At 43.9% G+C, this 121,896-nt stretch overlaps 1 protein-coding gene across 2 annotated transcripts; it reads left to right on the top strand.

Moving 5' to 3' along the window:
* The first annotated feature begins 1,410 nt into the window (after nt 1–1,410).
* Nucleotides 1,411–119,753, top strand: LOC121577823 (nck-associated protein 5-like). Of its 2 annotated transcripts, XM_041891740.2 has the most exons (14): nt 1,411–1,578; nt 37,142–37,340; nt 70,604–70,675; nt 80,859–80,993; nt 94,969–95,037; nt 95,227–95,265; nt 95,436–95,555; nt 97,279–97,371; nt 107,426–110,757; nt 111,044–111,170; nt 111,282–111,360; nt 111,469–111,756; nt 112,032–112,174; nt 115,943–119,753. In XM_041891740.2, exons 4-14 carry the CDS (start codon nt 80,865–80,867, stop codon nt 116,186–116,188), a joined length of 4,665 nt encoding a protein of 1,554 aa, XP_041747674.2. In that variant the 5' UTR covers nt 1,411–1,578; nt 37,142–37,340; nt 70,604–70,675; nt 80,859–80,864; the 3' UTR covers nt 116,189–119,753. The 2 variants fall into 2 exon arrangements, with proteins under 2 accessions (XP_041747674.2, XP_041747673.2); XM_041891739.2 differs by lacking the exons at nt 1,411–1,578; nt 37,142–37,340; nt 70,604–70,675 and adding an exon at nt 71,953–72,071 and having other exon boundaries at nt 111,017–111,170.
* Nucleotides 119,754–121,896: the final 2,143 nt, after the last annotated feature.

Below are 121,896 nucleotides of genomic sequence, written 5' to 3'. Positions count from 1 at the left end.
CAGTGTATCTGTTTCCTGTTTACGGAACCTTGGGACATCTGTCCTACTTATGGAAATCACCATTATAAACATCAACCACTACTCACATTGGATACTGTGAAAGACTGCCACTGTGTCCATCACAGCCTTACTGTGATGCAAACCTGTGTACAAATATTATTTAAAATAATTTCAAATACTTTAGCTGTGCTTGATTGATCTTGCCTGTTGCAATGGAACAATAGAAAAGTCTTAAAAGTGAAAACCCTGCTCACCTGGCACTCCAGGCAGGCTCAAAGCTTTAGAAAAATTTCAAATAGTATTTGAAATTAGGTCTGCTGTGATGTTGGTGTGCCGAAGCCTGTTCCATTTTACGTCACATGAGGGCGCCTTAACAAAAACGGATCAGGACTGTATCATTTAGACTCAGGACATATTGCATGTATTCTGGACCTGTTAACATTTGTTGTGAAAGTAAGCAGTATATGTGATGTTGATGTATTTCCCTTGTTTTGATTCCCTTGAGGTTGATTAGACACATATCCTGGGTAGTGTTTATTACTAGTTATTCTGGAGATGAAAGGATGCGGGATGGGAATAAGTGTGTCCTGTTATTGTATGGGGAAAATGTCATGAGGGACTGACTAGCCCAGTGGAGGCTGCTGAGGGAAGGACGGCTCAAAATAATGTCTGGAATGGAGTCAATGGAATGGTATCAACCACATGGAAACCACGTCTTTGATGTGTTTGATGCCATTCCAAATCCTCCATTCCAGACATTATTAAGAGCCTTCCTGCCATCAGCATTCTCCACTGGACTAGCCATAATAAAAACCTTATCCTACCTCTTATTTCTCCTCCATTTCTAACTCTCTCAAAGCAGTCAAGGGATGTGAGGAGAAAGCAAACTCCCTTGTACATGATATACAAGTGTGCATCTGCATTAGAAGTTCTATATGTGCACAGGGTCACATGATCAAACCACACACTTCTATTTTATCAAAAGTATATAGAGTTCATATGTCTGGAGGTTAGACAAGGGAAATTACCAAGTAAAACACAAAATTACATGGTGGGAAATAAATCACTGAATGACTGGAGCACATGACTTTCTTAGCATTTACCCCACTTGGATATCATCTCAAAGGGGACAAAATAGTATAGTATAGCCTAGTATGCTGTATAGTAGGCTATAGTAGTGTATATATAGTATAGGATAGTAGTCATTAATTTACTATAACAACATAATAGTACCACGGGATGTACTGTAATTATTTAAAAAATGGACCAAGATGGTTCGTTTTGGTTAGTTTTCAAAATAAGATGTGAGGACCACACAGACATTGGCTGCCCCAATGAGAGCGCGGGGAGGCGAGAGCAATTTAAAGCCATGACATCACATTTCCTGACGACCGCTTCCAAATGCGGAAAGATCTCGGAGAGTGACTTTTTTCAAGCTGGCTCTGTCCGAGGAAAACATTGAATGCAGCGTTTTTAAACAATACGGCTTCTCTCTTGACTTAAATATGTATTTTAAGACGTGCCCTATTTAACGTTGGTGCTGCATGTCTCTCCCTATGCACCATTTTTCTAGAATAGGTAAGTGAATGTTATTTTCATCACCATGCTGTTTAGAAAAATGCTTGCGAGTAGGGTGGTGGGACAAACCTTAGACTGGGTATTTAATGTAACGAAGAACGTTGCGAACAATGTATGAGGATGCTACAGAGGTTTGTAGTAGGCTACCGATACTCCCATGTACTTGGCGGTGCCTGTCGTACGTGGTGGCTATATGTAAACACAATGAACCATTAACTGTTATGTCACGTTCATGTCGCTGCATTGATTTAAACGTGAGCAGGAAACCGGTTACTCAGTGAACACGATTTATCGCGCCCAGACGGTCATCACGATGTTATCCCAAATTAAAATCTTGCCATGCATTCGACATCACATAAGATTTGTTTCAATAACAAAAGGCCTATTAAATACCTAAACAAATAGCATTTGCTATAGCCTAAGTGCATGTAAGTTTTGATAGGATACAACACTGGCTGTCATTAGTAACAAGTAGTTTGCTGTTATTGTATATTTTTCCATTTTGGAACATGATACAAACTTGATACTTTTCTGAGGCTACATAACATGAAGGACTACATGGGGCAGATATAGGGCACAACACCTGCTCAAACTACCAGCCTTGATTCTCTCAATAGTTTGTACTCTATAAGGCATGCCACATTTATAAGTGTGCAGTAAGTGTATCTGCCTTTACTTACACAACTACACTCTTACACTGAACCAAAATATAAACACAACATGTAAAGTGTTGGTCCCATGTTTCATGAGCTGTAATAAAAGATCCCAGAAATTTTCCATACACTCAAAAAGCTAATTTCTCTCAAATGTTGTGCACACATTTGTTTACATCCCTGTTAGTGAGCATTTCTTCTTTGCCAAGATAATCCATCCACCTGACAGGTGTGGCATATCAATAAGCTGATTAACAGCATTATAATTACACAGGTGCACCTTGTGCTGGGGACAATAAAAGGCCACTCTAAAATGTTTGTTTTTGTCACACAACACAATGCCACAGATGTCTCAAGGTTTGAAGGAGCGTGCAATTGGGATGCTGACTGCAGGAATGTCCACCAGAGCTGTTGCCAGAATTAAATATTCATTTCTCTACCATAAGCCGCCTCCAACTTCGTTTTAGAGAATTTGGCAGTACGTCCAACCGGCCTCACAACCACAGATCAGGTGTAACCACGCCTGCTTAGGACCTAGCCATCTGGCCTCTTCACCTACGGGATCGTCTGAGACCAGCCACCCAGACATCTTATGAAACTGTGGGTTTGGACAGCTGAATAATTTCTGCACAAACTGTCAGAAACCGTCTCAGGGAAGCTCATCTGCGTGCTCGTCGTCCTCACCAGGGTCTTGACCTGACTGCAGTTAGGTGTTGTAACCGACTTCAGTGGACAAATGCTCACCGATGGCCACTGGCAGGCTAGAGAAGTGTGCTCTTGACTGATGAATCCCGGTTTCAACAGTACTGAGCAGGCGGTGTCGTGTGGGCGAGCGGTTTTCGGATGTCAACATTGTGAACAGAGTTCCCCATGGTGGCGGCGTGGTTATGGTATGGGCAGGCATAAGCTATGGACAACAAACACAATTGCATTTTATCTATGGCAATTTGAATGCACAGAGATACCGTGACGAGATCCTGAAGCCCATTGTCATGCCATTCATCCGCCACCATCACCTCATGTTTCAGCATGATAATGCATGGCCCCATGTTGCATGGATCTGTACACAATGCCTGAAAGCTGAAAATGTCCCAGTTCTTCCAGGGCCTGCATACTCACCGAACATGTTACCCATTGAGCATGTTTGGGAACCTCTGGATCAACGTGTACGAAAACATGTTCCAGTTCCCGCCAATATCCAGCAACTTCGCACAGACATTGAAGAGGAGTGGGACAATGTTCCACAGGCCACAATCAACAGTCTGGTCAACTCTATGCAAAGGAGATGTGTTGCGCTGTATGAGGCAAATGGTGGTCACACCAGATACTGACTGGTTTTCTGATCCACGCCCCTACTTTTTTTAAAAAAGGTACCTGTGACCAACAGATATCTGTATTCCCAGTCGTGAAATCCATAGATTAGGGCCTAATTTATTTATTTCAATTGACTGATGTCCTTATCTGAACTGTAACTCAGTAAATCTTTTAAATTGTTGCATGTTGCGTTTATATTTTTGTTCATTATAGAAAAAAAGGTGTTATCTAGAACCAAAAAGTGTTATTCGGCTGTCCCCATAGGATAACCCTTTGAAGAACCCCTTTCCGTTCCAGGTAGAACCCTTTCCGTTCTAGGTAGATCCCATTGGGTTCCTTTCCACAGAGGGTTCTACATGGAACCCAAAAGAGATTTACCAGGAACCAAAAAGGATTATACTTGAAATCAAAAAGGGTTCATAGCAACAGCCGCAGAATACTTTTTTTCTAAGAGGGTCATTTCCATGTAAAAGGACCCATGAGCACCAACATGTGAAGTTCATACAGATCTTAATTTGAGTCCGTTTTCTACAGCAGGAAAATAATCCTGCAGCAACAGGAAATGTCAATTATTATGTACACTGAACAAAAATATAACACAACGCCACAAATGTCTCAAGTTTTGAAAGGGCGTGCAATTGGCATGCTGACTGCAGGAATGTCCACCAGAGCTGTTGCCAGATAATTGAATATTAATTTCTCTACCATAAGCAGCCTCCAACGTTGTTTTAGAGAATTTGGCAGTACGTCCAACCGGCCTCACAACCGCAGACCAAGTATATGGCATTGTGTGGGCGAGTGGTTTGCTGATTTCAACATTGTAAACAGAGTGCCCCATGGTTGCGGTGGGGTTATGGTATGGGCAGGTATAATCTACAGACAACGAACACAATTGCATTTTATCGATGGCAATTTGAATGCACAGAAATACTGTGACGTCAACTAATCGGAGGGTCAATGGCGCCGGAGGGGATGGCTGCCAATTTACGGGCTCCTAAGCAATTGTGCTATTTAGTGTGTTTATTTCACATTGTTTATAACTTAATTTGTACATAATGTTTCTGCTACCGTCTCTTATGACCGAAAATAGCTTCTGGATATCAGAACAGCGATTACTCACCTCAACTGGACAAAGATTGTTTTATTTTAATGAGTCTGACGCGAAGGATATACTGTTGCTCCCGGACCAGGCCCAAATGCCTGTCATTCGCATGAAGAAAAGACGGAGATACAGGGAGCTCCGTTCGAGACTCTCCTACCAATTGGACATTAAAAACTGTAATATCTTATGTTTCACAGAGTCGTGGCTGAACGACGACACGGATAATATACAGTTGGCTGGGTTTTCCATGCACCAGCAAGACAGAACAGCGACCTCCGGTAAGACGAGGGCTGGTGGTGTATGTCTATTTGTCTATAACAGCTGGTGTGTGATGTCTAATATTAAGGAAGTCTCGAGGTATTGCTCGCCTGAGGTAGAGTACCTCATGATAAGCTGTAGACCACACTACCTACCAAGAGTTTTAATCTATATTTTTCGTAGCTGTCTATTTACCACTACAATGGCCGATGCTGGCACTAAGACCACACGCAACGAGCTGTATAAGGCCATAAGCAAACAAGAAAATGCTCATCCAGAAGCGGCACTCCTAGTGGCCGGGGACTTTAATGCAGGCAAACTTAAATCCGTTTTACGTAATTTCTACCAGCAGGAAAAAAACTCTAGACCACCTTTACTCCACACACAGAGACGCGTACAAAGCTCTCCCTTGCCCTCCATTTGGAAAATCGGACCATAATTCTGTTGTCCTGATTCCTGTTTACAAGCAAAAACTAAAGCAGGAAGTACCAGTGACTCACTCAATATGGAAGTGGTCAGATGACACGCATGCTACGCTACAGGACTGTTTTGCTAGCACAGACTGGAATATGTTCCGGGATTCATCCAATGGCATTGAGGAGTATACCACTTCAGTCACCGGCTTCATCAATAAGTGCATCGACGACGTCGTCCCCACAGTGACCGTACGTACGTACACTACCGTTCAAAAGTTTGGGGTCACTTAGAAATGTCCTTGATTTCGAAAGAAAAGCAATTTTTTTCCCATTAAAAGAACATCAAATTGATCAGAAATACAGTGTAGACATTGTTAATGTTGTAAATGGCTATTGTAGCTGGAAATGGCTGATTTATAATGGAATATCTACATAGGCCTACAGTGGCCCATTATCAGCAACCATCAGTCCTGTGTTCCAATGGCACGTTGTGTTTGCTAATCCAAGTTTATCATTTTAAAAGGCTAATTGATCATTAGAAAACCATTTTGCAATTATGCTAGCACAGCTGAAAACTGTTGTGCTGATTAAAGAAGCAATACTGTCACGCCCTGACCTTAGATATCCCTTTTATTCTCTATTTGGTTAGGTCAGGGTGTGATTTGGGTGGGCATTCTAGTTTTTCTATTTCTTTGTTGGCCGGGTATGGTTCCCAATCAGAGGCAGCTGTCTATCGTTGTCTCTGATTGGGGCTCATACTTAGGCAGCCCTTTTCCCACCTTAGTTTGTGTGGTCTTGTTTTTGTATGGTTGCTTTGTAGCCTGCAGAACTTTGTATTTCGTTGTTTTGTCTGTGTTTCATTTAATAAATTAATATGTTCGCCTACCACGCTGCACCTTGGTCCGAGCCTTCAATCAACGAACGTGACAGAAGATCCCACCACAAACGGACCAATCAGCGTGGCCGGGAGGAGCAGACGTTTTGGACATGGGAGGATCAACGGCGACTCCGAAGTTCACGACCACGACAGAAGCCTGAGAGGCAGCGGCCAAATTTTTTTTGGGGGGGGCACACAGGGTGGTTGGCGGAGCCAGGTTTCAGACCAGAGCCAACTCCCCGCACTCGCTTTGTGGAGCGTGTGACCGTTCAGGCGCCATGTTATGCAGTGATGTGCACCGTGTCTCCAGTGCGTCTTCGTAGCCCAGTGCGTCCGGTGCCAGCGCCCCGCACTTGCAAAGCCTTCGGTGATGATCCATGGCAGAAAGCCTCCAGTGATGATCCATGGCAGAAAGCCTCCAGTGATGATCCATGGCAGAAAGCCTCCAGTGATGATCCATGGCACGAAGCCTCCAGTGATGATCCATGGCACGAAGCCTCCAGTGATGATCCATGGCACGAAGCCTCCAGTAATGATCCATGGCACGAAGCCTCCAGCGACGGTCTGCAGGTCAGAGTCTCCAGCGACGGTCGGCAGTTCAGAGCCTCCGGTGACGATCTACGGTCCGGTTCCTCCGGCGACGATTCACGGTCCGGAGCTTCCGGCGACGATCCCCGCACCAGAGTCGCCAACGAAGATGGCGGATCCGCGAGCGGAGCGGGGTCTACGTCCCGCACCAGAGCTGCCACCGAGGCTAGATGCCCACCCGGACCCTACCCTAATGAGTCAGGTTTTGCGGCCGGAGTCCGCACCTTTGTGTGTGGGGGGGGGGGGGTACTGTCACGCCCTGACCTTAGATATCCCTTTTATTCTCTATTTGGTTAGGTCAGGGTGTGATTTGGGTGGGCATTCTAGTTTTTCTATTTTTTTTTTTAGCCGGGTATGGTTCCCAATCAGAGGCAGCTGTCTATCGTTGTCTCTGATTGGGGCTCATACTTAGGCAGCCTTTTTCCCACCTTAGTTTGTGGGATCTTGTTTTTGTATGGTTGCTTTGTAGCCTGCAGAACTTTACATTCGTGTGTATTTCGTTGTTTTGTCTGTGTTTCATTTAATAAATTAATATGTTCGCCTACCACGCTGCACCTTGGTCCGAGCCTTCAATCAACGAACGTGACAAATACAACTGGCCTTCTTGAGACTAGTTGAGTTTCTGGAGTATCAGCAATTGTGGTTCGATTACAGGATCAAAATGGCCAGAAACAAATAACTTTCTTCTGAAACTCGTCAGTCTATTCTTGTTCTGAGAAATGAAGGCTATTCCATGTGAGAAATTGCCAATAAACTGAAGATCTCGTACAACGCTGTGTACTACTCCCTTCACAGGACAGCGCAAACTGGCTCTAACCAGAATAGAAAGCGGAGTGGGAGGCCCCGGTGCACAACTGAGCAAGAGGACAAATACATTGGTGTCTAGTTTGAGAAACAGACTCTTCACCTCTTCACTGTTGACGTTGAGACTGGTGTTTTGCGGGTACTATTTAATTAAGCTGCCAGTTGAGGACCTGTGAGGAGTCTGTTTCTCAAACAAGACACTAATGTATTTGTCCTCTTGCTCAGTTGTGCACCGGGGCCTCCCACTCCTCTTTCTATTCTGGTTAGAGCCAGTTTGCGCTGTTCTGTGAAGGGAGTAGTACACAGCATTGTACGAGATCTTCTGTTTCTTGGCAATTTCTCGCATGGAATAGCCTTCATATTTGTTTCTGGCCATTTTGATCCTGTAATCGAACCCACAATTGCTGATGTTCCAGATACTCAACTAGTCTCAAGAAGGCCAGTTTTATTGCTTTTTTAAATCAGCACAACAGTTTTTAGCTGTACTAACATAATTGCAAAAGGGTTTAGACTTTTAAAATTATAAACTTGGATTAGCAAACACAACGTGCCATTGGAACACAGGACTGATGGTTGCTGATAATGGGCCTCTGTACGCCTCTGTAGATATTCCATTAAAATCAGCCGTTTCCAGCTACAATAGCCATTTACAACATTAACAATGTCTACACTGTATTTCTGATAAATTTGATGTTATTTTAATGGACAACAAAATTGCTTTTCTTTCGAAAACAAGGACATTTCTAAGTGACCCCAAACTTTTGAACGGTAGCGTACATATCCCAACCAGAAGCCATGGATTACAGGCAACATCCGCACCGAGCTAAAGGCTAGAGCTGACACTTTCAACGAGCTGGACACTAATCCGGACGCTTACAAGAAATTCCGCTATGCCCTCAGACGAACCATCAAACAGGCAAAGCGTCAATACAGGACAAAGATTGAATCCTACTACACCGGCTCAGATGCTCGTCGGATGTGGCAGGGCTTGCAAACTATTACGGACTACAAAGGGAAACCCAGCCGCGAGCTGCCCAGTGACGCGAGCCTACCAGACGGGCTAAATGCCTTATGCTCGCTTCAAGGCAAGCAACACTGATGCATGCATGAGAGCACCAGCTGTTCCGGACGACTGTGTGATCACGCTCTCCGTAGCCGATGTGAGCAAGACCTTTAAACAGGTCAACATTCACAAGACCACGGGGCCAGGCGGATTACCAGGACGTGTACTCAGAGCATGCACGGACCAACTGGCAAGTGTCTTCATTGACATTTTCAACCTCTCCCTGACAGTCTGTAATACCTACATATTTCAAGTAGACCACCATAGTCCCTGTGCCCAAGAAAGCGAAGGTAACCTGCCTAAATGACTACCACCCCGTAGCACTCACGTTGGTAGCCATGAAGTGCTTTGAAACGCTGGTCACGGCTCACATCAACACCATCATTCCGAAAACTCTAGACCCACTCAATTCGCATACTGCCCCAACAGATCCACAGATGGCGCAACCTCAATTGCACTATACACTGCCCTTTCCCACCTGGACAAAAGGAACACCTATGTGAAAATGCTGTTCATTGACTACTGCTCAGCGTTCAACACCATAGTGCCCACAAAGCTCATCACTAAGCTAATGACCCTGGGACTAAACACCTCCCTCTGCAACTGGATCCTGGACTTCTTGACGGGCCGCCCCCAGGTGGTAAGGGTAGGCAACAACCCATCTGCCACGCTGATCCTCAACACAAGGGCCCCTCAGGGGTGCGTGCTTAGTCCCTTCCTGTACTCCCTGTTCACCCATGACTGCGTGGCCAAGCACGACTCCAACACATTTACATCATTTAGCAGACGCTCTTATCCAGAGTGACTTACAAATTGGTGCATTCAACTTATGATAGCAAGTGGGACAACCACTTTTTTTATTCTTTTTTTTTTTAATGGGGGGCTAACACCATCATTAAGTTTGCTGACGACACAACGGTGGTAGGCCTGATCACCGTCAATGATGAGACAGCCTATAGGGAGAAGGTCAGAGACCGTGGTGCCAGGGAAATAACCTCTTCCCTCAACGTGAGCAAGACAAAGGAGCTGATCGTGGACTACAGGAAAAGGAAGTTCAAACATGCCCCCATTCTCATCGACTGGGCTGTAGTGGAGCGGGTCGAAAGCTTGAAGTTCCTCGGTGTCCACATCACCAACGAACTATCATGGTCCAAACACACCAAGATAGTTGTGAAGAGGGCACGACAATGCCTATTTCCCCTCAGGAGACTGATAAGAGTTGGCATGGGTCCCCAGATCCTCAAAAAGAGTGTAGTGCGTACGGCCCAGTACATCACTGGGGCCAAGCTTCCTGCAATACAGGACCTCTATACTAGGCGGTGTCAGAGGAAGGCCCAAAAAATTGGCAAAGACTCCAGTCACCCAAGTCAGACTGTTCTCTCTGCTACCGCACGGCAAGCGGTACCGGAGCACCAAGTCTAGGTCCAAAAACAGCTTCTACCCCCAAGCCATAAGACTGCTGAACAATTAATCAAATGGCCACCCGGACTATTTGCATTGACTATGCATAGTCACTTTACCCCTACCTACATATACAAATTACCTTGAGTAACCTGTACCCCGCTCATTGACTCGCTACCGGTACCCCCTGGATATACAGTGCGTTCGGAAAGTATTCAGACACCTTCACTATTTCCACATTTTGTTACGTTACAGCTTTATTCTAAATTGGATTTAAAAAATCATCCTCATCAATCTACACACAATACTCCATAATGAAAAAGTGAAGAAAAAAATACATTTACATAAGTATTCAGACCCTTTGCAATGAGACACAAATTGAGCTCAGGTGCATCCTGTTTCCATTGATCATCTATGAGATGTTTCTACAACTTGATTGGAGTCCACCAAGGCACACACCTGTCTATATAAGGTCACACAGTTGACAGTGCATGTCACAGCAAAAACCAAGCCATGAGGTCGAAGGAATTGCCGTAGAGCTCTGAGACAGGATTGTGTCGAGGCACAGATCTGGGGAAGGGTACCAAACAATTTCTGCAGCATTGAAGGTCCCCAAGAACACAGTGGCCTCCATCATTCTTACATGGAAGCAGTTTGGAACCACCAAGACTCTTCCTAGAGCTGGCCGCCCGGCCAAACAGAGCAATCGGGGGAGAAGGGCCTTGGTCAGTGAGGTGACCAAGAACCTGATGGTCACTCTGACAGCCCTCTTGGAGTTTGCCAAAAGGCACCTAAAGACTCTCAGACCATGAGAAACAAGATTCTCTGGTCTGATAAAACCAAGATTGAACTCTTTGGCCTGAATGCCCAAATCAAATTGTATTGATCACATACACATTTAGCAGATGTTATTGCGGGTGTAGCGAAATGCTTGTGTTTCTAGCTCCAACAGTGCTGTAATATCCAAGCGTCACACCTGGAGGAAACCTGGCACCATCCCTACGGTGAAGCATGGTGGTGGCAGCATCATGCTGTGGGGATGTTTTTCAGCAGCAGGGACTGGGAGACTAGTCAGGATCGAGGGAAAAATGAACGGAGCGAAGTATAGAGAGATCCTTGATGAAAACCTGCTCCAGAGCGCTCAGAACATCAGATTGGGGCGAAGGTTCACCTTCCAACAGGACAACGACCCGAAGCACACAGCCAAGACAATGCAGGAGTGGCTTCGGGTCAAGTCTCTGAATGTCCTTGAGTGGCCCACCCAGAGCCCAGACTTGAACCCGATCGAACATCTCTGGAGAGACCTGAAAATAGCTGTGCAGCGACGCTCCCCATCCAACCTGACAGAGCTTGAGAGGATTTGCAGAGAAGAATGGGAGAAACTCCCCAAATACAGGTGTGCCAAGCTTGTAGCGTCATACAAAAGAAGACTCAAGGTTGTAATCGCTGCCAAAGGTGCTTCAACAAAGTACTGAGTAAAGGGTCTCAATACTTATATAAATGTGATATTTCAGTTTTTTATTTTTAATACATTTGCACACATTTCTAAAAACCTGTTTTTACTTTCACATTATGGGGTATTGTGTGTAGATTGATGAGGGGAAGAAAACTATTTAATCCATTTTAGATTAAGGCTGTAACGTAACAACATTATGAAAAAATCAAGGAGTCTGAATACTTTCCGACAACAATATATCCATAGGAAAGTATTTTTAAACCAACTTGTCAAAGTGCTGGTAGTGCGTTCAGATTCCTATCACATGAAGCATGTGCACAACCATGTAAACGTGCACGAGTGTCACGCCCTGACCTCTAGAACTCTAGTTAGTTTGGTCAGGGTGTGCATGTTTAGTTCTATGTTGTATATCTATGGTTAGATTCTAGTTGTTTGACTTCTATGTTTGGCCGGGTATGATTCCCAATCAGAGGCAGCTGTCACTCGTTGTCTCTGATTGGGGATCATACTTAAGTAGCCTGGTTGCAGTCCTTGTTTGTGGGATCTTGTTCCATGTAGGCTGGTTGTTGTATAGCCCATAGGACTTTCACGTCACGTTGTTTTTGTATGTTTATTCTAATAATTAAACATGTACGCATACCACACTGCACCTTGGTCTGACCCATCTCTCAACGTCCGTGACAACGAGTTTGGCAAGTATGCATGTATTTACATCGTGTGCACATGCATCATGTGATATAAATATGAACGCGCTACCAGCACTTTGACAAGTTGGTTTAAAAATACTTTCCTGTGGATATATTGTTGTACTTGGTACAGTAAGTACAAATATAATTGTATTCAACATTCCGGCTTGGAGGACCTGAGAAGACCATTTCCAGAATCAAACACTGTAATGTCCCAGATGTTGGTGGATTTAGAAATTCACCCATCTGGTCTCCAGGCAAGACACCATTTTCAACTTTACATATCATTGGTCAATAACCATAATTGGATTGGTGTATTCGTCTCTCTATTTGATCAAAAGGGGAATAACTCAATTGGTGATCTTGTGCTTGCATGTTTTATACCTACACATGGTTATACATTGATCTTTTATAGTCATTGAATTACCAAGTTGTTGACTAGATATAGGATAATTTCATACATTGATTTACTTTGATCTTTACTCCGCTGATTTACTGAGTTAGACTTTTTTCTGAGAGTTGGCGTGCAGCTACATTTCGTAGACACTTTTAGATTCGCGATGTGTTAAGAGTGATTTACGTCTTGGATTCATTAGGTCAACGAGAGGGCATAGAGAGGAATTACAGAAGTCATCTCTAAAGCCATAAGGAATCCTTCTAGTCATGTAGCTAAAGTATCTCTGAACCAGGGTTTCCGTTAGCCGGCTTTTGTCAGATACATTTTTTAAAAATAGAAAAGCCGATAAATAAAATTGGCGCCAGCCAATTGTCCAGGAGAAGAAGAAAAAATCCCATTGTGAAATAATGCTTTTTAGCCTATTTATTGATGGGAATACCAGTCCATGGAAATACACTACATGACGTAAAGTATTTGGACACCTGCTCGTCGAACATCTCATTCCAAAATCATGAGCATTAATATGGAGTTGGTCCCCCCTTTGCGTCTATAACAGCCTCCACTCTTCTGGGAAGGCTTTCCACTATATGTTGGAACATTGCTGCAGGGACTTGCTTCCATTTAGCCATGAGCATTCATGAGGTCGGGCACTGATGTCTGGCTTGCAGTCGGCGTTCCAATTCATCCCAAAGGTGTTCGATGGGGTTGAGATCAGGGCTCTGTGCAGGCCAGTCAAGTTCTTCCACACCGATCTCGACAAAACATTTCTGTATGGACCTCGCTTTGTGCACGGGGCATTGTCATGCTGAAACAGGAAAGGGTCTTTCCCAAACCGTTGCCACAAAGTTGGAAGCACAGAATTGACTAGAATGTCATTGTATGCTATAGCGTTAAGATTTCCCTTCATTGGAACTAAGGGCCATAGCCTGAACCATGAAAAACAGCCCCAGACCATTATTCCTCCTCCACCAAACTTTACAGTTGGCAGTATGCATTGGGGCAGGTAGCGTTCTCCTGGCTTCCGCCAACCCAGATTCGTCAATCGGACTGCGAGATGGTGAAGTGTGATTCATCACTCCAGAGAACGCGTTTCCACTGTTCCAGAGTCTAACGGCGGCGAGCTTTACACCACTCCAGCGGATGCTTGGCATTGCACATGGTGATCTTAGGCTGATCTTAGGCTGCTCAATTCATGAAGCTCCCGATGAACAGTTCTTGTGCTGACATTGCTTCCAGAGGCAGTTTGGAACTCGGTAAGCTTGTGTGGCGTACCACTGAGCCGTTGTTGCTCCTAGACGTTTCCACAATAACAGCACTTAAAGTTGACCGGGGCAGCTCTAGCAGGGCAGAAATTTGACGAACTGACTTGTTCGTCCTATGACGGTGCCACATTGAAAGTCACTGAGCTCTTAAGTAAGGCCATTCTACTGCCAATGTTTGTCTATTGAGATTGCATGGCTGTGTGCTCAATTATATACACCTGTCAGCAACGGGTGTGACTGAAATAGCCGAATCCACTAATTTGAAAGGGTGTCCACAAACTTTTGTGTGTGTATATATATATATATATATATATAGTGTACATTTAACTGGTCATTCTTATTGGTCTATAGGTTAATTTGCATAATTTAGGGGAATTAAATTGGCTAGAGTTTAGAGTATATTATTTATCACACGTGTACAGCATACAGATACAGAGCCTTTGAGTGGAAAATTTGCACTTTGAACATGTTAGAATACATCAGAATTCGATAACAAGGACCGCATATCGTTCCGGTAAATTTCTCAAATGTCCAGTAAATTAATATGTTGCCGGTCAAATGTACGGCGCCACATTTTCCTAACGGAAACCCTGCTCTGAACCTTTTAGGAGATCCAATCAGGTACTGGCGACGCCATGGGGAAATCTGTTGAACTCAAAACTACCATCTGTGTTGGATGGAGACATTTCGATACATGTAACATGGCTCAACTTTGACCTGCTTTCGAGCCAGACTTGGTTCCTCTATTCTGACTGCCAGCTTGTAAGGTCCCAAAAGGCACCCTATTCCCTATGTAGTGCACTACTTTTAATCAGAGTGAAAAGTAGTGCACTAAATAGGGAATAGGGTGCCATTTGGGACACCGTTGTTTTCAGATGGAATGTCGCCAGTAGATCCTCATACACAATTATACCGCCAACATGACCTTGTTAGTAACCAATGTGTTTGATATGTAGGGTAAAGTGAGTATCAGACCAGTCAGTTGAGCAGGCCAATACTCAGACACACTCCCACGCATCATTAGCTCCCTCATTACCCTAACAGACACAAACTCAGGTTGCCGCGTTGCTAAGCGTCAGCCAATCGCTGGTTGCCTCTCAAACGATAAAAAAGGGAATCAGAAATGAAAAAATGAGAAAGCAATTTAATGTGAGCTCCTTTGATTTCGTCTCACTTTGATGTAAGTGTGGTTGTCAGGGCTGGGGCTTGCATTGCTATAAATGGGGAACATCTGGTGTGAGCACTATGGAGTGCCCCCACCCCCCATCATGGCCTAGTGCTGTGAAATTTGTCAGTGTGCAGATCCAAACTAATTGGGGTTTCACTTTATTTTACAAACCTATTCTCTCAATGCACTGTGAGCCATCTTGAATATTGATTGGCTGAAAGCCGTGGAATATCAGACCGTATACCACGGGTATGAAAAAACATTTATATTTACTGCTCTGATTACGTTGGCAACAAGGCACCTCGGGTGTTTGTGGTATATTGCCAATATACCACAGCTAACGGCTGTATCCAGGCACTCCGCGTTGCGTCGTGCTTAAGAACAGCCCTTAGCCGTGGTATATTGGCCATATACCACACCCCCTCGGGCCTTATTGCTTAAATACCTATTTCGTTCTGCTAATAGATTCAGCCCAACCAAATCGCCCCCTTTCGTCAGTTTTCCTTCACTGTTTTAAGATTGTTTTAGGGATCTTAGGGAGATTTATGTAGGCAGAAATCGGATCGTTTGGGTCAAGATGGTTTTAGTGTCTGATTTATGTGATGTTTAGTGTATTAAAGCTGTCTGATCTGTGCTTGATCTCTACTGTCTCCTGTGATGTAGTCTCAGTGTCAGTTTGTGCTGCATCAGTATTTGGCTTTGTTTTGGGTCTCCTAGACAAGGTGCTCCCACAGGGTGCAGTCCGCTTAAATCGAGTGCAGGATTTCAGCCTTGATGATTAGGGACATTTAAACCATTTTCAATGTGATCTACTGTTTATCAAAAGAGATTGTTTGCTGTCTGCCCATATGTGTGAAGTGTTATCCCATTGTTGAATGCAAGGATTGTTCTTATTTAGGGCTGGCGCGGTAATTGTATAACCGTATATAGGTTTACCGACGATTATGGATTAATACCGTGAATAAAATAACCGTACTAATATATATTTACTTAAAAATACAATAAAATGTATCAATATAACCAATAGCAGTAGTGTACATTTATTATTATAAACAATTGTTTTTGTACCTTAATCCGTCAAACTGTCTCCATCTCCTCCCTCCAATGTGCGCTCTGTCCTTAAAAATGTGCTCGCTTTGTTGATGCTGTAACATGATCTTTATCTTTACTACCTTTAGCTGACTAAACTCCACAGTGAAGGAAGTTTCTGCTGAACTCCACCAATGGAGTGGAGCAGAGACCAGGCTTTGGAATTCAGCCCCGACTACATCGATTTCGCACAAGATCAATTAAACAAAAATGTGTATTATGAAAAACTAACCTTGTACCTATGTTTGTCCTCTGTAGTTGCATGCCTTTCTTTGGTTGCTGAAATCCATACTTTATCATATAACGTTAATCAAATACAACCACTGACTGTTGAGATTCAATTGGCACATGCGCATTTGTGCTATGTTGCCATCTTAAAGCAACATTAATGAGCAAACATTCAGTGGTTGTATTCAGTGGTTGTACATTTATTGAGAGTATGGATTTCACCAAAGAAAGGCAAGCAACTACAGAGGACAAACATTGGTGCAAGGTTAGCGTATTGATCTTGGGCGAATCGATATAGTCTGAGCTGAAGTGGAGTTTATACTATACTACCTTATGCATAGTGCTCTGGCTATACATTTTTATTTGGTTTGTAAAGATGCAAAAACTATGCTAAAAGCCACCATCTCTACTGAATTAACTACCAAATGTCATTCTTGGTGAGTGTGGACATTTTATAAGTGAATATGAATCCGAGACAAAGTGATGAAAACCGAAGTCGAAATCCATGCTAGGCTAGCAAGCATAATATATGTGTGCAACAGCTACACACCGCAACTGCATGACCACTGCTTTATACTTTTTTACTGTGGGGTGTGCTGCTGGAGAGGGGGCGAAAACGCTACGTCGGGGACCGCAGTTGTAGCCTCTTACAAACCATCACGATCTAGCGAAACAATGTAAACTTGCGAGAACAGGATGGTTCATACAAGGCTACCGCAGTTGTGCCTCAGCAAGGTGTCGTAATCGCGGCAACGGCAAAGGGTCATCTAGCGACAAATCAAGGAGCCAATAGCGATTCTCACTGAAAAATAGTTGGCAACACTGGCTATAAACGGTGACGGTGGACATTTGCCTGATAAATAATTCCATGACCGTCACAGCCCTATTCTGATTAACACACAAGCATGAATACTCTATATAGACTGATTGTACAAAACATAGCATCCTAATATTGAGATGCACCCCCTTTTGCCCTCAGAACAGCCTCAATTTGTCAATGCATGGACGAAAGCGTTCCACAGGGATGCTGGCTCATGTTGACTCCGATGCTTCCTGCAGTTGTGTCAAGTTAGCTGGATGTCGTTTCGGTGGTGGACCATTTCTTGGTCCACACAGGAAACTGTTGAGCGTGAGAAACCCAGCAGCATTGCAGTTCTTCACACACTCAAACCTGTGCGCCTGGCACCTACTACCATACCCTGTTCAGAGGCACTTCAATATTTTGTCTTGCCCATTCACCCTCTGTATGGCACACATACACAATCTATGTCTCAAGGCATAAAAATCCTTCTTTAACTTGTCTCCTCCCTTTCATCTACACTGATTGAAGTGGATCAATAAGGGATCATAGCTTTCACCTGGTCAGTCTGTCATGGAAAGAGCTGCTGTTCCTAATGTTTTGTACACTCAGTGTAGATTCTGTGCGCTTTCACATGCCATTCACAGCTGGTGCACCATAGAGTGGAATTGGTTTCTATATTCTCTCCTCTCTCCCTTATCTGCAACTCTTTTCTAATCCTGCTAAAATCCCAAATCCTGCTTAAGGGATCTGCCCCAGCCCTCGACCACAGCCCTCCCTGCCGCCTGTTCAATGGCCTGGGTGGGATGGATGGAGTGAGTGGATTTTTTTGTTGTTGTTCAAGAGGTTTAGTCAAACCAATGGTTGATTTTCTTCTCATACTGAAGGCACGCGATAATGTCGACCTGTAGTCTGTGTTTTGAAAGGGTTCTCTCTTCCAGTGTATGAATATGTAGTCCAGAAAGTAGTGCACTATGTAGGGAACAGGGTGCCGTTTGGTACGCACACATACTCTCTCCGTCGACATGGTGGTCACAATAATGAGGTCAGCTGAACTGATCAGAGGGTTGTTGAGATAAATGTTCTCCATGGGCTAGCTGCAGACAGATCGAACTTTTAGCCTCCTGTGCTAGCTTGAGAAAATCCACGACAAAATTGAATGTCATCACCCCATCCTATGCATGTGGGATAGCAGAGCTTGATTTAACCACAGTGGGCGTTATCATTCAAAACATTGGTTACTGGTTTTGTAAGTAATTTGCAATACTGAATGGGGTCTTGTCAAAAGTTCAAATGTATGTATGTCTGTCAGCCAGGGCACTTTGCACACTGAATCATCTCTTGTCAGGGTTTGTAGTGAATGTGAGCAGAAATTTGAATTTGGCTTACAGCATGCTTGGTAATGTAACAGACTACATTTCTGACTTAACTTTATAGGAATGTGCTTTGTTTAGCCGTGACTCAATAAATCATCCTCATAGTCCAGCAGCCATTTTGGATGAGCCATTCCATGAAATATCACATGCAACACCACCACATCTGCTCTGCACATTTCCCTGAGAACACGTTTGAACACGTGTTCTCAGTGACTCTATCGCCTGTTGGATATTTCATATGAAATCAATCAGCACATCCACTGGCTTCATCCATTCGATCTCGCGTGTGGAATGTGGAAGCTGCATTATTGGAGGGTGGCAAGGCAATGGAGTTGTGCTCTGCTCTGTCCCCAAATAGAGGTTTCCTTTGGTCAACTAGCAGGGGGCTGATGTGAAAGACCAAGGCCTTTGATTACAACACTGGTTGCCTCCTAAATGGTACATTATTCCTTACATAGATCCATATGGGCCCTGGTCAAAAGTAGTGCACTATATAGGACCCTCAAACTCAAATCTGTACCTCAAAGCCAGTTCCACTGTGTTATGTCATTGTTCCCCTCTAATCAGGGACTGATTTAGACCTGGGACACCAGGTGGGTGCAATTAATTATGAGGTAGAACAGAAAACCAGCAGGCTCTGGACCTCGTAGGGTAAGAGTTGAAAAACCCTGATATAGGGAATAGGGTGCCATTTGGGAAAATGGGGCCTGGTCAAAAGTAGTGCACTATATATAGAGAATAGGGTGCCATTTGGGACGCAGGTCAAATCTCTCTCTGCCCAGCTCCATCACATGCCAGGTTACACATCATAACTAATGTATATTTCAAAGTCTTTCTCTGCTCATCTTTTATTATTAGTGTGTCTTTCTCACCCTGGAGCTGCTGTGCTGTTACATAAGGCTGTGTGAAACGCAAAGCGACCAGAGTTATTTATAGACAGGGTTTGTTGTTGATGTGCCGAAACCACTGTGTGTGTTGACACCTTTTAGAACATCATCCTTTGATATTCATCATCATTTGATATTCATCATCACTAGATGTGCATTAGATGTGGTCATAAATAGCCTTTGATCAGCTTTGTTTCTCTATGCGAAGAGCCTGGTAGCTTCCCAAATGGCACCTTATTCCCTATATAGTGCACTGCTTTTGACCAGAGCCCTATAGGTCCTGGTTAAAAGTAGTGCACTACATAGGGAATAGGGTGCCATTTGGGACGCATCTTCTGTTTCTTAGGCTGCACATCGAGGACAGACACAACCTAGTAACCTCTAGTTTAGGTCAGTGGTTCCCAAACTGTGGGGTGAGGGGTCGGCAGGGGGGGACGCGGGGTCCCCCCCCCCCCAAAAAAAATAAAGTATCAAAAAATATATAGGTTTTTTAGCCCATAGATTTTGTTGTAATGTTTGAGTCACTTAAATATCAAATGAATACACATTAGTCATGGCAAAATGTATAGAATTGCAAGAAAATTTGCTTTAAAACTGCGAAATGTTCTCTCCGCCAACAACAGTGAACAGTTTGTGTCATGAACAGTGCTTGTGCCCATAGAAATAGACGTGGCGCACGCAAGGGGGGGGGCTCGAGATGTTCCCCAATGCTGGAAGGGGGGGCATGAGTGGAAAAGTTTGGGAACCCCTGGTTTAGGTGACAAAATGTCCATACAGGTCTCTTGGCTTCAGATGGTTTGACCTTCAGTGACCTTTTAAATAAACCAAGTGGTCAATCCCATTACATCTCAACATTTTACAGTATGTGTGTGTCCCAAATGGCACCCTATTCCTAATGTAGTGCTGAACTTTTGAGCAGGGCCCAAATGGGTGCCATTTAGGACACAACATACAGTGCATTCGGAAAACATTCAGAGACCTTGACTTTTTCCACATTTTGTTACGTTACAGCCTTATTCTAAAATGGCTTAAATTATTTTTTCCCTCATCAATCTATACACAATACCCCATAATGACAAAGCAAAAACAGGTTTTTAGAAATGTTAGCAAATGTATTAAAAATAAAAAACAGAAATACCTTATTTATTCAGACCCTTTGCTATGAGACCTGTTTCCATTGATCATCCTTGAGATGTTTCTACAACTTGATTGGAGTCCACCTGTGGTAAATTCAATTGACTGGACATGATTTGGAAAGGCACACACCTGTCTATATAAGGTCCCACAGTTGACAGTGCATGTCAGAGCAAAAACCAAGCCATGCGGTGGAAGGAATTGTCCGTAGAGCTCTGAGACAGGATTGTGTCGAGGCACAGATCTGGGGGAAAAAATGTCTGCAGCATTGAATTTCCCCAAGAACACAGTGGCCTCCATCATTCTTAAATGGAAGAAGTTTGGAACCACCAAGACTCTTCCTAGAGCTGGCTGCCCGACCAAACTGAGCAATCGGGGGAGAAGGGCCTTGGTCAGGGAGGTGACCAAGAACCCGATGGTCATTCTGACAGAGCTCCAGAGTTCCTCTGTGGAGATGGGAGAACCTTCCAGAAGGACAGCCATCTCTGCAGCACTCCACCAATCAGGCCTTTATGGTAGAGTGGCCAGACGGAAGCCACTCCTCAGTAAAAGGCACATGACAGTAAGCTTGGAGTTTGCCAAAAGGGCACCTAAAGGACTCTCAGACCAAGAGAAACAAGATTCTCTTGGTCTGATGAAACCAAGATTGTACTCTTTGGCCTGAATGCCAAGCATCACGTCTGGAGGAAACCTGGCACAATCCCTATGGTAAAGCGTGGTGGCAGCATCATGCTGTGGGGATGTTTTTCAGCGGCAGGGACTGGGAGACTAGTCTGGATCGAGGGAAAGATCAACAGAGCAAAGTACAGAGAGATCCTTGATGAAATCCTGCTCCAGCGTGCTCAGGACATCAGACTGGGGCGAAGGTTCACCATCCAAGAGGACAACAACCGTAAGCACACAGCCAAGACAATGCTGGAGTGGCTTCAAGACAAGTCTTTGAATGTCCTTGCGTGGCCCAGCCAGAGCCCGGACTTGAACCCAATCGAACATCTGGAGAGACCTGAAAATAGCTGTGCAGTGACGCACCCCATCCAACCTGACAGAGCTTGAGAGGATCTGCAGAGAAGAATGGGAGAAACTCCCCAAATACAGGTGTGCCAAGCTTGTAGCCTCATACCCAAGAAAACTCGAGGCTGTAATCGCTGCCAAAGGTGCTTCAACAAAGTACTGAGTAAAGGGTCTGAATATTTATGTAAATATGATATTTCCTGTTTTGTTTTTTTAACCTGTTTTTTTACTTTGTCATTATGGGGTATTGTGTGTAGATTGATGAGGGGGAAAAAACTGTTGAATCCATTTTAGAATAAGGCTGTAATGTAACAACATTTGGAAAAAGTCAAGGGGTTTGAATACTTTCCGAATGCACTGTATATTTTCTGCTTGTCCAGAATGGCAGTGTTTTGATTAATCCTGCCAACAGATTGGTGGGCAAAGCAGTTTGTAATGCACTGACAATGGCAGACTCAGAGTATTTGAACTAATTCACCCTGGCACAAGGAACCCACTGGAGATTTTTTACGTTGGTATGGAGATGACACACTTTTAGATTTAATTCCATTTTGCCCATGTCCTCCTTAGTTACCCTCCTCCCCATACTCTGCTTGTCTGCAGTGAAAAATACCCTGTTCTCCGCAGAGCCATCCCTAAAAGAGAATTGAACGGGAGCTCACAGGTGTCAAGAGAATATACACTGGCAGAAATGGCTCAGATGAATAAAGATGGGGACAGTATGAAAATCACAGCCTCTTTGTGCCTCTATGTTGACTAGGTCCTCAGTATAGTACAGTCAGGGGGAAAAAATGAAAATGTTATCCCAAAATTATGCAAAGCTGTACCCGAGAGGCTAGAGATTGGCTGAGGAGTCTGGCTGATATTTAAACACGTGTGTGAAATATATGTGCATAGTAATGGAGCTGTAATGGGGAGGGGGCGGGAGATGTGCACTGATCAATTTGGTTACTTTGAGGGGTCTCCCACATACAGTAGGGGATGGCTTCTAGCCACCATTCCTAATTTTCACAGAGGCAGGGATGAGGGAGGGGGGTGTTCGCTACAACCTAACCCCCCTGATTTTTTTCACCACGGGTGGTATGAAAGGCTGACAATGTCACAGCAAATGTTATTTCGATTGGTGTGTTTTAAAGAAGCTGCTACTTGTCGATTTTCACATTCACTTTGACTTTGCTACTGCGGGTGGCAAGGAGGCACGTTAAAATATTTAGCTGTTTGTCTCTAAAAAGCCTCATGTTGTTAGATGCTAAATATGGAGGGTGCAAGATTACAGCTTTGTTGCCACTGCAGGTCTTGGCTGGGGTATATAAAGGGGTTATATACCCAAATCTCGACTTAACAGTCACCTCTAAGTAAATACAAAGACCTTAGTGGATTGATATCGCTAATCAAATCAAATCAAATTTTATTTGCCACATGCGCTGAATACAACAGGTTTAGACATTACAGTGAAATGCTTACTTACAGCCCTTAAACAACAATGCATTTATTTTTTAGTAAAAAAGTAAAATAAAACAACAACAAAAAAGTGTTGAGGGGAAAAAAAGAGCAGAAGTAAAATAAAATAACAGTAGGCACCAGCTAGTTGAGGTAATATGTACATGTGGGTAGAGTTAAAGTGACTATGCATAAATAATTAAGAGTAGCAGCAGCGTAAAAAGATGGGGTGAGGGTGGGGGGGCAGTGCAAATAGTCCGGGTAGCCATGATTAGCTGTTCAGGAGTCTTATGGCTTGGGGGTAGAAGCTGTTGAGAAGCCTTTTGGACCTAGACTTGGCGCTCCGGTACCGCTTGCCGTGCGGTAGCAGAGAAAACAGTCTATGACTAGGGTGGCTGGAGTCTTTGACAATTTTGAGGGCCTTCCTCTGACACCGCCTGGTATAGAGGTCCTGGATGGCAGGAAGCTTGGCCCCAGTGATGTACTGGGCCGTACGCACTGAGGCCGAGCAGTTGCCATACCAGGCGGTGATGCAACCAGTCAGGATGCTCTCGATGGTGCAGCTGTATAACTTTTTGAGGATCTGAGGACCCATGCCAAATCTTTTCAGTCTCCTGAGGGGGAATAGGCTTTGTCGTGCCCTCTTCACGACTGTCTTGGTGTGTTTGGATCATGATAGTTTGTTGGTGATGTGGACACCAAGGAACTTGAAGCTCTCAACCTGTTCCACTACAGCCCTGTCGATGAGAATGGGGGCGTGCTCAGTCCTCTTTTTTTCCTGTAGTCCACAATCATCTCCTTTGTCTTGGTCACGTTGAGGGAGAGGTTGTTATCCTGGCACCACACAGCCAGGTCTCTGACGTCCTCCCTATAGGCTGTCTCATCGTTGTCGGTGATCAGGCCTACCACTGTTGCGTCGTCGGCAAACTTAATGATGGTGTTGGAGTCATGCCTGGCCATGCAGTCATGGGTGAACAGGGAGTACAGGAGGGGACTGAGCACGCACCCCTGAGGGGCCCCCATGTTGAGGATCAGCGTGGCAGATGTGTTGTTACCTACCCTTACCACCTGGAGGCGGCCCGTCAGGAAGTCCAGGATCCAGTTGCAGAGGGAGGTGTTTAGTCCCAGGATCCTTAGCTTAGTGATGAGCTTTGAGGGCACTATGGTGTTGAACGCTGAGCTCTAGTCAATGAACAGCATTCTCACGTAGGTGTTCCTCTTGTCCAGGTTGGAAAGGGCAGTGTGGAGTGCAATAGAGATTGCATCATCTGTGGATCTGTTGGGGCAGTATGCAAATTGGAGTGGGTCTAGGGTTTCTGGGATAATGGTGTTGATGTGAGCCATGACCAGCCTTTCAAAGCACTTCATGGCTACAGACGTCAGTGCTATGTGTCGGTAGTCAATTAGTCAGGTTATCTTAGTGTCCTTGGGCACGGGGACTATGGTGGTCTGCTTGAAACATGTTGGTATTACAGACTCAGTCAGGGACATGTTGAAAATGTCGGTGAAGACACTTGCCAGTTGGTCAGCACATGCTCGGAGTACACGTCCTGGTAATCCGTCTGGCCCTGCGGCCTTGTGAATGTTGACCTGCTTAAAAGTCTTACTCATATCGACTACGGAGAGCGTGATCACATAGTCATCCGGGAACAGCTGGTGCTCTCGTACATGCTTCAGTGTTGCTTGCCTCGAAGCGAGCATAGAAGTGGTTTAGCCCGTCTTGTGTCACTGGGCAGCTCGCGGCTGTGCTTCCCTTTTGTAGTCTGTAATAGTTTTCAAGCCCTGCCACTTCCGACGAGCATCAGAGCCGGTGTAGTACGATTCAGTCTTAGTCCTGTATTGACTCTTAGCCTGTTTGATGGTTCGTCGGAGGGCATAGCGGGATTTCTTATAAGCGGCAGCTCTACCCTTTAGCTCAGTGCGGATAACCAGGTGGCGAATCGCATCTCTGCATGTCTGGCAGACATATCAGTATGGATGACGGATCACCACCTCAAGCTGAACCCTGGCAAGACGGAGCTGCTCTTCCTCCCGGGGAAGGACTGCCCGTTCCATGATCTTGCCATCACGGTTGACAACTCCGTTGTGTCCTCCTCCCAGAGTGCGAAGAGCCTTGGCGTGACCCTGGACAACACCCTGTCGTTCTCCGCTAACATCAAGGCGGTGACCCGATCCTGCAGGTTCATGCTCTACAACATTCGGAGAGTACGACCCTGCCTTACACAGGAAGCGGCACAGGTCCTAATCCAGGCACTTGTCATCTCCCGTCTGGATTACTGCAACTCGCTGTTGGCTGGCCTCCCTGCCTGTGCCATTAAACCCCTACAACTCATCCAGAATGCCGCAGCCCGTCTGGTGTTCAACCTTCCCAAGTTCTCTCATGTCACCCCCCTCCTCCGCACACTCCACTGGCTTCCAGTTGAAGCTCGCATCCGTTACAAGACCATGGTGCTTGCCTATGGAGCAGTGAGGGGAACGGCACCTCCGTACCTTCAGGCTCTGATCAGTCCCTACACCCAAACGAGGGCATTGCGTTCATCCACCTCTGGCCTGCTGGCTCCCCTTCCTCTGCGGAAGCATAGTTCCCGCTCAGCCCAGTCAAAACTGTTCGCTGCTCTGGCACCCCAATGGTGGAACAAGCTCCCTCACGACGCCAGGACAGCGGAGTCACTCACCACCTTCCGGAGACATTTGAAACCCCACCTCTTTAAGGAATACCTGGGAAAGGATAAAGTAATCCTTCTACCAAAAAAATATATATAATAATAATAATAATTGTAAAGTGGTTATCCCACTGGCTATAGGGTGAATGCACCAATTTGTAAGTCGCTCTGGATAAGAGCGTCTGCTAAATGACGTAAATGTGCCCTTGAGCAAGGCACTTAACCCTAATTGCTCCTGTAAGTCGCTCTGGATAAGAGCGTCTGCTAAATGACTAAAATGTAAATGTAATGTTGCCTGTAATCCATGGCTTCTGGTTGGGGTATGTACGTACGGTCACTGTGGGGATGACGTCATCGATGCACTTATTGATGAAGGCAGTGACTGATGTGGTGTACTCCTCAATGCTATCTGAAGAATCCCGGAACATGTTCCAGTCTGTGCTAGCAAAACAGTCCTGTAGCTTAGCATCTGCGTCATCTGACCACTTTTTTATTAACCGAGTCACTGGTGCTTTAGTTCTTGCTTATAAGCAGGAATCAGGAGGATAGAGTTATGGTCAGATTTGCCAAATGGAGGGCGAGGGAGAGCTTTATATGTGTCTCTTTGTGTGGAGTAAAGGTGGTCTAGAGTTATTTTCCCTCTGGTTGCACATTTAACATGCTGGTAGAAATTAGGTAGAACGGATTTAAGTTTCCCTGCATTAAAGTCCCCGGCCACTAGCCACTAACATGGCTAGATGGCAGTCAACCGGCATCTCTTTTAACTTTTCTATAGGGGATTCAAATGAGATGAGTTCTCAACAGGCAACTATTGCACCAGAAGAGAATAGTATAGAGCAGGGGTCTCCAACCTTTTCTAGCACGAGAGCTACTTTTAAAAAATGAAACCTGTCGTGAGCTACTCATTTTCTTCTAGCTTTCAAATTGGCAAATTCTTCTTCTTTCCCCTGCAACTCTTCCCTGGGTCCATAGTGCACTACTTTCTCTTGTACACTATGTTTTCTTTCAGTATACCTGGTAAAATAATGGTTAATAATCAACTCTAAGGGTGGTTCAATAAAATCTGAAAAAAAAAAAAAGAATCTCCCAAATTCTGTATTCTCAGTTTTATTTTTCCTGGTTTTAATTATTATAAAAAAACTATTCTTTGGTTCTATATTTGGTGGCATATAGAAACGATTAATCAGTGGTAGTCGTAGAAACCACATTTACAAATCTTTAAGATCACCTCTGATATCACAGTACAAGTCTTCAACTGACAAAAAGTCGCAGTTTTGGCATATTTGCACATTTTGCAGCATGTGTAAGGAAAAAGCATGAACATTGGAAAAGCAGGTACAGTAAAAGGAAAAATGCCTTACTTTCTCAATACATTTCCTGAGCACAGTTCATAAAAGCATCAACAGTGTTGTGCTTTGATTGTTACAGGAAAGGGGGACAGTTTTCTGACCAAACACAATTGTTATATAAAGAGATGGTGGGAATTTGGAAACGTAAAATTGTATATTAGTAGTCTTAAACGTTCAGTTTTATTTTTTCTGCTTTTAATTATTATAAATTTTACTCTCAACATTACAATTGTTCATAGAGAAACAACAAAATTAGATTTTCTGAGTCCATGTCAATGCTTAAATCACATCAGAAGCAAAACATTTTTTTGACCTGCAATAAAATGAACAAATGGATTTGAGTGTAATTCCCCTTTTAGTTGTGCATCTAGCAAGTGAGGAATGTCAACCCATAAGACTGTTATCACATCAACTGGCTACATACTGAGTGATAGACAAACGCGTGCACTACACAGACCAATGAGGGCAATATTACGTGAAATGAATTGGAAGATATTGTCTGTTTGGCTTTTTAAGCCAATAGTGGCCAACCAGGGGTGGAAACTGTTTGGCACCCCAATGGTGGAACAAGCTCCCTCACGACGCCAGGACAGCGGAGTCACTCACCACCTTCCGGAGACATTTGAAACCCCACCTCTTTAAGGAATACCTGGGATAGGATAAAGTAATCCTTCTACACCCCCCCAAAAAAAAAAAAAAAATAATTGTAAAGTGGTTACCCACTGGCTATAGGGTGAATGCACCAATTTGTAAGTCGCTCTGGATAAGAGCGTCTGCTAAATGACGTAAATGTGCCCTTGAGCAAGGCACTTAACCCTAATTGCTCCTGTAAGTCGCTCTGGATAAGAGCGTCTGCTAAATGACTAAAATGTAAATGTATGGATAATGTCATGTTGCGTTGATTAGGTGGTAGTAGTAGCTGGTAGCTTGCGGTGTCTGATACTTGTGAGATTTGTTTATGACAGTTTGCAGTGGAACACGTCAAAATTGCATGTACTTTCAGAATTGTTTGCCGAGCTACTCATAGGTGGGCTGCGAACTACTGGTAGCTAGTGATCGACCTGTTGGCGATCCCTGGTATAGAGTGACATAGGGATGCTTGAACTGTTGTTTCAGCGTTCTCTATGTGTTTTTTTTGTCAGTCCTGGCAGAAGATGTTTACCTCTGTCCTATATAAAGACGCCCTATGGAAACGGTGGAAACAGCAGGTTGTCACAACGAGTCGACGCATGAGACACGCACACATACACAACATACACACAGCCAACAGTTTTGAACCCGACCTCCTGTCCCTCTAGGCTTCCTCTCTCTTAGCTTTTCTCTTCTCTTCCCATCTCATTCTCTCTCCTTACCCCTTTTATCTAAGTACGATTGCCATGGCTCCTCATCAGAGCAGCAGAGATTTTGTTTGGTTTATTTCTGGGTGGTTTTGGGTGTGTAGAAATATTAGGTAATTACTACCAAGAGCTGGGTATAGATGACTGGAATCACTAGGGGAAGGAAGAACACACACACACAGGAATGAGCTGAAGGATGGGACTAATAACAACAACAAGATAACTAATGTAAAGCATACTGTGTCCATAATAAGTATACATGTTATAGGTTGAGAGCTTTTGTGAAAGAGCACAGTTGGAAAAATATGGCATATAGAAGCAAACCAGATGGACATCATGAAAATGATCGGAGGAAGTTCAGGAGTAAAAACGAACAAAATATAATTATTGTAGAATTTGACTGTGTCCATAAAATGTATATAGTATGTATGGGCTGGAAGTAGAGGCCTAAGTGTTGTTGTTCACTAGTTTACGCCAATTGATTTCCACACCCTGACTTAACATACAAGAGTCCCATAAGTCAGGGTGTGACAGTACCCCCCCCCCCCCCAAAGGTGCGGACTCCGACCGCACAAACCTGACATAACAGGGTAGGGTCTGGGTGGGCATTCCACCTCGGAGGCGGATCCGGCTCCGGGCGTGACGACCACATTCTCTCAGCCTCCCCGTTGCGCCCCTGGTCTGGTCTGGACCTCGGCGCGCTGCTTCCCCTCTCCTTCCTCCCACGATGTACGAAGTCCTGTCTGGACCCTGGTGTGGGAGACCCCGAACCTGGAGAGGGGCTGACGTCTGGGTCTGGACTGGAGCCGCTGACCGGAGCTGGATTGGGCACCGGTGGAGCGGACTGATCTGGCTCCGGAGTGGAGTTGCTGACCGGAGCTGGACTGGACCCCGGTGGAGCGGACTGTTCTGGCTCCGGAGTAGAGCAGCTGACCGGTGCCAGAGCAGGCACCGGTGGTATGGGCACGGGCCGTGCCGGACTGGACACACGCACCACTGGCCTGGTGCGAGGAACAGTAACGGGCTGGGCCGGACTGGGCACATGCACCACTAGCTTGGTGCGAGACGCAGGCACGAGGTGTACCGGACTGGGAACTGACGTTAGAGATCTCCGACTGTACCAGTCTTTCACTCTCCGCGCCCAGTCCTCCTCCCGTGAGGACTCCTCCCTGATCCCCGACCACCCTTTTAGCCCCACCAAAACATTTTCTTGGGGCTGTCTCTCGGGCTTCCTCCTCGGCTGGCGCCTTCTGCGTTGCCGTTGCTCCTCTCTAAACCGGGCATCCACTGTCTCCTCCCAAGGACGGCGATCCATCCCAGCCTAAATCTCCTCCCATGTCCAGGATCCCTTTCCGTCCAGGATCTCCTCCCATGTCCAGGATGTCTGCTCCTGGGCACGCTGCTTGGTCCACTTTTGGTGGGATCTTCTGTCACGCTCATTTAAGGACGGGTCAGACCAAGGCGCAGCGTGATATGCATACATGTTTATTTACAACGAATAAACACACGACAAAACAACAAACCAAACGTGAAGTCCAAAGGCTGAACACAAAACTAGCCTAAACACGGAACAAGATCCCACAACTAATGATAGCAAACAGGCTACTTAAGTATGATCCCCAATCAGAGACAACGAGCTACAGCTGCCTCTGATTGGGAATCACACCCGGCCAAACATAGAACCACAACAACTAGAATGTGAACATAGAATATACAACAGATTTCCACACCCTGACTTAACATACAATAGTCCCATAAGTCAGGGTGTGACAATGACTTAGTACTTGGTGGCAAAACCCTTGTTGGCAATCACAGAGGTCAGACGTTTCTTGTAGTTGGCCCCCAGGTTTGCACACATCTCAGGAGGGATTTTGTTCCACTCCTCTTTGCAGATCTTCTCCAAGTCATTAAGGTTTCGAGGCTGACGTTTGGCAACTCGAACCTTCAGCTCCCTCCACAGATTTTCTATGAGATTAAGGTCTGGAGACTGGCTAGGCCACTCCAGGACCTTAATGTCCTTCTTCTTGAGCCACTCCTTTGTTGCCTTGGCCGTGTGTTTTGGGTCATTGTCATGCTGGAATACCCATCCACGACCCATTTTCAATGCCCTGGCTGAGGGAAGGAGGTTCTCACCCAAGATTTGATGGTACATGGCCCCGTCCATCGTCCCTTTGATGCGGTGAAGTTGTCCTGTCCCCTTAGCAGAAAAACACCCCCAAAGCATAATGTTTCCACCTCCATGTTTGACGGTGGGGATGGTGTTCTTGGGGTCATAGGCAGCATTCCTCCTCCTACAAACATGGCGAGTTGAGTTGATGCCAAAGAGCTCCATTTTGGTCTCATCTGACCACAACACTTTCACCCAGTTCTCCTCTGAATCATTCAGATGTTCATTGGCAAACTGCAGACGGGCCTGTATATATGCTTTCTTGAGCAGGGAGACCTTGCAGGCGCTGCAGGATTTCAGTCCTTCACGGCGTAGTGTGTTACCAATTGTTTTCTTGGTGACTATGGTCCCAGCTGCCTTGAGATCATTGACAAGATCCTCCCATGTAGTTCTGGGCTGATTCCTCACCGTTCTCATGATCATTGCAACTCCACGTGGTGAGATCTTGCATGGAGCCCCAGGCCGAGGGAGATTGACAGTTCTTTTGTGTTTCTTCCATTTGCGAATAATCGCACCAACTGTTGTTACCTTCTCACCAAGCTGCTTGGCGATGGTCTTGTAGCCCATTCCAGCCTTGTGTAGGCCCTTTAAGAGTGTGCTCCTAATCTCAGCTCGTTACCTGTATAAAAGACACCTGGGAGCCAGAAATCTTTCTGATTGAGAGGGGGTCAAATACTTATTTCCCTCATTAAAATGCAAATCAATTTATAACATTTCTGACATGCGTTTTTCTGGATTTTTGTTGTTGTTATTCTGTCTCTCACTGTTCAAATAAACCTACCATTACAATTATAGACTGATCATGTCTTTTTAAGTGGGCAAACGTACAAAATCAGCAGGGGATCAAATACTTTTTTCCCTCACTGTAGATGTCCTAACCGACTTGCCAAAACTATAGTTTGTTAACAAGACATTTGTAGAGTTTTAATGACTCCTACCTAAGTGTACAGTGGGGAAAAAAGTATTTAGTCAGCCACCAATTGTGCAAGTTCTCCCACTTAAAAAGATGAGAGAGGCCTGTAATTTTCATCATAGGTACACGTCAACTATGACAGACAAATTGAGAAAAAAAATTCCAGAAAATCACATTGTAGGATTTTTTTATGAATTTATTTGCAAATTATGGTGGAAAATAAGTATTTGGTCACCTACAAACAAGCAAGATTTCTGGCTCTCACAGACCTGTAACTTCTTCTTTAAGAGGCTCCTCTGTCCTCCACTCGTTACCTGTATTAATGGCACCTGTTTGAACTTGTTATCAGTATAAAATACACCTGTCCACAACCTCAAACAGTCACACTCCAAACTCCCCTATGGCCAAGACCAAAGAGCTGTCAAAGGACACCAGAAACAAAATTGTAGACCTGCACCAGGCTGGGAAGACTGAATCTGCAATAGGTAAGCAGCTTGGTTTGAAGAAATCAACTGTGGGAGCAATTATTAGGAAATGGAAGACATACAAGACCACTGATAATCTCCCTCGATCTGGGGCTCCACGCAAGATCTCACCCCGTGGGGTCAAAATGATCACAAGAACGGTGAGCAAAAATCCCAGAACCACACGGGGGGACCTAGTGAATGACCTGCAGAGAGCTGGGACCAAAGTAACAAAGCCTACCATCAGTAACACACTACGCCGCCAGGGACTCAAATCCTGCAGTGCCAGACGTGTCCCCCTGCTTAAGCCAGTACATGTCCAGGCCCGTCTGAAGTTTGCTAGAGTGCATTTGGATGATCCAGAAGAGGATTGGGAGAATGTCATATGGTCAGATGAAACCAAAATAGAACTTTTTGGTAAAAACTCAACTCGTCGTGTTTGGAGGACAAAGAATGCTGAGTTGCATCCAAAGAACACCATACCTACTGTGAAGCATGGGGGTGGAAACATCATGCTTTGGGGCTGTTTTTCTGCAAAGGCACCAGGACGACTGATCCGTGTAAAGGAAAGAATGAATGGGGCCATGTATCGTGAGATTTTGAGTGAAAACCTCCTTCCATCAGCAAGGGCATTGAAGATGAAACGTGGCTGGGTCTTTCAGCATGACAATGATCCCAAACACACCGCCCGGGCAACGAAGGAGTGGCTTCGTAAGAAGCATTTCAAGGTCCTGGAGTGGCCTAGCCAGTCTCCAGATCTCAACCCCATAGAAAATCTTTGGAGGGAGTTGAAAGTCCGTGTTGCCCAGCGACAGCCCCAAAACATCACTGCTCTAGAGGAGATCTGCATGGAGGAATGGGCCAAAATACCAGCAACAGTGTGTGAAAACCTTGTGAAGACTTACAGAAAACGTTTGACCTGTGTCATTGCCAACAAAGAGTATATAACAAAGTATTGAGAAACTTTTGTTATTGACCAAATACTTATTTTCCACCATAATTTGCAAATAAATTCATAAAAAATCCTACAATGTGATTTTCTGGATTTTTTTTTCTAATTTTGTCTGTCATAGTTGACGTGTACCTATGATGAAAATTACAGGCCTCATCTTTTTAAGTGGGAGAACTTGCACAATTGGTGGCTGACTAAATACTTTTTTCCCCCACTGTATGTAAACTTCCGACTTCAACTGTATATTGAACCTTTTCAGCCTTTAATGAATTCCAACCAAATGTAAACCCCTGCTGATCTAATCAATGTAGAACATAAATATTCTTATGCCAGATTCATATCTGCCAACTGCCATAAATCGTAACATGCTCCTCAATTTATTATTTTCCTTCTATCATATTTCAATGCTTACGGAAATTGTGTTTCAGAAGGAATGACTCTATGTCCTCCAGTCAGATATGGAATGTCTGTGTGTGTCTATGGCAGAATGAAAAGGGGGTTGTCTGTCAGAGCGCAGTGGTCTGGTAATCAAGGCTAAAGCATTCCCATAAGAAGATTACCAGCCTCTGGTTTCTCCCCCGCCTACCCCACCGTTAATACCCACGTCTCTCTGCAAAAGGGGGTTACTGTGCTTTTAAAACAACAGGCCCGCTAATCCAGCCCACAAGCATTCACATACTATAGATTATTACTTGCAGATGTAAGAGGAAAGCACTGTTTCTCTCTCCCTCCTCCGCCCCTCCCCCTCTCCTGCCTCCATCATCCTGGTCAACAGTGTACAAGCGAAGGGAATGTTTGTATAGGTGTGTGCCATGACTTAAGGGGTGGAAGGAAGGGTGGGGTGGGAGAGCAGTGCAATATGGGGAGTTCTCTCAGATATATGCTCATTTCGGGGAGAATATCCCTTCTTTGTTTCTTTGGTTCAATATTTGGTGGCATATACAAACGATAAATCAGTGGTAGTTGTAGAAACCACATTTACAACTCTTTAAGATCACCTCTGATATCACAGTACAAGTCAACTGACAAAAAGTAGCTGTTTTGACATATTTGCACATTTTGCAGCATGTGTAAGGAAAAAGCATGAACATTGGAAAAGCAGGTACAGTAAAAGGAAAAATGCCTTACTTTCTCAATACATTTCCTGAGCACAGGTCATAAAAGCATCAACCGAGTGTTGTGCTTTGATTGTTACAGGAAAGGGGGACAGTTTGAGACCAAACACAATTTTTATATAAAGAGAGTGAGAATTGGGAAATGTAAGATTGTATATTAGTAGTCTGAAACCCTGTGAATCTCTAATAGAGTTTAGGCTATTGCGGTTATGAACAATAGCTGTGTAACAGTAAGGCAAGCAGTTTTTTGGATGTGTGACCGACCGTTGAGCCCCACGGTATTTTAGCCCAGCTATGACTGCTTGCTCAGAAACAACCGATTTGATTTAGTTGACTTGGCGCACGCACACATTGCCTGCTCCACTACACCTTTTAATATGAGTTGCAGGATTGTGACTTACCTTCACATGTTAACTTTCACACTTCACAGACTGTAGGCTAAACACTGCAGAAGCCACATCACATGACCCCAACCTTCTGTCATATCACCTTTTGATGCGTAGCTGGATGTGACAGAATGTGTGTATAAGAAACAGGACAGGGTTTCGAAACCTGTGTGTGTGTGTGTGTGTGTGTGTGAGCGTCCGTGTGTGTGTGTGTGTGTGTGTGTGTGTGTGTGTGTGTGCGAGCGTCCGTGTGTGTGTGTGTGTGCGAGCGTCCGTGTGTGTGTGTGTGTGTGTGTGTGCGAGCGTCCGTGTGTGTGCGAGCGTCCGTGTGCGAGCGTCCGTGTGCGAGTGAGCGTCTGTGTGTGTGTGTGTGTGTGTGTGCGAGCGTCCGTGTGCGAGTGAGCGTCTGTGTGTGTGCATGAGCGTCTGTGTGTGTGTGAGCGAGCGTCTGTGTGTGTGTGTGTGAGCGTCAATATGCATGCATGCGTGTTGGTGTGTGTATGTTTCGGTGGGGGCTAGCTCAACCAGATTAAAGGGCATTGAAGCACACTCAATGCCAAGTCGCAAAGTCTGCCATACAGATGTGCCCAACAGTCTGTCCCTCTGTCAAGGTACTTCCTTCTCTCTCCCTTTTTCTTGTGTCTTACCCTGACTCATTCACTCCTTCACTCTTTCCCCTTTAGCTCTCTCGGACCATGTCTTTCCTGAATGCATATGTGTGTATACACTGAGTGTACAAAACATTAAGAACACCTTCTCTTTCCATGACATAGACCGACCAGGTGAATCCAGGTGAAAGCTAGGATCCCTTATTGATTGTTGAATCCACTTCAATCAGTGTAGTTGAAGGGGAGGAGTCAGGTTAAAGAATGATTTTTAAGCCTTGAGACAATTGAGACATGGATTGTGTATGTGTGCCATTCAGAGGGTGAATGGGTAATACAAAATATTGAAGTGCCTTTGAACGGGGTATGGTACTTTAGTAGGTGCCAGGTGCACCGGTTTGTGTCAAGAACTGCAGCGCTGCTGGGTTTTCACACTCAAACATTTCCCGTGTGTATCAAGAATGGTCCACCACCCAAAGGACATCCAGCCAACTTGACACAACTGTGGGAAGCATTGGAGTCAACATGGGCCAGCATCCCTGTGGAACGCTTTTAACACCTTGTAGAGTCCATGCCCAGACAAATTTAGGCTGTTCTCAGGTTCAATTCCCACGGGGGACCAGTATGAAAATGTATGCACTCACTACTGTAAGTCGCTCTGGATAAGAGCGTCTATTAAATGACTAAAATGTAAAATGTTTGGTATACTCAATGTATATGGAGTGCATGTAATGTATTACATGTGGTCATAATCATAACGCAGATGCTCTAATTTAATATAGGCAACAGTCAAAAAGCCATATGGTATCTTGTATTAGCCTTGGGAGAGTGGAAGAAAGCATTGATTAATTATAATACCAAATGGTAAAGAGTGGGGATCAGTGACAACTTGACAAGTCTCTGGTGTTGCTGCAGGAATATAGGTCATAGAAGATGCTTGGGTACTTGATCATGCATTCATTGCCTGCAGGGAAGAGCGTTGCGTTGGTGGCAGTGGGATGGAGAAAAAGAGGCAGAGCGAGAGAGACTCACATTGGTTTACCAGATGGATAAACTGGTGCTTGATAGCAAGACTATTCACAATCCTGTTTATTTTTTTTAAATTTTTTTACAACGGTCGAGAAGCAGACAAAACAGTAGTTATTATCATCTTATTTTACCAGTTACACAGCCTAAAGGGCGTTTGAAGTGTCGCAACTGGTTTGCACAGGGATTTTTCTTCAGGATGTGGATTCTCACAGGAAACGTGGAGTGAGGCAAAGCAATGTTCAAGAGCTTAATGAAGTCTTTGGGCTAAATGGAAAACCAGACGTGGAGGGCGTGAAGGTTGCTAACTGTGGACCTCGTCTTTTTTTGGTCTCTTCCTCTCAGGGTTCGGCTGGACACAGTAGCTCCACGGGTCAACCGGAAGGCCACAGCCAGCTAGCTCCAGGTGTCTCGTAAGTTGGGTTCCTGGTCAAAGGTCTTGGGTGGTCATGACCAGGGTGATCCTTTTGGTCCTTTTTTGTTTTTAAATTACGCGTTTTGGATTGGAGACGGACGACGGTGTCACCTTTGGTTTATTGATGAGGAGTGAAGGCAGAAGATCATTAGCTACTGGTAGAGATACATGAGCTTTGTGTTCGAAAGGCACCCATAGGATGTTGTTGTGGTAATAGTCTAAATCAAGCAGGCTCACACTCAGTTGACATGAGTGAGTGTGTCAGGCTGAGGCGAAGTGTACAGGTTATGTCTTCCGATCAGCTGACTGACGGTATATGTAACTGTTGTTGTATTGTATTGACTTTCCTTAAACAGGAACTGTATAGAAGATATTGATCAGCTGAGCAGTGTGTGGTGTTGAATTAAATAATCTGAACGAATAATGCTGCAGGCTATGTCACTTCTTTGGCTAAGAAAGCACAAAGTAAATAATTTGCAAACCTAGGTTTTGCGTGTTTAAAGATGGCATTTCCATATCCTTGTGCAATGGTTCTTGGAAGTGATGGTAATTTATTTACATAGACATTCCTATTCAACTGTGAAATCATCAGAGCCTGAGGTATCGGCAACTTCCATACCAAGAAATGATTGCCAGCGTTGCAAATGCTACATTTATATCAATTTTGATGCCAGCAGGCTGCCTACTGCCTCACTTTTTGGGAAATGCGCATTCTTCATAAATAGGCCATAGAGTGATTCATCTATCTCTCTTTGTCAACAGGATTCACACCCTCCATCTTCCCTGGTGATTCAATACGGTATGATGTGATACTGGAACATCAGTGAGCCAGTGGCGCCTGCTGGAAGAGTGGGATAGAGCATGGGATTGGCCCCCTGAGACAGGAAACACACTCTTATTCCTGAGGCGCTGAGGTCCCTGGCCCCTTAGGGCCACACGATAGACTGCGAGCAGCTCTGAGGTGAGTGGACTAATTGATGTGTGCCACTGCTATCTGCAATGCTTCTACTCTGCGTAAATGGTGAAATGAACTGTTAATAACAAGTGTGTTACTGGTGGGTAACCTTTTTGAGGTAGCTTTTAGTGTAGTTTTCGCGATGTTGCACACATGCTCCTATTGGTTAATGTCGACATCCACTTAGCAGGGCCTGTCATTGCTCCCTATAGAGAAAGTGGTCAATTGAGGACATGTTATTTGTTCAAATGGCATAAAGTGATTTGATCAAATCCTTTGTTTGTTGAAATTGGGGTTTACAAGGAGCACAATGGGAGCATTTTACAGCTAATATTGAGAAGGAGCTTTTCCTAGCTAGCTGATGTTGACCATTAGAATTAGCTAGCCTGACATATGTGCCGTGATCTTGAGTGTGTCCAGTTAATGACTTTCCATTGGTGTTGGTTACAACAGTGGGCCATGCCCAAGAGTTGAGTGTCACAGTGCTACAGGCTTAGCGGGATTAGACCCTCCAAGCTCATGTTGATCTGGGATATTTACTGACCACTGAGCCCCTCTATTGCATCTCCATTGAGGCTGGCCCGTACAGGAGAGAGTGAATGGAGTCGTCTGTCCAGGGTTCCAGGGTCAGTCCCTCCACTGTTGCACGGGGAGAGGAGTGGGGGGCAAAGCAAGGGGCTTCTCTGGTGACACGCAAAGCCAAAAGAAGAGCAAGATTGAGTGAAGGATAGAGCTCGGAAGTGAAGAAGGTAAAGAAACAGGAGTAATAGAGAGACCATCTGTTGATTAAATTATTTTCCATTTGAGATTCTCCTTGATGAATTATTCAAGTTTTCTTCAAAAGTAGGCAGTTTTTTTCTGCCTCTTTGTCTTTATTTGCTCTTTCCTTTCTCTTCTCTCGGCTTTCAGGAGTATATTATTGCTCTGGGCAGTTTACTCTCTCCCATGTTAATTAATGGACACTATTGATGCCAAATGGCACTATTCTGCTGCGGTTGTAATCTGCTGTGAGATTATTTAAATGCATGAGAGGAGGCTAATGTCTGTTTGGGGAAATGCTGTTTCATCAGCGGGACGGTCTATTTCTGGCGCCGAGGTTAAATTACTTTTTAATTTTCCTTTGATTTTAGATACATCGCTGTGCAGGATTCTGATCCACTCGGCTGTCGATTTGACTTAGTAGTTAATGAATATATTTTCAATCCATTCTTGGAATTCATGTGGAGTTCTTGGTTTTCATTCAACAGAGGTTTTACTGAACCACCAAATGATTTTAACAATGTTTTTGTTGCCGTTTTGGAAAAGAGGTAAAAAACTGGACAGAATCCACTACCCGTCTTCCTTACCAGCAGTAACGGGTGTAAAGGGATATTTTGAAAAATGTCTTGTGTCTTTGGGACTCAATTTCGGACCAGGTGCACAAACAGCACTGGCACTTGCAGCCACACATGCCTGCTAACAACTGCTAGCCCCCCAGGATGGCAAACATTCCAATGGAGAGAGGAAAGGGGTGGATGACTAATGTTGCTTTACACCACGGTGACCTGATTTTGGAAATCAAAATCGGGGAAACAGTCCTCACCACATTTTCGCTATAGTCCTTTCAAATAGCCAACTTTTAGTAATGATAACATAGGCTAGGAGAAGTAATCAATTTCTATCTAGTAAATGTCAAGTTTGGTAGCCTATGCTGTTGCATTAAACACTTTCTGGCCTTGGGCATGGTTCATGCAGTGGTTTCAATGTATCACTGATTCAACGTTTGCCTGAACATTCAAGGTATGCGGCAAAGCCGCGGGAGCAAACAAGTTTGGTACAGGGACAGACAAAATTTTTCCATGCAAATCTGATTGGATATAGCATTTTGATTATTGAAATATCAGACTCAATTTAACTCCTTTCTAAGGGCTAATGGGGACACCTCTAGCAGGGGACAGGCCACCAAAATCGTGGCCTGTCCCGATTTTGTTCTCTAACCCGAGGCAAAGATAATACACTCAAAATATTACCATAAAAGATGTAGGAAGGAAAAAATCTTGCTTGTTATCAGACCTCCATGACATTATTATTTTCACAACCATATCCCATTAGAGGGTGTCTACTGTATGTGAAACTGTGCTCTGATTCTCCATAATGGCCGTCCCTGTGGGAGCCCCTGGAGGGTCCCTGTAGCACATGCTACTCTTACTGTGTGGGTGTTCATGAGGATTAACTTCCTATGACAACTGATCTCACATTCCTCAACTCTCTGGGGACAAGTGTGTGTAATGTGTATGCATCTGTCTGTTTGTGAGTGTATACTATACACTATGAGGGGGGAGATGAGGGGTTTGTGGTGTTTGTGTGTGTGTCTATGTGTATGCACATTCGTTAGTGTGTGTATGAGGGTGTGCTTGAGAAATTGCTCTTTGCTAAGACGCAAATGTTTTTCTTTTTGACCATTTTAACTGAAAACAATCACAGTAAGGTACATAATTGTTACCCAGAAATGATTTGATATTGAGATAAAAACGGCTGCATTGGACCTTTTTAAGATGACAGAGAGATGGGTCAGCTATGCTTTCACACTGTCTGCTTGAGTTCTGTGTGTGTGTGTGTCTATTACGCATGAGAACTCCTTGGACACTAGCCATCTGACATTTACACATTCACACCTCATTGTTGGGCTGCTTCCTCACAGTAACTCACGAGGATATTTGATTACATTCCACTTCACACAGATGAGGTAGTCTGTTGACCTAAATCAAGCTCACTGTTGGTCTTCGGATGTGCCATCGTTCACCATCCAGCCATCCAACCTCGTCCTGTTCTCACTTTTGCTGATAGGGAGTTGAGTCCCTGTTCTAAGGCAAATGGTTGCTATTTCAAATGTCAATATGCTAGCTCTGTATGGGCTACTTTATCTGTGTGACTCCTGCGGATGGAGTGGAGAAGAGCAGGTTAATGTAGAGTAATCCTGCTATAACACTATTAGGTGGTAATCTAGGTCACGATCAGTCATTCATTTTGCTATGATGTAAGTGGACTAGTGACAGACTTAAACTGACAGTTCCTAAATGCCCAGAGTCATATGTGTGAAAGTGTTGACAGAGATAGACATACAGTGCTGATGAATGAGTGTCTTTGTTTGAATGTGAGTGTGTGTCATCTGTGGTGTATCATATCCTGAGGTTAGGTTTATACAGTTAGTGAATTGCCATTTCGCTCCCTCTGCCCCCGGGTCAAAATTCACTCTACTGTTGTCCCGCTGGCCCTGGTGTCAGACACTTTACCCCCCACATGCAGTACAGTAACCCCACTCACCCCATAACCCACCCCCTAAACTAATTCCACCCCCACGCTGGTGTGGTCCTGCTAGTTTCGGTGTCAGGCACTGCCCCACACACAAATACTGCACAATTTAAACACGTGCCCCCCAATCCCGCCTTCACCAAAACGCCTGTAAATATTGGACTAAATCGTGCCTTCCTGTATTATACTTATGCTAAAATGTTTATTCTATTTTACTGAGACATTTACTAGGTTCTTATCTTTTATTGTTTCTTATTGTTGTTGCGTTGTCGAGAAGGACACTGCAAGTAAGCATTTCATTGGACGGCGTATACTATGTGTATCCCGTACATACGACTAATAAAAACTTGAAACAGTGTGTGTATAGACACACACACACACACACACACACACACACACACGCACACTGCGCATACACACAGTACGTACAGTGTTCCCCTTCCAGCTTCCCCCTTCCCTTTTGATGTGTGGGGTGTTAATGGAGACCCTCTTATTTTGATGTATTTATTCATACTCCCTCCCTAGGCGGGGATTTGAGTCCCGCTTGGCTTGCCTTCTCTCCCTCCCTCCCTCTCTTTCTCAAAATAACCAAACTGGAATCCAACCGACTGAATTGGCCAAAATTAAACAGAAGGACTCTGTGTATCAGCAGGGTCCAGGCTGGTTTGGGGGCCTAATTGATACAGATATTATTACCACAAAAGCAAGAGATTTTTAATAAAGCACATCTTCAAAACAGGCAGTGTGAAGAACACCCAAAATGTCCCTCTCTGGGGGTAGTCCTCAAAATGTGTGTTTGTTCAAGAGTGTAATGTAAAACCTTTTGGCATGTATCCACTATCATTCTCTCTTGAAATTAGCCAATACTTACCTAAATAAGGAGATAATGAATAATTCCGGAAAGCTTATTATGGATGGTTGCCTCTGTGTAAGAACATCTGCTAAATGAATAAATGTATGAAAAAATAACTACACAGGGGCATGTAGTCATGTACTTGTCATGACTGAGACACAGCCCCTGTGCACCAGATAAACACTCAGAAGAACAGCTGATACTGCACTTGCTTTTCTTCTCTAACCGTAATACAAGATAGGAAAATATATTAAGAGGGCTGATTTTGTTTTATTATTTATCCAGGAAGTCCCATTGAGGTCAAAAGACCACTTTGACAAGGGAGACCTGGCCAAGAGGACAGCTCAATAAAAACACACACGTAGATTACAATGTGAATATTCAGTACTTTATCAAAACTGGCATCCAGATTTCAACCATCAATCGGGCCTCACCTCCCATCGGTGTTCGAGGGGTCTACTAAATCACTTGAGGCGAAAAAAACGTCCAGACCTCCTCTGCCATTTCCCCAACTGTCATCAACGGCAGCTCTATGGTGAAAAACATCTCGGTTCCTGGGGCAAAAACCCTGTGTTATCCTGGAGCACGAGTACAGGACATTACAAGGCTGCTTCCTACCGTTCTATGACAGCTGCCGGAGGCTGACGCTGTCATAGTCCATGTGGGGTCTAACGACATTAGGAGGGTTAGCTCGGAACTGCTGAAACTGGATTTGAAAGAACTGATTCTAGCTCTGAAAGACTCCAAAAAGTGGCTGACTATTTCAGGCCGGGTACCATCACTGGGCCGCGGCTGCGAAAGATTCAGCAGGCTACTGGCATTACACATCTGGCTAAAAGACTACTGTAGCTCTGTTGGCTTAACTTTTATAGATAACTTTGACACCTTTTGGAAAACAGAAGGTGCTCTACAGGAATGATGAATTGGTGCCTGGACCCTGTCCGTGCATTTCAAGGCCGCGTTGAGACAATGACTTATCAGTGACCTAAGCCCTGCTCAGATAATCCTTACCATTGTGTCGCTGAGTTGTCGTAGTGCTGCTGCAAATGTACATTGTCCCAGGGGTGTTGACAGTCATAATGTAAGTAATCTAATTTATGCTCCTCTAACTCCCATGAATGCCTCTGTCAATCCAACAGCTATTGTCAGCAGTAACGCCTATGAACCTGAGTTATACTGTTCGCACTGAGGTGGGTTGCCCTAGTAGGAAGCCCACTGTGTGCAGTTCACCCTGCACTATCAGCTCAAACATAAATATCATCTGATAAGCCTCCCAGTAAACCAATAAAAACAATCAAGCATCCCAGAAAAACGCTAAAAATACCCCAAATGTAACATATGTAGCCTAAAACAAGGTTCATGAAATCAATAATTGCTAGTAACAGATAACATTCATATACTGACTATCTCTGAAACTAATTTAGATAATACCTTTTGATACAGTGGTAGCAATACATGGTTACAACATCTACAGAAGAGACAGGAATTCCAATTGGGGTGGTGTTGCTGTTTTATATTCAGTCATATTCCTTTAAAGCTTAGAGAGGATCTCATGTCAAATGCTGTTGTAGTAATATAGATACAGATTCACCTGCCTCACCTAAAGCCTATTCTTGTGGGAAGTTGCTGTAGACCACCAAGTGCTAACAGTCAGTATATGGATAATATGTGTCAAATGCTTGATAATGTATGTGTTCCAGTATTAACAGAGGTATATTGATGAATGAAATCATCCACATGTATTGATAACGTCTTTACCAATGCTGCAGAAATCTGCTTTAAAGCAGCATCCACAGCCATCGGATGTAGTGATCATAATATAATAGCCATATCTAGGAAAACCAAAGTTCCAAAGTCTGGGTCTAATATAGTGTATAAGAGATCATACACAAGGTTTTGTAATGATTCCTATGTTGAAGATGTAAATAATATTTGCTGGTCTGTGGTGTGTAATGGAGAGCAACCAGATGCTTCCCTTGACGCATTTATGAAATGTCTTATTCCAGTTACTAATAAGAAAGACACAAAAAAAAAACTCTTAAATCCTCGTGGTTTGATGAGGAATTGAAAAATTGTGTGGTTGAGAGGGATGAGGTAAAAGGAATGGCAAATAAGTCTGGCTGCACAGCCGATTGGCAAACGTACTGTAAATTGAGAAATCATGTGACTAATCTAAACAAAAAGAAGAAGAAACTGTACAAAATATAAATGATATAAAGGATCATCGTAAAAAGCTTTGGAGCACCTTAAATTAAATCTTGGGCAAAAACGCGAACTCGACTCCATCATTCATTGAATCAGATGGCTCATTCATCACAAAACCCACTGATATTGCCAACTACTTTAATAATTTTTTTATTGGCAAATTTAGGCATGACAAATGGCTGATGATTGGCTGAAAGAAATTAATAATAAGAAGATTGTGGGAGCTGTTTTATTAGACCTCAGTGCAGCTTTTGACATTATTGATCATAATCTGCTGCTGGGAAAACGTATATGTTATGGCTTTATATCCCCTGCTAAATCGTGGATCGATTAAAGAACACAGAGGGTGTTCTTTAAAGCCAGACTCAGTAAGTGTCAGTTCGAAATCTGCTACGTCAGTATGTTTTATATTAATTATTTGTTATGTTAGGGCGACAAAACAAAACAATGGAATGTGTTTGCGTCAGACGTACACAGCAAGGCTATCTGAATCATTGTTCACACGACAAGACAGCTCCCTGGTACAACACTGCAACTGTCTTAGTAGTGTTACTATCAACGAAGAGAAAAAACCCTAACCGAAAACAACAAGATATTAGGAGGTCAAGAGTAAATATTGGTGACAGTTTTGAAAAGTGGCGGGAGTTCCGGAGTCAACTCCATCTTAGACACGATGCGTTTCTACTGGACAGGTATGCTTGACACTGACCGATACACCCACTTTCTTCCTTGTAGCTAACGTTAGCTGATGTGTTCGTCAATGACTAGCCGGCAAAATAACCTAATTAAGCGAACTATTTAAGTAACGTCTACTTCTAACAGTGACACTCTTGAAACAAAGTAGTTGTAAATGGTTACAAAGTTGTTAGCTCCCAGTACAAAGTGACATGCTCTGCTCTGTTATTCTTTGCTAGCTAGCTACAATGACACCGCAGCTTTCTACACCTACTGTCAATTTGTTACCGTTTGTGTGATGTGTAACATTGCTACCCAGCTTGGCTAGCTAGCTAACGATAAGTAAAAATTTAGCAACCCATTTACAAGGCCAGGATAGTTTGCCAAATAGTGTCTGTAATTTGGAGAATATGTGGTTGATATTGCAGCGGCAATACCTTTCGTATTTTCCTCAAAGTTACCAGAAGGGACTAAGAGATCCATCCACATCCACCCCTGCCAAAGATGGAGCATTCGAAGTGCATGCTCTGTCTAACACATTGTCATTGCGTCAAGCTCGACTGTGTTGTTCAGGTAAGATGGCATGACTTCGAACTAATAATAGCCTATTTTTTAACTTGTATGCAGTGGTAACCTACTCAAAAATGTCATATTATTTTACAGTGGGTGTGACTTTCTAAAAGAAGATCCTGATATATTCATAAATGACGTGTCCATACATGACAGGTAAGGTATCTTGAATGTAATTTAGAAAACTTGCAAAATATGAACATTTCATTCAAACATATACATTATGTTGCCCAATGATACAATTTAGGATAATGATTACTGTAATTCTTTTTCACATACAGTGCATTCGGAAAGTATTCAGACCCCTTTACCTTTTCCACATTTTGCCTTATTCTATAATGGATAAAAAAATATTTTAAAAATCCTCATCAATCTACACATAATACCCCATAATGACAAAGCGAAAACTTATTCTTAGAAATGTTCGCAAACAGATACCTTATTTACATAAGTATTCAGACCCTTTGCTATGAGACTCGAAATTGAGCTCAGGTGCATCCTGTTTCCATTGATCATCCTTGATGTTTCTACAACTTCATTGGAGTCCACCTGTGGTACATTTAAATTGATTGGACATGATTTGGAAAGACACACACCTGTCTATATAAGGCCCCACAGTTGACAGTGCATGTCAGAGCAAAAACCAAGCCATGAGGTGGAAGGAATTGTCCGTAGAGCTCAGAGACAGGATTGGGTCTAAGCACAAATCTGGGGAAGGGCACCAAAACATTTCTGCAGCATTGAAGGTCCCCAAGAACACAGTGGCCTCCATCATTCTTAAATGGAAGAAGTTTGGAACCACCAAGACTCTTCCTAGAGCTAGCCGCCCGGATAAACTGAGCAATCAGGGGAGAAGGGCCTTGTTCAGGGAGGGGACCAAGAACCCGATGGTCACTCTGACATAGCTCCAGAGTTCCTCTGTGGAGATAGGAGAACCTTCCAGAAGGACAACCATCTCTGCAGCACTCCACCAATCAGGCCTTTATGGTAGACTGGCCAGACAGAAGCCACTCCTCAGTACGATACAAGACAGCCGCTTGGAGTTTGCCCAAAGGCACCTAAAGGACTCTCAGACCATGAGAAACAAGATTCTCTGGTCTGATGAAACCAAGATTAAACTCTTTGGCCTGAATGGCATGCGTCACGCCTGGGGGAAACCAGGCACCGCTCATCACCTGGCCAATAACCATCTCTACGATGAAGCATGGTGGTGGCAGCATCATGCTGTGGGGATGTTTTTCAGCGGCAGGGACTGGGAGACTAGTCAGGAACGAGGGAAAGATGAATGGAGCGAAGTACAGAGAAATCCTTGATGAAAACCTGCTCCAGAGCGCTCAGGACCTCAGACTGGGGCGAAGGTTCACCTTCCAAAAGGACAACGACCCTAAGCACACAGCCAAGACAACGCAGGAGTAGCTTTGGGACAAGTCTGAATGTCCTTGAGTGGCCCAGCCAGAGCCCGGATTTGAACCTAACATCTCTGGAGAGACCTGAAAATAGCTGTGCAGCGACGCTCCCCATCCAACCTGACAGAGCTTGAGAGGATCTGCAGAGAAGAATGGGAGAAACTCCCCAAATACAAGTGTGCCAAGCTTGTAATGTTATACCCAAGAATACCTGAGAAGGGTCTAAATACTTATGTAAATGTGATATTTCCAGTTTTTGCTTTGTCATTAGAGTAAGGCTGTAACGTAACAAAATGTAGAAAAAGTGAAGGGGTCTGAATACTTTCCGAATGCACTGTAAGTATGAACCAAATGAGTATTGGTGACACACACTGCCAGTTTCATCAGTGTGGATCAGAATCAGTACAACCGACCCATAAACAGTGTGCAAGTATATTTTATTTTTGTAGCTTTCTGTTGTAACTTTTTTGATACTCCGAATGGTCTAATACAACTACAGTCTTTCAATCTGTAACTCATGCACCCTTTTCATTATTCTGCTATTTCTTGTAGTATTGATTGGGTAGAGGACATCAGGAAAACATCAGAAGAGGAAATGGAAGAGGATGTGCCATCAGTTGGATACAATCGGATGAGGAAGTGACATCGGAGGAGGACAGCTCTGATGACTACATCCCTCCTTTTTGTGTAAAGTAGGTCTCAAAACCATGTTAGTTTTTTTACATTACAGACCTACTTAAAGATATCCATAAATACCTGGCTTTTAAGTACTGTAAATCATATATATGTTATATATATTTGTATATGTTTGATGGGACAACAAACATAAGGCTAACTGCAGAGCTGGAGGCATTCCAGAATCATATTCTGATGTATGCCGGCACTCGTCTGTTCTGCACATGCGGACTATTATGTACATCGCCGGTCAGAACCAGAACCTGCCCAAACTAGTTCAGTGCAGCAGCTCATTTTACTGCCTATATCTTGATATTGTAATAATAATTACTCTTTCTTTGCTGTTCTGTGTTCTATACCCTCAGCTACTATAGAAACTTTAAAAAGAAATATGGACAGTGTTTGCGAAGAAGATCCCAAAACCCTACAGTTAAATCCCTGATCTGCAAGAAGGTGTGGTCAGACAGAGGTTGGCATCCAACGTAGGAATGCCAAGGATCATCCCTCGTGTAGCCAGTGACCCAAGGAATCTTGGCCTTCTCCCTGACATTCCACCACCGCTCATCCAGGAGCTGTAGGGTCAAACAGAGTGTTTCTAGATGTATATTTTCCTCCCTCTTCCGAGGATCTGAACAGTGACAATGACTGGAACCCCATGTCCACATGCGCACGCACACACACACACGCACGTATAAGCTCACATACACACTGAATACCAATAGCTAACAATTAGTTCCTATAGTTTCTAGTAAATAACAATTACAAATAACCACCATTATGTTCTTGTCCATTGTGTTATTTTACAGTCTCCTCTACTAAATTAAATAGACCTCATTTGCTTATAAATAGCAATAATTGATAATTTATTGTACAGTCCCCTCTACACAATCCACCTGTAAATATATACATAGTCTCCTGAGTGGCGCAGTGGTCTAAGGCACTGCATCGCAGTGCTAACTGTGCCACTAGAGATCCTGGTTCGAATCCAGGCTCTGTCGCAGCCGGCCGTGACCGGGAGACTCCACAATTGGCCCAGCGTCGTCCAGGGTAGGGGAGGGAATGGCCGGCAGGGATGTAGCTCAGTTGATAGAGCATGGCGTTTGCAACGTCAGGGTTGTGGGTTCGTTTCCCACGGGGGGCCAGTATGAAAAAAAACAAACAAAAAAAACAAACAAACATGTATTCACTAACTGTAAGTCGCTCTGGATAAGAGCGTCTGCTAAATGACTAAAATGTAAATGTAAATATACAGAAGTATGTGGACACTCCTTCAAATTAGTGGATTTGGCTATTTCAGCCACACCCGTTGCTGACAGGTGTATAAAACTGAGCACACATTCATGCAATCTCCATAGCCAAACATTGGCAGTAGAATGGCCTTACTGAAGAGCTCAATGACTTTCAACGTGGCACCGTCATAGGATGCCACCTTTCCAACAAGTCAGTTTGTCAAATTTCTGTCCTGCTTGAGCTGCCCTGGTCAAATGTAAGTTCTGTTATTGTGAAGTGGAAATGTCTAGGAGCAACAACTGCTCAGCCGCAAAGTGGTAGGCCACACAAGCTCACAGAACGGGACCGCCGAGTGCTGAAGCGCATAGCGTGTAAAACTTGTCTCTCCTCGGTTGCAACACTCACTACTGAGTTCCAAACTGCCTCTGGAAGCAATGTCAGCACAAGAACTGTTCGTCGGGAGCTTCATGAAATGGGTTTTCATGGCCGAGCAGCCGCACACAAGCCTAAGGTCACCATGCGCAAAGCCAAGCGTCGGCTGGAGTGGTGTAAAGCTCGCCGCCATAGGACTCTGACGCGTTCTCTTGAGTGATAAATCACGCTTCACCATCTGGCAGTCCGACTGACAAATCTGGGTTTGGCTGAAGCCAGGAGAACACTACCTGCCCAAATGCATAGTGGCAACTGTAAAGTTTTGTGGAGGAGGAACAATGGTCTGGGGCTGTTTTTCCTGGTTCGGGCAAGGCCCCTTAGTTCCAGTGAAGGGAAATGTTATCGGTACAGCATGCAATGACATTCTAGACGATTCTGTGCTTCCAACTTTGTGGCAACAGTTTGGGGAGGGCCCTTTCCTGTTTCAGCATGACCATGCCCCCCATGCACAAAGCGAGGTCCATACAGAAATGGTTTGTCGAGATCGGTGTGGAAGAACCTGACTGGCCTGCACAGAGCCCTGACCTCAACCCCATCGAAAACCTTTGGGATAAATTGGAACGCCGACTGCGAGCCAGGCCAAATCGCCCAGCATCAGTGCCCGACCTCACTAATGCTCTTGTGGCTGAATGGAAGCAAGTCCCCGCAGCAATGTTCCAACATCTAGTGGAAAGCCTTTCCAGAAGAGTGGAGGCTGTTATAGCAGTAAAGGGCGGACCAACTCCATATTAATGCCCATGATTTTGCAATGAGATGTTCGACGAGCAGGTGTCCACATACTTTTCGTCATGTAGTGTACCTTATGAATACTTTGTCACTCATGAATGTTGTCTTATGTCTAAATAAATATAGTTACTCACCGTCAAATTATTTGTTCTATGATTCTGTTTCATATAAACATTTTGAACTATTTGTGGAATAAATAAATAATTTTGCACTTACACTATGTTCAACCTTTGTCTGTAACATCAGTTGTTTTCATTAAAGAGTGGGTTAGAGTTAGCGAACACATAAACAAACAAAACCGTTCAAAATGCATGGACAGAATTCTCTAGGTCAGTCTGCCAGGATTTAATCCTTTATACTGGCCATTGAGGTCAGGGAAAGCGTCTCTGATGTGCCACACGCAGCAGCTTGGAATAACAATTCTGTGGCCCTGCCGAAGCATGCCATGCTGCCAACAGATGAACTGCCGGTAGGCAGCATGCCTGTACTATGCATGGTCTTCTCCCTGTTCCTCGCTCTCATCCAGGGCTAACCGTTCATTCTTATAAACCCTGATGTTCCTCAGGTTTCCAGGCTCCAGGCAGTAAGTGTATATGTGTGGCGTTGTACTGATGCAGATATTTGGCACCCCACCACAGCACTTCTTCTCAATGTCAGTTGGCATTTCATGCCACCTGCCACAGGTGCACCAAAAAGGGCCTCCCCCCACACCTCCTTGGTTGGCCTGGATGAGATGGACCACATCAAAAAAGTGCTCCTGGTGTCCTCTCCAGCATCATCATCAAGACACCATGCCTCTCTCTCCCCGACAGCTGTTCAAGATACACCTAAAGTTAATGAGTAAAAAAGAAAAAGAGCTATATTTCCTGGTTGACATGAGTGCCAGAGTTGACAATCTGGTCTAGATTTGGTTTAGACTAATCAAACATGGTGTAATGTAGTTTACAAACCTCCACCTGTGCACGTCCATCTTGACAATGATGATCAACTCTCTCTCTGTCAGCCAGGGATATTTCCCAGATTCCGCCTCTGCCCCTTTTACCTCTCCCCCTGTTCCCTCCCCTGGCCCTGTTTGATCAACTTGCCCTGCTCTCTACATGGGCCCCTGTCTCTACACTGGCCCTCAGCAATCCTCCACGGACCCTTGGACCTCTGCCCCTGGCTCTCCCTCTCTGTGTAGGCCTATGTGTGCCATGTTCAGGCAGCAGATTTTCCTAAAAGCAATCATTCAAGAATTAGGATCACCTTTATCCACCAAGTACATTTACCTGTACCAGAAATTTGAAATTGTGCTGCCAGCAATTGACAAAAAATATACTCTATGTAAGAATAGCAATTAGTAGATGGTAATATTATTTGCTTTAAATTTTTCGTAGACCTAGCTATGACTGATAGCTACCTAACTTAGCTACAACTATTGATAAATTCATATGGTCATTAGATATTAGCTATATTACCTCGCCATGTCTGATAACGTTAGCTCTTTTGGATTTTTATGTTGTGGAAGGAAGACAAACGTGACTAATTAGCTAACACAAATATACTCAAAATGTTTTGCTAATACATGAAATGAAAACAAGCATTTTTTATTATGACAAGCCTAACATTAGCTAACTGTTAGCTCGCTAGCTAGCTAGCAATCTAACTAATTTAATCAGCTAGCTACTAGTAGCTGCCTTGTCTAGCCAACAGGCAGAACAAAGCTAAACACTACAGAACATGCAGAACAGGTTGGCAGAAACTAGCTATTTTCCAGAACAGAACAAAGTGTACATTATAATTGATGATGGCTAATTACATAAAATAATTGAATGTTTTATTTCAAAAAGTACTCTTACCAGTGTCTTTGGTTATAGTCCGACTGGATCTACAGCAAGCCTAAACGGCACTACGGCAGAGTGACAGTTAAGCCCTACGTCATCACGTCGCCTGGCTGAGAAATCAGCTGCAAAATGTAAACACACCTGAAGGGGGGGAAATTGAAAAAAGCTCCAGTATTTCCAGTGCTGTGGCATGAAAGCACTGAATACGTCTAATTAAGACTTAATATCTGTTATTTGAGAGAGATAAACCAAAATTGAAAATGCATTATTTTATTTTGCACTTACTGAGTCTGGCTTTAATGGAAGCGCCTCTAACATAACCCAGGTAGTTAGGCATTCCCCAGGGCAGCTGTCTAGGCCCCTTTGAAAAAAAGTAATCTTTACTAATCACCTGCCTCTGGCACTGAGTAAAATCTGTGTGTATGCTGATGATTCAACGCTATACATGCCAGCTACCACAGCAAGTGAAATCACTGCAACACTTAACAAAGAGCTGCAGTCAGTTTTAGAATGGGTGGCAAGAAAGAAGCTAGTCCTAATTATTTCAAAAACCAAAAGCATTGTATTTGGGACAAATCATTCACTAAACCCTAAACCTCAACTTAATATTGTAATGAATCTGGAAATTGAGCAAGTTGAGGAGACTAAACTGCTTGGTGTAACCCTGGATTGTAAACTGTCATGGTCAAAACATATTGATGCAATGGTAGCTAAGATAGGGAGAGGTCTGTCCGTAATAAAGCGCTGCTCTTCTTGACATCGCTATCAACAAAACAAGTCCTACAGGCCCTAATTTTGTCGCACCTGGACTACTGCCCAGTCATGGTCAAGTGACACAGAGGGACAGGGCAGCACTGCTGGCCCTTAAGCTAACATATTAATAACATGCATGTCAATCTCTCCTGGCTCAAAGTAGAGGAGAGATTGACTGCATCACTACTTGTCTTTGTGAGAGGTATTTACATGTTGAAAGAACCGATCCGTAATAAAATACAATCAATTATATAAAAACAACTTCCTCTCGCACAGCAAGAGCATGGTTAAATGAATATGCTTTTATTGATTAATGAGCTATTATTATGTTTCACACTGTAAACAGTGTTTGAGTACATTAATCCAAACGTGAACTCTTGCAGCTCCGGAGGAGTAGTGTCGCTGATGGTTAGCGGGTTTGAATGAACAGGGCCCAAGGTCGGTAGTGTTCAGGTAGATGTACATAAGTGGCGGTCGGTGCCGTTTTAAGATGAGTGAGGTAGATTTTTTTTTTTTTTATGAGCATGACCTTTTCTATTACAGCATATTAGATTACTGTCATTCATATTCCATTCACCCAGTTCAATGTAACATGGATAGGTTTAGGCTACTACATGATACTCAAATTTTCCCTATACCCATCATGAGGTTGCTACAACCTAGCCTATGAATGAAAGTTTACAACGTAGGTGCACACAGGTCGAGAGAAAAATTTGAGGTGACAGACAGTGAGACATGGACAGACAGTGACACATTCATACCGCTTTGCACACTAGCTGATCTAGGGTGTAATCATTAGTCCAACAGATGCAAACAAGAGTTTATATTGGACAAATTCAGGTCTGTTTATCCTCGTTTTGTTCCATTTAAGAAACGTTTTTCTACAGAATCGGCGGAATAAATACACCCCTGATCACACGTAAACACAGTTCACTTTCATAACAGCCACGTTGTATTCCTTCTCGTATCTATGCGCTCTCCTCCTCTCATATTTTCCCTTCGTCACTTGTGGACGTCAATGCACAACACATCAGCTGTATGTGACCAGGCGAAAAAACCTTTCCAAGCCAAACCATTTCATAACTGCTACACATAGCCTACATCGTTGTCACCATATTAGCTAAAGTAACGTCATAGTCAACATAGCTAATATAACTAATGCGTTAGTAAACCTGCTACAATCATGCAGTAATGTTAGTGTACAGTGTTTAAGCAGTTTAGCACTTACACCGACGGGCCCCGGTGGCAATAAATTAGTAAAACCAAAAGCTTACCTTGACTTGGAAGAGTTCCAGTGTTGTGTTGGATCGTCACAGCCAGCTAGCTAACATAGCATCCCTCTGTTTGAGCTGGGTGTTTGAGTAGGGTAAACTAACTAGCTAGCTGCATTTGCTAGATAAGTAAGTGAAAGTGAAAAAAATATATAGCTCTCTCTTTTGCTTGTCCTTAATTTTTGAAGAAATTCATTTAACTGTTCGACTATTGTCTTTCTCTCTCTTTGAGTCAACTACTCACCACATTTTATGCCCTGCAGTGCTAGCTAGCTGTAGCTTATGATTTCATACTAGATTCATTCTCTGATCCTTTGATTGGGTGGACAACATGTCAGTTCATGCTGTAAGAGCTCTGATTAGGTTGGAGGACGTCCTCCGGAAGTTGTCATAATTACTGTGTATGTCTATGGAAGGGGGTGATAACCATGTCCCTCCCAGGTTTTGTATTGAAGTCAATGTACCCAGAGGAGGATGGAAGCTAGCTGTCCTCCAGCTACACCATGTTGCTACTCTACAGAATGCTGTTGAGGCTACTGTAGACCTTCTTTGCAAAGCAGTGTGTTTTAATCAATTATTTGGTGACGTGAATATATTTAGTATAGTTCTATCTAAAAAGGATAACATTTAAATGTTTTACTATTTTTATTTTTATGAAATTCACTGAGGAGGATGGTCCTCCACTGATGTACATCTACCGGATGCGCAACAACTAAGTACTGTCTCTATGTGAATTACAGTTCGGAGCAGTCTGACCACATGTAGTGAAAATCTAGCTTTAGGCTGTTGAGCTTGAAACACCCTGTCCTGTTTCTCTGTGAGATGCAGGGAGAGAGCCAATGTATAATTCAGATGGTAGATCTCTAATTGAGAGGGGAGCTGTAAACCCTCATTGATTTTGTCACCAGTGTCTGTGTCCTTGTTGGTCCCTGGAGGGTCTTCCTTACACCGGGGCAGACCAGGCTGAACAGGGAGACTCACTGTGGGTGTTCGCATTGAGATACTTATCTTATAAGGTACACTATATATACAAAATTATGTGAACAGCCCATCAAATTAGTGGATTCGGCTATTTCAGCCACATCCGTTGCTGACAGGTGTATACAGTGAGGGAAGAAAGTATTTGATCCCCTGCTGATTTTGTACGTTTGCCCACTGACAAAGACATGATCAGTCTATAATTTTATTGGTAGGTTTATTTGAACAGTGAGAGACAGAATAACAACAAAAAAATCCAGAAAAATGCATGTCAAAATTTTATAAATTGATTTGCATTTTAATGAGGGAAATAAGTATTTGACCCTTCTGCAAAACAAGTGCTCAGTTGGTAGAGCATGGCGTTTGCAACGCCAGGGTTGTGGGTTCGATTCCCACGGGAGGTATGAAAAATAATAATGTATGCACTCACTAACTGTAAGTTGCTCTGGATAAGAGCGTCTGCTAAATGACTAAAATGTAAATGTAATGACTTAGTACTTGGTGGCAAAACCCTTGTTGGCAATCACAGAGGTCAGACGTTTCTTGTAGTTGGCCACCAGGTTTGCACACATCTCAGGAAGGATTTTGTCCCACTCCTCTTTGCAGATCTTCTCCAAGTCATTAAGGTTTCGAGGCTGACGTTTGGCAACTCAAACCTTCATCTCCCTCCACAGATTTTCTATGGGATTAAGGTCTGGAGACTGGCTAGGCCACTCCAGGACCTTAATGCGCTTCTTCTTGAGCCACTCCTTTGTTGTCTTGGCCATGTTTTTGGGTCATTGTCATGCTGGAATACCCATCCATGACCCATTTTCAATGCCCTGGCTGAGGGAAGGAGGTTCTCACCCAAGATTTGACGGTACATGGCCCCGTCCATCGTCCCTTTGATGCAGTGAAGTTGTCATGTCCCCTTAGCAGAAAAACACCCCCAAAGCATAATGTTTCCACCTCCATGTTTGACGGTGGGGATGGTGTTCTTGGGGTCATAGGCTGCATTCCTCCTCCTCCAAACACGGCGAGTTGAGTTGATGCCAAAGAGCTCCATTTTGGTCTCATCTGACCACAACACTTTCACCCAGTTCTCCTCTGAATCATTCAGATGTTCATTGGCAAACTTCAGACGGCCCTGTATATGTGCTTTCTTGAGCAGGGGGACCTTGCGGGCGCTGCAGGATTTCAGTCCTTCACGGCGTAGTGTGTTACCAATTGTTTTCTTGGTGACTATGGTCCCAGCTGCCTTGAGATCATTGACAAGACCCTCCCGTGTAGTTCTGGGCTGATTCCTCACCGTTCTCATGATCATTGCAACTCCACGAGGTGAGATCTTGCATGGAGCCCCAGGCCGAGGGAGATTGACAGTTATTTTGTGTTTCTTCCATTTGCGAATAATCGCACCAACTGTTGTCACCTTCTCACCAAGCTGCTTGGCGATGGTCTTGTAGCCCATTCCAGCCTTGTGTAGGTCTACAATCTTGTCCCTGACATCCTTGGAGAGCTCTTTGGTCTTGGCCATGGTGGAGAGTTTGGAATCTGATTGCTTCTGTGGACAGGTGTCTTTTATACAGGTGTCTTTTATACAGGTAACAAGCTGAGATTAGTAGCACTCCCTTTAAGAGTGTGCTCCTAATCTCAGCTCGTTACCTGTAAAAAAGACACCTGGGAGCCAGAAATCTTTCTGATTGAGAGGGGGTCAAATACTTATTTCCCTCATTAAAATTCAAATCAATTTATAACATTTTTGACATGCATTTTTCTGGATTTTTGTTGTTGTTATTCTGTCATTTCAGTCGCTGTGGTAGCTGACGTGTATAGTGTTGAGTCATCCGCATACATACACACTGGCTTTACTTTCATGAAATGGGTTTCCATGGCCAAGCAAAGACAAAAACTGTTCTGGGGTTAGTAGTAGGGGGATGCAAAAGGGAGCTATGCTGTAGTAAGAGAGAAGTGTGACGATTTCACTTTGCACACAGTTCTATCACACAAACGCACGCACACACACGTTTAGTGCTATATAAACATTATGATAAAACAACATTTGCTGACGGATGTGTTTTTGTCAGTAACGTAATGAAGCTGTTGTTAAAAGGGAAGTGAGGATGTTGTTTTTGGGTTTGTGTTGTGAGGTATTTTGTTTGTCTGAGTCGGTCCACATGAGGAACAGTGTTTTGCAGAGAAGTCTTATTATTGCAGTTCTTCCTACTGTAACACAAACCATAGGTGCTGATCATGGAGCTTCAGACCTACAATCATGCTACTTTAAAAATTTCTCCATTCATAACAGTTGTGTGTTATAGTGGTCCTCTGTAGCTCAGCTGGTAGAGCACAGCGCTTGTAACGCCAAGGTAGTGGGTTCGATCCCCGGGACCACCCATACACAAAAAAATAATAATTATGCACCCATGACTGTAAGTCGCTTTGGATAAAAGCGTCTGCTAAATGGCTTATTATTATTATTATTATTATTATTATTATTATTATTATTTATTGTTACTGATGTTCTTTCAAAGAACTGATGCGTCACCCGTTTTGGGGGAAATTTGCTGATATAGGCAGAAATATATTACTGACCATACTTAATTGTCAATGTAACCTCGATTTCCATTATGAATGCCTCATACATGGGGAACTATAGAAATCCAGTAGACGGCGGCTGGTTAAAGGGTGTCTTTCTTGAGGCATGTGGCTGAACGCTTCAGTAATGATAGTGTTAGCGTGGGCTTGTCTGACTCAGTGGGGGTGTGTCTGAACAAGTGTATGGGTAATGGAGCTTATAGAGCCAACTACAGTGACTATCAGTGACTAGCGTAAGACCCAGAGCCACACCGTGAATGCATCCCAAATGGCATACTATTCCATATATAGTGCAATACTGTTAACCTTGTTAAAAGTAGTGCACTATAAAGAGAATAGTGTGCTATTTGATACGCAGCCTGTATGTTTCAGAGCCACGTAGTTTTATTAGCTGCTCAGGCTAGGAACCCTTTAGCTTGACATGGCTAAATGTGTCTTTCCCATTAAGAGGCTATTCACTGCCTCCCTCAGGCCTTGAAGAAAGCCAGCCAAGTTGGGGTAACATGTTAATGACGCACTCCAATTTGACTGAGTAGTGTAGGTGGTTTTTAAGCTTTGAGTAAGATTTACAATGAATTTATTACATATGGCAAATAAACTTTAACTTAATTCGAAGCATTTTGCTTGTGTGAAACCCTAGCGTGTCAGGCTGTATTTTTCAAAGAGAGGGGTATCCTCCCAGACAGTCAGGTATTACAATGGTTCAAGTCCTACTCCAGTGTCCTTTTCAGCTGATTTATCACCTGATTTACTTAACAAAAGGCACATCTTAATAGGTGGTTCAGGTGTTCTCTGAAATTAAAGTGTGAAGTTTGCATTTGTGTCTGAAAAACAACATTTTGCTCTAAACATATTTTTGGTGTACATTTAATGTATTTATACATGGGATATTGTTTTCCAACAGGAAAAGTTCAAAAACAGCGAGGGTGTGTGTAAGTCTCTCAGCAGTGTGTCTACAGTCTACTCTAGCTGTCAACCATTTGCCCTGGGGTAGTGAGAGACGAACCACAATGCACAGTCGACAGCGAGGACCTTTGAGCATTAGGACAACGCCAACCATATACAGTAGGGGAGACAAAACATGCACTGTTTCAACTCTTCAAGAACAGAGAGAACCTTTTGAGTTTGAGTTTATAAACGTATACTAGGCTGCTTCTTTTAACTACAGAGCCCCAATGTAAAACATTCCCCATCTGACCACACTATCACCCTCTTCCTCTCCCCCAGACGTGAGTCGTCTCTCTCACCCTGAGAGGCGCTTTAGTCACGGGAGGAAGTTATATACAGAATTCCACACACCAAGAAATTCGTGAAGAGGGCACGACTACGCCTTTTCCCCCTCAGGAGACTAAGATTTGGCTTGGGTCCCCAGTTCCTCAAAAAGTTCTACAGCTGCACCATCGAGAGCATCCTGACCGGTTGCATCACCTCCTGGTATGGCAACTGCTCGGCATCTGACCGTAAGGCGCTTCAGAGGGTAGTGCGTACGGCCCAGTACATCACTGGGGCCAAGCTTCCTGCCATCCAGGACCTAAATACTAGGTCCTGTTTTTACACTGCTGCTACTCGCTGTTTATTATCTATGCATAGTCACTTTACCCCTACCTATATGTACAAATTACCTCAACTAACCTGTACCCCTGCACATTGACTCGATACCGGTACCCCCTGTATATAACCTCATTGTCTTTTTTTATTTAATAAATATTTTCTTAACTCTATTTTCTTAAAACTGCATTGTTGGTTAAGGGCTTGTAAGTAAGCATTTCACGGTAAGGTCTACACCTGTTGTATTTGGCGTATGTGACAAATAAAAATGGATTTGATTTGATTCTCTTTTCCACCACAGGGAAGGAGATAGATAGAGGGTGGTCTAAGAACAGACGCTACTTTCCCTACCCTTTCTAATCCCAACATACCCCATGGACTGTAAATCAATGCAAAGATTCCAACCCACCCCTGCTGTCTGACAACAGGTCCAAAATAGGGTCACAGTAGAATACATTTTATTTTCAAGAAATGTAATGTCTTTATAGGAGAGTGTATGGGGGTGGTTTGTCAGTGTGGTATGACCGTTTATGTGAAAGGTAGATTCCAAATATTGAGTGCTGTATTATAGATGTAAATTCCCCATTTGACATAGCATGCCGTTTTTCCTTGGGAGGAGGAAGGGCAGTCCTGTGGTTGGTGGGTGGGTGGGTGTGATAGTAGCAGGGTAGGCCCAGGAGTCAGGACCACATAGTATCAATGAATGGTGGGGGGGGATTTGGTGTGTGGGTGGTGGGTAGGCATGTATCCATGTTTAGCGGCTGGTGGTGGTGTGGGTGTTTTCTTCCAGCACGAGACAGGCTGACAGTGTGTGTCTGTGACTAGACACATACAGACACACACATACAGACACACATTTTTACATTACATTTACGTCATTTAGCAGACACTCTTATCCAGAGCGACTTACAGGAGCAATTAGGGTTAAGTGCCTTGCTCAAGGGCACATCGACAGATTTTTCACCTAGTCGGCTCGGGGATTAGAACCAGCGACCTTTCGGTTACTGGCACAACGCTCTTAACCACTAAGCTACCTGCCGCCCACATACGGCAGGTAGCTTACAACCTGCCACCATCTTTACCCTAAGTGTGTAGTAGTTTGTAGTAGCCACCTGTCTTGGTGGGGACGAAACATGTCTCTACACCAGTCTAATTCCATCTCTGCACCCTCAGCATATGGTCCATGGAAAAACATTCTGCGGCCGGCAGCTCATTCACCTTTCACCCCTTAAAAACAAAATCTTCCATTTTGAAGTATTCATCTATTTTTAACTGTTATTATTAGATTTTGCAACCATAGTTCAAATGTTAATAGATCTAAGATTAAAGTAGCCTGGAGCTTGCTCTATAGATGAAAGACATCGTTTAATCTACAATCGTAGAGTGTAGAAAACCTCCACTCCCTGGCCCCTCCCCCTCAGTTTATAATTCCTCTTATTCCTCACAGAATAAAACCAGAAATTTTACATTATCGATTCACAATTAGGAGAGCTCCACTTCCCCATTCAAGTCATTGTGTGTGACTTTATTAGACTGCAGCCTCTCTCTTTCAGGGGCTGGAAATCCTCTTAGCTGGCAGCCCCCTGTCCCCGCTCAACTCAAAATGTGTGGATGGAGCTGGGCGGATGTACACTACTCTCCCCTCCCCAGGCTTTGTCTATAGGCTAACTCTGTCCCTTTTGGAAACATTAACCCCCTCTTTGACTTCCCCCCTCCCTCCCTGCTCCCTCCCTCCCTGCTCCCCCTCAGCCAGCTAGCAGCTACAGAGTTAATTCTGGGCACAAGGAGAGGAGGAGGAGCAGCACACAGGGGCTCGTCCACAGCTGTTGTAGTAGGCAGGGTTAGTCTATGAGTGGAGGAGGGCCTGCCTCTCTCGCTCTCTCTCTCTCTCTCTCACTCTACCTCTTCTCTCTATTGCATGCTCTTATGTGCTTTAGCGCTGGCTAGTGTTCTCTCTCTGTCTCTCTCTCTCGCTCTCTCTCTCTCTCTGTCTCTCTCTCGGCTAGGCCTCTGGAACAAGCTAGCAACTGGAACGAGCTGCAAACAACACTCAAACTGGACAGTTTTATCTCCATCTCTTCATTCAAAGACTCAATCATGGACACTCTTACTGACAGTTGTGGCTGCTTCGCGTGATGTATTGTTGTCTCTACCTTCTTGCCCTTTGTGCTGTTGTCTGTGCCCAATAATGTTTGTACCATGTCTTGTACTGCTACCATGTTGTTTTCATGTTGGGTTGCTACCTTGCTGTGTTGTCATGTGTTGCTGCCATGCTATGTTGTTGTCTTAGGTCTCTCTTTATGTAGTGTTGTGTTGTTTCTCTTGTTGTGATGTGTATTTGGTCATATATATTTTATAATCCCAGCCCCCGTCCCCGCAGGAGGCCTTTTGCATTTTTGGTAGGCCGTCATTGTAAATAAGAATTTGTTCTTAACTGACTTGCCTAGTTAAATAAAGGTTAAATAAATAAAATAAAACAATGGCAGTCGCTACTGCAGACACACACAATACGCCAACGTTGCTGCTGCTACCACTGCTACTGCTACACTAGGATGGCCCTGACATCTCAGTACTGAGCCTCAGATAGAGAGAGATTTAGAAAGGACACACATCCCCTCTCCTCCTCCTGCTCCTCCTCTCTGGGTGAGAAGAGAGGGAGAGAGGCTGTCACTGCAGCACGAGGCTGGCCCAGCTGACACTGTGACTGGAGCAGTGGCTGCCTGGCAGAGGCGTTCTGTGCTGTGGATATTTTCTCATTCCTGTACGTAGGGTTTATTTCATATTGATCCCAGTCATTCCCCAGTGGAGGAACAGGAGCTCTGGAACGTCCAGTGACCAATGAGGTGATGAGTGGAGAAGAACTGGAAGAAAGGAGGGAGAGACTAACGTGCAGTTTTGGTTGCTATTTTTTGCATGTTTGTGTGTTTGCGTGAGTGTATTTATTTTGTGTATTTTCGGAAGAGGGTGGCATTGTGTACATAGTGTGTAGTTCTGTGTTAATGAGCATTTGTTTATTAGATTATGTGTTCTAGCAAATTGTTGCATACAGTAAAAGTGTTTCCCTGTACGCTTATATATTAGTGTTTTTATTTGCTTTCTGTTGTTTTTTGTCTCTGTGTGTGCCTAATTTGTCAGCGGGCTGCTAATCCGCGTGTTGGCAGGCTTTTGCCTGGGATTTGTTGTGGCGGGCGGTGATCAGAAGCTCTACATGATGAGGGGGAGCAGCATGGTAGGCAGAACAGCTGGGCTGCTGTGGAGAGGGGTGTGCATGAGGGGTCACCCATTGGCATGGATCTGCTACTAGCCCCAAATACTCAATTTGGCGTAGTCATAACCAGACGCCCTCAGGGGGACTAATCCATTTTTGGGGCACTGCAGGCTTCAGTTGATATTGCTGCTCTACTTAGTCAGCAGCGTGATATTATACTGTGTATAAGTAGTGTCAACAAAGCTTCAAGCAACTGTTTATAGACTAGAGTTGGCTTGGGCATGCTTAGCGTACACAACAGGCACATGGTACATTATAATAATGCCAAGTGCAGCTCTGATATCCCTGTACTTCGAGAAAATATGGGCAAAACAGTGAAAAAAGGAGGGTCCTATACCAATTATTAACTGTAATAAGCCCTGGGGAAATGGTACTCTGGTGTATTGACACAAGGCTTAGAAATGAGGGTAGTGTTGTGTTTGTTCATATGTGCCTCAAACTCCTCCAGAATGTGTTTTGAACACTGGATTTTCCTCTGTCCTCACTAGGTATTGAATTGTGCTGTGCTGAATTGTTCTAATAGCTGTACTAGTATTGCTTGCTGTTTTCTCGTACTGAGACAGGTCCACATTAAAAACAGATTTTAATGGACAAGCTCTGGTCTCCGCAAAGTGACCAGGGGGAGACATGGAGTTCTTGATAGCGGGTTTGTGTGAGAGCCAGTCCACAGTATTTGATCTCGTTTCAGGAGTCCTCTTAAGCATGGGGTATTCATGCCAGTTGGCTGGCCAGTGTTGGTATGTATGCCATGCAGTTGGGTGTGGTCAAAGAGCTAGACATCTCTTCCTAACCATGACTTTGATGACACGTCCATGACTTTGATGACACGTCCGTGACTTTGAGTGTTGTTAGCAGAGTTTGATTCATGCCAACTAACTTTGTCATGTGCCTCAACGAACGGCCAACCAACCTTCACAAATACCGAAGGGCTCAACATAGACAAAAAACCTAACTCCATGATGAGAATGGTGAATTTAAGACTCTCACGAAGCCTCTAAAATGTCCCGTATTTTAATGTCTCCTCTCAGTGAAGTCAACACACAGTGAGTCCTCCACTAAAATACAGACAGATGCTGTTTCTGTTGATAAACCAGTTTGAGGTATATGAGGTTATCTGTCTCCTTAATGACCGGCTGGGGTTTTATAGCTCCTCAGCAGCCCCAGCCTGTTCTGCTCTGTTCCACTACGCTCTGTCTGGTGACTTTGCTGACTACTGCAATGTCACAGCACTGACTCAGGCAGAGAGAGACTGTAACTCTCAGAGGAGATCAAACTCTTAGAAGTTTTTGAGGTAAAATTGATCAAGATGGTGGCGCTTTAGACCTGGCTGGTTAGTTTGAGTATGCGTCCCAAATGGAACCCTATTCCCTATATAGTGCACTACTTTTGACCAGGGCCCATAGTGCACAAATTTTGAACAGAGCCCTATGAAGGGAATATTGTGCTGCATCCTAAGTGAGTATACGCTGTGTCTGGCTGAGGTCTGTGAGAAACATGGATGTGGGGATTGTCTGTCTGTTCAGCAGAGTTGGCAAAAATGATTGCGAGGGGGGAAGATTTAGTGGACATGTTATCCAAACTTTGCAGTTCACCCTGTGACTTATAGCAAACTGGCACAGCTATTTTATTGCAGTAGTGATGCACAGAGTTTTCTTAAAACGCTTGCATAGCTTTTTCAGTTCTTCTATGCCCTTTCCAGGAGTTTCTCCCATTGCTGTGACCAATTAATTTCAACAAATTGTGGTTTGTTTTGTAGAATGTGCAGATTCTTACCGTGCCATATTCAAAGGGCCCTCAGATCAAATGTATTATTGTTTGACTGATTGATTGTTTAATCTGCTCTATTTTTAACCCCTATAAGCACCAGATTCTATTGTAAAGCACAGCTCAGATCACTCCCCCTCCCTTTCCACCCACCCAGCACTCGATTAATTAACATTTGCATATATTTGAGTTCTTTTGATGAGCTAGTTATGGTGGAATGGGACTTATCATGCATGTGAGTGTGGATTAATATTCAAGTTTCTGTGATCGTACCCTAACCCAGTCTTTGGGGAAAGGATAGATCCCAAGCCGGGTTGGGGTGGGTAGGGTAGGGGGGGCTGAGGGGGATGGGGGCTCTTGGCAAGAGCTTAGAAATGCCCCGAGGGTAGAATTATTTTGATTGCGTTCAGATGGGTAGAAATCCACCCCCACAACCTCCCCCTCCGTCTCCATCTCTATATTGGTCTTTCTTTCTTTCTTTCTCCCAATTTTCTCATGCCACCTTTCTCTCCACTGTCATCTAGGGCTGGGCGATATGGCCTAAAACTCATATCTACAGTTTTTCAAATTTATGGGCGATTCATGATATACAGTGGGGAGAACAAATATTTGATACACTGCCGATTTTGCAGGTTTTCTTACTTACAAAGCATGTAGAGGTCTGTAATTTTTATCATAGGTACACTTCAACTGTGAGAGACAGAATCTAAAACAAAAATCCAGAAAATCACATTGTATGATTTTTAAGTAATTAATTTGCATTTTATTGCATGACATAAGTATTTGATACATCAGAAAAGCAGATCTTAATATTTGGTACAGAAACCTTTGTTTGCAATTACAGAGATCATACGTTTCCTGTAGGTCTTGATGTCACACCCTGGCTCTGGGACTATTTGTTGAGCCAGGGTGTGTTTATTCTATGTGTTATATGTCTATGTTGGGGGTTCTAGGTTGTCTGTTTCTATGTTTGCCTGTGTGACTCCCAATCAGAGGCAACGAGTGTCAGCTGTCGGCTGGTTGTCTCTGATTGGGAGCCATATTTAACTGTCTGTGTTTCACTTTGTGTTTGTGGGTTTTTGTTCCGTGTTCGGTCATTGTCATTGTCACCGTGGACGTCACGAGTCGTTTCTTGTTTTGTTTAGTGTGCTTATTATCACTGACGGTAATAAAGTCTAGTATGTTTGTTCATCACGCTGCGCCTTGGTCTACTTCTCTTCAAGACGATCGTGACAGAAAAACCCACCATACCAGGACCAAGCAGCGTGTCCAGGAACAGGCAGCCTGGACGTGGGAGCAACGTCGGACGGTCGAGAGGCAACCCAAAAATTTTTTTAGGGGGGGGCACACGGCAGGGGCGACTGGGCAGCAGGAGGCTGCCACAGGGCGATTAGGTGAGGAGGCCACCAGGTTAAGGGGGCTACTGGCGCAGAGGGAGCAGGAGTTAGTGTTGCAGAGGATGGAGCTATTGGAGGCGATTAGGGAAAGGGTGAGAAATGAGGCACGGCGAGAGGAACTCGGTAGGCAGCTGAGGGAGCGGAGGGTTATGATGAAGCCCAGTCCCGCTCCTCACACCAAGCAAGTGGTGTGCGTCACCAGTCCGGTCCGGCCCGTTCCTGCTTCCCGCACTAAGTGTAAGGTGCACGCCGCCAGCCCAGCCCGGCCTGTTCCTGCCCCTCGCACCAAGCCTACGGTGTGCGTCGCCAGCCCGGCCCGGCCTGTTCCTGCCACTCGCACCAAGCCTACGGTGTGCGTCGCCAGCCCAGTCCGGCCTGTCCCTGCTCCACGCACCAAGCCTACGGTGTGCGTCGCCAGCCCGGCCCGGCCTGTCCCTGCTCCACGCACCAAGCCTACGGTGTGCGTCGCCAGCCCTGTCCGGCCTGTCCCTGCTCCACGCACCAAGCCTACGGTGTGCGTCGCCAGCCCAGCCCGGCCTGTCCCTGCTCCACGCACCAAACCTACGGTGTGCGTCGCCAGCCCAGCCCGGCCTGTTCCTGCTCCACGCACCAAGCCTACGGTGTGCGTCGCCAGCCCTGCCCGGCCTGTTCCTGCTCCACGCACCAAGCCTACGGTGTGCGTCGACAGCCCAGCCCGGCCTGTCCCTGCTCCACGCACCAAACCTACGGTGTGCGTCGCCAGCCCAGCCCGGCCTGTTCCTGCTCCACGCACCAAGCCTACGGTGTGCGTCGCCAGCCCGGCCCGGCCTGTCCCTGCTCCACGCACCAAGTCTACGGTGCGCGTCGCCAGCCCGGTCCGGCCTGTTCCTGCCACTCGCACCAAGTCTACGGTGCGCGTCGCCAGCCCGGCCCGGCCCGTTCCTGCCACTCGCACCAAGCCAGGGGTGCGAGTCGTCAGTCCGGCACAACCCGTGCCTGGGTCATCGGTGCCAATTCAGGTACCGCTCTACTGCTCCACTAAGGAGCTGAAGCCTACCGCTCCTGCTACGTCCAGTCCAGCTCCAGCCAGCGGGGCCAGACCGGACCAGGGGGCGCTATGGGGGGTTTGTTGGAGGGTGGTGGGCAAGACCGGGCCGGAGCCGCCGCCGAGGAGGAATGCCCACCCAGCCCTCCCCTGTTTTGCTCGTATTTAGGCGCGGTCGCAGTCCGCGCCTTTAGGGGGGGGGTACTGTCACACCCTGGCTCTGGGACTCTATTTGTTGAGCCAGGGTGTGTTTATTCTATGTGTTATATGTCTATGTTGGGGGTTCTAAGTTGTCTGTTTCTATGTTTGCCTGTGTGACTCCCAATCAGAGGCAACGAGTGTCAGCTGTCGGCTGGTTGTCTCTGATTGGGAGCCATATTTAACTGTCTGTGTTTCACTTTGTGTTTGTGGGTTTTTGTTCCGTGTTCGGTCATTGTCACCGTGGACGTCACGAGTCGTTTCTTGTTTTGTTTAGTGTGCTTATTATCACTGACGGTAATAAAGTCTAGTATGTTTGTTCATCACGCTGCGCCTTGGTCTACTTCTCTTCAAGACGATCGTGACACTTGACCAGGTTTGCACACACTGCAGCAGGGATTTTGGCCCACTCCTCCATACAGACCTTTTCCAGATCCTTCAGGTTTCGGGGCTGTCGCTGGGCAATACGGACTTTCAGCTCCCTCCAAAGATTTTCTATTGGGTTCAGGTCTGGAGACTGGCTAGGCCACTCCAGGACCTTGAGATGCTTCTTACAGAGCCACTCCTTAGTTGCCCTGGCTGTGTGTTTCGGGTCGATGTCATGCTGGAAGACCCAGCCACGACCCATCTTCAATGCTCTTACTGAGAGAAGGAGGTTGTTGGCCAAGATCTCGCGATACATGGCCCCATTCATCCTCCCCTCAATACGGTGCAGTCGTCCTGTCCCCTTTGCAGAAAAGTATCCCCAAAGAATGATGTTTCCACCTCCATGCTTCACGGTTGGGATGGTGTTCTTGGGGTTGTACTCATCCTTCTTTTTCCTCCAAACACGGCGAGTGGAGTTTAGACCAAAAAGCTCTATTTTTTGTCTCATCAGACCACATGACCTTCTCCCATTCCTCCTCTGGATCATCCAGATGGTCATTGGCAAACTTCAGATGGGCCTGGACATGTGCTGGCTTGAGCAGGGGGACCTTGCGTGCGCTGCAGGATTTAAATCCATGACGGCGTAGTGTGTTACTAATGGTTTTCTTTGAGACTGTGGTCCCAGCTCTCTTCAGGTCATTGACCAGGTCCTGCCGTGTAGTTCTGGGCTGATCCCTCACCTTCCTCATGATCATTGATGCCCCACGAGGTGAGATCTTGCATGGAGCCCCAGACCGAGGGTGATTGACCGTCATCTTGAACTTCTTCCATTTTCTAATAATTGCGACAACAGTTGTTGCCTTCTCACCAAGCTGCTTGCCTATTGTCCTGTAGTCCATCCCAGCCTTGTGCAGGTCTACAATTTTATCCCTGATGTCCTTACACAGCTTTCTGGTCTTTGCCATTGTGGAGAGGTTGGAGTCTGTTTGATTGAGTGTGTGGACAGGTGTCTTTTATACAGGTAACGAGTTCAAACGGGTGCAGTTAATACAGGTAATGAGTGGAGAAGAGTAGGGCTTCTTAAAGAAAAACTAACAGGTCTGTGAGAGCCGGAATTCTTACTGGTTGGTAGGTGATCAAATACTTATGTCATGCAATAAAATGCAAATTAATTACTTAAAAATCATACAATGTGATTTTCTGGATTTTTGTTTTAGATTCCGTCTCTCACAGTTGAAGTGTACCTATGATAAAAATTACAGACCTCTACATGCTTTGTAAGTAGGAAAACCTGCAAAATCGGCATTGTATCAAATACTTGTTCCCCCACTGTGTGTGTGTGTGTATATATATATATATATTTTTTTTACTATGTTTTCTCTAAATAAGCTTTATTGTATTAAAGGTCATACACTGCATTTAAAATAGTCAGCAATAATCTAAGAATTCAGAGCTTGTGAAATTATACCTACGCCTTCCACAACCATAAGCCCCACTAATAATGTAATTATTTTATCAAAATAGTTGTACCTGCTTTTTTTTTGCAAAATCACTGATCTGGCTTTCAGGTCTGTTGATAAAAATGTCATTTTTGTTACAAAATTTAACCAGAACCATGCATAATGCACATTCAATAATAAAATAGCAGGCATTATAGAAAATGTACACCCGTCTCATAAACAATCTCTCAAGCACAAGCCCACGTGCACAAGCCAGCTAATATTTATATTTCAAGTTTAGACAACTTGGATCTAGGTATAATTTTACAAGCTCTGAATTCAGCTAACAAGGCAAAACAGTTTAATTGTTATGAACACAACCTTCTGTCCATCTCCAACTGTTTGAACAGCCTGTCCACTTTGTTCAGATTTTGAAATCAAGTGGCCTACCTTATTTATCAGAATGAGAACGAGTTGCCAATTCCTTATATAATTGTTTTATGGTTATTGCACATTTATAAAACACAGACTAAACAGCTAGTATAACAGTCTTTATTTGACTAAAATGCTACTAGCGGTACATGGTACCGTAATGCGCGTGCGACAAACTGAGCATTCTTTTTCCAGAATAAATGTTAATTGGTACATCCGTTTTAGTAGTGTCTGATCTGCTCGAAATTTGAGGAGTTGAAACAGGGTATGGTTCGAAAAGTTAACTTCTCGTCTATTACAGTAAAATAATGTCTCCATGTGTCCATATAACCGATTATGTTGGACCAAACCTCAAATGCAAATAGCGAGTTGAAACCGTTTGTCAGAGAGGAAGAAGTGATCTCTAATCTTTGTTGTTGTGAGTGGTAGGGGGAGGGACTTGGGAGAAGGAGGCCAAGCGAGAGGTGTCACTCTCGCCAAAATCTTTCCAAAATAAGCCCAATGCGTTTCTATGCGCTTATTTTGAACCTAAGCTTGTCGCCTGCCTTCCCGCCTTTGGGACAACGACTCCCATTATTAGTGCGGAGACATGAGCATCTCGTCATTATATACAGATCTCTGGTGTAGATGAGAAGGTGCACAACACAGAAGGAGCGAATGAGACGAGACCAAAAAGACAACATGAGAAGAAGCGGACATAAACGCTCATATAAACGAAAAAAAAAAAAATACTTGATTCTGCGATACAGGCATTTGGAATATCGTGCAAAACCATACATTATATTTTTATTTTTATTTTATTTTAATTCACCTTTATTTAACCAGGTAAGCCAGTTGAGAACAAGTTTTCATTTACAATTGCAACCTGGCCAAGATAAAGCAAAGCAGTGCGATACGTTGGAATAAACAAAAACAAAACGTTCAGTCAATAACACAATATAAAATATATATCCAGTGTGTGCAAATGTAGTAAGTTATGGAGGTAAGGCAATAAATAGGCCATAGTGCAAAATAATTACAATTTAGTATTAACACTGGAGTGATAGATGTGCAGAAGATGATGTGCAAATAGAGATACTGGGGTGCAAATGAGCAAAATAAATAACAATGTAAATAACAATATGGGGATGAGGTAGTTGGGTGGGCTAATAACAGATGGGCTGTGTACAGGTGCACTGATCGGTAAGCTGCTCTGACAACTGATGCTTAAAGTTAGTGAGGGAGATAAGTGTCTCCAGCTTAGAGATTTTTGCAGTTCATTCCAGTCATTTGCAGCAGAGAACTGGAAGGAATGGCGGCCAAAGGAGGTGTTGGCTTTGGGGATGACCAGTGAGATATACCTGCTGGAACGCATACTACGGGTGCGTGTTGCTATGGTGACCAATGATCTAAGATAAGGCGGGGATTTGCCTAGAAGTGATTTATAGATGACCTGGAGCCAGTGGGTTTGGCGATGAATATGTTGTGAGGGCCAGCCAACGAGAGCGTACAGGTCACAATGGTGGGTAGTATATGGGGCTTTGGTGACAAAACGGATGGCACTGTGATAGACTACATCCAATTTGCTGAGTAGAGTGTTGGAAGCTATTTTGTAAATGACATCGCCGAAGTCAAGGATCGGTAGGATAGTCAGTTTTACGAGGGCATGTTTAGCAGCATGAGTGAAGGAGGCTTTGTTGCGAAATATAGGCTTACATTTGTGCGCAGGCCAGGTATCTCATGCCTACTTCTATGCATAATCAGGTGCGTGTCCTTACTCAAGATTGACAGGAGCACTCCAAGCAAAAGACAATGAATAAACTGACAACTTGTAAATGGAATTAAATAAACCAAAACCTTTTTCTCACAAGTGTAGCCTAGGTTGTGCGCTCTTCAAACAACGTGTCCACTCCTACAATGACAACATTAAGACCGTAATAATAGTATATTGAATGCATTAACAGAAATTACCGTAACCAAACAAACATTGTAGATTAGAAATTATGTTAATTAAAGGTAAATCTACTACTGTGATACTGGTGTGCCATCCCCGCGGCCTCCACAATGGATTAGACCACTCAGACAGGCGTAATTCAGACATGTCTCATGTGCCATAAATTATTTGTATATATTTGCCACTGCTCGACTAAAAAAATCTCAGTCGACCAACAGCCTATCTACCAAACAATTGACCAGTTGACTAAATGGGGTCAGCCCTAGAAAATATGTTTTGCTTTTTTGTAACACAAGTTAATGCCATGTATGACCTTTTGGGGAATTACAATGTTGTTGTTGGTGTGTCTTGTCTTTTAGGGAAGATGTATGTTAAACTAAATTATTAACCCTGGGAATAATGTGAGACTAACGTTTTGTCTTTTTGTGTGTTTTTCAGGTAAATTGCGGGGCTGAAGGGCATCATTACTGACCTTTTATCTTTCTGCACATTGGATAGCCAGCCTCACCGGTGGGTACCCCCTTCTACACACGTACACCAGTGGATAGCCAGCCTCACCGGTGGGTACCCCCTCCTACACACGTACACCAGTGGATAGCCAGCCTCACCGGTGGGTACCCCCTCCTACACACGTACACCAGTGGATAGCCAGCCTCACCGGTGGGTACCCCCTCCTACACACGTACACCAGTGGATAGCCAGCCTCACCGGTGGGTACCCCCTCCTACACACGTACACCAGTGGATAGCCAGCCTCACCGGTGGGTACCCCCTCCTACACACGTACACCAGTGGATAGCCAGCCTCACCGGTGGGTACCCCCTCCTACACACGTACACCAGTGGATAGCCAGCCTCACCGGTGGGTACCCCTCCTACACACGTACACCAGTGGATAGCCAGCCTCACCGGTGGGTACCCCCTCCTACACACGTACACCAGTGGATAGCCAGCCTCACCGGTGGGTACCCCCTCCTACACACGTACACCAGTGGATAGCCAGCCTCACCGGTGGGTACCCCCTCCTACACACGTACACCAGTGGATAGCCAGCCTCACCGGTGGGTACCCCCTCCTACACACGTACACCAGTGGATAGCCAGCCTCACCGGTGGGTACCCCCTCCTACACACGTACACCAGTGGATAGCCAGCCTCACCGGTGGGTACCCCCTCCTACACACGTACACCAGTGGATAGCCAGCCTCACCGGTGGGTACCCCTCCTACACACGTACACCAGTGGATAGCCAGCCTCACCGGTGGGTACCCCCTCCTACACACGTACACCAGTGGATAGCCAGCCTCACCGGTGGGTACCCCTCCTACACACGTACACCAGTGGATAGCCAGCCTCACCGGTGGGTACCCCTCCTACACACGTACACCAGTGGATAGCCAGCCTCACCGGTGGGTACCCCCTCCTACACACGTACACCAGTGGATAGCCAGCCTCACCGGTGGGTACCCCCTCCTACACACGTACACCAGTGGATAGCCAGCCTCACCGGTGGGTACCCCCTCCTACACACGTACACCAGTGGATAGCCAGCCTCACCGGTGGGTACCCCTCCTACACACGTACACCAGTGGATAGCCAGCCTCACCGGTGGGTACCCCCTCCTACACACGTACACCAGTGGATAGCCAGCCTCACCGGTGGGTACCCCCTCCTACACACGTACACCAGTGGATAGCCAGCCTCACCGGTGGGTACCCCCCTCCTACACACGTACACCAGTGGATAGCCAGCCTCACCGGTGGGTACCCCCTCGTACACACGTACACCAGTGGATAGCCAGCCTCACCGGTGGGTACCCCCTCCTACACACGTACACCAGTGGATAGCCAGCCTCACCGGTGGGTACCCCCTCCTACACACGTACACCAGTGGATAGCCAGCCTCACCGGTGGGTACCCCCTCCTACACACGTACACCAGTGGATGAGGGAGGACCATTTTTTAAATGAGCATGGCCTTATTTCTATTACAGCAAATTGGATGACTGTCATTCATATTCCATTCACCCCGCTCAATGTAACATCGATAGGTTTAATTTTCCCTATACCCATCATGAGGTTGCTACAACCTAGCCTATGAATGAAAGTTTACAACGTAGGTGCACAGACAGTGACACATTCATTACCGCCTTGCACACTCTTGCCTGCTTCTAGCTGATCTAGGGTGTAATCATTAGTCCAACAGTTGCAAACAAGAGTTTCTATTAGACAAATTCAGGTACAGTGGGGGGAAAAAAGTATTAAGTCAGCCACCAATTGTGCAAGTTCTCCCACTTAAAAATATGAGAGAGGCCTGTAATTTTCATCATAGGTACACGTCAACTATGACAGACAAATTGAGATTTTTTTTCTCCAGAAAATCACATTGTAGGATTTTTAATGCATTTATTTGCAAATTATGGTGGAAAATAAGTATTTGGTCACCTACAAACAAGCAAGATTTCTGGCTCTCACAGACCTGTAACTTCTTCTTTAAGAGGCTCCTCTGTCCTCCACTCGTTACCTGTATTAATGGCACCTGTTTGAACTTGTTATCAGTATAAAAGACACCTGTCCACAACCTCAAACAGTCACACTCCAAACTCCACTATGGCCAAGACCAAAGAGCTGTCAAAGGACACCCGAAACAAAATTGTAGACCTGCACCAGGCTGGGAAGACTGAATCTGCAATAGGTAAGCAGCTTGGTTTGAAGAAATCAACTGTGGGAGAAATTATTAGGAAATGGAAGACATACAAGACCACTGATAATCTCCCTCGATCTGGGGCTCCACGCAAGATCTCACCCCGTGGGGTCAAAATGATCACAAGAACGGTGAGCAAAAATCCCAGAACCACACGGGGGGACCTAGTGAATGACCTGCAGAGAGCTGGGTCCAAAGTAACAAAGCCTACCATCAGTAACACACTACGCCGCCAGGGACTCAAATCCTGCAGTGCCAGACGTGTCCCCCTGCTTAAGCTAGTACATGTCCAGGCCCATCTGAAGTTTGCTAGAGTGCATTTGGATGATCCAGAAGAGGATTGGGAGAATGTCATATGGTCAGATGAAACCAAAATAGAACTTTTTGGTAAAAACTCAACTCGTCGTGTTTGGAGGACAAAGAATGCTGAGTTGCATCCAAAGAACACCATACCTACTGTGAAGCATGGGGGTGGAAACATCATGCTTTGGGGGTGTTTTTCTGCAAAGGGACCAGGACGACTGATCTGTGTAAAGGAAAGAATGAATGGGGCCATGTATCGTGAGATTTTGAGTGAAAACCTCCTTCCATCAGCAAGGGCATTGAAGATGAAACGTGGCTGGGTCTTTCAGCATGACAATGATCCCAAACACACCGCCCGGGCAACGAAGGAGTGGCTTCGTAAGAAGCATTTCAAGGTCCTGGAGTGGCCTAGCCAGTCTCCAGATCTCAACCCCATAGAAAATCTTTGGAGGGAGTTGAAAGTCCGTGTTGCCCAGCGACAGCCCCAAAACATCACTGCTCTAGAGGAGATCTGCATGGAGGAATGGGCCAAAATACCAGCAACAGTGTGTGAAAACCTTGTGAGGACTTACAGAAAACGTTTGACCTGTGTCATTGCCAACAAAGGGTATATAACAAAGTATTGAGAAACTTTTGTTATTGACCAAATACTTATTTTCCACCATAATTTGCAAATAAATTCATTAAAAATCCTACAATGTGATTTTCTGGAGAAAGAAAATCTCATTTTGTCTGTCATAGGTGACGTGTACCTATGATGAAAATTACAGGCCTCTCTCATCTTTTTAAGTGGGTGAACTTGCACAATTGGTGGCTGACTAAATACATTTTTCACCCACTGTATATTTATCCCAGTGGCGGTCAGTGCTGTTTAAGATGAGGGAGGACAATATTTTTTTTCATGAGCATGGCCTTATTTCTATTATAGCATATTGGATGACTGTCATTCATATTCCATTCACCCAGTTCAATGTAACAGCGATAGGTTTAGGCTATTACAGTGAGGGAAAAAAGTATTTGATCCCCTGCTGATTTTATAAGTTTGCCCACTGACAAAGAAATGATCAGTCTATAATTTGAATGGTAGGTTTATTTGAACAGTGAGAGACAGAATAACAACAAAAAAATCCAGAAAAACGCATGTCAAAAATGTTATGAATTGATTTGCATTTTAATGAGGGAAATAAGTATTTGACCCCCTCTCAATCAGAAAGATTTCTGGCTCCCAGGTGTCTTTTATACAGGTAACAAGCTGAGATTAGGAGCACACTCTTAAGAAGGTGACAACAGTTGGTGCGATTATTCGCAAATGGAAGAAACACAAAATAACTGTCAATCTCCCACGGCCTGGGGCTCCATGCAAGATATCACCTCGTGGAGTTGCAATGATCATGAGAACGGTGAGGAATCAGCCCAGAACTACACGGGAGGATCTTGTCAATGATCTCAAGGCAGTTGGGACCATAGTCACCAAGAAAACAATTGGTAACACACTACGCCGTGAAGGACTGAAATCCTGCAGCGCCCGCAAGGTCCCCCTGCTCAAGAAAGCACATATACAGGCCTGTCTGAAGTTTGCCAATGAACATCTGAATGATTCAGAGGAGAACTGGGTGAAAGTGTTGTGGTCAGATGAGACCAAAATCGAGCTCTTTGGCATCAACTCAACTCGCCGTGTTTGGAGGAGGAGGAATGCTGCCTATGACCCCAAGAACACCATCCCCACCGTCAAACATGGAGGTGGAAACATTATGCTTTGGGGGTGTTTTTCTGCTAAGGGGACATGACAACTTCACTGCATCAAAGGGATGATGGACGGGGCCATGTACCGTCAAATCTTGGGTGAGAACCTCCTTCCCTCAGCCAGGGCATTGAAAATGGGTCGTGGATGGGTATTCCAGCATGACAATGACCCAAAACATACGGCCAAGGCAACAAAGGAGTGGCTCAAGAAGAAGCACATTAAGGTCCTGGAGTAGCCTAGCCAGTCTCCAGACCTTAATCCCATAGAAAATCTGTGGAGGGAGATGAAGGTTCAAGTTGCCAAACATCAGCCTCGAAACCTTAATGACTTGGAGAAGATCTGCAAAGAGGAGTGGGACAAAATCCTTCCTGAGATGTGTGCAAACCTGGTGGCCAACTACAAGAAACGTCTGACCTCTGTGATTGCCAACAAGGGTTTTTCCACCAAGTACTAAGTCATGTTTTGCAGAGGGGTCAAATACTTATTTCCCTCATTAAAATGCAAATCAATTAATAACATTTTTGACATGCGTTTGTCTGGATTTTTTTGTTGTTATTCTGTCTCTCACTGTACAATGAAACCTATCATTAAAATTATAGACTGATCATGTCTTTGTCAGTGGGCAAACGTACAAAATCAGCAGGGGATCAAATACTTTTTTCCCTCACTGTACATGATACTCAAATTTCCCTATTCCCATCATGAGGTTGCTACAACCTAGCCTATGAATGAAAGTTTACAACGTAGGTCGAAAGAAAAAAGTTTTTCCCCGTTTTGTTCATTTTAAGAAACGTTTTTTCTATAGAATAGACGGAATGAATACACCCCTGATCATGCGTAAACACAGTTCACGTTCATAACAGCCACATTGTATTCCTTCTCGCATCTATGCGCTCTCCTCCTCTCATATTTTCCCTTCGTCACTTGTGGACGTCAATGCACAACACATCAGCTGTATGTAACCAGGTGAAAAAACCTTTCCAAACCATATCATAACCGCTACACACAGCCTACATCATTGTCACCATATTAGCTAAAGTAACGTCATAGTCAATATAGCTAATAGAACTAACGCGTTAGTAATCATGCAGTAACGTTACAGTGTACAGTCAGTAAGCAGTTTAGCATTTACACCGGCGGGCCCCGGTGGCAATAAATTAGTAAAACCAAAAGCTTACCTTGACTTGGAGGAGTTCCAGTGTTGTGTTGGATATTCATAGCCAGCTATGTTTGAGCAGGGTGTTTGAGTAGGGTAAACTAGCTAACTGCATTTGCTAGCTAAGTTAGTGAAACTGAAAAACAATAACTATCTCTTTCTTGCTTCTCCTTCATTTTGGAAGAAATTGATTTGTTCAAAACTGTTCGACTATTGTCTTTCTCTTTCTTTGAGTCAACTACTCACCACATTTTATGCACTGCAGTACTAGCTAGCTGTATCTTAAGCTTTCAGTACTAGATTCATTCTCTGATCCTTTGATTGGGTGGACAACATGTCAGTTCATGCAGCAAGAGCTCTGATAGGTTGGAGGACGTCCTCCGGTAGTTGTCATAAATATTGTGTAAGTCTATGGAAGGGGGTGAGAACCATGAGCCTCCTAGGTTTTGTATTGAAGTCAATTTACCCAGAGGAGGACGGAAGCTAGCTGTCCTCCGGCTACACCATGGTGCTACCCTACAGAGTCTTGTTGAGGCTACTGTAGAACTTAATTGCAAAATAGTATGTTTAATCAATTATTTGGTGACATTATTATATTTAGTATAGTTTTATCTAAAAAGGAGAACTTTTTTTAAATCGATTAACCACACCAGCCATGTCTATTTATATTCTTAGCTGAATCAAAACCCAATCCCTAAGCTCTCTCAAGTCAACAGACAGACATCCATCACAAAATAAGAAGGGAACAGAGCACTGATCTGCAGACAGACAGGAAAAGGGGAAGGACGCATGGGAAAAGGGGAAGGACGCATAGGAAAAAGGGAAGGACGCATAGGAAAAGGGGAAGGACGGATGGGAAAAGGGGAAGGACAGATGGGAAAAGGGGAAGGACGGATTGGAAAAGGGGAAGGACTGATGGGGGAAGGACGAATAGGAAAAGGGGATGGAACACTCTGTAGCTCAGTTAGTAGAACATGGCTCTTGCAATGCCAAGATAGTGAATTCGATTCCCGGGATCACCCATATGTAACAAATGTATACACGTAAATGGCATATATTCTTATTTTATAAAATGTCAGTGTTCCCTTTTACCTTTTTATGTGGCTTGGTGAAAATAAGCCCTTACCTACCCAAGTGTGGATATACAACTGCCCTGTTTATTTAGGATTCTCAGAAAGAGGGTTACATGGGAGAGGAGGAGGCTGCAACGCCGGCAGTGTATTGATCCAAGCCGGCATGTGGCACAAATCACATGTCCCTGAGAATACTCTCCATCTGTCTGGCCTAGACAGTGTCCTTCCCAAATGGCACCCTACTCCCTATAATAGTGCATCTTCAGACTCTGGCATGCAGCCTCGTGTTCACTTTGATCCTTCCTTACATGAATCCCCTGTTCAAAGACACAGTTACCTCAGCTCTAAACAGCTGCACTGGACAATAAACCAACAATTACTGCTGGCTGTCGCAACCCTGGCAGTCATGCAAAGGATGAACTCTTGCCCTGAACTGACCCAAACAGTCTCTCTGAAGTGTGCTGTTCACCTTAGAGTTTCTCTTTGCTTCTCTCTGGCACCACATACCTGTTTTAAGAGTTTAATGTGTCATCCATCATTATTAAGCTTTTTGTGACTTGTTCTAACATATTATAGGCGTAATTCAGAAATGTGGCTTTATATTGCAACACCCACAAGTCCTGTTGGGTCGTTACACGAAATGAGTCCCTTTTGGGTAGTGTAACTTGGTGAAAAAAAAACCTTCACCTAATTTTAACATTGTCATTTTCTATCTGAAGAGGTTAAATAACTGAAAATACTATAGTAAGTGCCAAATAAAGTATCAGAGTTGACAGGTTGAGATTTCATTTTTAAGGCCCAATGCTGCCATTTTAAAATCAATATCAAATAATTTCTGGGTAACAATTAAGTACCTTACTGTAATAGATTTAAATTAAAATGGTCAAAAAACTATTTCTCAAGCAATACATTTGCTAGGTCTGTCTAGGAGTGGTCTGAGTGGGGAGGGGAAAACTGAAAACTAGCTATTATTGGCAGAGAGGTTTGGAACTCAATTTTTTTATTGGTCTATTAACCAATTTACTGCATGGTGATGTCACCATGGAAAGCCGAAACTACCGCCCATGCAAACCTGCTGATTAGAAGCTCCTGTGTAGATTGTATTTTCAAGCAACAACTATCAGAAAATGACACTGATACAAATGTTTCACACTTGTACGTCAGCTGTTGTACAATATGATACAAAATTCAGAAAAAATGCATTTTGACTGTACTGGGCCTTTAAATCAGCCATAAATCACCTTGTGACAGGGGGAATGGAAGCTTGTTGTGTGTAACAGGGAGGGGCAATTTGAAGGCAAGCTTCACAAAACATTTCAAATTCAAACATTTCTAGCCTGTCTATCTATGGGTAATAGGGTTGATGTGTTATGCTTTACCCACTCAGTTGTCCCACCACAAAACACCAGAAAATTGCCAAAAAGAGTAGAACCAGCTCACCTGCTTTTACACTATGATTTGACTATTAGATGTTCAATGTTACTTTTTTTTTTTATATTTAAAAAGGAAATATTTCACCATAATTAAACGAGAGTTCATTTTATGTAACAGGGTTGACCTTAAAATGAAGGACAGGTTTTTTTAACCTAATAAAATGAATAACTAATCACATGAAATATATAATAATCTTCAGAAATTACTTTGTTAAAGCAACAAAGGGAACTTTATAATGATGATGAAAACTTGGGGTTAAGTGGGTTCAAATCTTCCTAGATGTCACAGAGTGCAGAGGGACAAGCCAGAATCTTTGCATATTAGCAAGTCTGTATTCATGATTTATTGAATTTTCCATGTTGTCTATGTTAAAGGGCACTTAATTAAATATAACAGGCTTTTAAAATGCAATATCGGTGCACAATTTCAACTTTAAATATCAAAGGGACTCATTTCGTAAGAAAGCCATTTGATAGAAGGCTTTATCAAGGCTTTACCATCACTAATGTAAATCCCATACAGGCCAGAAGAGGGCTGTCTACCCCACGTAGTCCACTCTTCAGATCCCTCTGCCGGTACTGAGTAGGTCATTTTGGATGGGCAGAGAAAGAGGTTAGAACAGGGTGGAATGTGCTTTAATTTACTGCCCCTGTCTGCCGCCCATCATCTGGATACAATAGAGCGATTGGTTTATGGCCACTAAAGCACAAGACTGGGGAGGAGAAAAGACGGAAAAGGCTTAAGTGAGATCCTTGGGACTCTGACGTCACCCCATTGAAGTTGACATTTTAAAACGGTTAGGTTAGGGTAAGGGTTAAGGTTAGGGCTAGGGTTTAGGGTATGGACGTCCCAGGGATCTCACTTAGCATCAACCGAGAAAATACATACCTGTTCCATTTTTTTACCTCAAAGTAGGGCCTAAATTTAGAGGTAGGGCTAGACTCTAGGAAGTGTTAGGGAATCAAAAGGACAGTCTTCCTCTATTCCATTAAAATATATATATTTTGTTTGTATGTGTTTTTAGGTCTATTGTTTTCATAATGCCCATTCGTCATTCATTACATATCCCTAACTGAAGCCCTGTTAATATTCTTTCTACTGAATACCTCTATTATTTTCCTTATTAATGGTTATGTCACGAGACCTCACCTTTACATGGATAGTGATCGATGGCTTAGAGATAAAGGACTCTGAAGCCTTTGATAGAAACTGTCTTCGCCTCGTACAAACCATCCTGATCTCGAGAGCTTACGTTCTGTTTTGCTACAGATCTGTGTATCGAAACAGAATGTAAGCTTGTGAGATCAGGATGGTTCGTATAAGGCTAACTGAGTCTGGCAACTTTGTTAACCACAGAGCTTCTGACGCAACAAGCCATGTGAGTCTCGGCGCCTCTCGCTTAGCCATGGCGACCTGGAGAGCAAAATAAACTGTAATATCTAGAGGCGCATCCCCTGCTTCATTCATGTGATCGCCGTACATGTGCTCAGGGGTGTTAAAATAGATACGTACAGCTTTTTATAATTCAGCCTCCACATTCTTCATTTAAATCTCAGTTAATCCTCTTTTCATTGTCACTATCACTATTGAAAACAGTCTCCGTTACCAAAAGCAGAGTGGGTGGGAAGGTGAAATGTAGGTGAAAATATAAAAGCCTCTTTAATTATCACCCTGGAAAGAGTGTAAAACCATGACAAATCCCCATGAGATGATGATGTTGTTATTGTGTGGAGTGACATTATTACCAACCGTGTCCCCGACCTCTCTCTATTACTATGGTAACAGTGAACCAAACCGTGTCCCGGATACTAAGCTTCGGGGTGACGTTTCCCCTAGGTATAGGTCCCCTCTCCCAATGCTAACCTTAAAGGCGCAATCAACATTTGTTAATCCATTTTTGGACTTATAAATTAATTATATGCATCCATTGATTCTTGAAGAATATAACTTATAAATGCTTCATGAGCTTAGTTCAACTGTCGTACCCCATCAGAACCCAAAATATAAGCTTGTTTTACTCCAATGTTTGGAAACAAAGTAAATGTAAGCAAACACTGTATAGCCTCAAAATATGGTTAAAACTATTTTTATATCATGGATGGTCAGTCCTTGCATCCATAGCAAAATAATGGCATGGAGTACGCTTTGTTATTGTTTCAACAGCTGAGTGCCCATTTTAACCCTTAGCCGGGAAAATGCTAAATTGACCCAGGATCAGCTTCTAGGGGCAACTTCACCCTACACCATTACTAACCGTGTCCCTGATGTCCTTTCTGCACCACAGGTGGTGATGGAGTCTGAGGAGCCAGAGCTGAGGGAGTGTGATGAGGCCTTTGAGTCAGATGAAGGCGATGTGGAGTCGTACGTTGAAGAGCCGGAGAGCAGCAGGGAGCTCCTGGAGAGGCTCAGGGAGCTGGAGGTGAGGCACAGGGAGGGGGAGGGCAGGGAGGGGGAACACAGAGCTCATCTAGGCTATATCTCAATTTGTCTTTCTTTGATTCCTCGTATCCTGCCTCCTCACCTCCTTCTCAACTGTATTGGAGGAGAAGCTCCAAGGTCCCTCCCCTCTGAATTTCTTCTTCAATGGATTTTGAGAAGGAGACATGGAGAGGAATCGAGGAAGGATGAATTAAGAAAGAGCTGAAGTCTTGACCCCTGGAGCTGTTGACACTCTGGGTACACTTGGGCCTTTTCTCATTTGGGCAAAAGTCAGTCTTCCACCCTCTCTCCTCCGTACTATCTTCTTTGTGACCCAGAAACCGATAAATGGTCGAGGAGACTGTCAATTAGGCGAGCGGAAGAGTGTCCTCCCCTCCTCGATGGCAAACTTTCATCAAGGATAGTCATGTGCATCCTACCTGAGTCCTTCACGGAATAGTTTTAAAATCTGCCCCAACCCCTTTGAATCAGCTTTTGTTTTGTCGGAGGGGAAAATGATGCATACATTTAAAAACAGTATGCTACTTATTGTTTTATCTATAAAATGTCTTGCACAACTAGCTTCATTTGTTTTTATCACTTTACACATTTACAGTGCATTCGGAAAGTATCCAGACCCCTTGACTTTTTCCTCATTTTGTTACTTTACAGCCTTATTCTAAAATGGATTAAATAAAAAAGTCCTCATCAATCTACACACAATACCCCATAATGACAAAGCGAAAACAGGCTTTTAGAAATGTTTGCAAATGTATAAAAAATTTAAAACAGAAATACGTTATTTACATAAGTATTCAGACTTTGCTATGAGACTCGAAATTGAACTCAGGTGCATCTTGTTTCCATTAATCATCCTTGAGATGTTTCTACAACTTGAGAGGAGCCCACCTGTGGTAAACTCAATTGATTGGACATGATTTGGAAAGGCACGCACCTGTCTATATAGTTGACAATGCATGTCAGAGCAAAAACCAAGCCATGAGGTTGAATAAATTGTCTGTAGAGCTCCAAGACAGGATTGTGTCGAGGCACTGATCTGAGGAATGGTACCAAAACATTTCTGCAGCATTGAAGGTCCCCAAGAACACAGTGGCCTCCATCATTCTTAAATGGAAGAAGTTTGGAACCACCAAGACTCTTCCTAGAGCTGGTCGCCCGGTCAAACTGAGCAATCGGGGGAGAAGGGCCTTGGTCAGGGAGGTGACCAAGAACACGATGTTCACTTTGACAGAGCTCCTGAGATCCTCTGTGGAGATGGGAGAACCTTCCAGAAGGACAACAATCTCTGCAGCACTCCAACATTCAGGCCTTTGTGATAGAGTGGCCAGACGGAAGCCACTCCTCAGTAAAAGGCATATGACAGCCTACTTGGAGTTTGCAAAAAGGCACCTAAAGGACTCTGACCATGAGAAACAAGATTCTCTGGTCTGATGAAACCAAGATTTAAATCTTTGGCCTGAATGCCAAGCGTCACCTCTGGAGGAAACCTGGCACCATCCCTACGGTGAAGCATGGTGGTGGCAGCATCATGCTGTGGGGATGTCTTTCAGTGGCAGGGACTGTGAGACTAGTCAAGATCAAGGGAAAGATGAATGGAGCAAAGGACAGAGAGATCCTTGATGAAAACCTGCTCCAGAGTGCTCAGGACCTCAGACTGCGGTGAAGGTTCACCTTCCAACAGGACAACGACCCTAAGCACACAGCCAAGACAACGCAGGAGTGGCTTCGGGACAAGTCTCTGAATGTCCTTGAGTGGCCCAGCCAGAGCCCGGACTTGAACCCGATCTAATATCTCTGAAGAGACCTGAAAATAGCTGTGCAGCGACGCTCCCTATCCAACCTGACAAAGCTTGAGAGGAGCTGCAGAGAAGAATGGGAGAAACTCCCCCAAAATACAGGTGTGCCAAGCTTGTAGCGTCATACCCAAGAAGTCTCAAGACTGTACTGAGTACAAGGTCTGAATCCTTATGTAAATGTGATATTTCAGTTTCTAACAACCTGTTTTTGCATTGTCATTATGGGGTATTGTGTGTAGATTGATGAGGGAAGAAAACAATGTTATCCATTTTAGAATATGGCTGTAACGTAACAAAATATGGAAAAAGTCAAGGGGACAGGATACTTTCCGAATGCACTGTATATATATACAGTACCAGTCCAAAGTTTACTTTATTTTTACTATTTTCTAGAATAATAGTGAAGACATCAGAACTATGAAATAACACATATGGAATCATGTAGTAACCAAAAAAGTGTTTAAAAAAACACTTTTCCAACAGTCTTGAAGGAGATCCCACATATGCTGAGCACTTGTTGGCTGCTTTTCCTTTACTCTGCGGTCCGACTCATCCCAAAACATCTCAATTGGGTTGAGGTCGGGGGATTGTGGAGGCCAGGTCATCTGATGCAGCACTCCATCACTCTCCTTCTTGGTAAAATAGCCCTTACACAGCCTGGAGGTGTAATGGGTCATTGTCCTGTTGAAAAACAAATAATAGTCCCACTAAGCCCAAACCAGATGGGATGGCGTAGCGCTGCAGAATGCTGTGGTAACCATGCTGGTTAAGTGTGCCTTGAATAAAAAAAAAATCACAGACAGTGTCACCAGCAAAGCACCCCCACACCATAACACCTCCTCCATGCTTTATGGTGGAAAAAACACATGCGGAGATCATCCGTTCACACTGCATCTCACAAAGCCACGGCGGTTGGAACCAAAAATCTCCAATTTGGACTACAGACCAAAGGACACATTTCCACCGGTCTAATGTCCATTGCTCGTGTTTCTTGGCCCAAGCAAGTCTCTTCTTCTTTTTGGTGTCCTTTAGTAGTGGTTTCTTTGCAGCAATTTGACCACACAGTCTCCTCTGAACAGTTGATGTTGAGTTGTCTGTTACTTGAACTCTGTAAAGCATTTATTTGGGCTGCATTTTCTGAGGCTGGTAACTCTAATGAACTTATCCCCTGCAGCAGAGGTAACTCTGGGTCTTCCATTCCTGTGGCGGTCCTCATGAGAGCCAGTTTCATCATAGCGCTTGATGGTTTTTGCGACTGCACTTGAAGAAACTTTAAAAGTTCTTGAAATGTTCTATATTGACTGACCTTCATGTCTTAAAGTAATGATGGACTGTTGTTTCTCTTTGCGTATTTGAGCTGTTCTTGCCATAATTTAGACTTTTTCTTTTACCAAATAGGGCAATCTTCTGTATATACAGTGGGGAGAACAAGTATTTGATACACTGCCGATTTTGCAGGTTTTCCTACTTACAAAGCATGTAGAGGTCTGTAATTGTTATCATAGGTACACTTCAACTGTGAGAGACGGAATCTAAAACAAAAATCCAGAAAATCACATTGTATGATTTTTAAGTAATTAATTTGCATTTTATTGCATGACATAAGTATTTGATACATCAGAAAAGCAGAACTTAATATTTGGTACAGAAACCTTTGTTTGCAATTACAGAGATCATACGTTTCCTGTAGGTCTTGACCAGGTTTGTATACACTAAAGCAGGGATTTTGGCCCACTCCTGCATACAGACCTTCTCCAGATCCTTCAGGTTTCGGGGCTGTCGCTGGGCAATACAGACTTTCAGCTCCCTCCAAAGATTTTCTATTGGGTTCAGGTCTGGAGACTGGCTAGGCCACTCCAGGACCTTGAGATGCTTCTTACGGAGCCACTCCTTAGTTGCCCTGGCTGTGTGTTTCGGGTCGATGTCATGCTGGAAGACCCAGCCATGACCCATCTTCAAGATCTCGCGATACATGGCCCCATCCATCCTCCCCTCAATACGGTGCAGTCGTCCTGTCCCCTTTGCAGAAAAGCATCCCCAAAGAATGATGTTTCCACCTCCATGTTTCACGGTTGGGATGGTGTTCTTGGGGTTGTACTCATCCTTCTTCTTCCTCCAAACACGGCGAGTGGAGTTTAGACCAAAAAGCTCTATTTTTGTCTCATCAGACCATATGACCTTCTCCCATTCCTCCTCTGGATCATCCAGATGGTCATTGGCAAACTTCAGACGGGCCTGGACATGCACTGGCTTGAGCAGGGGGACCTTGCGTGCGCTGCAGGATTTTAATCCATGACGGCGTAGTGTGTTACTAATGGTTTTCTTTGAGACTGTGGTCCCAGCTCTCTTCAGGTCATTGACCAGGTCCTGCCGTGTAGTTCTGGGCTGATCCCTCACCTTCCTCATGATCATTGATGCCCCACGAGGTGAGATCTTGCATGGAGCCCCAGACCGAGGGTGATTGACCGTCATCTTGAACTTCTTCCATTTTCTAATAATTGCGCCAACAGTTGTTGCCTTCTCACCAAGCTGCTTGCCTATTGTCCTGTAGCCCATCCCAGCCTTGTGCAGGTCTACAATTTTATCCCTGATGTCCTTACACAGCTCTCTGGTCTTGGCCATTGTGGAGAGGTTGGAGTCTGTTTGATTGAGTGTGTGGACAGGTGTCTTTTATAAAGGTAACGAGTTCAAACAGGTGCAGTTAATACAGGTAATGAGTGGAGAACAGGAGGGCTTCTTAAAGAAAAACTAACAGGTCTGTGAGAGCTGGAATTCTTACTGGTTGGTAGGTGATCAAATACTTATGTCATGCAATACAATGCAAATTAATTACTTAAAAATCATTCAATGTGATTTTCTGGATTTTTGTTTTAGATTCCGTCTCTCACAGTTGAAGTGTACCTATGATAAAAATTACAGACCTCTACATGCTTTGTAAGTAGGAAAACCTGCAAAATCGGCAGTGTATCAAATACTTGTTCTCCCCACTGTATATGTCACAACACAACTGATTGGCTCAAACACATTAAGAAGGAAAGATATTCCACAAATTAACTTAATTAATTAGCGCCTGCAAGGTCCCCCTGCTCAAGAAAGCACATATACAGGGCTGTCTGAAGTTTGCCAATGAACATCTGAATGATTCAGAGGAGAACTGGGTGAAAGTGTTGTGGTCAGATGATACCAAAATCGAGCTCTTTGGCATCAACTCAACTCGCCGTGTTTGGAGGAGGAGGAATGCTGCCTATGATCCCAAGCACACCATCCCCACCTCGAACCTTCAGCTCCCTCCACAGATTTTCAATGGGATTAAGGTCTGGAGACTGGCTAGGCCACTCCAGGACCTTAATGTGCTTCTTCTTGAGCCACTCCTTTGTTGCCTTGGCCGTGTGTTTTGGGTCATTGTCATGCTGGAATACCCATCCACGACCCATTTTCAATGCCCTGGCTGAGGGAAGGAGGTTCTCACCCAAGATTTGACGGTACATGGCCCCGTCCATCGTCCCTTTGATGCGGTGAAGTTGTCCTGTCCCCTTAGCAGAAAAGCACCCCCAAAGCATAATGTTTCCACCTCCATGTTTGACGGTGGGGATGGTGTTCTTGGGGTCATAGGTAGCATTCCTCCTCCTCCAAACACGGCGAGTTGAGTTGATGCCAAAGAGCTCCATTTTGGTCTCATCTGACCACAACACTTTCACCCAGTTCTCCTCTGAATCATTCAGATGTTCATTGGCAAACTTCAGACGGCCCTGTATATGTGCTTTCTTGAGCAGGGGGACCTTGCGGGCGCTGCAGGATTTCAGTCCTTCACGGCGTAGTGTGTTACCAATTGTTTTCTTGGTGACTATGGTCCCAGCTGCCTTGAGATCATTGACAAGATCCTGCCGTGTAGTTCTGGGCTGATTCCTCACCGTTCTCATGATCATTGCAACTCCACGAGGTGAGATCTTGCATGGAGCCCCAGGCTGAGGGAGATTGACAGTTCTTTTGTGTTTCTTCCATTTGCGAATAATCGCACCAACTGTTGTCACCTTCTCACCAAGCTGCTTGGCGATGGTCTTGTAGCCCATTCCAGCCTTGTGTAGGTCTACAATCTTGTCCCTGACATCCTTGGAGAGCTCTTTGGTCTTGGCCATGGTGGAGAGTTTGGAATCTGATTGATTGATTGCTTCTGTGGACAGGTGTCTTTTATACAGGTAACAAGCTGAGATTAGGAGCACTCCCTTTAAGAGTGTGCTCCTAATCTCATCTTGTTACCTGTATAAAAGACCTGGGAGCCAGAAATCTTTCTGATTGAGAGGGGGTCAAATACTTATTTCCCTCATTAAAATGCAAATCAATTTCTAACATGTTTGACATGCGTTTTTCTGGATTTTGTTGTTGTTATTCTGTCTCTCACTGTTCAAATAAACCTACAATTAAAATGATAGACTGATCATTTCTTTGTCAGTGGGCAAACATACAAAATCAGCAGGGGATCAAATACTTTTTTCCCTCCCTGTACTATATACATTTTACTGACATCATGTATTTTACAATAGTTATCTTTTGTTTGTTTTTAGTCCCATCCTTCAGCTTTCCTCAACCCCTCCCATCTATCTCTGAAGACCACTAGTTTGATTTCTATTTGCCATATATTTTTAACTCTGCTGTTTCACGAAAGTTCTGAACCTATATACATTTTATGGACGCAGTATATTTTACATTAGTTATCTTGTTGTTTGTAGTCCCACCCTTCAGCTCCACTGAACCATCTCTTAACACCATCCATTTTTTTTTCTCCATTTGCTATATATTTTTCAACTGTGCTGTGATGTTTCACAAAAGTTCAGAACCTTTCTATTCTCATAGTTTCTACAGATTGTAAATTAAATATACAATTTTTGCCAAAAATATTATTATATTATTGGTCGATTGACTATGACTTTTCTAATCACCCAGCAGTGCTTTTTGCAGAGTTAGCTCCAGGTAAATGTTCCAATTCTTCAGCCATTTCTGGACCTGCGACCAAAAACAAGCTACATATGGACAGTACCAAAACAAATGATCTAATGATTTTGTCTCTTTGCAGCAAAATCACATCCCCCATATATTTAACATTCTTTTGGTTGCAAGAATTTTGTATAATAATTTAAATTCAGCCATGGAATCGCTACATTGAAAATCTCTTCCCAACTATTTTGCAATCTATGTCGCACAATTGTCTTTAACCAATTTTGGTCTTTAATGCAGGGCCGACAGACAAGTTCCTTACTTTTTCCCCATTCCACTTGACTCTTCTATTTTGCGGTAATGCTGCAATTAGTTGGTTGTAAGTTTGGGTAGTGCAGAAATGTCCATATATTTTTGTTAGCTGCAAGTGTGACATAACTCAACCAGTCCTATTTATGATATAATTTATATATACTTTTTTTAATCAATTAACCTCACTATTAGTTGTATTATATGTTCTGTCTTTTCTGGTGGATTAAACTAAAATTGCAACCAACATTCTTGTTTTAAAAATCTAGATATTTTGCAGATGATTTCATTTTCAAATAACCGAAAGTGAGAGGCTGTAATCAGAATAAAGGGAAAAAGGCCATTCTTGAACATGCGGTGAGACATTCTTACTAATCTGCTAGAGAACCAGTTCGAATTTAAGTATAACTATTGTATGATTGAAGCCTTTAGTAAGAGGTCTAATGCTTTAATATTTAATCATTTCTGCCCTCAGAATTCATATTCATTATATAAGTAGGCCCGTTTAATTTTGTCTGGCTTGCCGTTCCAAATAAAATTTAATATTTGTAATTCTCCTAACGCAGCACAATGGACCCTTGCAGCACTTTAAAAGTTTTCACAACACCTTAAAGTCTCCCAGCTCTCCCGGCCCTCATCTCCTGAGCCTTAGTGGCAGAATGAGAGGTGGGAAAGAAAGTGCTTTAAAACACTTATTCTCAGAGCACCTGCTTGAAAACAATGTTTAGTGTTTATAATCATGCCACTGTGATGTAGAGGGCTCTTACTGTTACTGTGGTTAAATTCCCTTGGCTGAGGCCCTCCAACACTGATATGTTGCAGAATCAGGTGACCGTCCTCTGCCTTCTTTTCATGTCAGCCAGCCCACACTTTGTATAGACGACACCATTGAGACTTAATACACGTATTGCTCTCAGGTTGGGTAGTTGAGCGACAGATTGAGTTTCAGACGTGACATTAGGGTCACAAACACACACATACATGAACACACATAAACACACATACACACACAGAGAAAGTCAAATCCATACACACACTCTACGAAGATGAAACCTTCACAAAATGTCACACTCTCTCCCTGTCCCTATTGTATACACAGCGCAGCGGCGTATTGATGTGTGAATCAGGCTGTAATTGCTGCTGTGTCTCTTTCCCGTGCTGGAGTGTCTCTGGGTAATATCTCTGTAATTATATTTATTGTGATCATCTTGTTCTGCTCACTGATGGCTCCACCACGCTCAAATCAGAGGCAGAACCAAATCTCAATAAGATTATACATTGATTATACAATGACTTGGTAGGCGCTACAGGTCAATGACCACCAAAACGGAACGTTTTTAAAACAGTTTTTCCCCCCCCCGCAGCAGTCAGAACCTTGAACTCCCTTCACTAGCCCCCCCACCCCCTACTCCAGGGATCCTGCACTTTATGGTTTATGGACTTTATGGATTATTGATATTTATGAATTGTGGTGATGCTATTCTAGCTGCTTGGCACAAATTTGTGAATGTAAATCCTGCTGCTGAGGGAGGACGGCTCATAATAATTGCTGGAACGGAGCAAATGAAATGGAAACCATGTGTTTGATGTATTTGATACCATTCCACTCATTCCGCTCCAGTCATTACCACGAGCCCGTCTTCACCAATTAAGGTGCCACCAACCTCCTGTGGTATACAGTGGGGGAAAAAAGTATTTAGTCAGCCACCAATTGTGCAAGTTCTCCCACTTAAAAAGATGAGAGAGGCCTGTAATTTTCATCATAGGTACACGTCAACTATGACAGACAAATTGAGAATTTTTTCCAGAAAATCACATTGTACAGAGGATCCTCTTAAATAAGAAGTTACAGGTCTGTGAGAGCCAGAAATCTTGCTTGTTTGTAGGTGACCAAATACTTATTTTCCACCATAATTTGCAAATAAATTCATTTTTAATGAATTTATTTGCAAATTATGGTGGAAAATAAGTATTTGGTCACCTACAAACAAGCAAGATTTCTGGCTTTCACAGACCTGTAACTTCTTCTTTAAGAGGATCCTCTGTCCTCCACTCGTTACCTGTATTAATGGCACCTGTTTGAACTTGTTATCAGTATAAAAGACACCTGTCCACAACCTCAAACAGTCACACTCCAAACTCCACTATGGCCAAGACCAAAGAGCTGTCAAAGGACACCAGAAACAAAATTGTAGACCTGCACCAGGCTGGGAAGACTGAATCTGCAATAGGTAAGCAGCTTGGTTTGAAGAAATCAACTGTGGGAGCAATTATTAGGAAATGGAAGACATACAAGACCACTGATAATCTCCCTCGATCTGGGGCTCCACGCAAGATCTCACTCCGTGGGGTCAAAATGATCACAAGAACGGTGAGCAAAAATCCCAGAACCATACGGGGGGACCTAGTGAATGGCCTGCAGAGAGCTGGGACCAAAGTAACAAAGCCTACCATCAGTAACACACTACGCTGCCAGGGACTCAAATCCTGCAGTGCCAGACGTGTCTCCCTGCTTAAGCCAGTACATTTTCCAGGCCCGTCTGAAGTTTGCTAGAGTGCATTTGGATGATCCAGAAGAGGATTGGGAGAATGTCTATGGTCAGATGAAACCAAAATAGAACTTTTTGGTAAAAACTCAACTCGTCGTGTTTGGAGGACAAAGAATGCTGAGTTGCATCCAAAGAACACCATACCTACTGTGAAGCATGGGGGTGGAAACATCATGCTTTGGGGCTGTTTTTCAGCAAAGGGACCAGGACGACTGATCTGTGTAAAGGAAAGAATGAATGGGGCCATGTATCGTGAGATTTTGAGTGAAAACCTCCTTCCATCAGCAAGGGCATTGAAGATGAAACGTGGCTGGGTCTTTCAGCATGACAATGACTCAAACACGCCGCCCGGGCAACGAAGGAGTGGCTTCGTAAGAAGCATTTCAAGGTCCTGGAGTGGCCTAGCCAGTCTCCAGATCTCAACCCCATAGAAAATCTTTGGAGGGAGTTGAATGTCCGTGTTGCCCAGCGACAGCCCCAAAACATCACTGCTCTAGAGGAGATCTGCATGGAGGAATGGGCCAAAATACCAGCAACAGTGTGTGAAAACCTTGTGAAGACTTACAGAAAACGTTTGACCTGTGTCATTGCCAACAAAGGGTATATAACAAAGTATTGAGAAACTTTTGTTATTGACCAAATACTTATTTTCCACCATAATTTGCAAATAAATTCATTAAAAATCCTAAAATGTGATTTTCTGGATTTTCTTTTCTCATTTTGTCTGTCATAGTTGACGTGTACCTATGATGAAAATTACAGGCCTCTCTCATCTTTTTAAGTGGGAGAACTTGCACAATTGGTGGCTGACTAAATACTTTTTTCCCCCACTGTACGTTAAATTAATGTGGGTGAGTGTTTGTTGTATGAAGTGAGACTGGGGTATATATGTATATTAGTCACTTCAGAGCTACCGTACAGTACCGTAAACAAATACCACCAACCTTGGTTGCGTAGCAATAAAGTATCTTTACTTAACTTTTTTTTTTTTTTTACTTTTACCTCACTCCTAAAGAAAATGATGTACCATTTAAAAAAGTCTAATAAAAAATGTAGTCTATTTCAGAAGAACAGAATAGCATATTCTGTGTTGTCCTTATGTTAGGTACTGATCTGGCTATGCCAAATGGCTGTGTGCTAGCTACACTGGTTCATTTAGCAGACAAGATTTGCTTAGAATTCCATGGCATTATTTTATAGTATAAAGAATACAATTGAACAAAGCTGAATAAAATATACATATTTTCTCCAAAAGATTTGAGGGAGTGCGCACATGCGGCTATTCTGTGTTGAGCAGTTAACAAAGAAATAGGTACTCCTATATGCTTAATTTAGAGTTATTAATGTTACTTTAGTTGTTCTACAAACTTTGGGCTATATGTTTAGATTTTTTATACATTGTAAGGCTGCATGATGCGACTCTAATGATGATTTGAAAAAAGTCGCTTGAAAGGCATGATCTATGCTTTGTTTTTTTGCGCAGGCTGTACACACTTCATTAGTCTCTCATTCACAATTTGACAAGCACTTGATTCAAGGCGGCATCCCCTTTGTGACCGTAATGCACCCTAAAAAAATCCATGCCTTTTGCGGCCAGTGGCCGTTGTGCCCTTCTCCCATCACGTGATCGGGTCTTTCTCACAGGTTACAAGTGAAGACAAGCACATCGGGGACACAACTGTGTGCGTCCTTATCCAATTCCAAGGTGCATATTAAAGATATTGGAAGAACTGTCCACATTTTAATTTTCGTCAGCCAACAAGATGAGTAGGCCTAACAAACAGCAAAAGCAATAGACTATGTCAATCTACTATCCCCCATAGTACAAAAGTCGACCTATTCTATTCTGTGCGAGAAATAATTATTCCAAACATAGTCTGGGACAGTTGTGGGATGCAATATATCCCAAATTAATACAACCACTAGCATCAAAAAACCTTGTGGCTGAAGCAACAGATCAGAACATTTAGCTTAAAATGTTGATAAACTATTAGGCTATTTCTTCACATTATAAGCGTAGCAATGGGCACATGGCAGTAGGCTATAAGCACGAATGTTCCATTAGCGGGAAAACACCATTATCAAAAGTGATTGCAAATGCGATTATGCATGTGATGCTTTTATTATAAAGGTGCATTTTTATGGTGAAAATTATCTTCCCCAAACTTGAAACTCCCCCACTGCTTATGTATGCCAGTTAGGCTCTAAAGCGGATTAATGTGCTTAATTTTAAGAAGTTATTTGGCCACTTTAGTTGTGATACAAACCTTATCAAAACATACAGGCCTATGGGCTAGGCTACATGAGGTGTGCGACTATGATTTGAAAAGTCGCAAAATAAAGGCAGTTTCTTATGCTGGGCATCCTTCACAAGTGATAATATATCATTCACAAGTGATAGGCTAATGTTGTCACCCATCAGACTATTCTTGATTTAATCTTTACATATACTAAATAATATATGTGTGAAATTTCTTTTGATTTAGAATGGACCGTTATCATGCACCTGTCTCGAAACAGGGGCAGCGGGAAAAAATACATGTCATCTATGCACTTATATAGCGAATGGAGGACGCTTTTCCCGTGGTTGATTTTCATGCCAGCCAGGTAGGCTATACTCCTGTTGTAGTCCCGTGTAGCTCAGTTGGTAGAGCATGGCGTTTGCAACGCCAGGGTTGTGGGTTCGTTTCCCACGGGGGACCAGTGCATTTTCGCCAGGCATTACTGGAACCATGTCGTCCAAAATGTTATACTTTTGAATCATCTGTCCATATAACGTTCTTCCAAGAGTCTTAATGATCATCCAGGTGCTTTTTGGCAAACTTGAGTCAACTTTTTGGACGAGATGGGTCCCATTATGCCTGGCGAAAACCAAACACTGCATTCCACAGTAAGAACATCAAACCAAAGGTTAAGCATGGTGGTGGTGGTGTGATGGTTTGGGGATGCTTTGCTGCCTCAGGACCTGGACGACTTGCCTTAATAGAAGGAACCATGAATTCTGCTCTGTATCAGAAAATTCTACAGGAGAATGTCAGACCATCCGTCTGTGAACATCAGCAACATCAGAGCTTGGAGAAGCCTAATTACCGTGACTAAACAGTCACATGGAATTTGACTGCCTTCATGACTCGTGACCGGCGGTAATACGGTCACCGCAACAGCCCTACTCCTGTCTTCCTTTTCCTCTCACTGTCACGATCGTCATAATGAGTAGACCAAGGCGCAGCGTGATATGCGTACATCTTCTTTAATAGAGTCCTAAGCAACACAATAACACCACAAAACAGCAAACAATACGTGAAGTCCTCGGTTAACAAAACACAACCTACACGGAACAAGATCCCACGAATCACAAGTGCACAAAAGGCTGCCTAAGTATGGTTCCCAATCAGAGACAACAAGCAACAGCTGATTCTCGTTGCCTCTGATTGAGAACCACCCCGGCCAACATAGAAACACATAACCTAGAACAGAACATAGGAAACGAAACATAGACACTACACAAATAAACTAACACCCTGGCTCAACATAAAAGAGTCCCCAGAAACAGGGCGTGACAATCACCATCCACCATTCCCTGATCATTGAACACTTGGGCCCATCACAGCTTCTGTGACGCACTGTAGAGGGAGCATTAAATGTGTGACTGCTGTTTTGATCTGCAACCACTGGTGGCTTAGGTGCCTCTGTTTCTATGGAGACATTTATTTCTTATTTCGCACCTTCTCTCTCCCTCTAATGCCTCATTCCTTTTTTATTCTAATCAGCCTGTTGTGCTTTCTCTTTTTTATTTTCCCTTATCTTCTTTCCTCCTACTAACTCTCTCCAGCTTGTCTCTGTTTCCCTCCTATTTAATTATTTCAATCTTTCAGAATCGCTCTCTCCCCCCCTTCGTTTCAGTCCCCCCTATCAGATCTTTGATTTCATCGTTGCTGTGGTGACACGTTCCTGCTTTTGATCATGGCGAATAAGACACTGGCCGGAACCTCTTTTTAATGAGTTCACCAGTCTGCACCTATTACAGCAAGGAGAATAATACAATTAAAATAAATTATCCTTGTTCAGATGTATCAAACCCATTTGGAGATCTACCGAATATTTTGCTCTTTTGTCTATTCATTCGCACTGTCAAATTCTCCATGGGGACAATTGTGAAATCAACTGATTTGTTCATTCTCGGCCACAAAGAAGCTTGCTCTTCTAAGTGTAGACATTGAAATGCACTGTGATCATATGAGACGGGTGGGGATTAATCTCCCGAGGTTGATCTTTGTTGTCAAATTTATGCTTTCGATAGATGTATGTAATTGGTCTCTCGCTCTCTCTCTTTTCTCTCCTTTCTCTGTCCTTTCTCTCTCCTTTGTAGGCTGAGAATTCAGCACTGGCCCTTGCGAATGAAAGCCAGAGAGAGGCCTATGAAAGGTGTCTGGATGAGGTGAGTTTTCATAGTGTGACCTTCTCCTTCTCTATATGTTCTGTCTGTCTCTGTACCCACTACATAAGTTGTCTCAGCTTTTATGCACTGCTAAGATTACTACTCTTACTACTCTTAAGACTCAAATCATTCTCCATTTGTGACCAAAGACTGTAGTAAAGATGTAACTTTTATTCAATTTTTTTTCAGGTGGCCAACCACGTGGTACAGGCCCTTCTGAATCAAAAGGTAAGACATGGTGCTGGATCACTGACGTTCAGACTCAACAGTCTAACAAGTTAATGAGCAGTTATTTTACACAACAAGTTTAGTGTGTGCGTGTGTGTGTTCGTGCCTGCGTGTGTGCGTGTGTCAATGTGAAGGTTTGTTGATTTATGTTATGTGTGTGTTTGTTCTAGGACCTGCGGGAGGAGTGTATTAAGCTGAAGATGCGTGTGTTTGACCTGGAGAGACAGAACAGAACCCTGACTGAGCTCTTTGCCCAGAAACTACACCCCCAGGCCAGCCGTCTGCAACAGGTACTGTGTGTGTGTGTGTGTGTGTGTGTGTGAAATTGATTTATCTGTGATGATTTAGAAATGACGCATAAATGAACAAGCTTTTCATTTGGTTTCAGTTGCTTTATTTTTGCAAAACTAGAATGAATGTGACAAGATAAAGGAGTATTAGTCAAGAGTACTGACAGACTGTTGTTGAAAGTGTGACCAAAGAATGGATTTAAGTCTGTCCGTCGGCTCTCGGATCATGTTGGGCTGTTAATGAGAATTTGGATTTGAATGTTAGTTTTTTCTATCACGCATCACATCAGAATGCCCACGGAGAAAATAATGTCTATCCCATTAAATAGGAGAGACTAATTTCTACCCGTGTGTGTGTGATATGCATATCTAAACCACTGGGGGAGAGGGAGAATCTATTTTCTGCCTTGCTTGTCTCCTGTTCATTATGATTAGATCGATGTTTCAGAACACCATCAAAGTATGGTCCTATGTGTCATGCTGTTTCTGTTTACTACCTAATAAGAACAGTGTTTCTGAGGTAATCTGCTTTCATTTGGGAGGGAGATGAGAAGTTCTCCCACATCTCTGTCACACTGATCTCATTGCTGTTGTTGCTTAGGTGATTGTTGTCAAGGTGAAATGTAGAACTGTTGTGTAGGCTAGTTTTAGAACTCTATCACATATCCTCCATGGCGTGTAGTGAGCTATTCTATGTTGATATAAAGTCAGATAGATGTGAGATTGAAATATCACAATGAGGACTATGATGCCTTGCTGTTCTTTTGGATTTATTTTACCCAAATTGATATCTAATATAAATTGTAGCAGACTATAGCTTGGAGCCTGAAAGCTCCTTGGAGCTCTTACTCTATCCATTTCGGCCTTGTTGAAAGAAACCAAGGACAAAACCGCTATTGTGATGGTACAGGGTTTTAGAATCCCCTGCTGAGATGGTTATACAACGACTCTCAAGTTTCCGTGAATTTGGCTTCAAAAGAACAGATGCAGAGATTGTCTTGTCTTTGATAAAGATGTTCAGTGACCTTAGTCATAATTTGTCTTCTTCTTTGAAGTGTATGACACTTGGCACCTCTCTCTCCCTCGCAACTTCTCTCCATCTCTGTCCCTCTCCCTCCCTCTCTTTTTTCACCTCTGTTTGTTTACACCAACTCCCTCTATCTTCTATTAGTATTTCAACCACTCCACGGTAGTGAGGGGATAAGAGAGAGAGAAGCAATCTGCTGCAGAAATATCAATACAGCGTTTAATCTAAAATAAATAACCCTGTAATTGACAGGAGGGCAAAGTGGCACATTCTATTACTGTAAATGAAATGGAAACTGTCCCAAACTCCCCCAACCCCCTTCTCCACTCCCTCCCTCCCTCCCTTCTTCCCCATGCCTCAATTTTTCTGTATTCTTCAGTCGTTCTCTTTGCATCTCTTACCTGTGAGGGGAAAAAACCTTCTCCCCTCGCATGCAGAGTAAGTGCCTCTTCCCCCGCCGTCACCTTTCTTTGTGATGAATATTATAAGGAAACCTGATGCCATCTCAATGCCGAAGCAATTTAATTACTCAGCGCTAGGATAGGAACGTAAAGATGCTGGCCCGCTGCGGTAATGCCATTTTCGCTCTGTATTAGGAGGCAGGTTAAAGGAAATCAGGAGAGGGTGCAGAGAATGACAATAGTCGATATGGTGCCCATACTGACATTCCTCTTTCTCTGTTATCTCCCATTCCAGTGGCAGTTGGTGTCTGTCCCGGAGCACAGCACAGAGCCCCTGACCATGCACAGTGACAAGCTGCTGGTGTCCCAAAATCAGGGGGAACTCAAGGTGAGCAGCTAACCCACACACAAACCTTAACCCCCAACTAAAACTTCACTGACCATGGAATTATGAAAGTACAGTACCAGTCAAAAGTTTGGACACACCTACTCATTCAAGGGTTTTTCTTTATTTTTTTTACTATTTTCTACATTGTATAATAATAGTGAAGACATCAAAACTATGACATAACACATGGACTCATGTAGTAACCAAAAAAGTGTTAAATAAAAAAATAAAAAATATTTTCGAGATTCTTCAGTAGCCGCCCTTTGCCTTGATGACAGCTTTGCACACTCTTGGCATTCTTGACACAAACCAGTGTGCCTGGCACCTACTACCATACTCTGTTCAAAGGCACTTACATATTTTGTCTTGCCCATTCACCCTCTGAATGGCACAATTGTCTCAAGGCTTAAAAATATTTATTTAACCTGTGTCCTGATTTGAAGTGGATTTAACAAGTGACACCAATAAGGGATCATGGCTTTCACCTGGATTCACCTGGTCAGTTCTGGTCAGTTATTAATGTTTTGAATACTCAGTGTATAACACATACAGTGCATTCGGAAAGTATTCAGACCCCTTGACTTTTTCCACATTTTGTTATATTACAGCCTTATTCTAAAATTGATTAAATTGTTTTTTTCTCTCACCAATCTACACACAATACCCCATAATGACAAAGCAAAAACAGGTTTTTAGGAATTTTAGCAAATTTTATAAAAATAAAAAAAGGAAATATTACATTTACCTAAGTATTCAGACCCTTTACTCAGTACTTTGTTGAAGCACCTTTGGCAGGGATTATAGCCTCGATACTTCTTACAGTGCCTTGCAAAAGTATGCATCCCCCTTGGCGTTTTTCCTATTTTGTTGCATTAAAACCTGTAATTTAAATGGAATTTTATTTGGATTTCATGTAATGGACATACACAAAATAGTCCAAATTGGTGAAGTAAAATGAAAAAAATAACTTGTTCCAAATATTTAAAAAAAAAAATAACTGAAAAGTGGTGCGTGCATATGTATTCACCCCCTTTGCTATGAAGCCCCTAAATAAGATCTGGTGCAATCAATTACTGTCAGAAGTCACATAATTAGTTAGATTGCACACAGGTGGACTTTATTTAAGTGTCAGATGATCTGTCACATGATCTCAGTGTATATATACACCTGTTCTGAAAGGCCCCAGAGTCTGCAACACCACTAAGCAAGGGGCGGCACCAAGCAAGCGGCACCATGAAGACCAATGAGCTCTCCAAACAGGTCAGGGACAAAGTTGTGGAGAAGTACAGATCAGGGTTGGGTTATAAAAAAATATCAGAAACTTTGAACATCCCAAATTTTAAGAATATGGCACCACAACAAACCTGCCAAGAGAGGGCCGCCCACCAAAACTCACGGACCAGGCAAGGAGGGCATTAATCAGAGAGGCAACAAAGAGACCAAAGATAACCCTGAAGGAGCTGCAAAGCTCCACAGCGGAGATTGGAGTATCTGTCCATAGGACCACTTTAAGCCGTACACTCCACAGAGCTGGGCTTTACGGAAGAGTAGCCAGAAAAAAGCCATTGCTTAAAGAAAAAAATAAGCCAACACGTTTGGTGTTCGCCAAAAGGCATGTGGGAGACTCCCCAAACATACAGAAGAAGGTACTCTGGTCAGATGAGACTAAAATTGAGCTTTTTGGCCATCAAGGAAAATGCTATGTCTGGCGCAAACCCAACACCTCTCATCACCCCGTGAACACCATCCCCACAGTGAAGCATGGTGGTGGCAGCATCGTGCTGTGGGGATGTTTTTCATCGGCAGGGACTGGGAAACTGGTCAGAATTGAAGGAATGATGGATGGTGCTAAATACAGGGAAATTCTTGAGGGAAACCTGTTTCAGTCTTCCAGAGATTTGACACTGGGACGGAGGTTGACCTTCCAGCATGTCCAAGATGGCAGCATGTCAAGTCGTTTGTCAAGTCGTTTGTTTGTGACTAGTACATTTTAACCTACTAATAATCTATTTATTTATGGTTGCGTAACTTCGTTGTTGCGTAGTGCAAACTATTTTATTTTTGCTGGTGTAAAGATCACGGGTCCTCCTCAACTCGGAACTTCATTACTTGAAGTTTACCAAAGTAACCCTATCTCTGGCTGGCCTGAGTTCCTCGTTAGTCCGCGGAGTGTCTTGTCCGAGCTGCTCCTTGCTCTTCGCCTGGCTGTCAGTGGCAGCTCAACCCGTTCTCTCTATCGCACTCAACACCCAATCTACTCACACGCGCAAACACTCACATTGACTCACATACACGCTGTCCCTCTCTCCACTTACCTTCGTTGGCCTCTTGTTTTTTGGTCAGAGAAAATGACAATTTACGTGGTATTGCTTTGTGCACTGACTTTATTGAACTCTGGAGAAAACGAACATTGTCGCAGGGTGAGTACATCTGACAATGTACTCTCGCGTCCATTAGACATTTTGTCTGCAGGAACTCGCTCTTTTTCACTCGGTCCACTCGTCCAAGTGCCGATGCATTTGTGGCATGATGTGAACAGTACGAATTTGTGTCACTACCAAAGTCTAATGGTTTTAAATGACTGTTTTGTATTGTCTGGAAACTCACTTGTAGAATTCGCTTGCAGTAGGTCTCTTAAAAAAGAGAAGCCGTGTAAGGTTATTAAACAGAGGTGCCTAGTTATTCTTCTGTTGTTGATATCAGGTAACGTGCAACCTAACCCTGGCCCTGATATGCAATGTCTCCAAACCCCCTCTGATTTTAAATCAAGATCTGGTTTTGGTATTTTTCATTTAAATGTACGCAGCCTGTTGTCAAAAATTGATGGGGTTAGGATTTGGGCTAAATCAACTGATGCTGATGTAATTGTGTTTTCGGAAACCTGGCTCAGCAAGTCTATTTTTGATAAGGATATTTGTATAAGTGGTTACAATGTTTATCGTGCAGATCGGGTTAAGAAAGGTGGGGGTGTGGCTATATATGTAAAATCTAAATTCCATGTAAGTGTGGCAAAGTCTGAAACTATTTGTAAACAGTTGGAATTTCTTGCTTTGAATATTGAGGTTTCAAAGGGCCTCTCTATAACTGTGATTGGCTGTTATAGACCCCCCTCTGCTCTTGGTGATGCATTTTCTTCTTTGACGCACCTTATGTCTAAACTTCTTTACAGTGAAATGATCTTGATTGGTGATCTCAACTGGTGTTGGTTAAAGCCGGTGTCTGATGATTTAAAAATGTTTTGTAATTCTATGAATCTTACCCAGTTGATTAATTCACCCACTCGCCCAAATCTTAAATGCCCTGATAAATCTACCCTGATTGATTTGATATTGACAAATGTTCCACATAAATATTCTGCGGTTGGTGTTTTTTGTAATGATTTAAGTGACCATTGTGCTGTTGTTGCTGTTAGAAATACTAAGGTTCCAAAGACAAATCCACGTTTTATTCGTAAGAGAAATTTGAAGTGTTTTAATGAGCAGGCTTTCTTTCATGATTTGTTTTATTTTGACTGGAGCAAGATTGAGCTTATCCCTGATGTGGAAACTGCCTGGATATTCTTTCATGATGGTTTTTTCCAAATAGTAAACAAACATGCACCATTCCGCAGGTTCAGGGTTAAAGGGCGGGATAATCCATGGTTTTCTTCTGAGCTGTCTTGTATTATTCACGACCGTAATCTAGCCTGGGCTAAAGCAAGGAAATCTTGTTCTGATGCTGATTGGCTTATTTTTAGGCAGTTAAGAAACAAGTGTTCTTTTCTTCTCAGGAAGGCCAAGTCTGAATATTTTATGTCTGTTACCACTGATAACCTGAATGACCCTAGAAAGTTTTGGAATGCTATTAAGTCTATGTCTGGTAACAGTAATGTTAATGAATTACCGTCATGTGTTTTGAAGGACTCTGTTGCTATATATGACAAAACTGAAATGCTGAATTGTTTCAATGAGCACTTTGTATCATCTGGTAGGCTGTTTGATTCAGTGTCCTCTGTCTCTGTACAACCCTGTGTGGATGAACCAGTGTCCTCTGTCTCTGTACAACCCTGTGTGGATGAACCAGTGAGAGCTGGTCAAACTTTTAGTTTTCTGCCATTCTCAGTGCAGGTGGTACATAAAGCCCTGAAATCCTTAGATCAAAGAAAGCCTGCAGGTCCTCATCTTTTGGATCCCTGCTTTTTAAATCTGGCAGCTGATTTCATAGCTGAACCACTTACATATCTGTTCAATCTAACCCTGGAATGTAATGAAATTCCAAAGATCTGGAAGTCAGCATTTGTCCTACCACTTTTAAAAGGGGGAGATCCAACTCTTTTAAATAATTATAGGCCAATCTCAAAGCTGTCACCCCTGGTGAAAATACTTGAAACCCTTGTAAGTGAACAGCTAAAATAGTTTTTATTTACTAACTCTATTTTATCAATGTATCAATCGGGCTTCAGGAAGAAGCATAGCACAATTACAGCAGCCATGAAGGTTTTAAATGATATCACTGAAGCCCTTGACAAAAAACAGCACTGTGTCTCACTTTTTATTGATCTCTCTAAGGCTTTTGATACAGTTGATCATGCTATACTAAGGCAGAGATTGTTGAGTGTAGGTCTTTCGGAGCATGCAGTTGCATGGTTTGCTAACTATCTGTCTGATAGAACTCAGTGCACTCAATTTGATGGGCTTATGTCTGTTAAATTGTCTGTCCTGAATGGTGTGCCCCAGGGCTCTGTACTTGGTCCTCTCTTATTCACTATTTATATTAATGATTTAGACAAAAATGTCCAAAATGCACAACTTCATTTTTATGCTGATGATACTGTTATTTACTGTTGTGCCTCATCTCTTACAAAAGCTTTCCAGAACTTGCAAACTGCTTTTTATACTGTTCAACATACCTTGTGTCAATTGAAGCTTATCCTCAATACTGACAAAACTAAACTAATGGTGTTTTCTAATGCAAGAAATAGACCTCTGAACCTTTCACCTGTTACTACCTGTCAGGGCAAGGAGATTGAGGTTGTAACCTCATATAAATATCTTGGAATTCTAATTGATGACGGCCTCTCTTTTAAATTGCATATTCAACAACTTACAAAAAAATTGAAGCTGAAATTGGGATTTTATTTTAGGAATAAGGCCTGTTTTTCTTTTGAAGCCAGAAGGAGGCTAGTATCAGCTACATTTATGCCTTTACTAGACTATGGGGATATTTTATATATGAATGCTTCCGCTCAGTGTTTGAGATCAATTGACACTCTTTATCATGGTACTTTGAGATTTATTTTAAACTGCAAAACCCTTACGCACCACTGTACTTTGTATACCAGGGTTGGCTGGCCTTCTCTAGTCACTCGTAGGCTCAGTCACTGGTATACTTTTATTTACAAAGCCATTTTGGGTTTACTACCTTTTATTTGGGCATTTTTATTGTTCAGAAATGTGGTGGGTACTCTCTTCGTTCACTGGACTTTATCCTGCTAACTGTTCCAAATGTCCGAACTGAATTTGGTAAAAGGTCTTTTATGTACTCTGCGCCATCGTCTTGGAACACCTTACAAAATAATTTTAAACTGGAAGAACTTGTCCCGATTGGTGTTTTTAAATCTCTGATGAAGGATTTTGAGGCTGATTCCCTGACCTGTCAATGTTTTTAATTTGCTGTTTTTGATATTGTTATACTCTTGTGAATTCATGAATGGTTTTTACTAGATTACTTGTAGTTTTTCATGTTGTCTGTCTGTAATTTTTTGTAATGACTTGGTGCTGCCTATCTTGGCCAGGACGCTCTTGAAAAAGAGATTTTAAATCTCAATGAGCCCTTCCTGGTTAAATAAAGGTTAAATAAAAATAAATAAATAATGACCCTAAGCATACTGCCAAAGCAACACTTGAGTGGTTTAAGGGGAAACATTTAAATGTCTTGGAATGGCCTAGTCAAAGCCCAGACCTCAATCCAATTGAGAATCAGTGGGATGACTTAAAGATTGCTGTACACCAGCGGAACCCATCCAATTTGAAGGAGCTGGAGTAGTTTTGCCTTGAAGAATGGGCAAAAATGAATAGTGAATAGTTACGCATGCTCAAGTTGTCTGTTTTTTTGTCTTATTTCTTGTTTGTTTCACAATAAAAAATATTTTGCATCTTCAAAGTGGTAGGCATGTTGTGTAAATCAAATGATACAAACCCCCGAAAAATCCAATTTAATTCCAGGTTGTAAGGCAACAAAATAGGAAAAATGCCAAGAGGGGTGAATACTTCCCCAAGCCACTGTAGGTATAACGCTACAAGCTTGGCACACCTGTATTTGGGGAGTTTCTCCCATTCTTCTCTGCAGATCCTCTCAAGCTCTGTCAGGTTGGATGGGTGTCGCTGTACAGCTATTTTCAGGTCTCTCCAGAGATGTTCGATCTGGTTCAAGGCTCTGGCTGGGCCACTCAAGGACATTCAGAGACTTGTCCTGAAGCCACTCCTGCGTTGTCTTGGCTCTGTGCTTAGGGTCGTTGTCCTGTTGGAAGGTGAACCTTCGCCCCAGTCTGAGGTCCTGAGCGCTCTGGAGCAGGTTTTCATCAAGGATCTCTCTGTACTTTGCTCTGTTCATCTGTCCCTCGATCCTGACTAGTCTACAAGTCCCTGCCGCTGAAAAACATCCCCACAGCATGATGCTGCCACCACCATGCTTCACCGTAGGGATGGTACCAGGTTTCCTCCAGACGTGACGCTTGGCATTCAGACCAAAGAGTTCAATCTTGGTTTCATCAGACCAGAGAATCTTGTTTCTCATGTTCTGAGAGTCCTTTAGGTGCCTTTTGTCAAACTCCAAGTAGGCTGCGGGCGACCAGCTCTAGGAATGATGGAGGCCACTGTGTTCTTGGGGACCTTCAATGCTGCAGAAATGTTTTGGTACCCGTCCCCAGATCTGTGCCTCGACACAATCCTCTCGGAGCTCTACGGACAATTCCTTCGACCTCATGGCTTGGTTTTTGCTCTGACATGCACTGTCAACTGTGGGACCTTGTATAGACAGGTGTTTGCCTTTCCAAATCATGTCCAATCAATTGAATTTACCACAGGTGGTCTCAAATCAAGTTGTAGAAACATCTCAAGGATGATCAATGGAAACAGGATGCACCTGAGCTCATAGCAAAAGGGTCTGAATATTTTTTATATTTAATCCATTTTAGAATAAGGCTGTAACGTATCAAAATGTGGAAAAAGTCAAGGGGTCTGAATACTTTCCCGAATGCACCGTATAAATTGGAATTATAGGATCTCTATGACTGTGACCCTTAACCCAGATCTCAAAGACAATCGTAAACCCCTTTCCACTATCACAATGGAGACTGTCACAATGTCAGTCAGCCCTCTGTGCCACCTTATGCAGCTCAGCAAAGTCATATTTGGCTTACCTGTGCTTCACCAGCGTTGGACCCCTGCTGTTAGTAATCACAATGTTGATTTTCATACTTGTGTGTTCCAAGGAGGTCCCCCAGTGACCCAAGTCCGACATTCCCATTCCCAGTATTAATTTAACCACAAATCCATATAATTTAAAGGGGCTTGGCTTGCTCAATGTTCTAGCGCCACCATTCAATTTTCTGCAGTGAAAGTTCCTCTTGTTTTTCCCCTCAGCTCACCTAAGTACCCACAATGGCTCTCACTGCGCCCCTCTGTAATGTTCTCAAAATAGGCAGCCGTAATCGCTGCCCGATGAGCAGCACTAGACTCCTGCTGACAAATGACTGAGAAACAAGTGGAAGAAAGGAAAGAGAGAGACCCAGTCATTTCAACACTGAGGGTAACTGATTGGTTTTAATTGTCAGGCAGGGACAGAGGTGTCAAATTGAATATAGATTTTTGTTTCCCTCTGAACAAACACTCAACCTATGCACTCCTTTCTTTCGCTCCCTCCGTCTCCTCTCCTCCATAATTCTGTGAGGGAGAGGCTTTATTTCCATCAGACCTCCTTGGGCAGTGGTTTCTCTCTGGCCCAAGTCTCAAAGCAACCCAGCCATCATCCCATAGTCTCCAGATTGCATTTTGTATACCCTTCATATATCCCTGGGGTGTTAAACAAGAATGTAATGAGGGGGAGATTTTGGGTCAATTTCTAGTTAATGCAGTACCCCTTTAGTGAGCCCATAACACTAACCCGTGAAGTCCACTGTTGAAAGGCTGCTTTGGAATATAAAGGCTCTCTCAGGGATAATGGGAGCTGCTTTATCTCAATCCATATGCTATTTCTTCTCTCCAGAGCTTTGGATAACCAGCTAATGCAGCAGCCCCTAGTCTCTGTGGTCTTAATGAACCATGGGTAGACTAGATAAATGTATTAACTGACTGACTGACTGAATCCAATACAGTTCAGCTCCCCACCCCCACATCCTCAGCTAAGCTCTGCACCGCTCCCAACTCCCCCTAGCTCCACTGATCCAGGTGCAGTTCCCATCCAGATTGTATATACAGTGCTGTGAAATAGCGGTTGCCCCCTTTATGATTTTCTTTTTTTATATATATATTTTTGACACTAAATGTTATCAGATCTTCAACCAAAATCTAATATTAGATAAAGGGAACCTGAGTGAACAAATAACACAAACGTGATACTTATTTAATTTATTTAATAAACAAAGTTACGCAACACCCAATGCCCCTCTGTGAAAAAGTAATCTTCTGTTCTCTATCCATGGAATTAGTCCTCTGCGCCACCAGGATGGAGCTAGCATTTTTTTTACCTTACAAAGCTGTTCATTTTAGTCTATTCAAACGGACCCCATTTCAAAGGAAACAAGCACTCATTAAGATCAGGTGTGGCCAATTAGTGGGCACAGCCAACACACCACAACACACTTAACAAGATAGAGGATATAGAGAGTGTTGTTGATGCTGAGAACGGAAAGTATATGTTTTTAAATAACATTCTTAGAACGTTCTCTGAACTTTACAAAAGTTTTATTGTGGTTTTTATGGAAAGTTTTCTTAACGTTCTCGAAGTACTGAAATTCCCACAGAAAATGTTTTGTTAATGTTCTTGGAACATATGGTTCTCAGAACGTTATGTGCTAGCTGGGTGGCTAACCACACTCAGAGTGGAGACAAACAAGCAGCTAATGGAGGAAGTGATTTCTGCACAGGACAGGAGTGATTTTTATCGGGACGGGACAGGAACGTTCTGTGGTTATAGAACTGTTGCGGGATTAGGATAGTACGGGAAAAGAATGGACAGGACAGGAATGAATTTTCACTCCTGTGTCAACCTCTAATTGGCACCTTTCCAGGAAGAGGGGATGAGGAGGGCGGAAGAGAGCAGAATACATTTTCTCACTGATTACAGAATTAATTGCATCTTTAATTAAAGATAAAGACAGCTTCCTAAGGTTGGCAGGCCATGTGTAACCAAAGTGGCTTCAGTCGCCTCTCCACTCTTCTCTCCTTCTCAATCTGTCATTCATTTATTCCTCCCCCTGTCAGGACTAGGGTGCTCAGAATTCTCAGCATGTCCTCTTTTGCTGTGACACAGAGTCATTGGTGACTTGGACAGTTCACTTGAAACAAGTATATTCATTTGAAACATGAGTTGCAGGCCCTCTCAAAAAGTAATTAAGTATCCAAGCAAAACCAGAGTAAAAAGGAACCTCCACAATCGAGTGTCAACATGAAATCAATGCATATGACTCCTGGTGCACTGTGCACATTTACATTTACATCATTTAGCAGACGCTCTTATCCAGAGCGACTTACAAATTGGTGCATTCAACTTATGATAGCCAGTGGGACAACCACTTTTTTATTTTAATTTTTATGGGGGGGTAGAAGGATTACTTTATACTATTCCACGTATTCCTTAAAGAGGTAGGGTTTCAAGTGTCTCCGAAAGGTGGTCAGTGACTCCGCTGTCCTGGCGTTGTGGGGGAGCTTGTTCCACGCAATGTGTTAGATGTTGGAGGCAGTGTGCACTTCTTCAGTTTGCAGCCGTACTGTACTTAACTTGAAGTGTTGTTCTTAGTTTGTGTTGTTTGATGAAGATGTAACAAAGTTCTAACCTAATGTCCTTGTTTATGCAGAGCAATGAGGACCGCACACAGAACGGGTCAGCCTGCTCGGCCCGGGCCCCTGCCACCTCCATGGAGGCCCTGTCTCCATTCTTCAAGAAGAAAGCACACATCCTAGAGGTCCTGCGCAAGCTGGAGGAGTCAGACCCACTCAAGTTCCACCCCTCCTCCTGCCTGTCCCATCACCACGACCTGGGCCAGGCGCTGGTCTCCATGGAGAGAGACCAGATGTCCCTGGTGTCCTCTGGGGGGTTACCTGCCCCACAGCGCCTGGTGGCACACCCATCGTCACACTGCCGCCACTCCAGCTCTGACTCGGACATCCACGATTACGGCAATGGCGAAGGGGCTCTCCAGGAGGACCATGCCCAGCATCAGCAACAACAACACGGGGGCTGTCAGTCCTGCCACATACTCTCCCAGAAGAGCAACCTGGACAGCCTGCTGAAGTGTGCCCAAGGCCATGGTACCTCACACCAGGCCAGAGTGGAGATCCTTAACGGGCAGGCCTGGGCAGAGGACCAGGGGGCGTCAGCACAGAGGACAGACCCTCCCCAGGCAGCGGCTCTCCCCCACCTCCTCTCTGCTGACAGCACAAACCAGTGCTACATGCACAAAACAGCATTGGACTCTCTAGAGCGCACTCCAGAAGGTCTGGGTTCTTCTGATCCTTTCCTCTCCTCGTTAATCCAAGCCAACCTCAACGGGATGCTAGGGGAGGAGCCGAGGAAGTTACAAAGACACAAAGATGAGCATCCGTCCGGCAAACAACCTCCTCCGCCTCGGGCGGATGTACAGCCCTCTCACGGAGAGGATGTGAAGCACATAAAGGCTGTCATGGCAACGTCGCAGAGCCAGAACGAGGACAGTCCAGAGGAGGGCTGCTACCTGGAAGTAGAGGCAGCAGCGGCACACAATGTGAACAACAGCCTGCACTCTTCTACCTCACACACAGACCATGTTGCCATGGAGACAGACCCAGGGTATCCCGAGGAGCAGGAAGTGAGTGATCAGATCAGCAATGGGCTCTACTTCTCCTCCAATGAGACGTCTGTCTCCAAGAAGGTGGCGGTGGAGTCTTACTCTCCAGCCCCAGTGCCTGAGAGGACCAGCTCAGCTCAGGCCCTGCCTCCCTCTGGGAAGAGCAAGCTTGCACTCAGCCCCACCACTCCCTCCTCAGGTCTGTGTGAAGTCAAGCCCTCCCCTATCTCCTCCCCGTCCCGGCTGCTCAAGTTCCTGAAGATCCCTACAGGGATCAACCAGGCACAACCAGGCAACCCCCTCCGTTTAAGTCCCCAGCTCACCCGCAGCTCCAAGATCCCCTGCAGAAACAACATCAACTATGAGGTGTACCACTCTCCCGCCCTGACCCGCAAAGCCACCACCACGGAGAGGGAGAAGCAGCCATCCTCATCCTCCTCCAAAACAGACCCCTACCCTGCCACGCACTCCGCCCCCACCTCCCCACCCAAACCAGAGGACAGTGCGGACCCCACTCCCATGGCCAAAGAAATTGCTTTCAGCAGCCACTCTGCGCCCAAACCCAGCCTCAGCACAAAGGCACCCCCCTCCACCGCCCCTCATGCACAAAGGGGTTCTCAGAAGGTGCCCCACTACGAGAATGTCTGCCCCTCAGATGGGACGCCCCAGTTCCTGGAGGGTCTTAAGACGTCCCAGTACCTCCCTTACCCCCAACCTGAGGGGCCTGTAGAGAAGCAGCGTCAGCAAGATGAGAACCTCCGCAGCCCCTCGTCTTCACAGTACCCCGACTCGTCCCCAGGTACAGCTGACCAGGACTTCTCTGACCAGGACACTGACCAGGACACTGACTCAGAGAGCCCCGTCTGGCACAAGCCAAACCAACACTTCAGCCTCCCCTCCTCGTCCTCCTCCGCCGCCAGTAAAGCACACAGTAGTCGCCCCAGCTACTCCAGCATGAGGGACAGGCACCAGGAGGTCCGGGCAACTCTGGAGCCCAGCCAAGAGAACTGTGAACCTGCCCAGCCAATCCAGTCTGCAGCCAGGCGAGGTGACCTGTCGCCTGGGTACTCCACCCCCAAGAGACTGGTGCAGGGCAATCCCCAGAGTGAGTCCAGTCACCACCCCTTCAAAGAGCGCCTGGCTGCTTTGGGAAAACTGAAGAGCACAGAGGACTTGCCAGTAGGTGCACAGTCCGTGGACAAGAAGGATGCACAAAGTAACGTAGGTAAACCCCCCACCAACAATATTGAGAAAAGCAAGACCGCTGAAAGGCAAGGTGAGAGAACTGGGGCAGAGCAGCACAGAAATCAGAAATACACTGATTCCCTGGATGGGAAGCCCTACCCCAAAACCAGCCTCGGCAGTCACCCTAGGGTGCCAGGTCCAATACATGAATCGGGCGCCAAATCTTCAGCTACCCCATCATCGATACCCAAGGGAGAGCAGGAGACACCGTTTTCTCCCAGGATATATGTAGCAAAAGCAGAGGGTCCAAAGATCAAGATGGGCACATCATCCTCCAACACAGAGACTCCTCCAGTGGTGCGGAGCTATGGGAAATGCCCCATCACCCAGAGCCACCACAGTAAATCTGCCCCCAGCCCCCAAAACAGCCCCACTAAAGTCCCGTCAAAGTCCCCTTCAAAGGTCGGCCAGGCTTCCTCTTACCCCAGAGGGGTCAAACCCATTCATGAGGACCGTGCCCTGGCTCAGAGACACCCACTTCGGCCGGAGGACAAAACCAAGCTCACAGCTGGCAAGAAGAAGACCTTTGTCCATGCAGAGAGCTTCCCGCCTCCTCCTCCTTTGCCACCGCGGCCATCTACTGAAGCCATCGCAAAAGAGGACAAGAAGCCGTACTCGTCTGGCCCACCCGTGCCCCAGTCTGCCATTGAGCAAAAGGTAATGCGTGGCATCGAGGAAAACATGCTGAAGCTGCAGGAGCAGGACCGGGGCCAGGCAGCCGAGCCAAAGCAGAAGGCCTCCAATGGCATTGCCAGCTGGTTCGGCCTGAGGAAGAGCAAGCTCCCTGCCCTCAGCCGCAAACCGGAAGTGTCCAAGCTCAAGATCAACATGTCCTCCTCTCTTTCGTCATCCTCTGCCTCTGGCGGAGGGGCTAAGGACCCAAAGACAGGTGGTCCCCAGAAGGTGGTGGAGAGCCTGAACATCTCCAAGCTGATGGAGAAGGCAGAGGACCTGCGGAAGGCGCTGGAAGAGGAGCGGGCATATGTGAACAGGGTCGGAATGGACCGCTCTGGCAGAGGCCACTCCTGTGAGGTGGTGATGGACCAGGCCCAGGGCCAACTGTCACTCATGTACAGAGGAATGACAGCAGAGAACTTCATGCAGCAGCTCCTCAACAGGTAAAAATAATATGTATTCTTAAATAACCTGATGATTTACCTGAGAATTAATTAAATACATCCAAACCCTGGCTAGGATATATTAGACTGGTGCTATGAGTGTACTAAATTTGTGATCATAAGATATTTATCAAACTTGGCCAGAGGGATAGAAACTCTTTCTCATATGATTATATCTTATCAAATTGGATTTGTAAATAGAGTTTAATGTCGAAAGCTAGTTCCCCTATGAGTTTGTTGTAACGTCTTCCTTCTTAAGTCCCTCGACGTCTTGTTCTGGAAACAGGGTGGACGAGAGGGGAGCTATACCTACCACCTTTGGAATGGCACACAGACGCCTCTCCTTTGACTCTAAGAGGTCGCGGCCCAACTTCAGTCACCAGAGGAACGGGATCAGCCACACCAAGAGCAGGGTAAACTATTTTCTCTCTGTCGTATTCCTCTGATACACTATAGAAAGATTAATAAACTACACATTTAGTGTCAGTGGTATATATGATTGTCATTAACCCTTGCTGGTTCAGGGTTCAGATATGATCGGCAAGGATGAGGTCACATCAGACGAGAGCTTGGCAGAGTCCATTAGTTCTCAGCACTTTACAGGTGAGAGTAGCATGATGCTGAGTCATAATAATGTCAGTCATCCATTTTCCTTGACTAACTCTGCCCCTGACTCTAGTCTTACTTAATTGTTCCTTCCTCACTGTTTAGGTTCTGGGGCCTCCATGCGCACCCTCGACAGTGGCATCGGCACGTTCCCCATGCCAGACTACGCCAGTAGCGTGGCAGGGAAGAGCATCCCTAAGGGGAAGCCACAGGGAGAGCAAGGGTTTTCTTGCTCCCAGGGGAAACATGGAGCCATGATGAAGGTTCCGCGTAAGGCCCGTACACTGGAGAGAGAGCTGTCATCTCTGGACGAAGTCAACCCGTTTGTCCTGTATGGCTCAGGGCTGGAGGGAAAAGGTCCCAACATGCACCTGTCCAGCACCATCCAAGAAGGTAAGCTTGGACTCTTGGACTTTGTATTCCCATAGGACTTGTTGTGTTCCCATATAGACCATTTCAATGCTGACATTTTTCATAAATGGTTTAGATATGGTTGCGAAAGTTCATATTTTATCAGTTGTGTTAATATAATGATAAATCCTGCAAAACCAATATTTTGTGGCTCATTAAAACTGGATCAACTATTCACACAAGCTTAAACCTTCAACAAAACACCCGAGCTACACTCTTTTCTTTTTACATTTTGAATTGAATTTGCTCTTATGCAGACATAGATGCCTACGGAGCTCATATGCAAAATCCCCCCACCAAGAACTGGACCTTTCCCAATCTGAAAGGCTCTGCGGGAGCCACTGATGTTTACTTGGAAGTGCAGGGAGACCTGGACAGCCAGGGGACCCCATCCAGAAGGGTGAGTGAGTCAGAGAGTCATCTCCATCCTAACAATAACTTTTGAAGAAGACAACATCTGTGCTGTGCTGATGTGACATCTTTTTCATCTAAGTTGAAATGATGAAAGTGCCGCTCTTTATTCATATTTTAAGAGATAAGGCCAATAGAAAGACAGCTGGGGCCTTGATCACTGTCGCCTGTCAGTTGTCAACCCTTGAGAGAGAGAGAGAGAGAGAGAGAGAGAGAGAGAGAGAGAGAGAGAGAGAGAGAGAGAGAGAGAGAGAGAGAGAGAGAGAGAGAGAGAGAGAGAGAGAGAGAGAGAGAGAGAGAGAGAGAGAGAGAGAGAGAGAGAGAGAGAGAGAGAGAGAGAGAGAGAGAGAGAGAGAGAGAGAGAGAGAGAGAGAGAGAGAGAGAGAGAGAGAGAGAGAGAGAGAGAGAGAGAGAGAGAGAGAGAGAGAGAGAGAGAGAGAGAGAGAGAGAGAGAGAGAGAGAGAGAGAGAGAGAGAGAGAGAGAGAGAGAGAGAGAGAGAGAGAGAGAGAGAGAGAGAGAGAGAGAGAGAGAGAGAGAGAGAGAGAGAGAGAGAGAGAGAGAGAGAGAGAGAGAGAGAGAGAGAGAGAGAGAGAGAGAGAGAGAGAGAGAGAGAGAGAGAGAGAGAGAGAGAGAGAGAGAGAGAGAGAACAAACTTATTTTCGACTCTCTCCCTTTCAATGGGCTGCGTTAATGGCAGCCTGGACTGAAATGCACAGAAAGTCCACAGCTTTTAACACCAAGCAAAGAAATGTGTGCATTTTAACAGCAGCAGTGTTTCCATCAAACTGGCTTGTTACGAATGAAGAGCTGTGCGTAATGACTTAGTGCACATAAGAAGCACTTTGTCGTAAAAACCTTTCAGAAGTTCTATGTGTTTCCATCCCATTTGGCATAAAAAGTAATGCGAAAAACAGAAAATGTGCCCACTTGGCACAGGTACTCTAGAAAACAGCTCATTAATACGGTGCAGAGGGTACATGATGAGATTATGAATAAAAGCTAGATCGTTTTTATTTGTCAATTGGCAGCTAAGCACCGATCATCATGTCACCAGCATACAAATTAACTCTTTACACTCATACCCGTATACGGGTTGAAAATGGCAGATTTGGGCACTAATACGCTCCTAAATTGGAATGTAGTGGCTGTACAGTAACATGCTACACATGATGTCAGAGCTCTGGCTCTGCGTTTCACAGCACTGTATGGGTTTTGCCTGGAAACCGTTGTGAACTTGAGCACCGCGCACGACAAGAAGTTGCCCCCATCCCTCCTGGTAATTGGGCAACTTTTGCAAATAAATTATGTCTGAGTGTGGGGAATGTAAATTAAGATGACTCGACGTATTTTGAAAGATAAGACATTGAGGTTTTATAATAAGTAACGCTTTGATGTCATACAAGCAAGCCAAACACCCGTGAGTCCAATTGTGCACTTCACATTTCCAAATCATAAAACGAATATCATAAACAGTGTCAATGTTTATGATCACTATGTTTGATGTACAGTAACAAGATGACATGTCGTCATACCCTGGGTTGTTCTGAACAGAATGAGTCTGTTTGTTTATTGTTAAGAACATTCGCCTGAGCATACGCACCTGAATGCACTCATGACTCCTTTCTATGAGCACCAAAATTACGATCTGTTTCTCTGAATTGCCCTGTGAAAGCCAAAGACTGTACGATCGTATTTTATAACTTAGCTAGTCATGTTGGCAATAGAACAAATCATGCCCACCTGACCCAGATTGCTATTTATAATGGACCGTTTTTGGATTGTGTAAAGAGGAACAGTAATTGTGGGATGGCGGGGATGCAGGGTTGTGTTCCAAATAAAACAACTACAACTGTGCTTGCTCTAGATCCTTAACGGGACAGCTAGGAGAGCTCAAAAAAGCACCTTATAGTTGAAGACACTTCTTTGAGTCATAAAAGTGCATTGAAATTACTTAGGAACCCTGCACGCTTTGGAGAGGTGTGGGGCCATTGGAGACACCAGATAGTCCTCTCACTCAAACCCTTGTCATTGTTTTGTCTTATGTTGCACCTACACCACATTTTCCAGGAATAATCTTATGTTACTGAATGTATCCATACTATTTATAAACAAATGCGGCGAAAATTACAGTAAATGTAAAATGCACATAAAATCAACAGTGTAATGTTGTCGAGTGAACTGTTGTGTACTCACGTTTGATCTAATAATTTCTCCATTATCTCCAAACTGTTCCCTTTCAATTGCTACCATGGTTATGCATATGCATTTCATATTTATTCTGTAAGAAACATTTCAATTTAGCCCTATCCATATAGGCCAATTCCCACAAGGGTTAAGACCCTCGATATTTATTGGAAAGGATCATCAAACTTATCAACGTGCACATTCACCACCCTTATTTAATCGTTAGCCTAATAAACTGTGCATGCTTTTCCATGTCGTAGTGGGAGGACCCAAAAAATAGCATCACATGACTGCAAATTACCCACGATATGATGGTTATTATATCAACAATTGCAATGTCAACAATATTCTATCCCAAAAAATAAGTTTGTCACATTATCTATTTCACAGACAAAAAAATGATCCACCCTTGTCAAAGTATTTATGCTGAACAAAAATATAAACGCAACATGTAAAGTGTTGGTCCCATGTTTCATGAGGTGGAATAAAAGATCCCAGAAATGTTCCATATGCACAAAAAAACGTATTTCTCTCAAACTTCGTGCACAAATTTGTTTGTGCACGAATTTCCCTGTTAGTGAGCATTTCTCCTTTGCCAGGATAATCCATCCACCTGACAGGTGTGACATAGCAAGAAGCTGATCTTGCTGATCATTACACACATGCACCTTGTGCTGGGGACAATAAAAGGCCACCCTAAAATGTGCAGTTTTGTCACACAACAATGCCACAGATGTCTCAAGTTTTGAGGGAGCATGCAATTGGCATGCTGACTGCAGGAATGTCCACCAGAGCTGTTGCCAGAGAATTGAATGTTTATTTCTCTACCATAAGCTGCCTCCAACGTCGTATTAGAGAATTTGGCAGTACGTCCAACCGGCCTCACAACCGCAGACCACGTGTAACCATGCCAGCCCAGGACCTCCAGCTTCTTTACCTGTGGGATCGTCTGAGACCAGCCACCCGGACAGCCGATGAAACTGAGGAGTATTTCTGTCTGTAATAAAGCCCTTTTGGGGAAAATCTCATTCTGATTGGCTGGGCCTGGCACCCCAGTGGGTGGGCCTTGCTCCCAAGTGGTTGGGCCTATGCCCTCCCAGGCCCACCCATGGCCCACCCATGGCTGTGCCCCTGCCCAGTCATGTGAAATCCATAGATTACGCCTAATTTATTTATTTCAATTGACTGATTTCCTTATATGAACTGTAACTCAGTAAAATCATTGAAATTGTTGCGTGTTGCATTTATATTTTGTTCAGTATAGTTTTGTTGACATTTAGGAAAGTTTACCAACAACGTCTGTTTCCATTAGGCCTGTCGTGAGTTTTTTATGCGACATGTACTTTACTCGGTTGGATGGAAACATGGTTACTGACAAAAGCATTTCTTGAAGTCACAGATATAAATGCAACGGTGCACGTGTTGCCCTAGAATCTGTTAAATCTCACGTTGTCCTAAAATAACTAACTATAGCATAATTCTGTCCCCCTGTCCCTCCCTACCATCCATATCCTCCCATGTTCCCCTCCTCCCTCCCCCTTCTTCATGTGCCCACCTGTCCTCTCCCCCAAGAGTTTGAAACAGTGTGTTCCCCAGCGCCCCCTGGCTACTGACCCAGGCAGCCTCCCCCTGCCACCCCAGATGGGACTCAGCCAGCGGGGTAAGGGGCGGACGCCCAGTGCCCCGGAGGTGGGGAAGGATGGAGGACTGGAGCTGGTGAAGGAGACCCCAGAGGACATCCTGTCCCCGAGAGAGACGCCTGAATCCCTCAGTGACTCCCTCTACGACAGCCTGTCCTCCTGTGGCAGCCAGGGCTGACAGGCCCTAGGACCCAGGGACAGAGAGGGGAGCAGAGAGAGAGAGAGATGGACCAACCGACACCCTTTAAACCACTGCTAAAGATGCACCTCCCTTCTTGTAATGGCGGCCCAGCCCATGAGGCAGAACAAGTTGAAGTACCTCCTTCCCTCTTTTACACACACACACACACACACACACCTCTCTCTATGTTGCTGAGATCTGGTTAGTACTGCTGGAAAACTCACCCTCAGGTTGACTGATGTTCACACACACATACATCATTTGTGGAACTAGACTGAGAACTGGGCACTGTTGTTCTCCAAGCAACAAGCATCGGATGACAGACCAGCTCAACTCAAATGTACGCACAGACACACACACACACAGACCAGATGCATGGACAAACGTCACCTTGTTCGAGACAGCCACATGCTCACCATGGTCTGGATAATCTGAAGAATCGTTGTTAAATAATTTAACTGGGCTCCTGAGGTCGGCCCCAAGAAGTGGCTGGTATCAAGGGTTTATCTTGTCTGCCCTGGATGTGGACATGTTTCAGTCATGGAAAACTGGGTAGCCATTAATGCCAGAAAACAACCACATTTTACTGCCCACTAAATGTGTCACAATGTGGGGATCGATATAATAGACTTCCCTGTTTTCAGTTATGTTATTTTTTAAACTGTTGTGCTTTATATTACATGTTATATATCATGTTATTTTAAGTTAAATAAAAAAGTGTGGGTATGTATGAATGGAAGGATGTGTGTATGTGAGTGAGACTTAATGCAGGGTCTCCACACTAGCTTTGACCATGTCAATGATCTCCTGACAGGAGAAAATAAGTTTACACTTTCCCTGAAGCTGCCATATAGTGTGCTGTTTCACAACCTACTGTAACACATGACGTAACAGATAGTGGCAGATCATGACAACAGCCATTATATTAAACTTATGACCAGACATTACCTAGTAGTGTATGTGTTATGGACAATGAAATGCGAAGAATCTCAACCAAGAGTCAAATGTTTTACATGTGTTTGATCCATTGTCAGACTGTTTTATGTAGTGAAAAATTTGTCAGGAATAATGCCATTATAACAGCATTATATAGGCAGCCTATGACTGCCGCCATTAACAATGAAGTTCTAAACTGAGCTGCTATTTAAAACTCAAAATGAGAGTTTGACGTGCTAAAAGAGTAAACGAGTAACAGGACTCATCCACCTTTTATATGACTATAAACTGAGTTTACATACATGAGCCAGGATTCAATCCAAGGCGCGTTAAAGACCAGCGTACTTTAACAGACTTTTAAAGGTAATTTGTGCTTAACCTGACATGCACAGTGTTTACCATGAATGCGATCTCTGTGAACGTCTGGGGAAAATGCCTTTAAAAGGTGCATTGTCTGCTGTTTAGTCTGCTGCTCTATAACTCACCCTGCCAAAAATCTTGTTTGGCACAGGTTCCATATTTATCCTGCCAGAAACGATTGAACCGATAACTCTACTTTTTGTCTAAAACGATCCACTAAAGCAGAAAGATGGATGTAGGCCTTTCTTGTGAAGGAGTAACGATCCAGCCCCATTGGACATAGAGTGGTTGCTTACTTCTGCAATATGGGCCAATGTTTGCCTTGAATAGGCACAGACAGACATGCATTCAATCAATTTACTATTGGACAATTAAGAAAGACAAAATGTCTGTGCTATAGGAATGTTAAAAAAGACATGGATCGTTGTTCGTTCACCATTGCTGTACTGCAGATGCTACACCATGATGTACACACAAGTGTTTAGGTAGGCTTACAGATATTTGTTGCAGGAGGAGTATTGTGTTTCTACACACATTTTGCATTCGTAAGAATCAGAGGTTATCCTAATAGACAAGTGCTGTGTTTAAATGTATTTTAAATTCCCTCTGGCTGCCAAAAACACAGTTTTTATGTTCAAATGCATGTAGTTTCAGGTTGTGGCAGCCCTGTCTGTGGCCAAACACCTATCGTTAAACAGTGCAAGGATGTCATCACCCTATGAGCAGAACTTTAAAAGAAAGGAGAAGCACTTGAAAGCAATATTGTTTTTTGTACAGTTGTTTCATTCTTCTTTTGCAAACAAAATATAAGATGATAGGAGATGCCAGTCGATCCTAGCCGACTGGGGAACTTGTCTATAGTGCACTACTCTGGTTAAAAGTAGTGCACTGTATAGAGAATGTAGTTCCATTTGGAATGCTGCCCTTGTTTAAACGGCCACTTCATAACAGCACCAAGAGACACTAAGAAGGACATGGACTCCTCCCTCCCTGCCCATGTACTTGATTATGTCCTCATAAGTAGTTCCATCCGCTTCATAACTCCCCACAAACTCCTTTAGCGATAAGACATCCTTGTGCTTCCAAACTCTGCGCTTTCAGAAGAATGTGATCTTTCAAAACTGATATGGATTTGGCATTTTTTTAGTATACATTTTTTCATAAGCCCACTTTGAACCTTGCCTGTCCTTTAGCTCCCATCCCCCCCGAGTTAACAAAATAACTACTGTGTTATACCATGGAAATGGAGATCTGACTGTTACTGTATGTACACTCCGCTGTGAGAACAGATCGATTTGAGTTGAAGAGGTAGTCTTCCAGAATATCTGCTGCCATTCCACCCTTTCAACTCCATCTGAATTATGGCACAATGAAAACAAGGGTTTGACATGAAGTCCATTCGCTTTACAATCATCTCATAATAACAATGTTTCCATGGGACATATTTAACACACAATCATTTTGTCTTGGAGTACTGTGTTCTACGTTGCGGCCAAACCATATGAAACTAAATTATAATTAACCAACTACAGTACTTCAGATGGAAGCATTTTTCATTCCACTAGATTGCTCTTACATAGGAACCAATACTTTCTTTACCATACTCTTATTCTGTATTCCTCTGGAAGTAACTGGGAGATCCCTAGGTAGCTACATGTTAACACCATGGTAACACAAGTAATCTATCTGCAGGGAAGCCTCCCACTCTGTCAGTCAAACATGAGTCAAGCCCCAGTCAGGGGTCTTAGCAACACCATATACCTTAACTATGGCAATGCTGACCAGGGTGGAGTGGCGTTATGTTGTAGTGAAATCTTTACTTAATATGTTTGCTTTATGGACTTTATCTCACTTCATTCAAAGAGGTTGTTGCAGCTCTATCTATTTGATGTATTTATTTACTTATTTATTTTTTAGGGCAAATCATACTCAAATGAACTTTTTGTTATTGTTGTTATAGACGTTTTTCTTCTGATACCCCTTATTTTTGTACTATACTCTTCTTATTTTATTCTATTGAATGAAAGGTTGTTGTTGTTTTTTCATGAGAGGCCTGTGTTTGGTGTTGTTCTGTTGACTGGGGTATTCTCATTTTATTACTCTGATTTTGTAAATAGTATTTCAAGTTGTTATGTACATAGCATTTCCACCAGAACTCAAATGAAGCCATAAACCGTAATGTATTTTATCAAGGTAGTAAAAACACAATGATGATGATTATGTTCATTTATGCAAGAACCCAACAAATAAAAATGTATCAGAGCTAGCTTGACGTTCTTAATTTATTCATTCAAGGCTCTTGATTGAACGCCTCTTGCTAAAAGCTCGTAATATCCACGAAGCATCAGAGCCTGCTATGATTTTGACACAAACAAGACTTTCTTGCTGTTTCAATACTCCGCATATGCAATACTCTGCATACTCTGAATTAGGGATACATGCAGACCACACCGCACGCATCGCGTGCGTGAGCTTTGCAAAATAAATGTCCACATACATGTTATTCAATCATTGCACCCACACTGCCCGCACGCGTCAACGTAAATCTGCGTGGCCAGGTGCTAAAATAGAACTCTGTTCTATTTGTGACGCTCAACGCGCTGCAAATCCTGCCTCTCCCATCTCCTCATTGGTTTTTAGGAGCATCTACCCACGTGGGTGATTTGAAAAATTAACTGGGATTAATTGTCGGACTACAGGACCTTGTGCATTTCAGGTAAAATAACAACCCAATGTTTATATCCCATGATAAATTAGCTAGCAACAGCAAGCTAGCTAAATTGCCATAAATGTTTAATGCTTTTCGACCTGTCCCCAAATTAATATAATTGGTTCAGAGTTTGTTTTGATATTTCAACCTGCTTATCCTGATCGTGTCTGGTGTGGTGGGACAAAATCAACATGCGTTCGATGGCGCAAGCGTGCGTGCGGTCTGGTTAGCATGTTAAGGTAATGCCAAATTAGGGTTGTGGTTGAGGCTAGAGTTAGGGTTGAACTAGGTTGTTGAAGTGAAGCTAGGGTTAGAGTTGTGGTTAAGGCAAGGGTTCGTGTTGAACCGGGATGTAGACATAAAGCTAGGGTTGCAAAGGGAGTTTACCAGTAAACATTAGTGGCCTTTAGTATCAGATGACATTAGTGGCCTTTTTGTGTACTTCAAATTATCACTAATTATCTCTGGCCCTAAATGTGGCCTTATCCAATGTAAAATATATGAAATAATCAAATACGATGATTTTACATTATCCTAAATATAAACCATCAACTTGGTAAATACCATTGGCGTTTTAATGAGGGTTTCAGCATGAAATGTCCTTTTACATATATATATATATAATTTTTTTTTTACACACGTATTTATTAGACTACGTCAATTACGTCAATATCTTATATTTTTTTATTAATTTACAAATAACCCCCCCTCGGAGGACACATCTTTTTGGGGTTTTACAGCTTTTCTGCTACATATACATACATTTTACATAAATGGTACTTTTATATACAGCAATCACATAACAATAATACATTTTTATTTTACCTTTATTTAACTAGGCAAGTCAGTTAAGAACAAATTCTTATTTACAATGACGGCCTACACCGGCCAAACCCAGACGACGCTGGGCCAATTGTGCGCCGCCCTATGGGACTCCCAATCACGGCCGGTTGTGATACAGCCTGGAATCGAACCAGGGGGTCTGTAGTGACGTCTCAAGCACTGAGATGCAGTGCCTTAGACCGCTGCGCCACTCGGGAGCCCATTACCGAACATAAGCTCTTTAATCCCACCCCGCCCATCCCACCTATCACCATAGACCACCCTCGTTTGGTTTCCATGTGCTATATATTTTTCAATTGTGCTGTGATGTTTTACATACATTTTGAACCTTTCTAATCGCATAGGATCCACAGATTGTGAGCTAAAGATGAAAACCTTTCCTACAAGTATTATTATATTATTGATTGACTGACTATGGCTTTCCAAATCGCCCAACGCTGCTATTTGTTAGGTTCATTTTAAGTTAATGTTGTGATTTTTTTTACCATTCCTGAACCTGTGACCAGAAACAAGCAACATAGATCATTTATTCTGGTATTGCCCCTATGTCAATATCTTTGTTGTAAATGTTTTGACGGCAAACTGGTGGCAATTGTGAAAAAAGTCAATAGTTGGAAGGTTGCCATTGTTGATTAGATGCTTTTTTCATTAATTAAGCAATTTTCTCTTGAACCATATGTTCTAGACACTCATGGACAATATGGACGCAAGTTATTCAAGTATAAATGAGCGAAATTACCATACATTTCCATAGATTACCTGTAATTCTGGTAATTCATAATACAAATAAAATGTATTATTAATTACCAAAATTACAGAATATTCTGGTAACTTTGCAACCCTATTTAGGGCTAAA

The sequence above is a fragment of the Coregonus clupeaformis genome, unplaced genomic scaffold (assembly GCF_020615455.1).
Source record: "Coregonus clupeaformis isolate EN_2021a unplaced genomic scaffold, ASM2061545v1 scaf0005, whole genome shotgun sequence".
Lineage (NCBI taxonomy): Eukaryota > Metazoa > Chordata > Actinopteri > Salmoniformes > Salmonidae > Coregonus > Coregonus clupeaformis.
Note: the sequence above shows the minus strand (reverse complement) of the source record. Positions and strands in the feature narration are given on the sequence as shown.

What these genes read in the sequence shown, in the direction of transcription:
- LOC121577823 (XM_041891739.2), top strand. Translation starts at nt 80,865, where the DNA reads ATGGAGTCTGAGGAGCCAGAGCTGAGGGAGTGTGATGAGGCCTTTGAG. An exon ending in AAAATCAGGGGGAACTCAAG is followed by an intron (nt 97,372 to 107,425) that starts GTGAGCAGCTAA and finishes TTGTTTATGCAG; the next exon opens with AGCAATGAGGACCGCACACA. An exon ending in ATGCAGCAGCTCCTCAACAG is followed by an intron (nt 110,758 to 111,016) that starts GTAAAAATAATA and finishes TTCCTTCTTAAG; the next exon opens with TCCCTCGACGTCTTGTTCTG.